The sequence below is a fragment of the Haliotis rubra genome, unplaced genomic scaffold, assembly GCF_003918875.1.
Source record: "Haliotis rubra isolate DU_JTF1 unplaced genomic scaffold, ASM391887v1 Scf4, whole genome shotgun sequence".
Classification (NCBI taxonomy): domain Eukaryota; kingdom Metazoa; phylum Mollusca; class Gastropoda; order Lepetellida; family Haliotidae; genus Haliotis; species Haliotis rubra.
In genome coordinates this window covers 2,502,990-2,647,168 of record NW_025767079.1, presented here as the reverse complement: position 1 = coordinate 2,647,168, position 144,179 = coordinate 2,502,990, and the positions used below count along the sequence as shown (strand labels likewise).

At 40.4% G+C, this 144,179-nt stretch overlaps 4 protein-coding genes and 3 long non-coding RNA genes across 11 annotated transcripts; 6 read left to right on the top strand and 1 right to left on the bottom strand.

Annotated features, from left to right (window-relative positions):
• Positions 1-10,912: 10,912 nt before the first annotated feature.
• LOC124287308 lies at positions 10,913-11,101 on the top strand. The gene is made up of 2 exons (XR_006901249.1): positions 10,913-10,975; positions 11,011-11,101. It is a non-coding gene; the product is annotated as an uncharacterized LOC124287308 (long non-coding RNA).
• A 3,044-nt stretch (positions 11,102-14,145) lies between these two features.
• On the top strand, positions 14,146-14,852 carry LOC124287307. Its single transcript, XR_006901248.1, has 3 exons — positions 14,146-14,218; positions 14,663-14,738; positions 14,777-14,852. It is a non-coding gene; the product is annotated as an uncharacterized LOC124287307 (long non-coding RNA).
• Positions 14,571-31,436, bottom strand: LOC124287306 (solute carrier family 35 member F6-like). Of its 2 annotated transcripts, XM_046723804.1 has the most exons (9): positions 31,119-31,436; positions 28,047-28,119; positions 26,600-26,909; positions 25,955-26,125; positions 25,158-25,268; positions 24,644-24,799; positions 21,633-21,959; positions 17,558-17,657; positions 14,981-15,067 (listed from the first exon to the last, which is right to left on the bottom strand). In XM_046723804.1, the coding sequence occupies exons 1-8, from the start codon at positions 31,193-31,195 to the stop codon at positions 17,602-17,604; spliced, it is 1,281 nt and encodes a 426-aa protein (XP_046579760.1). In that variant the 5' UTR covers positions 31,196-31,436; the 3' UTR covers positions 14,981-15,067; positions 17,558-17,601. The 2 variants fall into 2 exon arrangements, with proteins under 2 accessions (XP_046579758.1, XP_046579760.1); XM_046723802.1 differs by lacking the exon at positions 17,558-17,657 and having other exon boundaries at positions 14,571-15,067; positions 31,119-31,435.
• A 7,449-nt stretch (positions 31,437-38,885) lies between these two features.
• On the top strand, positions 38,886-55,159 carry LOC124287310 (myeloid leukemia factor 2-like). 4 transcript variants are annotated; one of them, XM_046723805.1, is made up of 6 exons: positions 38,886-39,039; positions 50,578-50,827; positions 50,965-51,099; positions 51,390-51,549; positions 52,143-52,330; positions 53,335-55,159. In XM_046723805.1, exons 1-5 carry the CDS (start codon positions 38,999-39,001, stop codon positions 52,307-52,309), a joined length of 753 nt encoding a protein of 250 aa, XP_046579761.1. In that variant the 5' UTR covers positions 38,886-38,998; the 3' UTR covers positions 52,310-52,330; positions 53,335-55,159. The 4 variants fall into 4 exon arrangements, with proteins under 4 accessions (XP_046579761.1, XP_046579763.1, XP_046579764.1 ...); XM_046723807.1 differs by lacking the exon at positions 38,886-39,039 and adding an exon at positions 44,948-45,084; XM_046723808.1 differs by lacking the exon at positions 38,886-39,039 and adding an exon at positions 45,397-45,582.
• A 13,626-nt stretch (positions 55,160-68,785) lies between these two features.
• LOC124287179 lies at positions 68,786-118,785 on the top strand. Its single transcript, XM_046723665.1, has 3 exons — positions 68,786-71,500; positions 113,055-113,244; positions 118,386-118,785. The coding sequence occupies exons 1-3, from the start codon at positions 70,736-70,738 to the stop codon at positions 118,742-118,744; spliced, it is 1,314 nt and encodes a 437-aa protein (XP_046579621.1). The 5' UTR covers positions 68,786-70,735; the 3' UTR covers positions 118,745-118,785.
• Positions 118,786-118,869: 84 nt separating this feature from the next.
• LOC124287178 lies at positions 118,870-121,533 on the top strand. Its single transcript, XM_046723664.1, has 2 exons — positions 118,870-120,567; positions 120,601-121,533. The coding sequence occupies exon 1, from the start codon at positions 118,870-118,872 to the stop codon at positions 120,397-120,399; it is 1,530 nt and encodes a 509-aa protein (XP_046579620.1). The 3' UTR covers positions 120,400-120,567; positions 120,601-121,533.
• A 2,758-nt stretch (positions 121,534-124,291) lies between these two features.
• On the top strand, positions 124,292-124,934 carry LOC124287180. Its single transcript, XR_006901202.1, has 3 exons — positions 124,292-124,335; positions 124,398-124,459; positions 124,491-124,934. It is a non-coding gene; the product is annotated as an uncharacterized LOC124287180 (long non-coding RNA).
• Positions 124,935-144,179: the final 19,245 nt, after the last annotated feature.

Genomic DNA, 144,179 nt, shown 5'->3' with positions numbered 1-144,179 from the left:
GTCATTGTCTGAATAGGTTAATGAGACTCATGTTTCGGTTTGTGGCACAGGCTGCTCAGTACCGAACTCAGAACCCCCACGGGTTACATGATAATAATTTGGTTCAAATGAAAAGAACATATTCAATATTGTGTTCAATATCAACATGTAAGTGAGAATTGTCTGAGTTCATATACATGCCTTTAAACACGTTTCGGTCCAGGGATGAGTGAGTGAGAGTAGTTCCACGCCGCTTTTAGCAATAGTCCAGCAATATCACGGTGGGGTACACCAGAAATGGCCTTCACACATTGCACCCATGTGGACAGCGAACCCGGGTCTTCCGCGTGACGAGCGAACGCTTTAACCACGAGGCTACCCCACCGCCCTGGTCTCATGATGAAGATTACCCCAGCTATACAAAGATATTGAACAGTCTTGTATGGGTACAATTCAAGGACATTGTGAGTGGCAGCCGCTTTCAAATGCTTGTTAGTAGTGTTGGGAATCAACTATCGATTATCGGAGGACTTGTGGTGAACGATTATCGACTATAATCGAAATATATACATTTTTAATGTAATCACCAATTTTAAGGGTTTTTCCCCAGTTTTTTTCTAATTAATGTTGGGTTTTTTATAACTAGTACTGTCATGCAATGAAATGCACGCATGCAAGTAAGACACTGGAATTGTAATTAAACAATAAAAGTGGTTAAAATGTTATAATGCGCATAGCTTTACGCTGTTGAGCGCATGTTTGTTCGTGAATACTCTATTCATCAAATTAATGGTTAGTATACTTAATTCAAGGGTGTTATACAAAAACCCAAAAATTCCGATTAATTAAAAATATTTTTTTTACAATCGATAATCATTCCTTCTTTCGATCGATCTTCGATTATTTTTTTCGATCATCGGAACACCACTACTTGTTAGGAGATAGAAGAAATTCGCGAAGACTTCTGGGCAGGTGCCCGTCTTGAGAGAAGTCCTTTCAGTGTCACCCTAAAGCTCAGGCTCATGCAGCAATAAAACCAGAATCCAACAGTGCTCGCTAGAACGTCACACATAAACCACAACTGCATCAAAGTCTTATACAAAGTACTTTCCTTATCGGTAGGGCCGAATTCGGGTAGACTATCTGATACCTGCGCTGTTATAATTGCTGGGAGTGACAATAGCATAAAAGTACAAGTAAAAATCAAACTGACCTTCGTAATTTGTTTCTCGTTGTTTGAAAGCCTGGACACACCACCAAGCATGTCTCGCCTTATTTTCCTATAGTGTTTCAATTGCACACCTATTGCGATAAGTATGCCCAAAATAAGTATGAAAGGAACGTAGGTCAACAGCACTTTGTTTACAAATGCAAGCGTTTCAAAGAGTTCCCAATTCTGTTTGAAGATCGGCCAAGGAACATAGCCGACCATGGTTGCATTCGTATATTGATCAGGAAATTCCAAAACTTGGAACCTAAAAACAACCGGAAAAGAAAGCAGACAAACGAAAAGAAAAAGTAGTAAAAGAATAAGCAAGTGAAGTCTGTGGGATTTCCTCACGACAAGCGGTTTCCGTATTACTAAAAAGCGTTCAAATGAGATAATAACATGAATGCAGGTTATGAACTGTCGAAATACTGTACTGAATCCTAAAGTATAGTAACCAACGGTAACAATTTTAACTGTCATGCTGTTCGTGACACTAACGTTGAGCAGCTCACGAGAGACAAATGCTGCAGTACAAGCAACAATGTTCCATAAATCAAACATAAAGAGCGCGATAATGAACACTGATGTGGAGTTCTTCCTTGGTAGATTTATAATGGTGGCCATACCTAGGATGTTGCAGGGTGCACCAACTACTGACAGGATAAAGACGGAGTAGGTCACACAGCGGGCAATGAGATCTCCAACCTCAGAGGTCAACAGAACTGACTCATCACCTGATTCTGAAGTTGTTGCCTCTGTGGAACTGTCACCTGAACACCTTCCGGGACGTCTGGGAGACAGTGCTACTTCACTGTCGTTGTTTATAGGTGAGATGGTCGAATTGGCCTCTGCAGTTGGCATCTTCGATGAAACGTCCTCGTTGTCATCTGAGCAGGCTCCAGGAGTTATGGACGGATGTGTCCCATTATCGCCACTGCTGTTGGTATGTGAGATTGTTACATTGACGTTGGAAGCAAATACGCCTGGTTGAATTTCCTCGTTTCCGTTTCCCTCTGAACAAGTTCCAAGAAGTCCACACGCCCCTTCACTCTGACTAATGTTAGTGTCCGATACAGTCAGATTGGTTTCTGAAATCAGCATCTTTGCTGCAGGTACCGAACTTCCATTAAAACATGCCCCTGTATGTCTGCATGGACGTGTCCCTTCACTCTGACTAATGTTAGTGTCCGATACAGTCAGATTTGTTTCTGAAGTCAGCATCCTTGATACAAGTTCCGAACTTCCATTAAAACATGTCCCTGTATGTCTGCATGGATGTGTTACTTCATCCCTCCTCTGGGATGTGACTCTCTCATTGTTTTCTGGACTGGATGTAATGTCCTCCGTAACACTCCCGATGGTCTGGTTAGTTCTATGTACGTGATCTATCGCTGGGACACTTTCAGTTGGGACCACATCAGGCCAGTCATTTTCAGTGTGGCGTGGTAAATCTGTCTTATTAGCGATACATCCACAGGCTGGTAATTCTAAATGGTCACCGGTCACATGGTCACACACAGACATTCCAGGACCAGGACATTCACGCGAGTCTGCTTCTCGAGTTTTGTTGGTCATTTTTGATCTGCTGCTACGTTCCTGGACAATCTGTTTAATCAAGGACAAAATACGTCGGTGGTGGAATGTCACAATTGGTAAATCGCCTTTAAAAGACGTTCCTCCTGATATATTTGTTTCCACTGACGCTGTGTTTAGTCTCTGTGTGTTTCGTTTAACGAATCCAGATCTATCATCTTGTCTTGTAAGGTGCAAAGCATCATGCGATATTAAAAGACCGATTGTTGCAAATTCAGAGAGTACATCATCTCTCTCGCTGGTGGAAGGTGGGGTGTGAACTGGGTTCACTTTGGCATCTTCTCCTGGTAGAAGCAGTACACACATCAAGAGCAGAAAAGAAAACATGACTACAGTAAGTCCACTTGTCGAAAAAAGTTTTTCAGAAATAGTGTTCTCACAACGAGACAGGCTTCTTTTAAACAATCTATTACCTCCGCACTTCCGATTCTTCTACGTCTTTCGGTACTAATCCAATCACAAAGGCCGTTTGGCCGATCTTTAGATTACACTCATCTGTTCTAAAACACATTCTTCCTAATGATGTTTGTCATATAGCTTGGGCCTAATGAACATTCAGAATAAAGAGTGATGTATCTTTGATCATTATATTATGAGAAAAACAGCACGTGCTGAAATATACATGCACGAACTACTCTTGTTTTTCACTGATGTAGAATCAATATACATTATATGAATGTGCCTGTTTTTCCAATATATAGTCATAGAATTAGCAGATCACTAGTCAATATGACGCTTTCTTTTGAAGGGAAGGGATATTCAAGGGGAAGATTGCTTTTCCCTCTTCGTGGAAAGAGAATCTATTATATTTCTATTCTGTTTTATTTTGGGGTGTCTGTATGTCTGTGAAAGAAACACTGTAATCAAATTGTCGTTATGGAAATCACAGGTAATTCGTGAATTTTCATGTTTAATATGTACTTTGTTCTCAAAAACAGTGACCTTAACATGTATTTTTAAACAAATGTTTTACATATTTCATACAGCTGTACAAATCTTGAATGTCAAACTTGACGCATTTAGATAATTCAATCAGCTTTTATTCCCATACATTTATACAACTTCATGCTGTACTTGAAATAGTTATGCTATGACTCAGAAGCTAAAGATAATATCTCAGAATTGCCGGTGCTGAACCAACATTGTTAAAAGAAAAAATATATTTCAATTTTTCCGTAAAAAATGGTAATATTTGCTGTCTGGAGATTGTTCAGACCAGGAACAGCTAATCAAACAACAATGGGGATACAAAGTTTTAGGTTCTAAGAAGTAACGCCCAAGGGACAGCGAATTGAATTCAAAGTTTTAGGTACAACTGTTGTCACAGAAGGAAACTTAGTTGCTCTAAACATAATGTCAAATGAAAAATCTTATACAATTATCAGCATTTATGGTCCTAATAAGGATGAGCCGCGTATATTTGAACTTATCATAGATATAATCAAACAATTCGATAGTGATGAGATTTGTTTATGTGACGATTGGTACTTAGTTCCCGCTCAAAGACAAGACACATATAATTATAAAAACATAAACCATCCTAAATCTAAAGGAAAACTCGGAAATTATTGAAATGTTTCATCTCAAAGACCCATGGCGGGAGATGAATTATGAAACAAGAAGTTATACATGGCGCTAGCCGACTCCTTTAAAACAAGCACGACTAGATTGTTTTTTTCCCCCCATAATTTGATGCCCTCAGTTGGTTTACCCTCAGCTAGCTCAAAAATGGTTCACTGGATCCCAAAATCAGTCGTGTGTAACGATGTGGTAAAATAATGAGAACAAAAGTCATCAAATCAACTTGAACACGGTTAACATAACAGTTAAAAAACATTTCAAAACTTAAAATACACTTGAACAAAATTCAGAGAGAAAGAGAGAGAGAGAGAGAGAGAGAGAGAGAGAGAGAGAGAGAGAGAGAGAGAGAGAGAGAGAGAGAGAGAGAGAGAGAGAGAGAGAGAGAGAGAGAGAGAGAGTTGTGAAATTCACCCAAGCATCAACTCTCACCACTCACTTTTTGAATTAATGCCCAAACTTTCGACCATCGCGCATGGAAAGGTTTTTTGGAAATGTAATAACTGTCTCTTAAGTGATAGAAATTGTATAGAACTTACAAAACACCATCAGATCCACCCTTGATCAATACAGGAGAGATTGTCAGGATGGTATCAGTACATATCTGATTGATGACCTGTCACTATGGGAAACATAATTATTAATCACAAGAGGATAAACTATTTATTACTGGTCCACTAAAAAGAAACTAAACAAAGAGAAGGTGTTGCATGCAAAATTGAAGAAGGTGAAATATCTTTACTATATAGAAATTTCCAAAATAATTCTTTGTAGAGTTAGAAAGAAATTATGGAACAATTGTTGATAAAGCTGAGAAAATCCTAAGTGAGCCAAAAGCATTTTACGAAAAGCCTTACACACGACAAGACCTTACATCCATCAATCTTGATGTATACTTTAACGATAATAAATCCAACAATCGCATTTTGTTAATTCAGAGACAAACTACCATGAAATGAGGATATAAAACAAGCTCAAACTACAATGATCATGTTAAATTGATCAACCAGATTGATATATCTTTATGGTCGTTTGCCTAATCAAATTATACGGTCAGGCATAAACTGCCTTCGAGAAAGGCCAGAGTCATTAAGACAAACGCACCATGTGATGATTGAAGATGACATATGTTGTTTCTTTCATATTTCAAACATTTATCATAAATAATTGGACTGAAAATCAGAATCCGGAAGAGTGTTATTTATCGTTTGCCATATGTATCCGTGCATGTGGATAATAATCACGTCAGGAACGTCATCATCGACGGACATGACAACGGACACCATCACAGAAGATAGATGATGCATATTAATGAGTTGTTGTTGGGTCCTTTTAAATGTCTGAAATGATATAGATATTTAGTAAAATATTTCGCTGCAACATCTTACACGATGTGTGTTTCTGTCTCGAATCAAGTTTATTCTTACAAGTTACATATTATTGAAACGCGAGTGTTTGGGGAATTAGGTTGCTTGAAAAGACTGACTGACTGACTGAGTTTGGTTTTACGCCGCTTTTAGCAATATTCCAGCAACATCACGGCGGGGGACACCAGAAATGGGCTTCACACATTGTGCCCATGTGGGGATTCGAACCCTGGTCTTCGGCGTGACGAGCCAACGCTTTAACCATTAGGCTACCCCACCGCCCCTGCTTGAAAAGAGGTACCACTATGCCAACCCCCACACAACACAAGACCTGAGTAAATAAACAGTTTATTACACAGCCATAGCATGACTTGTGACTGCCACCCGCATCTTACACCTATTCCACCCGTGAAAATCCGGGTTAGAATTGATCTTCAGTAACCCATGCTTGTCGTAAGAGGCGACTCGTTGACTTGGTTGACACATGTCATCGTAATTGCTAATTGTGTAGATCGATGCTCACGGTGTTGATCAGTGGATTGTCTGGTCCAGACTCGATTATTTACAGACTGCCGCCATATAGCTGGAATACTGCTGAGTTCGGCGTAAAACGTAACTCACTCACTCATATACCTATTCCAGCAATCACAGATAATTGCATTTACTTCAACTAACGATGAAGTGGTTATTTTTAACTTAGGATTGTATAATTTAGTTTGAACGAAGCCTCGAAGATAAATGTGGACATCTGGGTGAAAAACATCTGCCAAAAATGATAGTTAAAAGAAAAAGATTATATTTTTGTATATCCAGTGGCGGCCATCTTGGATTTTTGATTGGCCAACGTTATTTTCTGAACAGGGAGCCCATGGTGAGCGATCATGCCAATTTTGGTGCTTGTATCACAAAGTGAACGATTCGGCCTATTTTGGTCTGTTATCCGCCCTAGTACACTGGGTGACCAGTTGCGAGTATGCCACGAAAGTATATGTGGCACGGGCGTGATTTGACCAACGCATATAAACGCATTGCGCGTTTGATCTGAAAGCTTAACTGGTCCCGGATTATTTCTTTTTGTAATTAATATTTTATTTTTGAGTCCCTGTTACATGCAGAGCCAGACACCCAGGGTAGTGCTTGGCCCGTATTATATAGGAAAAAAGATAGGCTGTAAAGAAACAAGAAAGATTACACCAGAGTTGAAAAGGCATTTGTTATATAAATAAGTTCTGTTACCGGGGTTCATATTAAGGTATGACATTCTTCACTAAACCATAGGAAGGTTCAGTTATTTTGATCTAATGAGTACAATCATTCCTGACGACTGAAATTTATGTTTTGAGGTGCCTATGTTAATCCCTCTAGTCCCGCATTATGCCCGAGGCTCCTTATCAATGTGACCCTTGGCGGGTTAAAGTTAGTGGAACGTTGTCATTAGTCTGTGATAATTTCATTTTCCAATGACACATAATGTCTTTAAATGTTTGTAAATCTTTGTCCATTTACTCCATGTTAATATCCTGCTGCTACAGAACACCCATGTCCCGTGACAACCCCAGTTCCCAGAGAGGTGACACATCACATATATCTTGTTTCGTGACACGACCAGACCAGAACAGAACAGAACAGAAAAGAGTGAGTGAGTATGTTTTACGCAGCTTTTTGCATTAGTCCAGCAATAACACGGCGGGGGACACCAGAAATGGGTTTCACGCTTTGTACCCATGTGGAGAATCGAACCTGGTTCTTCCGCGTGACGAGCGAACGCTTTACCCACTCGGCTACCCCCAAAGATCAGATGTTATTGTACAATTCCAACTGGATCATAAACACGTGAATATGAATCACAATACAATAGCAATGAGAGCAGGTGTTCGTGAAAGGATGCATATTGTGAGTAATCTTTTCTTCGGGCACGCTTGGCGTCATCAATGATGTTCAGTGATTCATGCATATATTTTTCACGGCTATTTTGCTGCTTACGCTCATTCTGATTCGGAGTCTGGTTATTTTCTGTCATTGTCGGGGTTTTTTAATTTGAAGAAATACAGGTTGCTTTATCTCCATCTGTTGTGTCATAAAGCAAACTGTATTGTTTTGCCCTAAACCTTATAGTTAAAGCACGAGGGCCATAGTACTGTAAATAGAAAATCCTCGACAGGGATAACTGACAGGCTGTTAAACCAGGGACGAGATTATCCCTGATACAACTGGTAGAGAAAGCAAGAGAGTGACCTACCCCAACTGTTGATTATCCCTGGTTAAACCTAACTGCCAACACTCCAATGTTAAGGCTGCCAATGCACGTTTTAAAAATAATGTGAACACCACTAAACGGTATTTCATCGTTACCAGGGCAGTTTTCTGTCATTTGTATGTAATTATCCACAACTCGCGACGATGAGAATTAAATTTATGTTTCGAAAGTCATGTGCGAAATATATACACATTATGCCTAAAGCGCACGTAAAATCTCCAAATCATCATCATGCTTCCATACGTTTTGCTTCGGCTGAATCACGAGTGAGTGAGTTTAGTTTTACCCCGCTTTTAGCAATAGTCCAGTAATATGGCGGCGGTTTGTAAATAATCGAGTCTGGACCAGACAATCCAGTGATCAACAGCATGAGCATCGATCTACGACAAGCATGGGTTTAGTCGCCACTTACAAGCATGGGTTACTGAAGATCAATTCTAACCCGGATCCCCACGGCAACCCAGGCTGAATTAACAAAAATGAAGACAAATTTCCAAGCGTTCAAAGAAAAACAAACAAGTCAAGTCTTGCAGATTTCTGCAGATTTATTTATCGATCGGCTTGTACTTTAAGCTTTTACACAGCCTATTTAGGCCACATAAACAACCACTAATGCACCATGTGATGTCACGACAATGTAGTGACCTCACAATAGCACCAAGGCAGGTAATTCAACTTGACATGGCATGTAAAATACAATTTAATACAAAAAATTATTTTGTTTTTAACTTTTTTCCATTTTCAAGATACACACACACACACACACACACACACACACACACACACACACACACACACAAAGCATTTGATCTTACTTCCAACAAAACATTTATTTAAAATGTTCAGAATATGTGAATGTATGATCTTACTTCCAACAAAACATTTATTTAAAATGTTTGAAATTCTGCAGTAAATGCATTCTAACATTGAGACATGGTTTATTCATACACTCTTTCACATAAATGCAAAGTACTGAACAGTAACTGTTATGATTCAGAATGATGAACACAGATTTGAAAAAGAAAGCAACATCTCACAATCATTGTGATTCTATTAAATTACCATGCCAAGTAATGATTAAAAACACTTTGCATTTCTCACAGTTCTTGCATACACACTTGACCTGCAGTCTGATTAATTGATAATTCAGTTTCCTGGCTAAATATTTCACTTTTAATTTGGTCATAGTTTGTACTGTCCATCACTGACAGCTTATAATAACTGCATTGATGAAATAAATGAAATTTGTTTCCCTTCACCTTAATTTGATTCTTTCATAATGACAATCAACTAGTACTTGGTACAATTAAAGCTTGAATATGTTTGTGTGTTAGTAGTGTGTGTGCAAGAGAGAGAGAGAGAGAGAGAGAGAGAGAGAGAGAGAGAGAGAGAGAGAGAGAGAGAGAGAGAGAGAGAGAGAGAGAGAGAGAGAGAGAGAGAGAGAGAGAGAGAGAGAGAGAGAGAGAGAGAGAGAGAGAGACCATGTGTTATTTTGTCATAAAATGTATTTTGAGTTAGGAAAAGAGTTACCTCCCTTTGACCACATTTTTCACCTTGTACCGGTACATAACATCTACAGTAGAATAGAGTTAGCTTCCTTGAAACGGCGCTGCTATCACCTACGCTAAGGTGACAAGACATGCACGCTTGCACTGCTTTGCACTTGACAAATATGCATTTTAATTCCAATGCATATGCTTTTGTAATTATTGTTAGATTACTTAAAACACTGAATTGGATCAGACAAGTCCTTGTATTATACCCTCAGCACAGCCATCGATCTTCCGCTCTTCGGCTCTCCGAGATCTATCCATTTGACTAAGGTGTTGGAACGATTCTTACAAAACAGCTGTAAAAACACAATAGAGATACCTTGTTTGAGTGGCATTTTAGAAGTTGAGACGTACAATATATAACAAGTTTTATGGATAACAACTTCTTTATTTTTGTGTCCATTCCATTCCCTACATTGGTAAACCATCACACCAAATCAGCCGACTCCTGAAACAACAGGCAGGAATAGACACTACCTTCTCAGCGTCCTCCAGCCTCAACAACCTCCTCCATGCCAACGGAAGAAAACAACCCACCGTCAACAACAACAACCCGAAATGTGTTATTTACAAAATAGACTGTGATTGTGGACAATGCTACATAGGTGAAACATCCCGACCCATCAACACCCGAGTCAAAGAACATCGCACCTCTGTTGCTAATTCCGACACCAAATCAGCTATCTCTGACCACATCAAAGCCAACCCCAATCATCAAATAGAGTGGTCCGACATCACCATTCTCGCCAACAACCAAACGGACTTCACTAAACGCAAGCTCACAGAAGCCATTCACATCAAACGCCACAAGCCTACCATCAACCGTGACCAAGGATACTTCATTCCATCTGCTTATGATCCACTCCTCCACCAAGCCCAGTCTATTGTATAAACATCGCATCCATTGTATAAACACCTCATTGTAACTACATCTCTGGCTTCCATTCACTATCCTTTATGTACTTACTGGCTTCATCAGCTTACTGCTTAGCCAATCATGGCAATTATGTTGTTTCCTTTGTCTATTATGTTGTTTCATTGTTATATACAGTATATATATGCAGCTCCTACACTTCATGTATCACTCTTGCTTGACAACGGTACAAGAATCTGTATCGAAACGTCGCGACTCACGTTAAAATAAAGAAGTTGTTATCCATAAAACTTGTTATATACAATAGAGATACATTACACATTACATGCATCGCTGTGGCAGTGTCATATTCATATCTGTCATAAAGAGAAACATGGAATCTTGAAATACAGTGATAGTCACATGATCATGACACCAGGTGTTAACAAAACCAGCGAGGATATCCTCCAATTAACACCTCAATAATTATCCTTCAATTAACACCTTGATAATTATAGTCCAATAACACCTCAATAATTATCCTATGGACTGGCGTGGCCGTAAGACTGGGTTGACCTTAGATGGGTGTGGTCTTAAGACATGGGGTGGCCTTTAGGCAGGGTTGGCCTTAAGACAGAAGTGGCCTTAAGAAGGGGGTGAACTGGCCTAAAACATTACCTTCTTGGGTGAAACTTAAGGCCTTGAGAAGAACTGAACAGAGGATCAGCCATAACATTAATTCATCCCAACCACAGACCTGATCCAAAGTCACACCATCATACACAACGGTGCCAGAAAGCAGACAAGGTGAAGATGTCGTCTGTGTGATGACTACAGGCACTGTTACAGTTTAGCCAGGAACACCTTTACCATTAGAACAAGGGCTGTGTATTGGCACACATATTTCACTGCAATATCGTGATGCAGCTACCTGTAGTGTGATACATATTACGATATATATTGGAAGCTAAATGTTTGACAGTGTTTGACACTAATTGTACCAGTACTTGTAGATCCTATTTTCTACATATTAATGCCCTAAAACATATCTAAATATGTTTTGATTCTGATAACAGCAATCTCAATTTAGGTGAGATAGTTAGGATTTTATATGCTAAGATAAAATATGCTGTATTTTGGTCAATTAATTACAGAGAGAAACATCAGTTGTGAATAAAGGTAGATTTTAAAAAACACCATAGATATAATCACATATATATAAACTTCATACATATTTTTACCCCACATATGAGTTCTCAGAAAAATATAGCAAAATATACCGTTGGAAAAGCGCATTGTGTATATACAAGCCAAAATGAACAAGCCATTCAAGCCAAACACAAACTGTAACTGGTTCAGAATGTAGGAAAAAAAGTAACGGAAAAAAAGTAACAGGAAAAAAGTAACAGTTTATATATAAATACTTATATAAACACCTAATTAGGATTAGGATGAGCTTTAATCATCTTATTTAAGTTGTTTTTACTTGTTTTTACTGAGTCAAAACATTAGACTCAATAAGAACATTTAGTTAGAACCGAGAACTGAGAACATTGCTTATGGATGCAAAATATGTGCTTGTAATTGTTTTGTTATACTTTGTTAATAAATTAAAAACAACAACTGAAAAAGTGTTTCTTTTTTTCCTGTTAGTTTTTTTTCTGATCACCGGATAGCTAATATTATATTTTCTTTTTTATACAATTCATAGTATGTAGGTTTGCAGTTTGGTCAATTAATTATTAAGGAGAAACATCATTTGTGAATGAAAGTCTCCGTAGATTTGACCTAAAAAATATTGAGATAATCACAAAACTTCATACAATAAACCAGTCCTCAGAACAATATTGCAAAACATTTGAAAGGCATATCGCGTATATACAAGCCAAAATGAACAAGTCATTTAAACCAAACAAATTTGCTGACAGAAATGCATTGTCAGTGGTGGTGTGTGGAGCATGGAGGCTTCCTTAAAAACAGCAAAGTATATTGAGAAATACATATCTTGATTCAAGTACATGTATCTGCATATGTATCGATACATGAGGCAAACACGTCGTGACAGACAAGCAAGTTAATACACCAAGCAGCTGATATTGTATTATGAATCAATGAGATTATGTTCCCAACTGCGGCAGAAGGAGCTTACTGATGCCAGCTTCGGAGCCTGCCAGTGAGATTCAGCATCACAAAATGATCATTTACATTCCAACAAGGATTATCACCCTCATTCCGATATGAAATCATTATTTACAAAACATCATCATCAGATAAAAATCAGTCTCAACAATCAAGTATAATATATAATAGATATTATAGGACATCAAAGGTAAAATACATAGTTATACAAATTATTAAGGGATCATTGTAAATCAATGACACCAGGTGTCTGTGAAACTCACACGGGTGTCCGTAAATTCATGACATAATGCTGAGATATACTCATGCCAATAATGGTTGTCATCCCCCTCCCCACCCCAACCACCCCACCCCCTCTCCAATTAAAAAATTGAAGGGGGTGACAACCATTATAAGCATGAATATACATATCAAGGAAGCGAGAATGTTCCTCCGGTCATGTCTCTGATTCTGTTGACCAATGTCAATTAGATTAACTTTCACTGTCTCATACAATATTGTTTAGATGAGTGAGTTTGGTTTTACGCTGCTTTTAGCAATATTCCAGCAATATCACCGCACTTGACACCAGAAATGGGCGTCACACATTGTACCCATGTGGGGAATAGAACCCGGGGTCCTTGACATGACAAGCTAATGCTTTAACTACTAGGCTACCCCACCACCCCTTTTCACAATAAGGCTATCCATATTACATGTGTATTCTCTGCACTTGTCTCTCAACCTTTCCTTGATTATATTAGTTTCTTTCCACCTGCTCACTGTCCAGTAGACAAACGTTTAGTCTCCAAAATATATAATTTTGTCAAAACCAAAATCTGCATTTTGATTAAAAAGGAGCCCCATTGGGGTACACAAGAATCTGAGGAACATCCAGACTTCCTTTTTAAGAGCTTCTGCTTTACAAAAAGGGATGGCTGGTTGGGAAACTAATATGGACAGACAAATTCAGGACCTGTGTGAAAACTTGACTCTCTTTATTTAAGGCGTTTGCATTTCGGAAATGGCAGGGCAGAAGGGAAACTATTATGGTTCAGGGACTGTGAGACAGACTATCTGTCAAGCTGAACTTGGAATTGAGAAACACATAATACTGATGGCAAAGGCCCAGTTATGTCTGTGTACAACATCTTCAGTTTTAATGGTTGCACCTCAACATAAAAGTGAACATGGAAGTCTGGAAAGGAAGCTAATACTTGAGGTATATTCCAAACAAAAAGTACTTATTCACAGGGCACTATTTGCAGTCTTCTCTCAGAATGAAGAAAGAGACAGAAACAAAAAAATATATTTTACAGACGATAGTTTCTAACTACTTTCTGGGGATCATGGGTTAACAACTATATGTGAGTTTACTATGTACAACTTCAAGATGAAAGGTAGATGGCAACAACATTTGAACCCTTTGCAGTGATATGACGGCTAATGACAATTTGACAGCTTTCTAAGCAGTAGACAAGTGTCTTACAATATGACAGCGGTCCAACAATTAAACAGCTTTCTTAAAAGTTTACATGGATCTTGTAGTGTATGGACACTTAAGACTTTACTTTCAATGGTATAAGGGAGACAACTCCGGAAGCCTTGTTGCCACTGTGACAGAAGTTACCGACCAGGTGCGAAATAGTCGAAATGTCATCGACTATGGTCGATTATGGTGAGGACACGACAGATCTAATAATTTGACAGGTATCCAACAATCTGGCAATTATGTGCTAATAGGTCACAAGTAAGCACATTTGACAGGTTCCAAAATATTAGACAGCTTCTAACAATTTGACAGTTAGACAGGTGTCTAAGAATTGTACAGGTGTCTAACAACTGTACTGGTGTCGAAGAATTGTACAGGTGTCTAACAACTGTACTGGTGTCTAACAACTGTACAGATGTCTAACAATTGCACATGTGTCTAACAATTGTACATGTGTCTAACAACTGTACAGATGTCTAACAATTGCACAGGTGTCTAACAATTGTACATGTGTCTAACAATTGTACATGTGTCTAACAACTGTACATGTGTCTAACAACTGCACAGGTGTCTAACAACTGTACAGGTGTCTAACAATTGTACAGGTGTCTAACAATTGTACAGGTGTCTAACAACTGTACAGGTGTCTAACAACTGCACAGGTGTCTAACAACTGTACAGATGTCTAACAAGTGCACAGGTGTCTAACAATTGTACAGATGTCTAACAACTGTACAGGTCTCTAACAATTGCACAGGTGTCTAACAACTGTAAAGATGTCTAACAACTGTACAGGTGTCTAACAATTGCACAGGTGTCTAACAACTGTACAGGTGTCTAATAATTGTACAGGTGTCTAACAATTGTACAGGCATCTAACAACTGTACGGGTGTCTAACAATTGTACAGGTGTCTAACAATTTGACAAGTATCCAACAATTTGACAAGAATTCAACAATATGAAAGGTATCCAACAATTTGACAACTTGTGGTAGAAGATCACTAGCAGGGCACATTCTGATTGTCTCGTGGAGGTCCTCCAGGCCCTTCCCGTCCCTCCTGAATACCTGCAATAATAACAGAAGACACATGTAAAACAAAACAACACATCTGTATAAATAACACAAAACACTTGCAATATCAACACCACACACCTGCAAAATTAACAGTATACTCCTGCATTCTGCAATGCCATGTACCTGTAATAACAATGCTACGTACCTGCAATAATAACACTACACACATGAAATAACAATGCTACGTACCTGCAATAATAACACAACACCTGAAATAACAATGCTACGTAGCTGCAATAATAACTCTACACACCTGAAATAACAATGCTACGTACCTGCAATAATAACTCTACACACCTGAAATAACAATGCTACGTACCTGCAATAATAACACTACACACATGAAATAACAATGCTACGTACCTGCAATAATAACACAACACACCTGAAATAACAATGCTATGCACCTGCAATAATAACACTACACACCTTAAATAACAATGCTATGTACCTGCAGTAATAACTCTACACACCTGAAATAACAATGCTATGCACCTGCAGTAATAACTCTACACACCTGACATAACAATGCCATGTACATGCAATAATAACACAACACACCTGAAATAACAATGCTATGTACCTGCAGTAATAACTCTACACACATGAAATAACAATGCTACGTACCTGCAATAATAACACTACAATCTGAAATAACAATGCTATGCACCTGCAATAATAACTCTACACACATGAAATAACAATGCTATGCACCTGCAGTAATAACTCTACACACCTGACATAACAATGCCATGTACCTGCAATAATAACTCTACACACCTGAAATAACAATGCTATGCACCTGCAATAATAACTCTACACACCTGACATAACAATGCCATGTACCTGCAATAATAACTCTACACACCTGACATAACAATGCCATGTACCTGCAATAATAACTCTACACACATGAAATAACAATGCTATGTACCTGCAGTAATAACTCTACACACATGAAATAACAATGCTATGTACCTGCAATAATAACTCTACACACATGAAATAACAATGCTATGTACCTGCAATAATAACTCTACACACATGAAATAACAATGCTATGTACCTGCAATAATAACACTACAACCTGAAATAACAATACTATGCACCTGCAGTAATAACTCTACACACCTGACATAACAATGCCATGCACCTACAATAATAACTCTACACACCTTAAATAACAATGCTATGTACCTGCAGTAATAACTCTACACACCTTAAATAACAATGCTATGTACCTGCAATAATTACACTACACACCTGCAATATCAATGCTATGTACCTGCAATAATAACTACACACCTGTGATAACAATGTCAAGCACCTGCAATAACAACACTACACGCCTACAATAATAATACCACACACCTGCAATAACAACACTACACACCTGCAAAACTAACACTACACACCTGTTATAATAACACTACACACCTGCTATAATAATACCACACCTGCAATATCTACACTACACACCTGTTATAATAACACTACACACCTGCTATAATAATACCACACCTGCAATATCTACACTACACACCTGCAATAATAACACTACACACCTGCAATATCTACACTACACCCCTGCAATAATAACACTACACACCTGCAATAATAACACTACACACCTGCAATATCTACACTACACACCTGCAATAATAACACTACACACCTGCAATAATAACACTACACACCTGCAATAATAACACTACACCCCTGCAACTAAACTAACTCTGAATCACTATCTAGCTTTATAAGAACGATCATGATGAAAAGCAAACCTTGCAAACCAGGTATGTTTTGATGTATATTATGGATAACTCCCCCTTCTCCCCTGAAATTTTTTTCCCAGGGGAGCATTTCTCTGTAACCTTTGAACTTCGTGATATATGTGCACCCCCACCCCACCCACTTCTCCAAAATCCTGGAATCGCCCCTGTATACATTCTGAACTTCTGATGGTTCTGACGTTACATTTTGTAATGAATGTTTAGTAGTTAATGAACCTTTTGATGAAACAACAAAGCTTTTGCTGGGTTGACAGTGGGTAAAGTCACCTGTGTTTGATCATGGAAACTTACATCAGATGTCTTGTTTGTTTGGACCTTCCGATCAATGTTCGATAGTTTTCATTAATTGATACATCACTAACATATGTACTAGTGACACACAAACTTTCTCAGTAAAGTTCAGATTCTAGAACTTTTGAGAAGTTGAGTCCCATCCGGGAATAGAACCCACACTCTCAGAGTCAGGCACCTTGCCAGTATACAAAGTCAGCCATCTAGCCCACTAAGCCACTGGGCTTCTGCGTACACAAAGTATGTGTTCTTGACTACCAGTTGTCTGACTTCCACTTTTGTGGAAGATGCTGTGGTTTAGTGGGTTAGATGGCAAAATGTTAAACTTTGAATATTAAATGAATGCACAAACATATTTTGAAACATGGTCTCAGGACAAAAAGTGATATGTAGTTACTGTAAGCGATGATGAAGATGATGATGACCAGGAGGATGGGTAGATTACAACTGTGCATGGTAAACACGTGGACCTCCTGGTGCTATGCCTCCAGTCAAACCTGCAAGAAGCAGTTTATGGCCCTTTATCATGTGGAATACTGGATTTAAACCCAGGCAGAAGGGAAGCACAGTGCATGCAAGGCCACTTTCAGGGTAGGAAACTCTGATTCAAATGAAAGGGAGGTAACCCTTACTAAAGTGAAGATGTAGTTCAAGAGTTTATCATCAGGAAAGCTGGATTTAAAGCCAGACAGTCACAGTATGCAAGGGCACTTTTAGGGGATGTAACTCTGATAAAAGTTCATATGAAAGGGAGGTAACCCTTACTAAAGTGAAGATGCAGTTCAAGAGGTTATCATCAGGAATGCTGGATTTAAAGCCAGACAGTGTATGCAAGGGCACTTTTAGGGGATGTAACTCTGATAAAAGTTCATATGAAAGGGAGGTAACTCTTATTAAAGAGAGGTGGCAGTTCAAGAGCTTATCATCAGGAATGCTGAATTTTAAGGGCACAGTGTATGCAAGGGCACTTTTAGGGGAGGTTACTCTGATAAATGTTCAGATGGAAGGGAGGTAACTCTTCCTAAAGCAAAGTGACTTGAATGATATTGTCCAAAAGACAAATAGTGATTGAGAGTGTGAGTGAGTCACCTTCAACAGTATTCCAGTTACATCACAGGACGTTCATTGGTTTGGGCAGAATGCATGAAATGATGCTGAATCAGGTGATATCACTTTGGTAAACCCTTTAGCTCAGAACCACCAATCTTGAAACATATTTAGGGTGAACCATTATTCGAACAATTGATCATAGGTTTCTGGTAGCCCTGGGATGCAACTGCACATCTATTCGCGGCACCTAAGATGACCAGGACACACAAACCCCAGATGTCCGATTGGTTTGTATTGTGTGCAAATACAAGTACGTCACTGAGTTACCGGTATATATATCAAGTGCATCCTCGGTATCTCTTCTTATGCCTATTAAGTTCACCACATTAGATTTCATAACTGTACTCCAGGCAAAGACTTGAAAAGGAAAAATGGCAGCTATTTGTGATTGTCAAATATGTAAAGTGTGAGTTTGAGACACTTGAAACATGAGAATTTGAGATTGTCAGATGTGCAAAATGACATGGCAAAGACATGGAACAGAACAGAAATATGGTAGCTCTTGACAATGGTGTTTGTGATTTGAGTGAGAGTTTGAGATAGTCAGATATGGAAAACGATGCTTGTAATCTTCAAACATGAAAAATTAAACTTTGTTGTTGTCAGATATGAAAAATTATTGTGAATGCAAGAAAAATTACAACTGTCATTGTCAGACAATGAAAATAGGTTTGTTCTTATCGCAATTAAAACAAATTGGTTGGCTACACTTTAAGGTAATAAATGTTACAAGATTTCTGGCACAGAGTCAACAAACATGGAAAACAGACACTGAAAAAATACTGCTGTCAGCACAGACATTCAAATACTTTCTGTGTAAACAGCGCAGAGCAAGAAATGCATTTAGAAGTGTGAGCATCATGACAACATTTAAAATACAGTGAAAAAAACCAGCATATCTCTGATTCCAACCACTAACCACCGAAGAACTAAATTTAAAGTCATTTTGAAAGGAAATAGGTCAGTAATTGCAAAAGGAAATGTCAACTTTCAGTATGGCTGGTTGTTTGGTTGTTTAATGCCGCACTCAGCAGTATTCAAGCTATATGGCTTTGGTCTGTAAATAATTGAGTCTGAACCAGACTATAGTGAATGCAGGTGTATGGCCAAAGTGTAAAGGATAAGTCAAGATAAAAATTTCAAATATCACAAAAACTGAACACTGACATAACACCACATGTACTGAATATCTTTCTGTCTCTGATGAAATATTGTCATGTTCTTCAGTGACCCTTCCCTTGGTCCTTACAATCAGGTAAAGCTACAAGTTACATTTACGTAAAGTTACACAATCAATCTACAATCAAGTAGAGCTACACAACTAAGCTACAATCAGGTGGAGCTACACAACCAAGCTACAATCAAGTAGAGCTACACAATCAGGCTACAATCAAGTAAAGCTACACAACCAACCTACATAAAGGTAAAGCTACAGACCCAAGCTACATTCACGAAAAGCTATGCAGCCAAACTACAATCAGGTAGAGCTACACAATCAAGCTAAAATCAAGTAAAGCTACAATCAGGTAGAGATACACAACCAAGCTACAACTAGGCAGAGCTACAACAACCAGTCTACATTCAGGTGGAGCTACAAAACCAAGCTACAACCAAGTAGAGCTACACAACCAAGTAGAGCTACACAACCAAGCTACAATCAGGTAAAGCTACACAACACGGCTACAACTAGGCAGAGCTACAACAACCAGTCTACATTCAGGTTGAGCTACACAATCAAGCTAAAATCAGGTAGAGCTACACAATCAAGCTAAAATCAAGTAAAGCTACACAATTAAACTACAATCAAGTAGAGCTACACAACCAAGCTACAATCAGGTAAAGCTACACAACCAGTCTACATTCAGGTAAAGCTACACAACCAAGCTACAATCAGGTGGAGCTACACAACCAAGCTACAATCAGGCAAAGCTACACAATCAAGCTACAACCAGGTAAAGCTATCCAACCACGCTACAATCAGGTAAAGCTACACAACCAATCTACAACCAGGTAAAGCAACACAACCAAGCTACAATCAGGTAAAGCTACACAACCAATCTACAACCAGGTAAAGCTACCTAACCAAGCTACAATCAGGTAAAGCTACACAACCAAGCTACAATCAGGTAAAGCTACACAACCAATCTACAACCAGGTAAAGCTACCCAACCAAGCCAAAATCAGGTAAAGCTACACAACCAAGCTACAATCAGGTAAAGCTACACAACCAATCTACAATAAGGTAAAGCTACACAACCAAGCTACAACCAGGTAAAGCTACACATCTAAGCTACAATTAGGTAAAGCTACACAATCAAGCTACAACCAGGTAAAGCTACCCAACCAAGCTACAATCAGGTAAAGCTAAACAACCAAGCTACAATCAGGTAATGCTACCCAACCAAGCTACAATCAGGTAAAGCTTCCCAACCAACTACAATCAGGTAAAGCTACACAACCAAGCTACAATCAGGTAAAGCTACACAACCATGCTACAACCAAGTAAAGCTACACAACCATGCTACAATCAGGTAAAGCTACACAATCAAGCTACAATCAGGTAAAGTTACCCAACCAAGCTACAATCAGGTAAAGCTACACAGTCAAGATACAACCAGGTAAAGCTTCCCAACCAAGCTACCATCAGGTAAAGCTACACAACCAATCTACAACCAGGTAAAGCTACACAATCAACCTACCACCAGGTAAAGCTACACAATCAAGCTACAATGAGGTAGAGCTACACAATCAAGCTACAATCAGGTAAAGCTACACAACTAATCTACAATCAGGTAAAGCTACACAACCAAGCTACAATCAGGTAGAGCTACACAACCAAGCTACAACCAGGTAGAGCTACACAATCAAGCTACAATCAGGTCAAGCTACACAACCAAGCTACAATCAGGTAAAGCTACACAATCAAGCTACAGTCAGGTAAAGCTACACAATCAAGCTACAATTAGGTAAAGCTAAACAACCAAGCTACAATCAGGTAAAGCTACACAATCAACCTACAATCAGGTAAAGCTACACAACCAAGCTACAATCAGGTAAAGCTACACAATCAAGCCACAATCAGGTAAAGCTACAACCAGGTAAAGCTACACTCAAGCTACAATCAGGTAAAGCTACACAACCAATCTACAACCAGGTAAAGCTACACAACTAAGCTACAATCAGGTAAAGCTACACAATCAAGCTACAATCAGGTAAAGCTACACAACCAAGCTACAATCAGGTAAAGCTACACAACCTAGCTACAACCAGGTAAAGCCGTACAACCTAGCTACAACCAGGTAAAGCCACACAACCATACTACAACCAGTTAGAGTTACACCTGTGTGACCCTCATCTCTAACCTGGAGAGTCCTCCAGGAGCAGGGGCCGCATGTCTTCAGGTCGAGGGATGGGGATACTGGTGTCGCGGATGTACGTGGGGAAATATCTCCTCCGCAGCATGTTGAATGCCGGCATGAAGACGTAGTCACTGTACAGTAAGATTCCCACCACAACCAGGATGAACCCCAGTATCTGCAGCGGGTGCCACTTCTGCCAGCCTACTCCCAGAAACACTGCCCACGATATCAATGATGCAAAGCCATCCAGCACCATCCTGGCTATAGCACCATGTTTCTTGGCAAAGTCGATTCCAAAGTAGAAGTAGAAGGCAACACTCACTACACATCCTGAAAATCAAAGAATGAAAGACTTAAAAACATAAGATTTCCTTTTATCATACAATGGATAGTGTTCTCGGCAGGATAAAGCCAATGGATATTTTCGGTATCCGTTGGGGTCATTTACGGATATCGATGCAAATTAGAGAGGTCATATGCAAATTTCAGTGACTACTTTCACAGTGTAAACAAACATGGCATCAAGGGTCAGCGGTCGTGTCCGGATTGACGGTCGTGGTTACGGTACTGTCAGTGCTTTGATCCCAGAACATTCATGCCTGGTTATGATAGATGTAGTAGATTACAAAGCGAAGATAGAAATTCATAGGCTTACGAAGATACCAACATCAGTTCCCCGACCGACTGTCAGTGTTAGCGGTGCACAGTGTCACGCTAACATTAAAGCGTATTTGGTTGTTCAAAAGGTTAATTGAAGGTTTCTGAAGTTCCACGTGAGTTTGTTGTTATTTTTCAAACGTAAGCTAAGATTTGTTGACAACAATACGTGCTTTAGCATAAAAGCTTACTTGGAACTAGATGACCGCTGAGTGATCAGGAGAAAGTTATGTCACCGGGCTTGGGACGTAACGTATTACTCCGCACATATTTGTGACGTCATAGACATTCCACGAAGTTTAGTTTCATGATTTGTGGCATTTGAAATCGCATTTTTTTAAATTATAAAGCAAAAATGACATTGTATGATAAATAGGTTATCACACTTGTGTGTTTTGGGATGGTTAATATCCTGCATTAGGAATATACACTATAGGGGTGTCACGATACACCAATCTCACGATACGATACGTATCACGATTTTAAGGTCACGATACGATACGTATCGCGATACATATTTTTCGCGCCTTTTCATAGCATTACCTTACCGGCAACGTAAGCGCTCGCTGATTGGTCCATCAAAATAGTCTAGCAAATCACAAAAGCTGTTAGTTTCCAACCTATTTTTTTAAGTAAAGCGAGCTACATCTATTTATCAGAGCGGTCTCGTATAATTTTACTATGAAATTCCTGTCCAATCCTTACCTGATTTGGGGCATTCAAACATTATTTGACTGTCTTGCCCTAAACTTGGAAGACCTGTACATAAACCTAGATGATCCTTACACAAATCTGAAGGACCTATACACATTTCATGTAACATTTCTTACATTTGTAACAAGCTACACTCAGGTAAGGCTTCACAACCAACTTACATTCAGGTAGAGCTACACAACGAAGCTACATTCAGGAAGATCTAAAAGTTGGTATTAACGCACAATGTTCAAAATTGAATTATTATATTTCGATTTATTATATTTCCATGCAGTAAACACATCAAAAGCATAATAATACATATTAATTAACATCTATTCACAGCACTATTCTTGCATACATGTCTGTCACTTTTTTAATACACTTTCATAGCAATCATTCATAAAACAGTTCAAATATTCAATTCATGTTTCACTGGCTATGTTATGGATAATTGTGATTTTTCCTCATATTTCAGTGTTATCCCCCAGACTACCAATATATGTCAGCTAGTTGTGACTAAGTCAAATGGTACGTTGTTCTTCACATTGATCTCATCAAAACATATATATGTAAACTATTCATATACATGTACTAGTCGTTTGTATCAACAATCGACTGCCTGAGTGCTTCTACAGTTGAATGTACCTCAGTAATGTTGATGCTGCAAATAGAGCGGTACTGTTGACTGATGTCACTAGGTTCTTGAATAAAAGTGTATTGAGTATTGAAAGGTTTTAAAGTTCTGCTCCGGAAAGGAGCACCACCACCCATTTCAGTCAAAGTTAAATTGTTGCCATGGCAACGCAAAAACATATTTTACTCAGAAATCCAAAACTACCAAAAGGCACCAGTTCACCACCAGACCTATCTATGTGCCAAGCTTGGTGAAGAAATATTGAATGTTTTTTATGTTCTGCTCAAGAAAAGACAAATTTGCACGGATGGGTGCACGGAGTCCAAAATAATAATAAAATTGTAATGGCGTATAAATACAATTTTGTGGGTCATTCAACAAGTTGAATAGGTTTAGGTTGGTACAGGTTATCCAACATTGGTGAATAAGTCTGCCATAAAAAGCAGGTACATGGTTCTTTTTAATGTCCTCTTTGGCATACCTGGTTAAAATAATACACAACAAACTTTTATAATAAGAACTTAAATTGGTCCGCCCTGATATAATAACTTACATTATATTTTTAATATTCTAATGAGGCCAGCCATATATATTGCATTATGCTTGGTTTCTAACCCTACTATGTTTGTTTCAGCTTCTATTTCAACAGATAGTTTCTTGTTTTTCACCAATATGTGACAAATATTGAAAAAAATAATAATAAATATAAACATGTATATATAAAGTAAATATGACTAAATATTTTTGAATTTTTTTATCATTGAGGCAATTTGTTCAATTGAACACAAATGAAATATTTCTCTATTTTTGTTTCAACAAGCAACAACATTTGATGAGATGAAATATACTGAGAGAAACGAATAAAGGATCACAGGAAAATGCCAGCGTTCCTTTAATATTTTCTAGTTTTTATCACCAGCTTTGAATAGCGCTCTGGTGATGAAAACTGGAAAATAATATTTAAAAGGAACGCTTGAATTTTCCTGTGATCCTTTATTTGTTTCTCTCAGTAAATCAGTGTACCCACCAATGAAGGCCAGTGCAATTTGCCAGGTGCTCTTGATCTGCATGAATGCATCTTTGGGATCTTCCAGTCTGTTTTCAGGAAGGACGCTGAAGGCTCCAGCCTTGACGAAGTAGAATGGGATCAGTAGGATGACCGTGATAAGGAACCCAAACAATCCTGGAAATAAAAGTATGTCATGCAGTCTGATTTGTTGAAAAAAGGTTTAAGTGGGACCCGGCCACTTGATGTCTCAGCATTCACTTCTTGCATAATATTATTAATATGTACATGTATTACTAACCTTGTATCATGGCTGTATATTAATGAGTAGTGAATGAGTTTAGTTTTATGCCGCTTTTAGCAATATTCCAGCAATATCACGGCGGGGAACACCAGAAATGGGCTGCACACATTGTACCCATGTGGAGAATTGAACCCAGATCTTCGGCGTGACGAGTGAAAGCTTTAACCACTAGGCTACCCCCAATGCCCCATATTAAACAAGAAAGGTGACTGCCTGGGTAAGGAAACTCACCTTCCAGTCCCACAGCCAACAAGGGATGGATGTTGTGCTTGGTGACGAACTTTTGCTCTAAGACGACTTTGGTTGCTGTCATGATCTGGGCCATCACAATCAGTAGGTCACCTGGATCATCATCATCATCATCATCATCCACATCACCAAGTCAAAAATGCACAAAAGTGCATATGTACAAGGGCAATAAAATTTAAGTAAACCTAGAAAAATCCCACGAATGTTTTCAAACCCATTTGATGGACCACTCCAAGTCATGCCATGATCCTACCCACCATCATAAAGTTAACCCCATGAAGCAACATTATCGCCTTGAATCGATTCATTAGAAACAATACGAAAGTTGTTATTTGTTCAAATTTCAATTCCACATTTGGAAGACTGGGACTTATTCTAACTCACTGAGAGGCTGCTTTTAGTCTGCAGCAAATGTCAGGAAAAAATCCCAAATTGGAACTAAATATTTCCAGTTCATCTGTTAAAATCACCAATCAAGTCATAACTGGGTTCCTGTTATTGCAGTGATATCACCAGGAAGACAGAGAAGGAAGTGTTAAGATATGTTCAGGATTTTTGCACTGATTCCACTGCAACAATTTGATGTTAAAACACCCTGAATTTAGGAAAACATTAAATAAATTCCAAATTTTGAACAAAATAATGATTTTTCCAAATATTCCTACTAGTGTAGGACCACCACTAATTCCTACCAAGACATTTTAGTTTGGAATCATTTCCATATCCCAGGAATCCTTAGATCTTATATCTTTACTAATATCTGTATATAACCGTCTCACCTGCAGCTATTCCATATGCATCGTACTTGGAACTGGGTGGAAATATATAGTCCCGAATCCCGATGACTGCCATGCCCACGATGGACACACCTATCCCCACCCACATCTGAGTCTGAAGGTTCCTGGCCAGGAACGCCACGGACAACAGCGAGGTGAAGAACAGCACAGACCCTGCAAGGGATGCAGAACATGTGACAGGGGTGAGCGGAACAGGCTGGGATATCTAGGGGAATTTGTGACCTCAGTATCTGGAGTGTTGCTGAGTTTGGCATTAAACCAAACAATTATAAATCAATTTTTGTGCAAATGGAATGTTGACAACTTTAAATGCTTAACAGTTATAATTCCAATCGGGAACTGGTCCCAAATACCTCACCCAGTTGTTAGAACTGACTATGTCACTACAAGTAATGTACAGGTTATGAACTCTTTCATGTAAAATATATTTAATTACAAGCCAAATGACATATTTTGTATGAAGCGTATGTGACATATCTAATACTCTGTACTGCAATTCTTACAGAGAGAGATTTATAAGACTGAACAACAAATGGAAGTCTTATATTGTTTCAGTGTTACTGGTGGCCTGCACAATCAAGGGAGGCAACTCTGTAATAACCAGGTGATTACCTCCCTTTGACTTACCTCGCAACATGATATAACTGCTGGAGTATGTGAGTTTCAGTCCAACATACAACATCCCAGTCTTGGCCAGGTCGCAAAGTGCACAGGGAACGAAGATAAACTTGTTCCATGTTGATGGTTCCTGTTCTTGCAGCTGGATAAAGTTGGTCGGGGGTCGAGTCGGTGCCGTTGTTGGACGAGCCGCTGGGGCAGGTCTGTTCTGTGCGTTGTCTGGGGGTAAGGTTAGTGGGGTGTTGGAGCTCCCACAACGACCGAAGACGATGCCATAGAGGAGAAGGCAGAACAGTTCACCGAAGAACTTGCCACATTGCTGCATGACAAGAGTAAACATATGAGTGAGTGAGTGAGTGAGTGAATTAGGTTTAATGCCACTGCAGTTAAAGTATGGTGTGTCAGTTTGATGGTGGAGCTAAGCCCCAAGAGATGCAAGTTACAGGTGTTTAAACTTTGGTGAAACCCATGAGCATGGGTTTTGTCAAACCTGGAAACATTTCGAGAGAACTGGCATTTGAACCAATGATGGCAGATTTCTAGCATGCCTATAAAGCACTTAGCTTAAAGAGCCTAAGATGACTGAGCCATTCGTGCCCCATCAGATGGGTAACACTCAGATGAGATATAGCGTCTCTAACAACTTCTTCTGCACCAACAATGATGGGAATATGTTGGGATTTGTCACCATGTCAAAAAATACAGCAAAATCTTCATTGCAGGAGGGTAAAGGTACTTGTGGGGATCAAGGGTCCCCAAGGCACTGATGCAGTCATATATTTGATGCAATTTGTGTTGAAAATACTGAGGTTAAGGTTGCTGTTGTGTCAATTTGACAAACTGACACCAAGAAGCACCAAGTCAACTTATTCCCTAGTAACATAAAGTGAAACATCCTGGCATTTGGACTCCATATTTTTGCATATGACTCCCTTGAAGTCAGAAAGGGAGTCGAGATGACTCCCATACCTGGCCGTCGAGGATAATCCCTGGCACTCTTTCCTTTTAACATATATACTTATGTCATTTATCACTCCACCTGCCCAAAAGCCATGAGTGTAGAACATATGGTAATTTTAATGTTAAACTGTAGAAAATATGGTTGACATTTTAAGTTCTGCAGTTTACATCAACCATAATCCAAGACTGTCTGTTTTTTCTTAGATGATAATAACTCTGATACTTTAACATACTACAGGCTTACAAGACTCTAGTACTAAGATCAGTCTGTGGAAATTGTCCAGAAATAAAGTTGCTTACTTAAAAATCAAAAATATGTTTATTGACAAAACAAATCCCAAGTGGAGCAGATAATAATCCATAATTTCTGGCTGAGGCATTCCAACCTTGAGAAAGTCTCCTATTTAATTTATTCTCTTGGTCTCCGAGGGAGACATTGTTCCACAAGGAAATCCAATGATGGAAATTTCCACACTTTGGACAATTGCCAACTCACCAGGAAGAACGGATGAGCAAATGCATGCTGCTTCTGTTGAGTGAAGGCTGTTGTGTTGGTATGCTCAGCCCATCTGTTGCAAGAACATCAATATATACTACCCATCAAAAGTTTAGACTCACTTAAAACATTCAATATATGTTATGTATGTATATATGGTTACAAAGAAGATGAATTTCTCCACTAACTTGGGGGAAACAACTGCAAACCTTATGCAGATTAATTGCACGAGGATCATGCATCAAGCTGCTGAAAAGTATGTGCAAGTATCGTGCATGTGAACAGCTGCGTTTTGGTGTACAGTTTTGATAAGAATTCGCCATTTTTAACCAAGTTTCATCTTTTATTGAACGTATGACAATAATCTTTTCAACGTTATGAATTTGTTTTACAATACATCAGTTCATGTATAAACAGCACCTTTAAACAGTATGGGATATTTTGCAAAATTTAGTTTAGAACAGTTGACTGAAGTAAGTGGCTACATTTACACTAGGGAGTCTAAACTTTTCATGGGGAGTATACAACATTAACACATGCCTGTACAATGCAGGAAATATTCAGAAATAGAAACACTTGACCTGTCTAGTGGCTACAGAGCATCAACTGATGCAATAACAAGGATGTCCGGTGATTGTGTGGACATATCTAATACAATAGTAATAAATAATAATAATAATGTAGTATTGTATAGCGCTAGATTCTGTAAAAACATTTGCTCAAAGCGAAATGCAAAATAGAATAAACTACTGTATCATTGTTCTGTATCACACTTAACGTAAGTTTAATTTTGGAAGATTATATTGGTAATTCTTGCGCAACACTGATCTCTGATGACACATCAATCCAACATTGTGCCAATACTGGACCAAGTTTTCCATTGTATTGACAGGGGTGGATTTGGGTGCACATCAGTTGTGGGTAGCCAGTTGTACTGGGTATACTGTGTAGGTACACTGATCTATGCTGATCCTAGTTGGTGTTGACTGTATTTTGGGGTGATATTATTCTATATCTCTACTGAGCGAGGTATACCCTCATGTATCTTATATCAGATATCAGCATTTTTCAATAATGTCTACAAAATATCTACTTTTGGACCTATATCAACATTTTAGAGGAAAGTGAGTGAGTGAGTTTAGTTTTATGCCATTTTCAGCAATATTCCACCAATATCACTGGGGCGGTGGGGTAGCCTAGTGGTTAAAGTGTTCGCTCGTCACGCCGAAGACCCGGGTTCGATTCCCCACATTGGTACAATGTGTGAAGCCCATTTCTGGTGTCCCCCCCCCGCCATGATGTTGCTGGAATATTGCTAAAAGCGGCGTAAAACCAAACTCACTCAATCACTCACCAATATCACTGTGAGGGACACCAGAAATGGGCTTCACACATTGTACCCATGATGGGAATTGAACCCAGATGTTCGGTGTAACAAGCGAATGCTGTATCCACGAGGCTACCCCTAGACTGCAGATCAAATAAGCAAGGTTAATATTCTTTATTTAAATTGTAACTTTCTTTATATATACAAGTTCTGAAATTATGTAAATCAGAGTGCAGTTATGTGCAGATCATTTAACACACAAAATTGCTCAGTTTTGTCAGTTACTTACACTGAACTAAGTTTTATTAAATTAATGTACTGGTACTCATTGTTGCTTGACCTGTTTACAAAACCCTGCAGCAACAGCGGCAGCACTCAGCAGCTAGCATCATTGATGCTTGTACTGCAGGAACAATCAGTAAGAAAATTACATTACACCTTGGAATATAAATTACGTTCTCTGGAACAAGAGATCAGAATATGAAGGTGATTTCAGAGGGAGCGTATGGTGAGTGGAGTGGATGTCTGGTGGAGGAGTTTGAGGGTAAAGGCTTTTGGTGTGGTGGAATGGAAGGTGTGGTCCAGGAGGTTTGTATGGTGTCTGTCTTTGAGGGTGTGGTGTGGTGTGGTGTGTGGTGTGGTGTGTTGTGTTGTGCGGTGTGGTGTAGTGTTGTGCAGTGTGGTGTGGTGTGTGGTGCTGTGTAGTGTGCTCTGTTGTGTTGTGTTGTGTGTGTTGTTGTGTTGTGTGGTGTTGTCTGGATATTACCGTAATCTTGCTAATACTCTCTTGAGATAAGTACCAGCAATGATCAGTCCCACTTATATGGCTCGGTTAAGTTCTTGAAATATGGGATGTTTGGGTAGTCCTGTGGCTAAAGTGTTTGCTTGTCAAACTGAAGGCCTGGGTTCAGTTCCATAAGTTTACAATCTGTGGAACCAATGTCTCGTGACACGATTATGCTGGTATATTACTGGAAGTTCCGTTCAACCAGGCTCACTCACTCATTCTTGAAGTAAGAAATAGCAAGCTGAGCCACAAATGAAGGTGATATGTGGTGAACCATCAGAGACATGGTTCTTTTTTTCAAGAACTTACTAGATGTTATCACCTGTTCACATGATGTTATCACCTAAAGCTGCTTGTGTTCTGCACTGTCGAGTGAGTGAGTATGATTTTAAGCCGATTTTAAGCCGCTTTTAGCAATATTCCAGCGACGACATCACGGTGGGGGACACCAGATATGGGCTTCACACATTGTACCCACGTGGGAACTCGAACCCGGGATTTCGGTGTGACGAGCGAACGCTTTAACCACTAGGCTACCTAGGTCCCCCCTCTTTACTGTGGAAATATGACATGACTATCTTGAACACAGTCATCCCACAATTGCTCAATGCCTGTCACAAACTCATGAAAGTCCAAAGGTACAGCATTATTTTCAAACTTGTGGTTTTGCTTCCTGTTAGAATTGTCTGCTTTGTTAAAAATGTTAATTATCAAATGTACTTAATTCACAAGAATGGAATTGAAGTGGCATATTGTCAAGAATTTCGATAGGTTTTTAGCATTCTTGAAACACGCTTTTTAAACCTTTTTCGGCAGATCGTAAATTTCAGACATTCAGACATTGTTCAAACAAACGATTGGGCACAGTGCAGTGTTGCTCTATAACACAGGCTAAAGTACACAAAACTAACTTACCAGCGCAATGCATACATGAACACGACACATATCTAAACCTTACCCTTGTGATAAAGAATTAATGGCTCCGTTGACGACGAAGAAAAAGCCGAAGATGTTGTTTTCTGTGCAAATCGACATGTCTGCTTTTACTCTTGGTCTTCTTCCGCGTTAAAAGGCTGTATACAACTTCCTGGTAACGATTTGTTTCGGGTCTTTCCAGTTTACATTACCCTATAATCTTCTCTCTTCCTTGTCAATGTCAAGACTGTATGGTCAAGTATGGACTGTTGACATGGTGATTAGTTATCAAAATTATTTCGGTTTCACATCGATTTTTGTCAACAAAGTTAAATGAATTCTGGGGTTTTCCTATAACCAAGGGACATAACTCCTGAACGACTCTCTCAATGCCGCGGCCAGTGAACCATCTTTGGCGAGGACGGAAACTCGTGTGCTCACGTCGGGTTGGTACTGTGTGAGACCCTGGTATTCGCAGAATGGCTAGGATGGGGTTCCCGGGCTGTACCCTGCCTAACTTCAACAAATATCTGTTTCACAACATTTTAGAATAATAGTAGGCAGGTTTTGTATTTGTTCATTCGATCGGAAGAGTGAGTAGGTGAGTATAGTTTTACGCCGCACTCAGCAATATTCCAGCTATATGGCGGCGGTCTGTAAATCACTGAGTCTGGACCAGACAATCCAATGATCAACATCATGAGCATCAGTCTACGCAGCTGGGATACGATGACATGTGTTAACCAAGTCAACAAGCCTGACCACCAAATCCCGTTAGTCGCCTCTTACGACAAGCATGGGTTACTGAAGATCAATTCTAACCCGGATCTTCAATTGTCTCGATGGGAAGAAAGACGAAAATACCCTGTGAAGTTTCACATATTTTATAAGCGATATCTTCCTGACGCATATCGACTTTCGACTTGCTATAAAAGATAACATTTAAACGTTTGGGGGGAGTGGGATTACATTTCCTCAGGAAAAGTACATGTTGTTACATTTGTTAGGTTGGGTCTCATCCGGGATTCGAACCCACACTCTCAGGCACCTAATCGCCAGCAGTCTAACCCACTCATCCACCTATGACATTTGCCATATTTGATTACTTTCTGAATGACATTGTGCATTCCTTTATTGATTTGTTTTAATCTCATTTTCCCAGTGAATGTTAGTTCTTAAATTGTATAATACTTGTATTTCAGTATGTTGTCTCCTTCCCGAAACAACCGAAGTGTGCACTGAGAGAGTAAAACAGAAAGATATTTCCCTTTAACATGAGCCAGGATGTACTGATCATTGCGGAACCATAGGCGGATCCAGAGGGGGGGAGGGGTGCAGGGGTGCGCACCCCCCTTTTGTCCTGAAAGTTTATTAAATGACCATTGAAACTCGGCTGAAAATGAAGTGTGCACCCCTCCTTTTCTCAATAGTGTTCACCCCCCTTTCTCAAAAAGCTGTTTCCGCCCCTGGGAACCTATATATGACTTCGTCTCCTCTGGTTCTCCTACGTTTTAGCTAACACCTTGTTTCAGTATGAATTGTTTGAATTGTTGTTCAAAGAGGAAGGGTAACCCTTGCCACTCGCTCACTCTGAGTCTCCGATTTTGTTTTGACTTGCATATATGTATATATAGGTATTAAATCGTTTCGATTCGCTGTGTTCAACTGCGTCATTCAGCTGTTGTGATGCGGGGTTGTTAACATGGAACCATACTTGAGGTTTTTCACCAAAATGATAAACGTATACGACTTGCGTACCTTTGGATTTTTTCTACTCTCTGCACTAAAATATTGTAAAAGATATTATGTGTGTTTTCTATTTCTGTATGCCTGAGGCCTAGTAACCTCCACGTTAGGTGTACCTGAAACCTGCGGTGTGTCTGATTTGTTTATTATTTAACGTCGCAATATTCCAACTATAGTTTGGCAGTCTGTAAATAATCGAGTCTGGACCAGACAATCCAGTGATCAACAACATGGGCATCGATCTACGCAATAGGCTTATGATTACATGTGTCAACCTAGTCAGTAAAGCCTAACCACCCGATCCCGTTAGTCGCCTCTTAGGACAAGCATGCATGGGCTGCTGAAGATCAGTTCTAACCCGGATCTTCACGAAACTGGTGTAGAGGAATCTCAGATGCCCCCTGATTTCGTTTCAAGGTTACTCAGCATCGTTGGGACGGTGAGGTAGCCTAGTGGTTAAGGCGTTCGGTCGTCGCGCCGAAGACCCGGGTTCGATTTCCCACATGGGCACTTCACAATGCGTGAAGCCCATTTCTGGTGTCCTCCGCCGTGATATTGCTGGGATATTGTAAAAGCGGCGTAAAACTAAACTCACTCACTCTCAGGTCCGAGCTCGTGGGTTTTACCAAAGCAGTAAACGCTAAAGACCCGCAACATCTCTGGCTCTCCTACCACATCAAGCAAACAGGCCGTGATATTACTGAACTACTGTTAAGTAACAGCTCTACCATAACCCTGTCTGAACTTTCTGAACTTGATTTCACCTATATATGATGATCTAGGAGATTAGAGAAGTGGTGAACGTGGTTTTGTGATCACTTTGAGTGGTACTACACCAATCGGATATAATCGATACTCTCTATTCAAGGTCAGATGCCAGACATCTACATACAGCCATGTCCGTAAGATATTACTGTAATACGTTTTCCAGTTAACTTTGAGGTTCGTATACACTCTGACCCGTGAAGATCCGGGTTAGAATAGGTCTTCAGCAACCCATGTGCTTGCCATAAAAAGGCGACTATCTTGTCGTAAGAGGCGACTAACGGGATCGGGTGGTCAGGATCGCTGACTTGGTTGACACATGCCATCGGTTCCCAATTGCGCAGATCGATGCTCATGCTGTTGATCACTGGATTGTCTGGTCCAGACTCGATTATTTACAGACCGCCGCCATATAGCTGGAATATTGCTGAGTGCGGCGTAAAACTAAACTCACTCACTCACTCGTATACACTCTACGATTATTTGCCAAAATTCAGTTAAAGATGTTTTTGTTTCAAAATCTCTCTGCGAGTAAATATCCTGTTATTTGTTTGCGTCCACTGCATTCACATCAAGGCGCCAATATTTCATTACGATCATGCTCATGCTGTTGATCACTGGATTGTCTGGTCCAGGCTCGATAATTTCCAGACCGCCGACATATAGCTGGAATATTGCTGAGTGTGGCGTTCATCACCAACCAACCAACTCTTATAAACAAACAAACAAACAAACAAATAGGTTCTTCACCGGGAGAGTATAATATTAGACCTCTTTCTTATTAGGCGTTGCTTCCACAAGCTACCTGCCATCATGCCTGTCAGAAGTGGTGGACGTAAGGTCAGTTGCAGGATATATTTGGAACGTTATATCATCATGTTGCTTCCGTTGCTGTGATTTAAATTCTACCTGTCTTCTAAACAAGTCTGGCCCAGACTCTAAGTGCGGCGTTAAACAACCAACCAACCATTATTAATATCGCGACGGGTCACGCCAGAAATAGGCGCCACACATGGCTTTCCCTAGACTAAGGCTTAGTCTCTGAATATATATAATTTTGATAGTAACAAACAAGCCCATTTATATTGAAAAGGAGCCCTAGGGAGACCAGAGATTCAGAACCTGAGGAAATCTAGACTTGCTTTATTTAGGGCTTTAGCACTGCGGAGAGGGCTTGGCAGTAGGGAAATTAATGTGGTTCAGGGACTGTGAGACAAACTAGCTTTTCCCGTGTGGGGAATCGAACCGAGCGAACACTTTAACCACAAAGCCACCCAACCAGACATCTACTGGAAACGGACACTGTTTAGAGTGATGTTTGTCAGAGCCAATGTTCCAATGTGTGATTTTGTCGTTGTTTTGTGTCATTGTTAACGTTTCGTTTCAGTGTTGTTTTAGGCTGAACCCAGCAATATTTAATCTTTATCTTTATCGACCTGAAAATAACCTCATATGGTCCAGGCAATTCAGTGATTGAGCATTGTTTATTGTGTAACGCCGCGCTCAGCAATATTCCAGCGATATGATGGTGGTCTGTAAATAATCGAGTCTCGACCAGACAATCCAGTGATTGATATCATGAGCATCGGTTTACGCAATCGCGGATTGGATAGCTAACTTTGCTGGCGATATGATGCCTCTCTCAGAGCGTAAATACGACATATGTTCAAAATGTGTTTCTTTAATTCAAAACACGGTATTGCGAACAATTGGCTCTGTATGTTCTCACGCCAGTCTGAATTCAACAACAATAGCGGGACAAAGATAGGCATCCGGGAATCTAGAAAAATACGTCATCCTCGTACGTTCATCCTTTGTTTGCGGAAGAATATGTTACGTCAACCTTGTGTCGCCTCGGGCCCAAACAGGTCGGCATGTTTTCGATCAAGCTGATGAATCATAAAATCAGATTGATGGGTTGTATTCGAAAAACAAAATATAGCAGGTCTTTCTGGGTCTAGACAGCAAAAATATTCACCATTTTATAAAACTGTCATTATTTTGTAAAGATTTGGGTTTTCTTTATTTCGTCAAGAGAAAACATAGAAAGTTTAACAAAACGTCAAGGAAGGATCCCAATATGTGGAGGAGCAATTCCTTCGTTACAATAGGAGTAGACAACACCTTCATTAGGTCTCGGTGTAGGTTCAAGCACCGTTATGAAGCAAGTGATAAACAGAATATGGATTGAGAGGCGTATGCAAGTGTGAGCAAGTGGTTTTACAGTCCACAGTTGGTTGGTTGGTTGTTTTATGCCGCACTCGGCAATATTCCAGCTATATGTGTAATTAATCGAGACTGGACCAGACAATACAGTGATCAACAGTATGAGCATCGGTCTACACAATTGGGTTACAATATAAGGGTAATGCTATTTTTGAGGGCATTATCATTTGCAGAAGCCCGAGGTCTTCCATTAACTGCCCGACGAAGGAGGGAAGTTGAAAAAGCCCGAGGGCTTCTGCAAATGATAATGCCCTCAAAAATAGCATTACCGTTATTATTGCTAAAATACATGGAATTTGTGTTGAAAAGAAAAAGGAATTTGACTGTAAGTTTACCAAAATCAACTTCTGACGGGCTTGACTGCCCGAATGCAATTACGTCATCGTACAATTCAAGTGACGTCACAACAGAAAGTGACGATATTCGACCTTGGCCTTTGACAAGACCATAGCCTGCAACATGTCAAACTATGACAGTGTTCGGTTTTGGTTCATCAACAGTCTTAATAGTGCAATTGTTAAGGTTAGCACCAACAAGAAAGCCAATGTTACCGCTATTTAAAGCGGGAATTTGGGTTGCTTTGACTTGTTTGACCCAGAATATCTGCCAGTCGAAAGCAAATTAATGTCGAACTATGACGTCACTTGACAACAGAACTGATAGTGGCCCGTCGTTAAGGTTGAGCGGTCCAATATCATTTGCAGCGGACCGCAAATTTCTGATAATGGGAGGGCCGTTTCATGATAATTCCATGTATTTTAGCTATAATGACGTGTCAACCAAGTCGGGGCCTGACCACCCGATCCCGTTAGTCGCCTCTTACTACAAGCATGGGTTGCTGAAGACCAATTCTAATCAGATCTTCACGGTTTCCATAGGATAAGGGTTGCAATAACGTGAACTAAACAATGCTTAAGGTCAGAGTATGAACACGCTAACAAGTGTAGCCTGTAGCTTTAACGAAAGGATGATGACTGATGGGTGTCTGTGATGAGATGATGGTAAGCTGGGGCTATGTAACAGCCTTGATCACGGTTGACTGACAGTTGGAGTGTTTTCATGTAGACAGCTTCTTGGAGTTTTCTGATTTTTCTTTGAGGTTTGTTAGTGTTTTTAGTATTCCTGCCTGCAAGGTGGGTTTTGGAATAGGTGCACTCTCTGTCGAGATATGATGATGTATACAATTTCAGTTTACAATTTTGTCTGTTACATTTGACAGTTTGTAAATCGTAGAGATTAGGATTAATGAGGTGCCTTCGTGCGTGTGTATGTGTTTATGTATGTACGAGAAGTATGAATGTGTATGTATGTATGTAAGTATGTATGTGTGTGTATGTATGTATGTATGCATGCATGCATGCATGCATGTATGTGTCTGCGTGCTTGTGTATATATGTGTGTGCCTGTCTGTTAGTACAAGGCAGCACTGATATATTAAAGGTTCAGCCTTACAATAACAGTCTGGACCACGCAATCCCGTGATTAATATTAAGAGCAACGTTCACGGATCTTCCAGTCACTCGACCACCCGATCCATTGTTGCTCCCTGCGATCAACAGTGGTTGCTTCTGTGTCCAGTTCTAACACGGTCTCTGCTGAGTGGGTCGGGTTTTACACCGCTTTTAGCAACATTCCAGTAGTATCATGACAGGGGACACCAGACATGGGCTTCGCACTTTGTACCTATGTGGGGAATCAAACCCGGGTCTTCGGTGTGACGAGCGAACGCTTTAGCCACGAGGTTACCTACCAATTTAATTAGTCCCCTTGACAGCATGCACTGGTGGAGAAGGATTAGGAGGGGCTGGGGACACATTCTACCCCGGGTCCCAAAAGGGAATGGAGACACGTTTGATCCCCCTTCCCCGTGAATAACTGCAAACTGCAGCCGTCAACACATATATCAATGGGAATCATGCCACAAGTACTAAATACACAAAATAAAGCTTATGGAATTATCAGCTAGGTTCGTGCGTATGTGGAATAAAGTTTTCTTTCGACACATCCGTAGTTTGTACATGTGATAAAACCAAATACTGAGGTGCAAAATTCGATGGACAATTAAGTGTTTCATACAAATTATCCACACAAAAATTCTGTCATGAAATAACTTAGTAAGTCCAGATTTATTCGCGATTTTGCGTTTATCATATTTACTGATGCTCATGTTGTTGATCACTGGAGTATCTGGTCCCGCAGACATATAGCTGGAATGTTGCTGAGGGTGGGGTTAAACAGAAACCAATAAACTATTATATTTTACAAAATAAATAAATAAATAAACAGTTTCATAACCGGCAGGCCCATTTGTGGTGTCCCCCGCCGCGATATTGCTGGAATATTGCTAAAAACGGCGTTAAACCATAGTCACTCACTCACTCACAACCGGGAGAGTCTCTTTTAGGCTTTCCTTCCACAAGCTACCTTCTATCATGCTTGTCAGAAGTGGTGGAAGGGCAATTGCAGTTAAATATTTGGAACAACGTTATATCATCATGTTGCTTCGGGGTTGGGGGGTCATTGATACTGTACATGAGATGCAATGTGGAATCACTTACTTTGTACATAAATTTTAGGGAGGGGTGCCATTCGCATTGTACATTGTCCATAAAAAGCATCAAACAACACCCCCCATCCCCTACCCTAGCCATAAATTATGAACGGTCCCTAAACAAGTACATATCTACAATTTAAGGAGTTGAGGAACTTGGTGCATATTATTTTGGGGAATTCATGACAAAAAGTACACTACTGACTTTATTTCCTAACCCACAAATTTGGATTTTCCTCGCTGTCCTTTTGAAACAACAATGTGTAAAACCATTGACTTGATACTAGCCTTTTTATCTCGTGGGCTTTGACAAACTTTTTAATCGATCCAATCTGAAAAGTCTTAATCTGAATTCAAGTGGCGGAAAAAACCGATGATAATGTTGTGTCGGAAACTTCCATATATGTACATTTCCGTACGATGTGATTTGCCCAATAACTGAAAGCGTTATAACATCTACAGTTCATTGATATAACGATGCATTTCATTGGTTTAGGATTGTGACGTATTGCGCATGTTTTGATGACACTTGTCAAAATTGTTCACGAAAAGGTCACTAAGAGAAGTCTATTGCAACACTTATTGTGGAAATAGCCGTATTAGTTGTCCTAGTACACGGTTCTAGAGGCGACGAAATGCTTGGGGGATCATTCTTTGAAGACGACCCATTCTTTGCGTAAGTATTATGAACAATAATCCCTCTCAAGCGAAGCAGTATGCCCGGAATTGCGACCACCTGCACAGGATCTCGACGAAATTTCCGATTGTTTTCCTTGGTAGATCAGCCTCCTGTAACACATTACCCATTGTTTAGCTAATACAACCCATTACGACACCACTATAGGTTTGACAGTGAAGTCAAACGTATGTTTATTTCAAATGTAACGACTGTCCTGAGAGAAGTGGTGGTACCCTCCCAAGACAATCATTTGGCTGACTATTACCACTGGCCAAGTCACAGGCAAGTGTGAACTGTTCACTGAACATTTGACGCCCTATAATGCTATCCTAACACGTTCTGGACAGTTAATTCATTTAATTTATTGTTCAAATAGGCTGATACCTGAAACAGATATGTAAAATTTGAGCAGGAAAACAGTGTTAGTTGTTTATGATCTAGATTTTCTTGTCTTGCTGCTGATCATGTTGATACTGAAGCATGTTATTATTACATGTTATTGTGTATTTTCCCACCCATTGCTGACATGGAAATACATGCTTATTTGTCACATAACTTCAAACAACACACTCACAAGGCCAGTACATTGCTCATAAAAACAAAAGTGTTTATCTAATGCAGCCAAGTTCATCTCCATTATCACATATTCTGCTACTGAGTGATACAGTTATATCTGTATCCACGTATTGTGTTGAAATTAATGCAGACTTATTTTCAAAATATCATGACATTGTTACATAATTATTAATTATTATTATTTAGTGGAGAGTGTTGCATTGATAAAGGAAGTACTGCATTTTGTTGCATTTCAATGTTTACCTTGAAGAGGACTAACTATTATTATTATTTATTATCTTCAGATCAGTTATCTCTCTCTCTTCTTTATTCTGGTGTATGTAGGCCATCAGCCCGTAGTACAATTATTTCATACAGCCAACAAACAGCTTGTACGCAGCTCATTCGCGTATAACAGATACATAGCTAGATTTCATAGCACAGTGAAGTTGTTTGCAGACATCAAAGTATTAATTTTGCACAATGATGGATAGGTATAAGAGTTCACAGGAATATATAATGTACTTTGATAATAATGGGCAGAACATATGAACTAATTAAGAGAAAATGATGTTCATTTTCAATGTGAGCACCTGAACACATATGACAATAAGACATAATCTGAGATTCCTTGGCTTATTGATATATCTACCCATCTCAATAATTATTATTATCTTGAACACAATTGAATCTGGGCAAGTCAAGTGAGCTGATGAGAGAATGTAAGTTGTAACCACTAGTTCAAAGCCAACCAGTATCACAAGACCACAGATGCTGGATGTTATAATATCACTGACAGTTAGTGCTAATATTGACCCTTTCATCTGCACAGACCTTTTGCCTTGAATACATTTTACCCATCGGATGAAATTTGTTGAATAAGTTGCATGTTCAGCTCATTATGCAACTAGTGTTTTCTTTGTGATAAATGTTATATTGTCTGCAGCAGCACTACTAACTGTACCATGAACTTTTACCCCAACAGGTTTTTTTTTTGGTTTGTTGGTTTGTGTGCATCTTGTTTTCCATTTCATGATATTGTCGAATCAGCTTTTCATTCAAACATCCAACCGTAAACATGGTAAAGGATTAGCCAAACATATGGCCTCTTCCAAATAACTTGTAACAAAATATACGTATATTATCCATCAAATACCTATAAAATTCAGACTAAACAGGTACGCCTTTCATTCAGTGTATTTCATATTGTAATAGCATCCAATGCAAGCGTTTTATTCATTTTTGAAACAAAAGTGTGAAAGTTGTGCCGGAATGCTGAAATAGCTTTAATAAGTCACCTGGAATAAATACTGTTTTTAAAAAACCAATATCAATATCCCTACATGTGAAATTGAATCCTACAGATCATGATATAGTGAGAGTCTTCTAAATGTGTTAAAGCCACATGTCCAGGGATTTACCTCGAGTTCTGTATTTGAGGGTCCCTGGGACTCATATAATGATATTCTTAATTTTCAGGGGTCCTGGTCTACAAAATAGGGATACCAGACACTTAAATATTATTATTAATAAATACTATGTTGTAATATTGTTGTAATTCAGTTACTGTTATTGTACTGTGTATGATGATCATCACATTGTTACAGTAATGAAACTGCAAATGATACCATAACGTGGCTAGTAGCAGACTCAGTGATAACTTATTGTTACTTGATTGGAACTTTTACAAAAAGTATTTGGACTTCTTTGTGTCCCAATGGATGTGCTAATAAATTTTGTTGCGCCCATTGTCCAATTTTATGAGTATAGGACACAGGAATCCGCGTCCTGTAAGTCCCTGCATGTCCTATTAGCATGACTTAACATGCTTAAGACCGATCTTCTGTTAGTGGGGGGTTGAGAGACTGGAGCTAGGATGTTATGTGAAAAATGCTTGATAAAACTATGTTTGTGACGTTTTGGTATTTCTTTTTACTTCATTTTAAATTTAAAAATCTCTTTTGCTGAAATGTTATTTTATCTTGAGCATGGTGAGTCAAGCAACTGAAAATAGCTGAAATTATCGGTCGCTAAACAGAAGTAAACCCCTTAACAGTTGAACCAACTTAAATCGCTGGAGAGTTTATGGTGCTATTAATGATACAAAGAGAATATGCTATGGCCTTGTACTTGACTCGCTTCATATACTTCTGTTGTTAAGCTGCAGTTTCCCTGAGGCTTTAACATTCCTCTGATAGTCTGTATCTTCCCAAGTGCTCATCACCATCGTCGGGCCTGATCACCTGTTCATTTTTATTCCTCCCTTATCAAGCTTATCTCAATCAACTCAAGTCTTGGTAGTTCACAGGAAGAGAATCTAACCCTTGCTTACATCACCATGATCACAGTACAAGATTAACATCAATCGTAACACTGCTGAACTTCTGTCTGTCTGTTCAGCTAATCTTCCATCTCACTTGCTTGTCTGACTGCTGTTCTTGTGTCTGATTGCTGTTCTTATTTGATTCTTCGTCCCATTTCTAGCTGTCTTGTCCCATGTCAGCTTACCTTGCCCACATTCCCTGCATTAATTTTCTGTCCATCTTTTGGTATGGGTTGTCATTTAATACATCGCTGTAGCAAGCAATACTTCCCAGTTTATTAAGATACTTAGGTAGGTAGGTAGGTGGGGAGTCCTTTTTCATCCAGAACATAAAATGATTCATGCATTGATGATGGGCTAGCCAAGTGGTTAAAGCATTTGCCCATCATGCCAAAAGCCAGGGTTTCATTCTCATCATGATCATGATTCCAAATGTGAATCCCATTTCTGGTGAACCATGCAGTGATGTTGACTTTGGTATTGGGGTGTGGTGTGCGAGCTGGCTAAGGTGCCAGGCTAGTGATCCAGCGAGCTTGAGGTGTCGGGATCGAGCCCACCTGTGACCAGGTGTAAAAAACCTCGGAGTCAACTTTGTGTGCAGACTCTTTCAGTGTTGTCACAACCCCTAGTGTACAGTACACATCCCTGTGCACTTAAAAGAACCCACGAATCCTTTGGTATAAGACCAGATGGTGGCCACATGAATACGTGCAAACACCAAGTTGCGGGTACAGCAACGTGCAGTGAACTTGGACAAAGTACTGTGACTATGTGTCCCAGTCCACCCAGCTGTGAATGGGTACCTCGTTAGGATGAGAAGGCCACAATAACTCGGTGCGCCTAGTGGCTGCAAGAGTTGTATGATCCCCAGGGAGTTGAGATTGATAATACGATGTGCCTTTGAGACTGACATCCAATGATTGAGGGAAAAAAATACCAGCGCCTTGAGCAAGCACTAGTTGCCTGGATATGTGCGCTATATAAATATCATATCATAATAATATTGCCAAATGGAGCATAAGACTGTGTTCATTCACAACAGGGGCGGTGAGGTAGCCCAGTGGTTTGCTCATCAGGCCGAAGGCCCGGGTTCGATTCCCCACATGTGTACAATGTGTGAAGCCCATTTCTTGTGTTGCCTGCCATATTGCTGGAATATTGTTAAAACGACCTAAAACCCAACTCACTCAATCACAACAACCCTATTATTACAGGCAGAAATGCTGATTTTGGTTTTAATTGAGTGTACATGAAGAAAAAAACAATTTGCATGTTTTTCGAAACATGGCTCTGCTTGGGTTACTATAGTTCATCAGTTAGAATGAACCTTCAGTAACCCATGCTTGTCGTAAGCGGCGACTCAGGTAATCGGGTTGTCAGGCTTGCTGGCTTGGTTGACTCATGTCATCATATCCCAATTACGTAGATCGCTGCTTATGCTGTTGATCACTGGATTGTCTGGTCCAGACTGGATTATTTACAGTCCGCTGCCATATAGCTGGAATATTGCTGAGTGCGGTGTAAAACTACACTCACTCACTCACTCACTCTTTGTGTCCATCTTGATTCAAGAATGTTAAGGTCACAGTCTGAACCAAACACTGCCTGCTTGACTAACGCTTAGTCTCTGTATATATGTAAGTTTGATAGAAACAAATAATTATTGTTAAATTGAAATGGAGCCCCCAGTGAGATGGAACACCTGAGGAAATCTAGATTTGTTTCATTTGGGGCTTTAGCGTTGCGGTGAAGGCTGGGCAGAGTGAAAATAATGCGTTTCAGGGACTGTGATACAGACTACATTGAGAGCTACAGTATGACAGCAAGAGCTGGGCTGAAGGGAAAATAATATAGGTCAGTAGCGAGACTAACGTAATTGGGCATAATTTCTAAAAAGCATGATAGAGTAAAGTCAACTGACCTAGTTGACCTAAAGTCAACTTTGGCTGATGTGATTTGAAAAGATATTTGCTTGGTTTGATTCCAAAATATTAAAAAAAGAACCAAATTCAAAGTAACATTTACTTTCCGCATACACTACTGTTCATCTGTCGTACATCTGTTAGTAACTTTTTACATTCAGCATTGATCAGTGACAGATGGGCTGTTGTACAGGCCATTATCATTCGAAATGTAATGATGTTCTGAACTATTGATGCATTGAAATTGTTTGCCCCACAATAATACTTTGTCAGATGGAAGTGTTGTCAACATGGTATGCATCACTGTTGACATTTCAATAGTTGAAATAAGCTGTTGATGGAACATAAATTATTTGAGTTTTAAATCTACCTGTGTTTTGTTTACAAAGACAACATCTCCAGAATAAAGTTTCTTAAGTTGGTTTGTGTGGTAACAAGGAACATTCTAACTGTCAGAAATACATCAATTATTTCTAATTTATTGATTAATGTAATTATTTTGCCTATTGCCATGAGTGCGATAGGGTGGGCCTCTATTTCGTAGTGAAAATATTCATCATAGTCATTAGTGTCAATTCACACATGGAAGTACCGATATCTTCGTGTTTCCATGGATTGGAGTTAAACAGCAAATTGTACCATGAACTGGTAAGAACTTTCGTTATCATCACTTATTTCATGTTTTGCAGGCTTTTAATGTATATGATAGAGTATGTCCTTCATAAAGCAAATGTTCTTGGACTAATAGCTGGAATAATGATGAGTCAGCAGTTAAACAACACCTAAATTGGCTTGGGCTTACAAGCCAGAGCTAATTTATTTCCATTATGATTGATTAATATTTTCTGCAGGTCATGTCTCACAGGTACTGGAAAGAAGATTGCATAATAGTTTACTTTTGTGTGTTTGACTCAGCCTGTGTTTCAAACCTGTAGGGAGGATGGAAATAGCACTTTTACTTTCACTTTGCCAACATGTATTTCTATTCTTGTGCATGATCATGATCTCATGATGATGTAAATGATGGCAAAAACTTGAATGTTGATAGTAGTCATGGTAACAGCTGTCATGGTTATTTTAGATGCATCATGGAATGGTATCATGTGATGTATTGTAAAATGAGTTGGACAGTAACATCATTTTCACATTCCATGAACAACTCGTAGGAAAAACAACAGAGCCAGATAAAAGAAGTCATTGTCAACAGGATTTAGTCTAAAGTTGGAATTTGTACTATTACATGTAAGTATAGGATCGAGATGAATACCAGACTGTTTGGTTATAGACTGTACGTTTTCATTAACCTCATTCTCACCAACAAAAGAGGCTATTTTTGGCACTGTCTGCTGACAATGTGTGAATAGAAAAGTGTGACTTATTGTGCCAAGGCTTATATTATGAACTACTTTTAAGGCACACATGATCACACATCCCATTTGACCTCAGCATAATATATCTCCACGGTGTCTGAGTGGGGGCTCTGTAGCAGACATGCATCAGTGAGCATATTCATCCCGGGGGCGAGGAGTACTAACAGCTCAATGGTTTGAAAGACGCGTAGGTGAATCTGAATGAAATCATTGGAAAATATGTAGCATAGCATGGGAAGTATGTTCCCCTATGTCACAGACCATCCTAGTTTTTTGTGGCGACAGTTTGACACAGAATAGTCTGTTTTGGATTGAGGAAACATCGCTTTTTTCAACGAGGAGCCACGTGTCACATTTTATCGATTGAAATGTGAGTGTTGTGCTTACATTGTGCTTATTATGTGTGTGTACAGTAATGAATAGGCAGTGTGACACAGTTGTGTTCGAGTAAGAAAGGTTGGTGAGTGAGACTGCATTGATCTGTTGAGTAATGTATGCATCTTCTTGCACTTACACTGCATGACCGGGTTTGTATAAAACAAGGAGTGTCCTGTGATGGGAGATGGATAGGTACAAATATTGACACAAGCTTGTAGTGTCTTGTTTGATGAACTTGCTTAGGTAAGGGTTTCTCTCTCGTACTATTATTTGCTCTTTTCTGATGTTTTGATAGGATTACGTTTCAGGGGTTGGTTGATGTGAAATTGAATTTCATGTTCAATAATCTTTATAGGTGTGGCTGGTGTTGTTAAATTCTCTTTAGCATTGTGTTATTTCTTCATAATTGTTCATTTCCCAGAAGAATACTTGGGGCAATGTGTGAAATATAGCCAGTTGCAATGATCATGATGATTGCGACTAACGGGATCGGGTGGTCATGCTCGTTGACTTGTTTGACACATGTTATTGTTATTGTCTTATTATTTACAGACTGTGGCCATATAGCTGGAATATTGCTGAGTGGTAGCGTTAACAACAAACTAAATAAACAAAGTGAAACTACGGCCCCTTATTTTGAGCGCTGCCCTTGTGTATTGCAAATTGGAATGGATACTGAAGACCGTTTGCTGTTGATCCAGCCATCATGTCCATTAGAGTTTAGACATAAATTTCTAAGTGGGTTGAGTTGTCGTGATCCGTGAATTGATAGTGTTTGTATGTCACTGTAAGGCTTTGTTGCTCATTGTATCAAACAATGTTTTCCTGGTTCCTACTTGCATTGAACAACATATGAGATCTCGTACAGCGAGGTGTCAATTTGCCCTTGTTGTTTTCATGGTATACACATTAGTGGTGGTCCGATTAATTGAAATAATCGAAGATTGGTCGTAGTGACTAAACGACCAAGCAATCGATCACAATTTCTCATAATCGAACACAAACAATTCTGGAACACTTGTTTTCATTAACAATATTTTTCACATGGTTGGTTTTGTCTGTTACATTTCGTAAGCACTACAAGCTCGTTTCAAGCCACGATTGAATTTATCTTAAAGATTCCAAGAAATTTATGTTCCTAACATAATAGTCATCCTTTAATGATGTGAAATTTTGCCAAAAAAGCCAAAAATAACTACTTGTTTTTTACCTTATTTTTATGTGCATTAACAAATTTCATAAATGATGCTTACCAATTATTTTCGATGATTGATCGGTAGTAATGAACCAATCATCAATTATGAGATTTTAACCAATTCCCAACACTAATACACATGATACAGTATCTTGGTAGCTTCTTATAATCTGTGATATGAGATTCATGTATTCCATCATCATGATCATTCTGTGGTAGAACTGTTTCCTACCAAATTGTGCTTGTCGTAAGACGTGACTTCATGGATGGTCATGTGCTGTGATTTGACTGATGTGTCATACACTTTTGATCTTAACTCACAAAAATGAGCATTAGATTGACTGGACCAGACACGTTGTCACATGGCTGGAATATTTTGTGTGGCATTAAAAATATATTCATGATATTCATGACAACAATGTTGTTTCCAAACATTCAGGCATAAGCAGTGGCCATCATGATCTGGTTGTTTCAACATTGTTTTGCTGCACAGTATCTAACTTTGATGAAATGGATTATGTGGTTTGAGATATTTAGAATTGTCTTTGAACAATGTTGAAGTTTCCTTCAGTGGTATTTGAGTAATGGGATTGGGCATAACTTTAAACTTCAGCCTGATTGTGGCTACAACCCAAAAATTGTAACAAAGATGCCTTGATTTCACTTGAACAAGAGGCATCTCGTATAATGTGTATGCTGACCACCATTGACTATTGAGTTGCCTGGTCCAGATTCGATTGCTCACAAGCCACCCTGAAGTGGCTGGAATATTGCCAGAAAGGTAACTGTGTCAAAGCTAGTTCTGGTAGATTCTCTAAGCAGTGATTTGCCTGGTCCAGACTCGATTGTTTACATTCCACCCGACTCAGCTGGAATATTGCCAGATAGCTGACTGCATTTCAGCTCATTCTGGTATATTCTTGATCATGTAGTTAGTGCCCTATTACTTTATCATTATACATGTTGTATGTGTTACTGAATGTCAACATGGTGGAGGGAGTTAATGAGCTGTAGCTAGGAGGCAAGGAATGTGACTGTGTACAATCCCTGAAGTAACTGTTGATGTTATGTCATTCTGACCATCATGACCATGCTGCCTGATATCCAAACGTGATATAAATTCCTTGTGTAGCAATTTCAGTGGGCGAAATTTACGCTGGTCCTGTGGCCCCTGGCTAGTAAATATTCATCAGGACCACTAAATGATAAGTTTGCAGTGGTCCTGGTGGCCAGTGAATTTTATATTGATAGTTAAGTAAATCTACGAATGTTATTTTGGATTAGTGAAGTACAGACCGGACTACTAATTATTGTCCACTCACTGGCAGTCGCGTAGCAAGCCAGTTTTTTCGTGTAAGCCCGACAGGTTGCAAAGCTTAATATTTCGACAGCATTGAGGGCTGGCCTAACCTTTTTAACAACAATCATGTGTAAGCCCCTGACTGGTCCAATGGTCAAGTGGGAAATTTTGAAAGGTTCCTTTCCCTGAATTTTGCGATTACATATCAGGTGTGTCAGCCAACAAAACTAATCATATATTCCTGCATTTGATGTTTTACAATATCGGCTTACAATATCTGTAACATGCAAAGAATATGATAAGCTGTCTGTCTGTACTCTGTACTGTAGTCAACACAAGAGGCATCAAACAAATGATGAAAGGTTTTGAAAAACATTTTGATGCCTTTGTGATCTCGAATATCTGCATGATGCATACATGATATAAATTCACTGTGTGACAATTTTTGTGATTGTGTGTCAGCCAACAAAACTAATCGTGTATTCCTGTATTTGATATTTTACAAGGAATTTTGTAACATGTTCAGATTATCATGATTATGATTAGCTGTCTGTCTGTCTGTTTGTATCTGTCTGTACTCTGTACTGTACTGTTGTCCACAGGAGAGGCATCAAACAAATAAGATATGTGTGTAGTTGTGAGGTTTTGAAATATGACTATGAAATGTGACTAACAAATTGCCTGCCTTTAAATTTGATGCTTTGACTTTCTCTTCTTTTAAATGACAATGAAATCAATATATGTCTTTGAAATAAAACTCATTCCGAGTATGTACTTACAACGTTTATAAATGCAAACTTGTTCTCGTCACTGTATGGCTGGAATAATTCCGATGTGACGTAAAGCCCAACTCAATTCAACTCAACTACCTGTCAGGTATATCATGTTTAATGACTTGATCAATGTATTCATACAGGATTACTGCTTGGGACTGTCACTTTTCTCCACATGCACCTCCTGCATGTTGATGTGACATGTCATTGTGTCTGTATTGTCCTAAATTGTCTACTGTGGGTAATGATATGAATACCTGATATCGGAGGTACTGCTAATGGTTTGCACCACATGACACTGACATTTGTCTGCAATATTCGCCATCATGCATACAGTGCTATGTTATCTCTCATAATCAATGGTGATGCCATAGAAACGCTGATGAAGTGTATTGTATACCGCCGGGTGGTTGCATAATCAAATATGAATGTGAAGAGACAGTGGGATATTTCGGGGGCAGGTTTGTGGATAAAGCGTTACCAAGGTAAGGTTTGACAACCTATACAGTGTCATGACTGAAACTCATTTCTGATGTCCCCTGTTGTGATGTGGCTTGAAATGGTGGAAAATGTGCCGTAAAAGTAAACTCGCGCTTGCTGATTATTGATCGGCAGTCATCTAGACATAAGGTTTTTTTACATTTAATTTAAACCGACATAGGTTTTTCAATGCCTGTGATATTGTGTGAACTATATTTGTATGAAAGTCAAGGTGTCCTAACCCGAGTTTAGCATGAGGATTTAATGGTCCCCAGGTTCAAATAGTTCAGCAGTAATGAGGAACCAGGACCTACATATGGTCGAGAGACAACAGGATAGTAGGTTTTATCAGTTAGAATGTGGCTGCCACACAGGTTTGATGTATGTCTTCACGTATGTACAGTTTGTATTTCCATACATAATATACAGCGTTATTTTTTTACACAGGTACAACCTATTTTCACACAGACGCTATGTTTCCTTTTTAAATGTATGCCTTCACATATGTACATTGTGTATTTCAATACATATACAATGTGACTTTTCACACAGGTACAATGTACGTTTTCACAAAGGTCACTGAAGTATTGATGGCGGTGATGAAGGAAACCCAACCAGAATGATAATAAGTTATTAATGATAATGGTGATAATTATGATAATCTAACCCATACCTGCCTGATGTATGTCCTCATGCTGCTGGAAGACTGACTTCATGAGTTATGGCTGCCAGGATGGTTATTGTTTTACTAATATTGCTCACAGGGACATGTGACATTCTCTCACTCCCATTCTGTAAGAAGGCATACCACCCTGTAGGGATTCCTGGTTAGAATAGATCATCAGCAGCCAATGCTGGTCATTGGCACTGACTAAATGAAATGGATCAAGGTGTTCCAGATCTGTTGGGGCGGTGGGATAGCCTAGTGGTTAATGTGTTCTCTCATCATGCTGAAAACCCAGGTTCGATTCCCCACATGGGTACAATGTGTGAAGCCAATTTCTGGTGTCCCCCGCCGTGATGTTGCTGGAATATTTGTAAAAGCGGCTTAAAGCTAAACTCGCTCACTCCAGATCTGTGACTTGGTTTATCATGTTTATAGTGTGTCATACTGTGAATCCTGTGATGACATCTACAGTTGGTCATGGAATATTGCTAACATGTTAAATATTTTAAACAAAGAAAATAGAATGCAATGCAAAGAAACTCGAACCTAATGGATGATGTTTTTGTTGACAGTGGCCATCGTCAGCAGATGCAGCAGATGCAGCAGTTGATGACCACCTTCCCCACAATGCATCCTCACAACATGCTAGAGCCAGCCCAGGTCCACCCTCACGCCCGCAGACACCAACATCAACACCAACACCAACAACGCAGAAGTAACAGAGATATGGTTCCCTTTGGCATGTTTGGAGCTGCCGACTTCGGATTTGGGGATATGTTCCGGAACATGCGTAAAATGATGGATGATATGCACAGATCATTTGTAAGTGTTTCAAGTTTTGTCACGTCTGTTCATTTCAGCGTGTTTACCGTTGTTATACATTGGTTGCAGAGACCATTAACAAATTTGTCCATCATATAGCATTCAGTATTTGTATTCATGACTATTTTCTGTTCCAGGGTCAGACAGCAGTAGTCGCTCCCAACAGCCACATGTTCACCCAGTCATCGTATGTACAGGTCAGCAACAACGGTCAAGGGCAGGCTCCACAGGTTTACCAGGCCACTTCATCCACACGACAGGCACCAGGCGGGGTGGGTACTCTGACAAATACTTCTTCATTGACACTATCTGAGTTTATATGTCACTAGCAGGATGTACAACCGTGAAAATGCTTTCTCAAATTGATCTTTAGCAACCCAGGCTTCACGTATGACAAATGGAAAACATAGAAACCAAATATCTTTCTTACTGGGGAATTTTTATCTGTCTTGTAAATATTTTTCCTTTCAACATCTAGTAGAATTGAGCATATAGATGGAAGCTCTTGACTCCATGAAGTTAAAAGGTGAGGTGAACACCTGTGATTGTGATGGTGTTGCAGGTGAAGGAAACACGACGCACAGTGCGGGACACAGAGTCAGGAGTTGAGAAGATAGCCATCGGTCATCACATCAATGACCGCGCCCACATCATCGAGAGGTCACAGAACAGGCGTACTGGCGATCAGAATGAAAACCAAGAATACATCAACCTGGAGGAGGGTAGGTTATTAACGACAATAGTTACCTTCTAACTCGAGGTGGAGCTGGGTTAGAATCTGTAAAGCTGCTTGCTGGAAGCAGCTGAGTGGATCAGACTCAGTGATTGCTTGGTGGTTGATTACATGCATTCTAAGCCTGACAGCATTGTTCCTTATATTATCTATAGGGAAGGTGGGGTAGCCTAGTGGTTGAACCTTTGCTTGTCATGACAAAGACAGGGGTTCGATTCCCGACAGGAGTACAATGTGTGAAGCCCATATCTGGTATATCCCACAGTCATATTGTTGGTTGTCTTTGTTGTTTGTTTTTTAAAAAAACATTCTCAACCGTTGATTCTTTGCCCATGATGGTGACTGTTCCTTGGTACCAACTCTAATCAGAGTGATGGACCCATCATGTCATGTTTACAGGATGGTGGGGAAGCTTTGGGGTAGCCAAGTGGTTAAAGTGTTCGCTCGTCATGCCAAAGGCCCGTTGATTCCCCACATGGGTACAATGTGTGAAGCCCATTTCTGGTGTCCCCTGACGTAATATTGCTGTTATATTGCTAAAAGCAGCATAAAACAAACCCACACTCATTTCATGTTTTACAGAGGAAGCTCCCACCTTTGATCGCGAGTGGCAAGAGAAGACACGTCACATGGCACGAGGCATGGATCACCGCCGTGCTCGCCACAATCCCATCGGCAATGTGAGGAATGGCCGTCAGATGGCAGCACTACCTGAACCTCGACCAAGGGTTCGCAGAGATCGGGAATAATGTCTTTATATTATATAGCAGGTACTTGCAATTTTTGTCTGTTTGTGTTGAAGGTGTATTCTGTTATGTCATTAATATAGGTTTTCTGGGACAGAATCATCTCTAAGTAACTCCTTGTACTCACGGGATGGACCCGTGAAGATCCAGGTTAGAATTAGTGTTGGGAATTGGTTTAAATCTCACAATTGATGATTGCTTCATTACCAATGAGAAATCATCGAAAAAAATTGGTTAGCGTCATTTCTCAGATTTTCCTATTCAGGTTGTTATTGCAGAGAAGTATAACATGATGTAACTTGCTACTTTAAAGTGATGACTAATATGTCATGAATATATACTTCCCAGAGTCTTCAACAAATATTCAGTCATGACTTTTCAGTTTGTGAAGTGAGTTTTCTAAGAATTAAACACATTTTCAGGCCCTGACAACCTCGAAGATATGTTCCATCAACAAGTGTTTCAAAGACTAAACCAGTAGTTCCAAAATCGTTTGTGTTCGATTATGAGGAAATTTGATCGATTGCTTGGTCGTTTGGTCACTGCGACCAATATTCGATTATTTCAATTAATCGCAACACCACTAGTTAGAATTGATCTTCAGTAACCCATGCTTGTCATAAGAGGCAACTAATGGTATCGGGTGGTCAGTCTTGCTGACTTGGTTGACACATCGTATCGCAGTTGTGTAGATCGATGCTCATGCTGTTGATCACTGGATTGTCTGGTCCAGTTCGATTATTAGCCGACACATAGCTCACTCATGGGATGGGGGTGATATGGCCAGAATTATTATACTTGGGGAGTTTTCGTCATACATCTAAGTGCTTCTTTCTATGGCACAAAACAACATTCACTCATTTTGATTCCACTTCTTGGTATGAAACATTTTATACGGCTTCTTGTAGACTTAGAGCTGTCTGTCACGAAATGGTCAAGAAGTCACTAAAGTTTCAGATATCGTTGTGCTTGTTTTTCTTCCCCATATTTCTTTATATGTCTTATTTTGTTTATGTATTTTGTTTCAGATTGTGAGTGGATGCCTGAGCCTGAGTGAATTTCTCTGAGGCTTGGTTGATCCTGTTTATATATCTGTGTGCACACAGTACTATCAGCATTGTGGAGATAATCTCTCACCTGTGTTTCTAGAATCATTGGCAATCAACTGACCTCATGTCACTTTGGAGTGCTGATCTTTGCTTAAGAACTGACAACTGTTTTCTTCTGGTGAATCCACCTTTCAGTGTATGATAATAAATGAAATTGTTCTGATTGCAATACATTCCTGATCACATTAATGGATTTCCAAGTGTGATTCACATTTTTAGGATTTTTAATGTGATTCACATTGCAGAGTTCTGTAACTTATGTGTGTGATTCACCTTTCAATGTTTTGAGAGTTTCACATTATTGTCTGTTGTGTGGATCACACATATTTGTTCATTGTGAGTTTTGCAGAATTCTGTGAGTGATTCACATTATTAATTGTTTTCTGTGTAAAAGTTAAAGCTTTGTGGATGATTCACATTGCAGCAATTTGTTCGATTGTGAGAATGTTGGAAAGTACAGTAAGATCTATGTTGACAAGAAAAGTGAAAAATTATCATTTGTTGATATTTTCTGAAGTTTTTGTTTGAGAATATTATCATTTATTTATTGAAAAGTTTTTAACACTTGGAAAGATGGTGCCTTGGCAGCATTCCGCTTGTTTGAAGGAAATGCTGATTTTTTGTTGTGAATATTCTGTAAACAAATTAAAGGTGGTTTCATCAATGAAATGTTTTGTCAGAGGCACCGAGTCAGATTATCTCTCACTACAGAGCTGGTTCATCCTACAGACAACATTCGACTTTCGATGAGGACAACAGCAATGTAATCAGAGAAGCACTTTTTCCCATTTATGAATGTTTTTGAAGATTCCGGATTTGTGGAATCGTGGGAGTGGTATTCATTGTCGTATTGTTGCGTGGTAGGTTTATAATGGTATATGCCTTTTCTATTTACCTTGGTTTTGAAGCAGTTGAATGAATTTGTCCTTAATCAGGTAAATTGTGGAAGGTTTTTTAGAGTACAAGTGGGATGAATTTTTTATTATTTTGCAAAGATCAGATCTTAATCACTTAAAAGCTAATGTATATGTGAGCATTATTTGTCATTGCTGAGATTCAGAGATGTGTGTATCAATACATTTTAATGGTTGATACTGTATCAATACACATTGATGAATATGGATGCCTAATTAATACTACATTGCCCCGGAAAAGATTAAATTTGTAGTTTTTTGGCTTACTTAATATTTTGCGTAAGTTTATTTATTGCAGGCTCGGATAAGAATTCTTTTCAGTTTTAGTTGATTGATCTGTCATGATAATTTTTGGTTGATAAAAATATTAATCTTTCCAATCAGTGACATCCCTACTGAGACGTTGCATCCGATGCAGCAGCGAAATATATCCATGCTTGGTGTAAATGATGTACTTGAACATGTTGAATGATGAAATATTCGAAGAATTGCAGAATGATTTCTCTCCGAAACGATGTGCCACATTATATAATGTCTAGTACTTCATTTGTTACAAAATGATGCATTTATGTATTTCTTCTGTACATGTTATTTACTGATTTAAGTCTTTAGACTTTAGGGAAGTCGGAGAGCTTGTGAGTTGTCAGCATGCCATCAAAATCAGTGTTCATGCAGTCAAGATAATCATAATCATCACCATCATGTACATTGTCATTTATTCTGACATCACAATAAACCAAATATTTAACTAAAGTCACAAGATTTTTTTTCTGCCATAGTTATGACATGTCATTCCACAGAATCCATGTTACCGATCATTGTATTCCAGTCATAAACACTATTTTGATAATCCTTCAAATTAAACAAGAAATAATTGGATAATTCTGTTAATCATAGCACCAATATTAATCCATTTTAATTTTGTGACACAGTTTATAAGGCGTGGAGACCAATATTCTTGGTTGTCAGACAAACCAGTTTCTGCATTCTGAATGAAAAAGTAAATGATTCATTTTCAAAGGCCTGAGTCCTGCACGGATTGGTTTTGAATCCTGTCTGACAACCAGTTGTTTGAATTCTCTTTCAGCCTGAATTTTCTATTGAATGTCAATGTATGTAGTAGTTACAGAATTTATATGGTGATGTTTCCTGAATATATTTTGGAACATCAGGTCTTTTTTATGATATTTTGTACATACTTAGAGACATTATAACTAAATGTTGTGTACATTTTGAATAATACTTGTATGTGAATTGAGTGTGTCCAGTATGCCCTAGTCTTCAATAGTGCTCAGTTAATGTTCAGGGTCATGAATAAAAGAACTATGGACATGTATTTTTGTTTAAAATGCTGAAACTGAGCCAATTTTATGTCAACTCTATATGACAGAATTCAACTCATGGAACGGCAAGTTTAGATGACAGTCTCTTGGTGTTGATTCAGTTTAATAAAAATATCAGTAAAGTATTTATTTGTTCATATGTATTTGGTATACATGTATTAGTGTTGGAATAAAAGTCCCACATGCACTGGTTGTCTTTACAGGTACTTGTGACACAGTGCTTATTAAATATCATTAGTCCTGAATAGCATAGCTTGGATTTTACGTATAATCAAGGGCTCCATTTCACAAAGCGCGCTGTTGTGATCATGTTTACAATACTTTGGCTGAGAACGCTGGAAAAGAGCCCAGTCCAATATTTTGTAATTTGAAATTGAAAATTCAGTGATTCATAGAATACTTGTTTGAATTTTTTTGTATTTTTGTTCTTTTGAATAAATGAATTAATCAACTCTGCTATTTTTGAAAAGTCTATAACACAAATATTTTATCTGGACTAAGTAAATATTTTCTGGCCATTCTTCTCAGATGGTCTCCACCTAAACATTACAGAAATCATGTATATCAACAAAAGAACCATTGACATTAATGTCTTGGGTTTTGTTCTTTTGTTTGTGTCCCAAAATTATGAATTTAAGTAAAGGGAACATGATGCTTTTTTTATCATACAGTGTTTCAGAAATGAAATATACTTTTAGGTCATCAGGTCAGTGCCCCAAGTAACAGGAGAATAATGCCTTGGTTGAAAAAGTGTACTCAGTTGCATGTATATAAATATTTACAGAAATGGTTGCTACATTTGGGGCACTGTTAAGCATGTTTTCAAGGTCTTTTTTGCCTCTACGTGTTCAGTGTTGTTTCACTTTCATAAAACAGAGAGAGAGTGTAAATTGAACCTCTACTTTTCCTGAAACCTGTTGGTGTTTTTTTAGTTTCTTGCACAAACCATTCCCCTTTGAACCATGCAGTGTACTATTTTACTGAGATAGTATATGGAAACCCATGAAATCACGTTGAAGATCATGTGGAACAGACACGTAATGCTCTGATCATGCAGGATATAAGGTCGACATTTGTACTGTGTAAAATACACATAGGTGCTGTCAGCAGAAGGTCACTCAGCCAACCATCCCATCAAGGCAGGAAGTACAATATGAGTAGGATAATCACTGATATTCAGATGACTTCCGCAGTGAGAAACACATCCAATTTTCACTTGCATGCTCTGCGTGCCTAATGTGCACTTTCATTGCATGTTTGACTTTCATTATTTTATTAAACACTCCATTTTAAGAAATACCAGTGGCACAGAGATTATCAGCAGACATCCTTGAATTCTATTTGTTACCAATTGACTCCAATGTTATTTTTCGCTTTTATTGTGGGAAGGATTAGGAATGTATAGGCATGCGGCTTTTCAATGAAAACTGACTATGACTCTTCAACATGAAATATTTTGCAATATCAGCCTAATGATCACAGTACATCTCTTTGAAGCTGCTTCTTTCATTCTCAGAACTGTTTTGCTCTAGCTTCAGAATTGGTGTCACTAACAGTTGGCCCAAGTGTCGCTTCTGAGAAGAGTCTCATCAGGTTCCCCTGTGTGCTGTTGTGTGTACAGTGTAGTTAACTTAATGTGCTGTGTGTCTGAATATATGGTCTACCATAAATCCTTGAATTAGATAAACACTGGTGTAAGCTCTGGAAAGCCCTACAACACATATTCGATTTTTCCATCTGCATTTTTTAGGGGTTTTTTAATGAGAGAATTACATAATTGTAATATTTTTCCATGTGACATTTAAAAAAAATTATATTTGGAAATTCTTTTCAAGGATTTATGGTATATTTTTATGACTACTATTGGATACAAGGTCACAACATGCAGTCAAGGCAGCTCCTTGTCAAGTCCTTCAAGGTCACTTAGTTCATGTTTAGGACAAGATTAAAGGTGTATCAATTTTGTGATTTTCCTTTCCTGTTGGTACTTGAAATATAAAAGATGAGGGATGGTGCGCTTGTAATATGGCAGAAGGGGATGCAAAGTAATAATTGGCCTTACCTTATTTATCTCTTTCAATACAAAATAGGGATATATAGACTTTGGGTGACCTGTCTTCGAATGCATGTGTGATGTTGACTCCTTCACAAGCCACAATTTTATTGCATTGTACCACTGAAGCAGAAAGGATGGAGGGTTTTGAGTATGTACCTGTAGAGATTTTCAACATTATTATATAAGGTGGCTAAAGCTTCAACATAAAATTGATAGTGCCAGGTGTGGTGCTTGTTCTAGCAATACTGATATCTGATTTGTGAAAGAGAAGCTGGCACCATACGAAAACACCAACTTCAGAACATGAAATAACAAACTTGTCTGGAATCCTTGTCCAGAGAAGTTACCCTGATGTTTGGTATGCAAATATATGTCTTGTTAGGGCTCTGTCGCAGAGGACGGAGAATGTGATGTATGAATTATGTATTGTGGTTTGTGAAACCGATGAAAATAATTAAAGTCTTTTTCATCTCAATCAAGTATTTTCTTCACACAGCACCACAACCCACCCTTTACAACCAGAGCCATCACCAATACTTTTAGCAATATGGCCATGGGACACCAGAAATGGGCTTCACACATAATACCCATGTTGGGAATCGAACTCAGGTCCTGAGCTTGATAAACGAATGCTTTAACCACGAGACTTCACTACAAACCCCAAACAAGCACAGGGTACACATCTCTTGTCAGTTTTATCAAACATTTCCTTGTGGGCTGTTTTTCCTTGTCATTTGACTGAATCAGCATATCAAATTTGTTGTCATTGGGGCCTTTCCTACCAGCTGTGCCTATTCAAAGGGAAGTTATCGGTATTTTAACACGTGAGATGTTCAAATGATTGAACCAGGGAAGCGGGGCTTGTGTGCATTATATTGTGTTTGACCAAAGACGTACATTGAATGTATTCGTCTTTTGATGGGCCCACAGATTTGACAACTGCATGACGAAACTCTTCAGCTTCTCATTTAGACCAAAACACCAACACCAAAAATCCCACATGGAAAAAATCCAGACACTGCACCACATTGTTACAGGGAATAAGGAACCATACACGTTTGAAAGTACGGGCCTCGACATGAAATCTACCTGCCACGGTCCTAAGGGCAGGCGTTTATTGCAAACAATGCACATCGAAAACAAATTAGTAAATGATAGTGATAATCAAAAGGCAATATCAAGGTGTTTCGGGTTTTCCAGGTGTGATCCATGACATTCCTATAGTACATGTAACTGCACATTCCAATGGTAAATGTACGACGCAGAGGAGGGTAAGCAATACAAAAAAGATATACAGTGTGTTGAATCAGGTGAATCTAGGTCAGTGCACAGTGATATTCGTGATAATGATTCAATGATATCGTGTAAAAAACAAACAGGTAATGCCACCGAGCGTTTTTCAAATAGAGAAGAGAAACGACAAATAGAAAGGCTTCCTGTACATGAGACTTGTCAGTAAATAACGGTTACAGTGACATAAAAAGGACAATGATTTCATTATACGCCGTTAGGTAATTATGCAAATATGTTCGTCGGGTGACTGGTAATTGCCATGAACTATTTCCTGCGTCTGTTTAAAAAAGTTAAATATGTTTGTCAATTTTGACAACAAGGTTTCTGAAACTCGTTGGCGTCATCAATCAGATTGACAGTCAAGGCGATTCCCTGGTACAATGAAAAGTTCACAGGGTATAAAATCACATATATCGTTGGGCATAAAATGTTTATAACACAGTAAAGCTGAAAACAGTGGGACTCTTCTGACAGAGTCTTTGAATTTGTCCCGCTTTGATGTTTCTTTGCGATCAGCTTCTCTCCATCCATCCAGAACATGGTCACCTCTTGGGGATTCCGAACTGGAGTAGGTTCCCTGTAATCTCTTCTGCTCGTAAGACGGGACTTATCGATCGGGTAGTCGGGCTTGGTGACTTGCCATCGGTTCATTGCGTGTCACCGTACACGAAAGTCGTGGGATAATGATCATATCAGTCGCGGGTATATCTGGTCCAGAGGTAATTCGAGCAGGGCGGTGCAGGATGTTCCCCAGGACTGTTTGTTTTTATCTGTTTGGGATGGCTTTAAATATTGGGACACCGATGGGGCTTTGGGGTTTGAACTGGTTCAGAGTGACCAAAGCTTGTCGTCTGCCCTCTGGATCATGAATCGGGCACAGCCTGATTTAACCAAGTCCCAATTAATCCATATACACTGGACATGTTAGATTATAATCATTTTGTTGTTTGTTATCTCGACTATCAGCGATATTCCAGCTACATGACGTCAGTTAGTTAACAGTGAGTGAGTTTAGTTTTACGCCGCTTTTAGCAAATTTCCAGCTATATAAGGCCGGGGGACCCCAGACATGGGCTTCACACATTGTACTCATGTGGTGAATCGAACCCGGGTCTTTGGCGTGACCAGCGAACGCTTTAACCACTAGGCTACCCCACCGCCCCAGTGTGTAAACAATCGAGTCTGAACCAGTCTAGTGATTGACATCATGAGCATCGATCTGCGCAATTGGGAACCGATGACATGTGTCAACCAAGTCAGCGAGCCTGACCACCCGATCCCGTTAGTTGCCTCTTACGACAAGCATGGGTTACTGAAGATCAATTCTAACCCGGATCTTCATGGATCGCTAAATAATACACCGGGCGACATTCGCCCTCCGCACGGTTTATCTTCCTGTTTTTCCCTTGATACGGAATATATACAGCGTTTACACGACACGTGATGGAGATCCCGCTGTTGCTGTTGACGTATCGACGTTTGTTATCCGTGTGACAAGGCCCTGACAAATCACAGCAAACATCCTCGTGCGATACAGGCACACGCAGCTCTAGCTGTTTATTGATTCACGTGACCTGTCTACAGGGCTTTCATCTTGTAATGTATGCAATCTGTCGTGCCACTAGTATAGTCGTGTCAGCAGGCATTAATTGGTGAATACATTCTGCCTCAACCATTCCTCGATGCTGAGCGGAATTAGCTTATATCTTCATCCTAAGTTTAAGGACTAGATTTTGCTTGAGCTCACCATGTGCACTGACTGACTGACTGAGTTTGGTTTTACGCCGCTTTTAGCAATATTCCAGCAACATCATGGCGGCGGACACCAGAAATGGGCTTCACACATTGTACCCATGTGGGGATTCGAACCCGGGTCTTCGGCGTGACGAGCCAACGCTTTAACCATTAGGCTACCCCACCGCCCCTCACTATGTTCACTATCTGTTGAACGGACTGAATTGTAATTTTGTACCGTGAGTGAGTATAGTTTTACGCCTCATTTAGCAATATTCCAGCAATATCACAGCCGGGGACACCAGAAATGGGCTTCACACATTGTACCCATGTGGGGGAATGGAACCCGGGTCTGCCCAGGAACGCCGGAATCACTAGGCGAACCCATCGCACCTTTTTTACACGTTGTCTAAGATATCATGGGGATGAAATCTGAAGTTTCATTTTGTTGGTACTTACGTAATGAATCATTTCCTTATTTAAAAATACATAATGACATGAATTATCTAAAATCGAAGATTGTCCGGTTTTCGATACGCAGGTTTCCCTACTGACGCCGACAGTCGTGTGAGTCATACCGTCAGCAGATACATTTGGTTGTTAACCCACATCTTCTTGAAAAATGGTCCTATTGTCGATATAATTAAGATGACCAACCTATGAATTTTAGATGACCCCAAAGGGGTCCTGTTCCCAGGGTGATGACACTATCTGTTTGAATAATCATGGGGTGCGTTTTCATCACCTCGCCTCAATCAAAGGATTCCTACACGACCAGAAAACTACGTTTGTGAGGAAAACGTTTAAAACGAAATGACGGACATAACAAACTGTTGTGGGGGTTTTTCGTCCTGACCACTTGCTGTTTATTTTAGTGATGATGCATATAACGAACTACGGTTAAAACGAACTGAAATTAGTGGTCACTTTGAAATCGTTACTGTACACGAAGTATCTTCGACATTGAGTGAGTTTAATTTTACGCCGCACTCAGCAATATTCCAGCTATATGGCGGCGGTCTGTAAATAATCGAGTCTGGACCAGACAATCCCTCCCGGATCAACATTATGGGTATCGATCTACGTAATTGGGATACGATGACACGTGTCAACCAGGTCAGCGAGCCTGACCACCTGATCCCGTTAGTCGCCTCTTACAAGCATGGGTTGCTGAAGACCAATTCTAACCTGGATCCGACAATCTGAATTAGACAGAAAATTATCGAATATATACAATCCATTGTTTAAAATCAGAGACCATATACCGGTATATGGTCTCTGTTTAAAATGAATTATTTTCAGACTGTGTAAACATGATTACACTGTAAGTTAATTCAACCAGGAAGTGGTGTGTACTGTATAAATGACACTCAATTCAAACGCTTACATTCGAGTTAACAGCAGAGACAATGCAGATTAACGATTGTATATCGTATATGATTTTGACAGAAACAAACAACTTCATTGACAAGAAAAAGAGCCCTGATGAGATGAGAGATTCAGAACCTGTTGACAGTCTAGACTCGCTTCATTGAGAGATGGAGCATCACAATTAGACTAACGCTTAGTCTCTGAATATATAAGTTTGATTGTAACAAATAAACCCATTTAAATTGAAAAGGAGACCCAGGGAGACCAGTGATTCAGAACCTGAACGTGGGAAAATCTAGACTTGCTGCATTTATCGATTTAGCATAGCAGGAGGGCTAGGCTGTAGGGAAAAACATGTGGGTCAGGGACTATGAGACAAACTGAATGACAATGATGGCTGGGCTGAAGGGAAAATAATGTAGGTCAGTGGTGGAGACAACCTGGAATGTATTGAGGTCTCTTGTGACAGATGTTGAGATAATTCTACGGCGCTTCTCTCAGTTCCTGCCCCTGAAACAGCTATGATATTACTGGCGCATCATGAATTATTGCACTGTCACAGATTTACAAATGATATAGTGAGTGAGTATTGTTTTACACCGCTTTTAGAAATATTCCAGCAATATTACGGCGGGGGACACCAGAATGGGCTTCACACTTTGTACCCATGAGGGGAGTCAAACCCGGGTCTTCGGCTTTAACCACAAGGCTACCCCACCGTCCCGGTTCACAGATGATCATCCGCGTATAACGGTGAAAGAGATTTGGGGCTTTTGTTAAAACCCGAAGGAATATTTCTTACTTAAACATTTCGTTTTCGGAGAATAATTTATATACCGGTGAAAAGTCCCTCGTGCAAAGAACGTTTACACATCAAGTTAGTGATGATTGGGTGTCTTTCGCAAGTGACAATTATTTCGGGGTTTTTATGAGCAAATATTTTTTTTCCCAGTCTATGTCTATCTTTCCGGATCACAACTTTGCAATATTTATGAATTGAAAGTCTTAACTGGTGCATTTAACAATTTAGTTTTTTATATATATTTATTCATAGTTAACGTATCTGAGGTAACCCGATGGGCATTTATCTAAAAGGATTGGGTTCGTTTCCGGAATATTACTCCATAGCCATTTTGTATTTTTGCACTGCGTTTGCATAGGCTATGCTTGACACTCGGGGACGGATTATTTGTGGGATCGCAGGCAGAATACTGTGTAGGATAGGGTATCCGTATAGTCTCTCGTACAGACCCTGAAGCAAATATATCCAAGAAAGCCCACACAAGTCTAGAAAATGTGGCAAGTCTAGATTTCCTCAGCTTCAGGGTCTGTACCAATCTGCTGAATTCACAAGCCAGAATATGGCTTGTAATTATCAGCTGATCTCTAGCTGTCACTAGTGTTTAATATTAACTCATGGGGAGCCTCCCCAACCTCTCCCCAAGACCCCACGCTGAGCCAAGACCTCCTGCTTCTGCCTGTCCTCTCACTCCAGACAAACAACGTGTGTGATTACACTAGAGACCTGATGACTTATAAAATCTGAGTATTTTCTTTAATTGTTTCATTTTACACTGGCGAGGAGAGGGGATCATTTCGAAAAGTTTTCCATCTCAGGGTAAAAATGAATTGGAACTTTGATGAGGATGAAAGCAAATATACACAGCATTCGTCCAAATCAGAATACAATGATTGAAAAGTACTTAAGTGGTGAAAATGTGTTGTTTTGTTCTCCATCCAGGACATTCGAAATTCTCCCTGTTCAGACAAGTCAGTAGAAAATACAAGCCATGCTATGTTATTGTTGTGTCATCCTTGATTTACATGATGAAGAGACAAACAGAGAAATATAAATCATTAGGCTCAAAGCAGTGTACCTCAACGATGTAGGCATTTGTGACTTTATCCATAAACTTTAAAAAGACATTGTCATGGGGATCTGATGGCATATTGTTATCCTCCGCAATAACGAATTTGCGGGAATATAGAAACGAGTTCCATCCGTCCGTGCGTCCGTCACGCATATCTCCTAAACTATTCATGATAGCTTAACCAAACTTGGTACAAATGTCAACCATGATCCCTACATGTGCCTTTTGGGTTAGACCCAGATATAAATGTTATTTTTTGTTGTTTCCATGGAAACATGACTTAGGCTGTGACTATGAGAATGTCATCTTGTCCGAAGCAAATCTCCTAAATAATACATGCTAGCTTAATCAAACTTGGTTCACATATCAAGCATGATCCATAAATGTGCCATGTGACGGTTAGACCCAGATATGAATTTTATTTTTTGTGGTTTCCATGGAAACGTGACTTGGTAGACATGGTAAACTTGGTACACAAATCAAGCATGATCCATAAATGTGCAATTTGATGGTTAGACCCAGATATGAATTTTATTTTTGTGCTGTTTCCATGGAAAATGAAGAAAGTCTCAGGGCTCCTTTTTATTATATATATATTTTTTACTATGAACTTTTTTCAGTATAATATGTTCATTTCAGAGACTAGTTGTTAGTCTAGGTATCCGTACTGCACACGGTGTTACCATGTCATTAGAGCTGATATAGTAACAGATTCTGACAAGTACAAGCGCACAGACAGACAGGCACGCACGAAATAATCTTGAATACAATGCCACATTTTTAGCCCTTGTCACTTTCGCTTTACATGTACGTTTGGTGTCTGTTTCGTTACTAATTCAATGCCATCTATTCGTTGTACTAAACTGCTGGAGAAATAACACAAAAAAAGACAACAAACAAATTACTCAGAGGCTTTGCTCTGTGTCAGCAAACATGCGACTGAATGAATGAATGATGTGTTAATGAGATGCAGCCATGTTGCTGATGCAGTCTTTACTCAAGGTTTAGAGCTGAATTCCTTTTCAAGCGCTCGTAAAATATTCGAGAAATCGCTTCTGTTTTGAAGCATTACATACTTCGAAAACGAACAAGTAAACACTTTGCATGAACAAATCTGACTGAAACAATTTCATCTACAGTAGAATGTGATCATGACGAAGTTGATGAGAGGTTCACAAGTACTAAGCTTGGAGAAAATACAACAAGCAGACATGGGACGAAGTAATGCTGGTGTACACATGGCCAAACGTAAAGCACTGTTCGTATATTTTCATATATACCGAGCTAAAGTTTAAAATATCGATATTTAAACCACTGACCCTGTGTTGATAATGTATCATTGAGACATTGACATAAGCTGGTGTTAAAACAATGTCACACAGATGGTGGCGATCATATAGAATCAATGGGGATTCTTGGTTAGAATCTATAATAAGAGTGAGTGAGTGAGTTGGGTTTTACGCCACAATATTCCAGCAATATCACGGCGGGGGACACCAGAAATGGGCTTCACACATTGTACCCATGAGGGGGAATCGAACCCGAGCCTTCGACGTGACGAGGGGACGCTTTAACCACAAGGCTACCCCCACTGTAGAGGCGATTTAATGGACAGGGTGATCAGGCTCGGGGTCAGCGTGCGATCATCACCAGAGTCGTCAAGGGTTTAGATATCGAACGCGAGTACACGAGTATGTCTCACAGTCCCTGGACGATATTATTTTACCTTCCACCAAGTCCTCCCTGTAATACAGAAACCTAAAATGGAGTGAGTGAGTTTAGTTTTACGCCGCACTCAGCAATATTCCAGCTATATGGCGGCGGTCTGTTAATAATCGAGTCTGGACCAGACAATCCAGGGATCAGCAGCATGAACATCGATCTACGCAATTGGGACCTAAAGTGGAACAAAATCTTCCTCAGGTTCTGAATCTACTTCACTTGGGCCCCTTTTCAAATTAATTGGGGGTGTTCAATGAATTATATATAAGAAGAGTTACTCTTATGTTGTATCGTTGGGTCTGGTCGATGAGAGATGTCCAGAAGCCATCACCTTAACGGAAACGCAACCTGCAGACATGGTACTGTGACGTCATGTTCAAATGAGAAGATACAGCTACTCTGTTTTCCTGACTGACAAAAGGGTCAACGAATTCATACGCGGTCAATCGGTCACTTTAATTGGCTTGTTGTTATTTGCTTTATTTAACGTCGCACGCACAAGTAAGGTATTTCGGCGACAGGGCTTTAATTGATGGTCCTGAAACTGCCATTTAGGTAGGGTTTTGATGAGCTCTCAGCCAATCCGAATCGAGTATTACGCAATGTCGTGCTTGAATTCTCGATTCAGTCATTAATAAGAGCATTTAATGATTATAATTCACTAGGCATGGTACAATGTGCATTGTGTATGTATTCTGTCACATTCTCTACTTTCAGTTGTTTATATCAATACTTCATAACCATTGATAAAATTTTGGTAACGCGTTGATCTACGCGTAATATTAAAAATTGTTGTGTTGTATCAATCAACTGCCAAAGATACCATTATTTTACCATCTCATAAATGTGGTATATCATGTGGTACAGGTGACAATAAGAGTTTACAGAAACTATTTCATGGAACATTACATTGAACATCTTTTGTGGCTTCCCTCGGAGAGGGGAAGGTCGATGGTTCAATTCCCGGCCCATCATACCAGAAAATATCAAAATATGGTCTTAATATAAAACAAGGACGGGACTATTTTTTTCAGAATAATATATCTGAGTGGGGTATGCTTGTATAACTGCTGCATGGTATCTCAGTGGGCTGGCACTATAAAGCCGGCTATCCGGACATTTAATGATAATTTAATGGGGTTTGATAAAATGAAAGTTTTAGCCGAGTGTATTTCCTTATCATAAATGTCATGGTAAAATAAATAAATAAATAAATAAATAAATAAATAAATAAATAAATAAATAAATAAATAAATAAATAAATAAATAAATAAATAAATAAATAAATAAATAAATAAATAAATAAATAAATAAATAAATAAATAAATAAATAAATAAATAAATAAATAAATAAATAAATAAATAAATAAATGTGTGTACATGTATTCTCAATTACAAAGTCTCAATTCTCTAATTCTCACAGCAGTCTTAGAGCTACGACTATCGTTAATAAAATAAAAGAAAGAAAAATTATCCCTATAAACAACATGATATGGTCAATAGACACATCTCGACCAGCACAAATATTTGGTATTTACCATAACGATTTATCCCATATATTCAGCTTCACCCATCAAACACAAAAACATCAGTCCACGTCTCGTTCAATCTCATTAAGGAAACACAACACTTCGGCTCAAGGTGGCATGGCTTCTTCCAAAAACTACTACAACCAAACGAAGCATTTAATAACATCATAATTAATTTATCACCCGTTTGTATTTCTTTGTATACACGTCACGGATGACTGACGATCTGATACGGGCAGACATCTGTAAGTAATACGAAAATTAAGAGAGCAATAAATGTATGGCGACAGACCGGGCCTGACCGAGATACATGAAATACAAACGGTTTTGCCGATAGAAGCCTGTCGAAGTTTGTTGAATGAATCGATTTACTGCTAAAGACTATGATAAGAGCAGATCAGTATGAAGGGGAAAGGCGCGTAAGGTTTTTAGCGCTGTGTTGCAGAGATCCCCACCTCAACACGTGAATAACATTCAGACGTTGGGGCTGTGTTCAGCGCGGCAGATGACGGGCATTTCATTGGACATGCGCGACGCTATTGTTCGCTCACCTTTTCCAGGTGCGTTTGTGCGACTTGATCTCAACACCACGTTTCAACAGGTGAACGTGAACATGCGTTTGTTCAACAGGAAACGGGTTTTCAATGTTACGTTTGAAAAAATAAACTGAACTTTCGAATAAATACCCCCTGGATATTGCATAAAGGTAACACAATAACGAAACTGTGAATAAAATACATGAAATGAAATATCCAGTGTAAATGCCAATCAAACAAAAATAACCATAGTATGGTAAAACATGGTACGTTATAGGAAGGAGTTAGTTAGGTTTAAGCCGCTTTTAGCAATATTCCAGCAATATCACGGCGGGAGACACCAAAAATGGGCTTCACACATTGTATCCATGTGGGGAATCGAACCCGGCTCTTTTCGGCGTGACGAGCCAACGCTTTAACCACTAGGCTGCCCTCAAAGGAAGTATAATATATGTCGATGGACAACTTATTCATTACAAATAGAAGTATGCACGTGTCTTAATAAGGGTTAACGCCTTTAACTGTAAAACAGAATTATTACCAACTGTAATAAGGAAGTTGTTCATCCTTATATTGTATCCTTCCTCTGTAACTCCAACTTCTAAATGTCTCCCTGAGAAGTTACGTTATCTTTTTGCTTGACTCGAATAACCTATTGAAATATTTCTCATTTATTTTAAGAATAAACACGCGTCACACTGAAAGGCATTGTCTGTCTCACAATCTCGCCACATTATTTTCCCAGAGACGATATGGTCTCTGATTTTTCCTACAGCCTAGCCCTCCCTGCAATGCTAGAGCCCTAAATGAAGCAAGACTAGATTTCCCCAGATTCAGAATCTCCCAACTCACTGGGGCTCCTCTTCAGTTTAAATGGGTTTATTTGTTACTATCAAAATTATATATATTCAGGGACTAAGCGTTAGTCTATGAAGTGCATTGTATCAAAGCTCAAGGGCGAGGTAATATATATGTACAAGTCGCCAAAACGGAGCCAGATCGATCGCTGGTTATAATGGGTTTCAGGTTGTTCAGTGGCTGTAAGGGGAAAGAGGCTTCGCTAATTGTTTTGTTTCGTCCGTAAACACGGTGTTCGCGTGCCCCCGTCTGCTTGTTGACCTTGCAGTCACTGTGGACCGCCTGCCGCGTGTGGTCAGTTGAGTGTCGAACACTCCAGGGGTTGATGTGACGATTTTACTGGACTCTGTGTTCACCTCGCGCTGGTGAGTGGGATATACTGTGTAATAGTGGCACAGATGTGGGAGTAATTCAGATTCATTCACCGGGAGGAAATATACAACTCCGTCAGCTTTCCATATAGGACTAGAAATGGACACGCCCATCCTGGTCTTTGGAAATGGTACGTAAGAAATGACTTGTTCCTGTTTTTGACCAAAGTTCTGTGGATTTCAGGATTTGATGAAATCCACGCTTCTATTTTACCATGTCATTCGTAAACTGAATGGAAATCGTGACTGCTGTACATTCCTGTTGTTATTTGTACAGCAACTTCCGCAGCAACACATTGTTTCAGCTGGGCAGTCCGCAACATCTTCAGCAGCAGGTGCGAGCTGCTGTAACACCTTGCTTTTGTGCAACACGTGACCTCCGGTGCCGAGATCAAAGACGGCGGCCAGGTGAGACCAGATAGACTTAGCTGGACCATGCTACTTGGGAGGAATGTCCGGTGACGTGGTCAGTCCGGACACACGTTGACCGCAGGGAATCGACGGAGGTGGATAACGTTGCACGTGTTTGTCTGTGTTGGGCTTAAATGTAGCAGACGACAGTTCAATCCATTAACAGCTGACGACAGTTCAAAGTAAGGAGAGCAGACGACAGTTGATTTTTCAGTTCGGGATAGAGTATAGCAGTGATATTACAGTTGCTCTAACTAGCAGACGACAGCCTGGACTTGGATACCTGTCGTTTGCAGACATATCCCAGTTTACTTGCAATGGAAAGAAGACTTCCATCGACCCCTGTGTTACATGTTGATCTGTCGTGACTTTAATGCTTATGTAATGGCACGGCTGTAAGACAACGTCACTAATATCAGATGACAGCCATCAGATGACTTTCCGACCAATATGATAAAACAATTCATCTCTATCTAAACCGATTACTATCGCGTGGCGTCTGATGCCATTGTGAAAGCCGGATGAGCATCAAGATAACGACATTCAGATTAAGGATCAGAGCTGATGAAGAGGGATACAGAAGACACACCACTATTGTGTCCTTGAATCAGATAAAGGGATGACAAAATTGGAAATACTGAATCCTGGGATTCAATTTCAAGTATATGGAGTATCGTATTCTGGCTTTGGATTCAGGTAATTGTAAGACAAGCGGTTACAACTGATACCAAATCCTCTATTTTGTGTAATAATTTCGGGATCTTCTTGATCTGTCCGGAGATCTAGACATCCGGGTGTCATATATTGGAGTGTGGTGGTTCTGTCGGGGGAGCGTGTGTTGTTACTGCCGGTGGAGAGTGTTAGTACTCACTGTTGGGTAAACGCCCACCAGCTTACTGTGTTGTAGACTTCGTGATGATATTAGTATTAATCATTACAGTCAACACGTGATGGCAACAGCTGCTTTCACACTGGATGCGTTCTGTAGAACCAGATGATGTGGTTGGCCTGACCCCTTGTGCTGAGTAGAGGTAATGATCATAGAAACATTCCATCGTGGTTTACAGATATACCTGAGTATATCAATGAAAATATACCTCGATCAATGATTGTTTAAGTATCGATGCTAATGTGTCCAAGATGATCAGGATCTAAATATATTTGTTTGTTTCTGCTGATTGTGTAAGCGCATTCTATGATCCGGAGATTCGACACTCGCGTGATAGATAATGTTCCATGGTTTGACAACAACGGTGTAGTCCACATCTCCATCTATGCAGACCCAGAGACTGTTGTCGATGTCCGCGGACAATGGTTGAGTACGGCGTGGCGGTCGCATGGATGGTGTTGTCGCCGGTCGCCCTGCTCACGTGTGTCGTGGCCGTGGTCGTCATCGCTCACTACAGACCCTTTTTCCACGGCACCGACCTGTGTCTCATGTCCCTCCTCGCCTGCCTGATGGCAAACGTTCTCCTTCTCATCCCCATTCCAGGGGTCATGACCCTGAGGGGAATCCCCTGGTCTCAGCCTCTTTGCTACTGCTACATCTGGGTCAGCGTGACGGTCAGGGTGGCGGAGATCCTCAGCGTCCTGTGTATGTGTGTCCACTGGATGACCATGCTGCGGCTGCCGTCGGGGAAGCAGGTCTACGGGTCAACCAAGGCCGTGAAGGTCTACGTGGTCATCATGTGGTTACTCGCGGCTGTCATTGGCATCATGCCACTTATTGGAGCAACTGACGACGGATACTCCTCCAAAAGAGGAACCTGCGTCTTTCTGCCGCATGACCTTGGTGTTAGTTTCGCTCTGTTCTTCATCATCCTCAACCTCTGTTCCGTCGTGTTGTGTCTGATCTGCACGTCGGATACGTTGGTGTTGTTGCGGTACATGCGGCGTGTTGCCGTGGTCAAGTATCAAGCTGGACGTTTCTACCTTCCGTCGACGTCAGCTGTAGCCAAGACTGGTTCCCAGACGGTGCACGCAAGATACAACGAGTTGACGTTCTCTTCCGATTTGAGTCGACTGGTTCTAGCTGTTGTCATCGCAACCGCAGCCATCAACCACCTTCCGTTCACGGTAAGTACCGTTCCTAGTTCCTTCTGTATGGAAGGGTGTATGGGTTTAGTTTTCCTTCGTTAACCAGGAACCATTAACTGCTCATGTAGTTAAGAGATCATGCAGTTCATATGTCAAAAATGGTTCTACATACGCACAACGCACATACACAAAAGAAGAAAACCCCGTACAAACGTTCAGTAGGCCCTATCATAAACAAAACATTGCCTTGCAAACTAGAAACATCATTAAGCAATATCACTGTCGGGGTCATACAGATGTTCCCCACGAACAACAATGAAACACCCCATTAACTTCACACGGATCACAAAGATGTTCGTAAACAGACACATATGTGTCTCCTATTTTCCTTCTGACGTAACCAGTCACTTGTATTTCCGCATTGTCCTTTGTCTCACGAACTATCCTCAGTTTCTGGGAACCTGTATTTTATGCAACAAAACTACACCAGCTTGTCCAGGGAAGCGACAAAAGGCTAAATTCAATAGTTCTGACACCGAGGAAAAGATACGTCTGTTGTTTTTTTCAGTTCATCATTACCAACATTTGATCACGCTCACTGAAACCCTGTCAACAAACAGTTTTCCTTGTTTTCAAATGTCAACCGTCTCATATTTTCCTGGATGTAACGCGGCACCACGTTGACCTTGCCCTTCTACACCCGGAACTGCACTGCGTGTTCTGAACCTTTGGCGTTAAACCGTGTTCCATCACTGTGTCACCATGGTAACATGACACAGATGCAGGAAGTCCCCGCATAACCAGAATATTGAAACACGACGAAACAGCTCATGCCCTCGGTATGAAGGCAACATATGCGTTGTTTCGCCTCTCTATTGGCACGTGGTGAACTGTGTAAACTCTCAACCCTATTGTTTAGCATTAACCTCGGACCTTGAAGCACTTTTGCGCGCTTTTCTATTAAAAAGTCGGCATTCCATTGAAAATTGAAACTGCCCCCAGACCTGTGTTTCTTCTCCAAATAAGGCATTGTGTAGTTTACTAGGTTTGGAGAAGGCACGTGGGTGGATGGGCGATCTGTGTCGCCTGGGCTCCAAAATGCTTGATGAACCTTGAAATCCTGTTTACAGAACTTTTCAATAGGATAACAATACGTGAAAGTGGTTGTTTGTGTGTAGTTCTCTGGAACTGATTAACTGACTGTAGAGGTAGTCTTACATAGCTGTTGTTCTGTCTCCGATAATAAACAGTAAGCTGAAATAATATTGTATCGCCTGAAGGCTCCAAACAATAATCTATCTGAGCCAACTCGCCATATTGTGGACTCCCTAGTCGGTTTCCGGACGAAAGAGAGTAATTTCAAACTGAGCCTATCTCAAGTCCTAGATTACCACAGGTACAGCCAAGTCCCAAACTATAATCTAAGCCAACTTACTCGCTATTCAGTCTCCCGGACCAAAGAGAAAAGAAATATTAATTTCTCATGTTTAGATTGCCACAGCCAATGTAATATTATTTTCTAGATATATACTCAACAACAAAAGAAAATGTTAATATTAGGACCAAGGTCCCGATCCCCGAATATTCAATTATTAATGGGTGCAACAAGGACTGGTCGGCTCAGAGTCAGTATAATGTGTCTGAGTGGGGTATTCATGCTTCACTGCGGCATGGTATCTCAGTGGGCTAGCACTATAAAACCAGCTTAAGTCTGGGCTAGTACAAGCAGCCGCACATTCACATACACACGCATGCATACACACGCATGCACGTCGTCATGTGAGCGAAATATTCTCAAGCACGACGTAAAACCCAATTTCACCTCACCTCACCTCAATATTAAGTGAGTGAGTGAGTTAATATTTATCGTCGCATCGGCAATATTTCAGCCACATCGTGAAGAGAACAATTAATAATTATATTATAGATCAATAAAATTAGAAATTTAAAAGCCTGCTGACGAAGAACAGTAAAACTACTAGTGTATCACAGATATCCATTTGAAACTAGGAATTAAATCTAAAACATTTTAACTAGAAATCACAAGACAATGCAAAAAACAGGCTATAGATTGCCAACAATTGAAAATTCGGGTGGTCCTTAACTTTTGTTGTTGAGTATACATTTAATTGACGTAACGTTGTTTCTGAGACTACATGCCAGCCAAGGGCCTCCCAACTTCAGACCGCCAGTATGCATATTACAGTGTTTCAGTCGTTACTTTAGGGATTGAGATCGACATTTGATGCACCGTCTGTTCATCATTGGACATGAATTCAATCATACATGACACGCAGAATGGGCATCCATGTTTTTTCGCGCGAATCGAATATCGGTATAGTTCAGTTCAATTCAGTTCAGTTCATAGTTCTCAAGGCCATATGAATCATGTCACACACATCACATTGCATACGAATATCGAAGTGAAAAATGACACTTTATTTAATCGTCAGTGAATAATTTCAAGCCTTTGTCACGGAACCTCGTATCAAAGCTATATCTTTGGGTTGACATGACGGCTGGTTTCTAATTGTTCAGATGCCTCTTCTTAAATATCACCTGCCCGCATTCAACAACAGTTTATGAATAATGTATGTCAGTATTAATTCGCATCCGTTCTACGGTGCATATTGCATGAAGATCTGAAATATTTATTTCTTTCAATTTGTCGTCAACAGCTATGAAACAATGACAGATTGCAGAACCAGCGATTTGTTAACATAGTTCTGCACTGTAAACCGTGTCATACCCATTACGCAAAATTGCCAGGTCCACGTGTCCTCCGCCAGGTGTGGCTCGGAATATCCGGGTCATCGTTAATTAGATTGTTTTCTTCCCTTGACAGGTGGAGTTATTATTTATCATGTCATGTCAGTTGAGAGATAGCAGGCTATAAATACTGCCCCACAAAGCGATTGTGATAACCACAGTTATCAAATCATATCAACGCTGATCTAAACTTGTTTAAAACAAACCAATCCCGCTGGCGTATAAAAACAACAACAATTCATTAAATCATTTGGTGACCTTTAACTAAATAAATCTTGTCATCTAAATATGGACGGTTTCCCCTTTTCCTTCTTTTTGACTTCCATTTTTAAGCACCAATTTTTCTCTTCCCCTAAACGAGGCGGTCTGGTAGTCTAATGGTTAAAGCTGAAAACCCGGGTTCGATTCTCCACATGGGTACTATGTGTGAAGCCCATTTCTGGTGTCCCCCGCCATGATCTATTGGGATTTGCTAAAACCGGTGTAACATCCAATTCTGTCACTGTAAGTTAAGTCTGTCACACAGTCCCTAAACCGCATTATTTTCCATTTTGCCCAGTCCCTTCTGCAGTGCTAAAGCCCTTAATGAAGCTGGTCTAGATTTCCTCAGGTATTGAATCTCCCTTCTCACCGGTGCTCCTTCCCAATTTAAAATATTTGTTTGTTTCCATTAAAATTATTTATATTTAGAGACAAGCGTTAGTCTACCCTAAAGCTGTACAGCCGTTTCTAGACTAACGTGTACAGTGTATTATTGCTATGGATAAATGGCACATCCGCTTTCAGGCTTTGATAAAAGTCCCAGATAAAGTACCAAACATTGATTGTACAACGTCAAATATTAGACTTCCGCCGAGGAGGCAACCTTTATTAAGACACGATGCTTGTAAATATAGTCGCCCGCCACCCACGTGCAGTGTTCTGACGCTCGCTTCACCGGGAATCAAAGACGACACCATGGCACGACAATATATTCTCCAAACTTTTAGATTAATTAATTAAAAATATAATCGATATTTCCCTGAGGTGACATAACATATTATTTAACTGGAGTCAAGAAAATTTTGGCCTGAACTACTATCAGTTTGCATCATTGATAATGTGTTGATGAGGCTGAAGCATGGGGACAATACATCATACAGAGAATATTTGGCGTATCCTGTGTCAAATACCGTGTTTATCTCATCTCGTGATGTGAAGAAGTTGAATTTTTCATATGTTGTTCAGGTCGATGTTATTTGACGAGGAAAGGAAATGTGGTCTTTGTTCAAGGTGGTGGTGGTGGTGGAATTGGGTTTAACGTCGTGCTTGAGAATATTTCGCTCATATGACGACGTGCATGCGTGTGTATGTGTATGTGCGGCTGCTTGTACTAGCCCAGACTGAAGCTGGTTTTATAGTGCTAGCCCACTGAGATACCATGCCGCAGTGAAGCAGACACATTATACTGACTCCAAGCCGCCCAGTCCTTGTTGTACCCATTAATGCCGAGCGCCAGGCAGGGACCTACAAGTACCATATTTTAACGTCTTTTGGTATGACGCGGTCGGGGATCGAACCCGCGACCTTCCGCACTCCGGGCGGACGCTCTAACCACTACACCACGGAGACGGTTTGTTCAAGGTCCATTTTTATGAAAGCCACAGTGACTGAGAGGTTTAGATGGCTAACTTAGTGTGCTGGCGATAAGATACCTTATTTGAGAGTGTGGTTCGAATCCCTGATGGGACTCAACCCAAAAAAGTACAACAATCTGCACTGTACTGAGAAAGGTTAATCCCAAATATAACATATGATTTGACCTTTTTCTACAAGGCATTGTGTATTTGTGAATATTGTTTATTTATTGTCATTTGTGTTATCTGCTAGATGATATACGTGTGTATGAAAGACAAGATACGATAATAATTACTTTCATTTGACAAATCTAAATGTCTGGTCCAAAATTGTTTCGGGCAGCCCAGATATTATTTTCAGAAAGCTTGTGCTGGCAATCAAACACAGCTAGTTGTGTTTCCTTCCCTACGTCCAATTAATACTGTGCCATGGCAGAACCGTTCATAACCTTAACGTCTTTTGGATACAACTTTTATATTATTCTGTGTTACAGTTAGTGTTTCAGAGCAACTTCTGTATTTTTCGTTCAAACAAGAAGATTTGATTGAAATCAGCTAGTATAATTGATTTTGAAGTCCCATGGTCACTTCTTCACCCTTTTTCAAAACTAGACCAAAACGTGATAGACGAAAACAACACAATTTTATTTGTAGCAATTATCAGGACTACTTCCCGATCCTTAGTCAAAACAAGACAAAACTTGAAGAAAGAAAAAACCCACGCTATTATATTTGTAACAAGGTTTCAAGGCTACTTCTTGATCCTTCACCAGAACAAGGCCAAGTCGTGATAGACAAAAAAAACACAATTCTATTTATAACAAGTAGGATGGCTACTCCCTGATCCTTGGTCAAAACAAGACCAAACTTGATAGAAAAAGACACTCTCTTATATTTGTAACATGGACTCAGGGCAACTTCCCAATGCTTGTCAGGACAAGACCACACCTTCATAGACAAAAACAACACTATTGTATTTGTAACTAGGTTTCAAGGCTACTTCTCTACCATTCTTCAAACCTAAAACATTTATGGATTAAACAGACTTCATTTCTGGGTGTGTTGATTTTGTGTCTGTGAAGGATATCAACAACAGTTTGTCCCAGGACGTCAAACACAGAGTCAAGTGTTGATGGAGTTCAATGAAAATGTAAATGTTGTTGATGCTGCAGCATGCACGTGGCTATTGTTAATCAATGAGCTGTTGTTGAGGATGCTGCTGAGTACAAACAGCCAGCGTCCCTGTATCGATAGTTGTGTAAAATACTGGACTCCATCAATCAGACGTCACCTTTGACACCTGGTTAGATGAAATGGGGTTTCACAGGGGTGGGGTGCGGGGTGAGGGGGTTCGTGATCATTGCACTCATATAGTGAGAGTGAATTTAGTTTTACGCCGCTTGCAGCAACATTCTAGCAATATCACACAGGGCACTCCAGAAATGGGCTTCACACATTGTATCCATGTGGGGACTCGAACCCGGGTCTTCAGCGTGACGAGTGGACGCTTTAACCACTAGGCTACCCCTCTTATATAATGAAGTGATGCTACGTTAGACTGACATTTAGTACCCAACATATAGTTATTCTAGACTTGAGTAGGGCTTCTATATAATTTATTCTCTATAGTCTGGGATACAGACTATGCACGCGTGTGTGCGTGTGTTCTTGGTCCAAACAAATGACGGCTAGTGGTGCTAGCGCCCACTCAGATACCGTGTCACAGGGATAAATGGATAGGTTGATGGGGACCTATATATTTCGGATCACTAACGTGAGTAGGGGTATAATATCGTGTTATCCGGGTTATTGCACTTATACAGTGATGAACATTTTCCCGCGTTTTAGTTGTGTTGTACCAATCTAGACGTGTTAGTTTTATCACATTAGCCCACTGAGATACCAGGCCGCAGTTTAACCTCAGATGGACGCCTCAGAGTATTGGGCCGGCCTGTGCTTGTTTCAATCTCCTAATGGCCTGCGACAGCCTGGATAACATATTTGACATATTTTGGAATGACTCAGCCAGACCTTCTCTCAAAGCAGACACTTTATCCACAAAACCACGGAGCCAATAAGGGTATTGGGAATCCAAGCTGTCCAGTGCTTGTTTCCATCTCCTAAAGGCGTGCGTGATAACATTTTTGACATGTTTTGCACTGACTCAGCCGGAGGCTCGAACCACCGACCTTCTGCTCTCTAAGCAGACACTTTATCCACATGACCACGCAACCAATAAGACGAGATCTGCAACTGTCGTAGATGTAGTCGTTGTGCTGAAGAGGAAATAACAACGTCGTGGGCATTGTTGCGACACCAGATACCAGATACTCTCATAATGTCATATCCTTGCTAATTTCACTGTATGATTCAGACCGGTGATTCACAGGAAACATCTCCGTGTACAAGTGTTAATTAGCTATTTGTTGAATGGCATTGCTTGATGTGTTCTTGACTATTATTAGAGCCAGTAACCATGGTAACAGCCATATTGCTATGATACCTACAAGAGCACATATATGTAAGTACGTGGACTAAAGTGTTCTGTGATACCGTTACTGTCAGTCGATATTATAAGATTACTGAAGATGCCATTATTCTTACATCGCGTTGTTTCGCTCGCCAGAGAGACGTTTAGAAAGTATATTAAAGAGACATGGTACACAATGTTTCTGTTTTAGTTGTTTCTCACATCCCATGGAGTCGAATTTTTTCGTATGCATAATTTGTATGTTCATGATGGGAGTGGCGCATATAATACCACGCATTCGTGTTAGTCATGTTATTCCGGGACAAGCCGAGGTCTTCTGTGAGGTTACGGAAAGGGGCGAGTGGTGACGAATGAAGACATCAGTCGGATGTGACGTGAATATGACAAATAACAACCATGCCATTATGAGAAAGAGAACAAAGAAATCTAGTCAGGATAACTCGTACTTGATGTATCTTCTATACAGACTGAAACCAACAATGTGGCAAGACTGTGGCAATGTAACACAATTATAGAAACAAGCCAATGACCCTTTGAAATATCATTTCCTTACTAACATTTCCACATTCGTCTCAAAATACTTACATTCATGTCAAAATACTCCATGTTTCTGTTTCATATTTTGTTTTTTCAACATAAATTCATTGATTCACAATGGTTTATTCCCTGATATGTTTCCTCATCCAAGATTACCAAATGATAATACCCAATGGTTATGGCATCCATTGTCAAGAGATTGATTTGATTCAGGTTTCATGTTACATGGGGGACACGAGAAGACAATAACAGCCCTTTAGTGGGTTCTGTATCCTCATCCAATAATTATCCCCTGTCTTACTGACAGATACCTCCACGTTATCCCCCATCTTTATGGACGATATAGCCCCTTATCATCCGCCGTCTATTGCTGGAATACGACACTACTCCAGCTGCCCACCTGGGTCCGTGTCGATATCAGTGTCGCCACAGATAACATCTGTATTATCTGATAAGCACCGAAAACACCATCAAAACTGTTATTTGTTGTCATGGAAACTACAAGATTTGCTTTGAAAGTAGATTTTTATGTGGAGCCTGTGACAGCAGATTTTGTGATTCTGGGAATCGGTGACAGTATTTCTACCCAGACTAATATTCCTCTCTACCCAGACTAATTCCCCTTTCTACCCAGACTAATGCCCCTCTCTACCCAAACTAATGTCCCTCTACCCAGGCTAATGTCCATCTACCCTGACCAATGCCACCCCTCATCCAAACAAATGCCACCTCCATCCAGACAAATGCCACCTTCATAGAGACTAATGCCCCTCTCTGTCCAGTCTAATGTCAATCTCCATCCAGACTATTGCGAACCTTCACCCAGACTATTGCAAACCTTCACCCAGACTAATGTCACTCTTCACCCAGACTATTACCAACCTTCACCAACACTATTGCGAACCTTCACCCAGACTATTGCGAACCTTCACCCAGACTAATGTCACTCTTCACCCAGACTATTACCAACCTTCACCAACACTATTGCGAACCTTCACCCAGACTATTGCGAACCTTCACCCAGACTAATGTCACTCTTCACCCAGACTATTACCAACCTTCACCCAGACTATTGCGAACCCTTCACCCAGACTATTACCAACCTTCACCCAGACTATTGCGACCCTTCACCCAGACTAATGTCACCCTTCACCCAGACTATTACCAACCTTCACCCAGACTATTGCGAATATTGTGTTGGCATTTTCAAATATTTACCGACATCTCATGATAGAGCTGAAGGAGCTGATGAGTTAGCCGTGTGATAAGATGATCGGTGGGACTGTCATCTCACACTGGGGTGGAGTATTGATACATCCCACGAGGTGAATAACAACGCCGTCATTCATTGATAACAAGAGCAGCAATTAGACTTATTATAGAATATCCTCTCGAATCTCAATTCTTTATGTCGTTTTGGGGTTGTGGGGTAGCCTAGCGGTTAAAGCGTTTGCTCGTCACTCCGAAGACCCGGGTTCGATTCCCCATATTGGTTCAACGTGAAGCCCATTTCTAGTGTACCCCGCCTGGATATTATTGAAATGTTGCTAAAAGCCACCAATGCCACCGATCATCCGGGAAAAATGCCACCTCGATCCAGACACATTCCACCTTCATCAAGACTAATACCCTCTCTGTCCAGTCTAATGTCAATCACCATCCAGACTAATGTCACCTCCACCCAAACTAATGCCACTCTCCACCCAGACTAGTGCCACCTTCATCCAGACTATTGCGAACCTCCACCAAGACTGATGCCACTCTCCACCCAGACTAGTGCCACCTTCACCCAGACTATTACCAACCTTCACCCAGACTATTGCGAACCTCCACCCAGACTAGTGCCACCTTCACCCAGACTATTACCAACCTTCACCCAGACTATTGCGAACCTCCACCCAGACTACTGTAATGCCACTCTCCACCCAGACTATTACCAACCTCCACCCAGACTACCGTAATGCCACTCTCCACCCAGACTAGTGCCACCTTCACCCAGACTATTACCAACCTTCACCCAGACTATTGCGAACCTCCACCCAGACTACTGTAATGCCACTCTCCACTCAGACTATTACCAACCTCCACCCAGACTACCGTAATGCCACTCTCCACCCAGACTAGTGCCACCTTCACCCAGACTATTACCAACCTTCACCCAGACTATTACCAACCTTCACCCAGACTATTGCGAACCCTTCACCCAGACTATTACCAACCTTCACCCAGACTATTGCGAACCTTCACCCAGACTAATGTCACTCTTCACCCAGACTATTACCAACCTTCACCCAGACTATTGCGAACCCTTCACCCAGACTATTACCAACCTTCACCCAGACTATTGCGACCCTTCACCCAGACTAATGTCACCCTTCACCCAGACTATTACCAACCTTCACCCAGACTATTGCGAATATTGTGTTGGCATTTTCAAATATTTACCGACATCTCATGATAGAGCTGAAGGAGCTGATGAGTTAGCCGTGTGATAAGATGATCGGTGGGACTGTCATCTCACACTGGGGTGGAGTATTGATACATCCCACGAGGTGAATAACAACGCCGTCATTCATTGATAACAAGAGCAGCAATTAGACTTATTATAGAATATCCTCTCGAATCTCAATTCTTTATGTCGTTTTGGGGTTGTGGGGTAGCCTAGCGGTTAAAGCGTTTGCTCGTCACTCCGAAGACCCGGGTTCGATTCCCCATATTGGTTCAACGTGAAGCCCATTTCTAGTGTACCCCGCCTGGATATTATTGAAATGTTGCTAAAAGCCACCAATGCCACCGATCATCCGGGAAAATGCCACCTCCATCCAGACACATTCCACCTTCATCAAGACTAATACCCCTCTCTGTCCAGTCTAATGTCAATCACCATCCAGACTAATGTCACCTCCACCCAAACTAATGCCACTCTCCACCCAGACTAGTGCCACCTTCATCCAGACTATTGCGAACCTCCACCAAGACTGATGCCACTCTCCACCCAGACTAGTGCCACCTTCACCCAGACTATTACCAACCTTCACCCAGACTATTGCGAACCTCCACCCAGACTAGTGCCACCTTCACCCAGACTATTACCAACCTTCACCCAGACTATTGCGAACCTCCACCCAGACTACTGTAATGCCACTCTCCACCCAGACTATTACCAACCTCCACCCAGACTACCGTAATGCCACTCTCCACCCAGACTAGTGCCACCTTCACCCAGACTATTACCAACCTTCACCCAGACTATTGCGAACCTCCACCCAGACTACTGTAATGCCACTCTCCACTCAGACTATTACCAACCTCCACCCAGACTACCGTAATGCCACTCTCCACCCAGACTAGTGCCACCTTCACCCAGACTATTACCAACCTTCACCCAGACTATTGCGAACCTCCACCCAGACTACTGTAATGCCACTCTCCACTCAGACTATTACCAACCTCCACCCAGACTACCATAATGCCCCTCTCCACCCAGACTAGTGCCACCTTCACCCAGACTATTACCAACCTTCACCCAGACTATTGCGAACCTCCACCCAGACTAATACAACCCTCTATCCTGACTTATGCCACGTTCCACCACGGCTAATGTCACCGTCGATACAGTCAAATACCGACCTTGCAGAAGTATACAACTGTATTTGTCCATCCGCTGTCAACACACCACTCAACTTTGACATTAGTTCTAAGTGGCTCTGTAGAATCTGCCACTGATTACATAAAACAATACTGAACACGCCAGTTTGTATTATTCTACACCAACGCAGTGTATACAAGGGATAAACACCCACGGTTTCAATCAATGCATGACAGAGTCTCATCTCGCAGCCCGTACATATTTACCGTGTTATTAGCTGACAATAATTCCATGTTCATGCTGATCGATAAGTAGAAAAGGCTGATAAGTAAGACAAATATTGTGTTGGCATTTTCAAATATTTACCGACATCTCATGATAGAGCTGAAGGAGCTGATGAGTTAGCCGTGTGATAAGATGATCGGTGGGACTGTCATCTCACACTGGGGTGGAGTATTGATACATCCCACGAGATGAATAGCAACGCCATCATTCATTGACAACAAGAACGGTAATTAGGCTTAGTATAGAATATCCTCTCGAATCTCAATTCTTTATGCCGCTTTGGGGTTGTGGGGTAGCCTAGCGGTTAAAGCGTTCGCTCGTCACTCCGAAGACCCGGGTTCGATTCCCCACGTTGGTTCAATGTGAAGCCGAGTGCTCGTGTCCCCCACCTGGATATTACTGAATGTTGCTAAAAGCGGCGTAAAACTAAAACTCATCCGCTTACTTTATGTTGTTGTGTTAAGAGCTCGACACGACTACTTGTTAAAACACGACTATGGGAAGTGGCAGCATCAAACTGTCTGGAAATGAACATTTAGCAAGAACCTCTTCTTTACGAGTCGCAAAACATATTCATTGCTAAAAGCGGCGTAAAACTAAACTCAATCGCTAACTTTATGGGAATGTTTAACTATGGGGAGTCTGAGAGTCAAACCGTCAGGAAACGAACGTTTCGCAGTAACTCATTTTTTACGAGTCGCAAAACATATTCATTTTCACTCCACAATGAATGAATTGCCAGTGTTTCCGTGGAATTTGATCTTTTAACCGCACATATTGATATTGCTGTCATTCCATAAACCTGAAACATAAGGCCTGGCACTAATGGACTCCTGTTTCCTGAGTAGCTGATAACAGAATAGGCGGTCCTGTGTTGTGTTACTGCTCTGAACGATATCGCCGATAACGTATTGTTGCCTACAATGTGAGGTAAAGATTAAATGAGCAGTTTGTGAAGTTATTATTGTTGACGAGCATGATTGAGTGAGTGAATGCTGCTTAAGGCTGCATAAGGAATTTGGGGGCGGTGGGGTAGCCTAGTGGTTAAAGCGTTCGCTCGTCACGCCGAAGACCCGGGTTCGATTCCCCACATGGGTACAATGTGTGAAGCCTATTTCTGGTGTCCCCCGCCGTGATATTGCTGGAATATTGCTAAGAGCGGCGTAAAATAGTCCTCACGCATTCACTCATTAGGAATTTTGCAGCTATTCGAGGCTATGTTGTTGATGAAAACACAATGCCATTTAGAAAGTGGTCAAATGTAATATGTCATTCTTGGGATTACACTTTCTTATATTATTGTTGTGGGGCGGTGGGTAGCCTAGCGGTTAAACCGTTGGCTCGTCGCCGCTTTTTGCAGTATTCCAGCAATATCACGGCGGGGGACACCAGAAATGGGCTCCACACATTGTACCCATGTGGGGAATCGAACCCGGGTCTTCAGCGTGACGAATGGACACTTTAATCGCTTGGCTACCCCACTGCCCCTCCTGTTGTTATGAATGTTGATACACATATAGTGTAGTTGCAGTACACATATAGTACAGCTGTCATGTCGTGCAACTGAGACGTTGTAATGCCTGCCATATGTTCATAATCAATATGCGTGTTTCAGTGCTCAGTGAACTAGTTGTAACGAACTCAAAGGGACCACTAATTTTAGTTAGTTATACACTTTCAACTAAACTATGCAGCAAATGACCGGGACAAAAAAAACAAACCAAAAACAATAAAAAACCCAAAAAACAATTCGTAATATCCGTCAGTTCGTAATAACCGTACTTTGCTGTATGTCCAAAGGATCGTATGTTACTTATGTATCTGGAACGGTGGGGTAGCCAAGTGGTTAAAGCGTCACGCCGAAGACCCGGGTTCGATTCCTCAAATGGGTACAACGTGTGAAGCCCATTTCTGGTGTTCCCCCACCGTGATATTGCTGGAATATTGCTAAAGGCAGCGTAAAACCACACTGACTCACCTATGTATCTCAAAGTGATTAAGTCCACATTTCGATTTCATTTCACACACGTACGTCTCTCCAGCTCAATCTCTGTGCAACCTTTGAGTTTAAATCCGAAATGATAAAGCTTTTTTTATGCGAGGTATCAAACACGCGATATGATACTGGGTCACTCACCAGGACATGCCCAATTCCCAGTAAAGTGTTCCTTTAAGATAACAAAGCATTGTTTTGAATACAGTTGGAGGTAGGTAACTCAAGCTTGAATAAATGGGATCGGTTCAGATTGTGTTAAATTGATTTTCTGTGGTGCCTTCCGTCTGCTATAATCTTCAGTGATGTCCTTTTACGAAACAGCAAACTTCGGGTGGCCCCTCGGAATATGGTGCCGAAATTCCTAGAGTTACTTCCCTTGGTTTGTTTCACTTAAAGCTTCCAGCCTTTGATATTCATAAAATACTTTTAATAACAGCGTTGACCTTCAACAAGCACACTCCATGTAAGCAAAGTGTCCGTTATTACATTCAGGTCTATTAAACAGTCATCAACAACTCTTCAGACAACAACCAAAAGCTCATAAAAATCACTCTCCATTGTGAGACGTAAGCAAGTGATTAAATAACGAGCAGTTGCTGCAGCAGAACATCTCCATTGTCCCAGGGGTATCATCGTACGATCAACTTTCTCACACAATGTTCACGGTCATGCCCGAGAGCTCTGCGAAGAGACAGACATAGAACATCATAGAACAAAGGCTCCCAACAGCGATGTGAGGTTCGCTGGGTAGATCGAAAAGTTAGTCGAGCGGAACAGGCATGCGTGTGCAGTAGACACTTGAAATCTATGCTTCAACTGAGCAAGGCATTGATTTCGGTTCTGGCGAAGTTAGCAACTTGTGTTTTAGAAACCTGGTGGGAAATCTATGGATGTAAGTCTTTGTTACGAGAGTGGTAGGCGTGGTTGACAGACGGGGGTAGGCGTTGGGCAGGGGAAAGGTGGGGAATGTATAAAAGTAGGATCTGATCATGAAATGAGAATTGATTTATTTAATGAGCCATGAACATATTTTAAAAACAAACTCCATATTATTGTAATGCATCCTTTGTATTGCACCACATGCCAAGATACAGTAAAAAAATCGCAATTTCTTCATATTTTTCTATTCTTTCCGTGGTGGGAATCGAGTCATCTTTGACTTTGACTTGGGTGTGGTGGGTTGAAATGGCTTGGATGTTTGTGAGATACTCTTTCGGACAGTGCGTTAAAACGTGCAATTTCATTTCTGTGAAAGCAAAAGAACTGAAAACTATCTGTAGGAACATACTTGCCACTTACTACTTTCCAGTTTTGTCTGGAACAACATATTTCTGGGGATTTCTGTCCGTCACAAAGAATACCACATGTGCGTTCCCTGGTTGGAGTGAGTTTAGTTTTACGCATCTCTTAGCAATATTTCAGCAATATCTAGGTTGGGGATACCAGAAATGGGCTTCACACAATGTACCCATGTAGCGAATCAAACCCGGGTCTTTGGCGTGACAAGCGAACGCTTTAGAGAAATGTCATTCACATGCTCCTGTATCTGGTAAGCCTTGCAATACAAATGTGGTTTATTTATTGCTAGCAAATAAATAAATAGTAATCATTTTACCACTGTGTACCATTCTGTAACCATTTCCAGTAATCACTCTTACAGGCCCGGGTTAGAATTGAACTTCAGTAACCCATGCTTGTCGTAAGAGGCGACTAACGGGATCGGGTGGTCAGGCTCGCTGACTTGGTAGACACGTGTCATTGTATCTCAAATGCGTGGATCGATGCTTATGCTGTTGATCACTTAACTGTCTGGTCCAGACTCGTTTATTTACAGACCGCCGCCATATAGCTGGAATATTGGTAAAACTAAACTCACTCTTTCAGGCAACGTTGTGTTGAGCGGGACGTTCTTAGATAAACACACGGACAAACAGCCTGTATCAATATGTCAAGTGTGGGTCGAGAATTTAGTTTTACATTGATCTTAATGAGTCCAGTTGGTCAGTACGTGACACTGTTTTAAGAGAGTTGTGAGATAACAAGGGAACAGGTTTATCTCCATCTTTCCGCGAAGTACAAAGCATACCCACAATAAAAACATACCCGCCTGGCGCCTGATTGCCCAATAACATTTACCATTGGCCCAGTAAACTGTACAAGACAATAAACAGAGGATCATGAGTATTCAGGAAGATACACAAAATATCCAAATAATGATTCATGATCCCTTTCTTTTTTTAGATCAGTATATATGCCGACCTTTCCAAAACAAAATGTCGGCCTGACTTGATGAAGATATTGAATTCCTCCTCGTGTGCACCAAAGCTTATTCACCATAACGCAACTGATAAAAATGAAAAGTTTTGGTACAAATTTGGATACAAGTCCCATATCTTACACAGATTAATTTAGATTTAATTATCTGGGTTATTGTCACTGTAGTGGATGCGGTTGTTTCGCCTCACTGATCGCCTACATATTAATATCTCCCAACTGGGACAGTCGCCAGTTGGCGGTCGTCAGCTGCTGCAGGCTTATGCCGAAGGTTGGAATACGCATTGCGGTTGTGTTTAAGTCAAGTTATGACGCGTTTTATTAGCGCTGGAGAGGAGAACAACAAATAGCCCAATGCATGCATAGCTGCACATGGGTTTAATGAATACAGAACCTCCCCGTGTTTATTAGATGTCTTATTATTGTACCTATGGATATATCGGTATACTGATGCACAGTGCAAATGGGTTAAGGGCTGATTATTTGCAATAAATATGAAGCGAACAATTTCTTTTTGTACAACCTAGTGCAAAATTTGTTTTTAAGTTCTCTCTGAAACAATGTATTTTCAACAGAATACCCATTCTCTTCCCAAAGAGGTTACTCCTGTCATATCTTCCTACGTAGGAAGATATGACAGGTAACCTCTGTGGGAAGTGAATGCAGAATACCAGGCGATCCCAGAATATCATATGATCGGTCAAAACTTGGGACAGGAAATATTTCAGTTAGGTATATATCGATTCAAAACTTTCAATCTCAGGAAATTAAAACCATAATACAAAAGGTAATTGCTCATTTTGTTGAATATGCCATCGCTCTCAGAAACGACAGCATGTATGAAATAGCAATACAGTAGGGCGGTTTTTTATTTTCACATTCGGAACTACCCGATGGTATTCGAGATCCCCTCTGAATGATTCTCTTGTCGTTGAGCTCGGAAGCATCGGCGCTGTTTGGCCGATAAAGATGTCCTCAAATGTTCACGGTGAGGTTGCGTTGACAGAGTGAGTGACTTTAGTTTTATGCCGCTATAACCAATATTCCAGCAGTATCACGGCGGGGGACACCAGAAATGGGCTTCATACATTGTACCTATGTGGGGAAACGAACTGTCTTTGGCGTGACGAGCGGACGCTTTAACCACTGGGCTACCCCACCGCCTCCGGCAGTGTTGAGGATAAATAGATCCAATTTTGAATGAAATTGAGTCAAACGTTGATGCTAACTATTGTTATACCTACAGTGCATGTAACCTATATAAACCTATGTATATGAGGTCGCTCGATGGCACAAACAGTCTTACCTAGTACCACATATCAGATTTCAGTGTCCTACATCGCTTCGATTTATCAACTGTTCAAAGGGAATACACAAATATCCCTCCTACAGACCAACCCATCCGTGCAACACAGGTGCCGGTTCACCATGCAGCGACATTAATAACGCAGAACCTCTTTGGTATGCATGTATGAATTAGAGTTATCTGCCCTTGCACGCGAGACTTCAGCGGGACGTCGTTGATGGTTCATTGATGAGCATCAATACGTAATTCATCCGACGAAATTCAAAACGAAATTAAGAATAGTCTACTTAATTAGGACTGGGGGTTAATTCAACTTATCGACTCCTTTCTAGGTGGCTTTGTTGTGTTACTGAGGAAGAAAGAAGATTTAACTAGACGACAACGTATGTTCGTCAATAGGAAACTTAATTATTAACATAAAGTGCATGATATTGTTGTGGATTCTATGAACGCTGAACATTAAGAGGGAACGGTTGCCATGTTTGAATGCCTTGTATTATGCTAACAATGGGAAGTTTGCCTGAAGACAGATTGTATGTGTACCTGTTTGGGCTCTCCACGTCGATGGCTGCTTGGGGCGTTCTTGACGCATACTGCTCAAAAGTAGTTAAGGAATATCGAATTCTTACAAATTACTACACTTAATCTGTCATGCCAGATCAACTATAATGGTATTAAAGAATTGGATGTTAACTATGAGTATGATTTGTAGTTTTACAGTATGTATTGATGGTGACGAATAACGGAACATTTTGGGATTTCTCAGAATAATGGTTATGGTAATGTTCACGAAATATACATTAGTGTCCAGTGTGCTCACTAAACTTGACAAATTACTGTTGTCTTGTGGTATTCGTTTCATTTATAACCACGTGTTCCCCAACTAGAACTGGGTTGTAGGGTATCACGGGTTCTTGCGGTGTGGAATCTCCCTCTGTTACTTATCATCGGTTCATATCAATACCCGTGAAGGTCAGGGTTAGAATTGGTCTTCAGTAAACCATGCTTGTCGTAACAGGCGACTAACGGGATCGGGTGGTCGGGCTCGCTGACTTGGTTGACATTTGTCATGGTATCACCGGATTGTCTAGTCCAGACTCGATTATTTACAGACCGCCGCTAAATAGCTAGAACATATCTGCGTGAAAACAAACAAACAAGCAAGCAAACAAACAAACACACCGTCTCTTCAATATTTTTCTCCCACATCAAACTGCCACACTGTGATGTAACTGAAATACTCTTCGGAGAGGCGTTAGTACCCAACACTCGTGTGTCGTCCTGGTTCGGGGAGATTTCTGTCACTTCAAGTGCAACCGCCACCGTGGTGTAGTGGTTAGAGCGTCCGCCCGGAGAGCGGAAGGTCGCGGGTTCGATCCCGGCCACGTCATACCAAAAGACGTTAAAATATGGTACTTGTTGGTCCCTGCCTGGCGCTCGGCATTAATGGGTACAACAAGGACTGGTCGGCTTGGAGTCAGTATAATACGGGGTATTCATGCTTCACTGCGACATGGTATCTCAGTGGGCTAGCACTATAAAACCAGCTTCAGTCTAGGCTAGTACAAGCAGCCACTCATACACACGCATGCACGTCGTCATATTAGCGAAATATTCTTAAGTGCCACGTTAAACCCCATTTCAGCTCACCTCACTTTAAGTGCAGTGTGTTGTGTTCGTAAATTACGTCCATTAGGTATGCTCTGTCCGTCCGGTCGTGATAACATTGTTCATCGCAAGTTATGAAGACTGACGTGACTGTCACAAGTCACATACTTCAAAGATGCGTAGCATTCGTAATTCATTCCCTACATTCCGGTAAATCCCGGAAAGCAGATTACGGAACGGGACAAAATTATCTGCATGAAACTTTATATTCAGTATTTAAAATTTCATGCCGATTTGATTTATTTTGATTCGAAATAATACAATAGTATTAATAAGTGATAATTTACAAATGTCTTTTTTGTCCTCTTTGACCAAAATATTCTTTTTTACTTTGAATCGTCACAAGGTCCAGCCTTTCTGGCACACACCATCAAACCTTTAATCGCGGGTAATGTCAATTCTAAAACGATTCGCAGTTTTAAAAAATACAACCAAAGCCTTGTATCAAAACACAACTGAAAAATGCACGATATACGTTCTCCAACCATGTGCAATGTACTGGTCAGGTCGTTGAAATTGTAATGTACAATCCAGTTACTGAATAACAAAATATAACATTGCATAAAAATAAAATGGTTCTGTCTACAATCGGTGAAAAGGATCATTTCATAAAATTGTTTTAAGTTGGTTTAGAGATAATGCCTAATGTTTACTCCAGTTTCACTTCCAATGTGTGAAATAGTTTCCAATGTTTGCTAGCCACTTGTGCTAGCTTTGCTTGAAAGTTACAAGCCCACAAAATAATTCACTAGTCCGAAATTTTAATGTAGACGCGGGTTGCATCATTAAGCTGCTAATTTAATGAACATTTTTATCAGGCCATAATCTTGCATGATTTAAAAGTGTGTTATAACTTATAAAGTCGGAGAGAGTGATATATTTACAAAATGACCTCATGAAAATTAGCCAGTCGATTTACTGGCCCGACTGAATTTTTACTAGCCACGGGCCAGCGGGCCAGTGGCTGTTTCGCACACTGTTCACTTCTGATGACTGAGATCAATGATAGAATAAAATGCAAGACATCGTCTTCTGCATTCATACCCTTGTCTAGGGTCCAACAGTCTCATCTGTGATACACGGTAAAGTACATTGGAAAACGAGCTTTGGTCACCTCTGTTTTATGTTTTCGTGATAAAAAAAATCAATGACTGAAAGAAAAAACAACGTAAATCACAGTTTGGCGTTAAATGATTGCGACGATTTTGTATTTCTTTTAGAATTTAGGTATAAGAGTGTCCCTCCTTTGGTTTGGCATAGCTCCTCTGTGAAGATCCACCACACAGGCGGGTCAATATTGTCACAATGTCAAGCTCTTTGACGGACCAACATCGCAATTGCCGCTGGCATTAGAGGAATGTACCAGTCAATATGCTCGGATAGAATCAAACATTTTTATTTGAAATTTAAATATTACTTTAGTCGACACTGACCTTTGGGGGTTGGCCACAGCGTTCTTTATAGCCGTTTTTCCGGACATTGGGGGAACGGGCAGGGATTACACAGAACCTTGATGGGATCAGCTGAAGCATTCCCCCCCGAGGTGGCCAAATTGTCCAGATGGTTTTGCATCCATTGTATTTCTTTCATGTAAATTTGCAAACAACATCAAACACTCATTCCGCATTACAAGCCATGTTTTTGTGTACGGTGTTGTCATTGACATCACCTACACCTACGTGTTGGGCAATCCGTGAAACGTCGTCGTTTTAGGCTAGTGCAGCCATACTGATTCATGGAGTCGAACGACCCCGGGTTAGAATTGATCTTCAGTAACCCATGCTTGTCGTAAGAGGTGACCAACGGGATCGGGTGGTCAGGCTCGATGACTTGGTTGACACATGTCATCGGTTCCCAATTGCGCAGATCGATGCTCATGCGGTTTATCACTGGATTGTCTGGTCCAGATTCGATTATTTACAGACCGCCGCCATATAGCTGGAATACTGCTGAGTGCAGCGTAAAACTAAACTCACTCACTCACTCCTGGAGTCGATACCAGTTGAGGCCATAATAAGCGAACACCTGTCAACCAGTCATTTTTCATTTTGAACACATGTAATGTAGTTAATAAAAGTTGATGGGCTATATTATAATGTATTATAATGTATTTCGATGAAAATCCTTATACAGATATCAACAAAAATGTCAATGATCTAAACCGAAAAGTGACCATTACAATAAAATGAAAGATTAAATATCCTGTTTTTCATAAACTGTTATCAACTCATACTTCAGTCAACTTTCAAGAAACGCACAGAGAATAATGTGAAAATTTTAATTTTGGCCTGTGTTAAATAGTTGGCCAATATTCCAGCAATATCACAGCGGGGGGCAACAGAAATGTGAGTGAGTGAGTTTAGTTTTACGCCGCTTTTAGCAATATTCCAGCAATATCACGGCGGGGGACACCAGAAATGGGCTTCACACAATGTGCCCATGTGGGGAATCGAACCCGGGTCTTTGGCGTGACGAGCGAACGCCTTAACCACTAGGCTACCCCACCGCCCCTCAACAGAAATGGGAACATTTATAATACAATAATGGACATTTATAAAGCCCCTGTATCCACGCATCTGCGCATGCTCAGGGCGCTAAGGTATTATTAACACCGGTTAAGGCAAGCTGCCTGTGAGGTGCTAGAAGGTTAACAGTCATATGGCTTATCCCACCGGGTACCCATTCACTGCTGAGTAAATACTAGCAATTTTGAACAAACGCACTAGCCAAAGATGAGACCACATATATCACGCGTGGTTCGTTGTGGGGAAGGACTGAAGTACTAGGAACTCTCAGGACTCAAAATGTAGTAGACCTGGCTATTCTTTCATGATTTAAATATAAGTTTAACATTTGACTTTGGTCTCACATTCAAACAAAACTATACGTTATTTGAATAATGTAGCTTTCGTTGTTCAATGCCTCCAATTTAATATTCCAGTACGATAAATACCATATCACCTTTAGATGTTGCGTATACACAGAGATATATTTACTGTTACACTCTGAACGTGACCTTTATCCCCTTATCGTACACATACATATATAATTTTATTAATATTGAATTGTATTGAGATTGTAATCTCTACAACCTTTATGACACAACGAGAGTTTAGACGAGAGTTTGAACGAGAGACTGGACGAGAGCTCGGCGTTCATGGCCTTTAAGGCCTTTAATACAACTAGACTCTCCATGCAGATTGCTCAGCTTTGCATTTCCTTGGAATCTAATTCCTCACCAGTTAATCTCGAGGCTGTCGTGAGGAGAAAAGTTCAAATTAGCACATGTATGAATAATTCAGTCAATTAGGGCGGTTCCGTAGGTAACAGGGAGTTAATTAACCTTCCCGTCTTCACGATCAATGGCAAAGCACAGGTGTAGAGTTGCAGGCGCTGACAGCGCAACAGAGGTTGAGGGTTTGGGCACGACTTAAAGTTTATCATGCGTTACTATTTTACATTTATAATATTAATATTGATTTTCTGATATTATAGTTTTGGAACAACAGTTTTGATAATAAGGTAAAGGTTGAGATGATATTAGTATCGACGATGATGTTCATCAATAGGTGATACTTATGATGCTTGTGATCAATGATAATGAAAATGATATGTAATGACTGTGAAGACAAAATTTTGCACTTTCATCTATGTTCTATCTTTCTGCATGAAGTAATGTACTTGTCCTTTCAGCAAGTGTCTAATCCTTGAACTGAAGTTATGTAACGAGAAATCTGGGACTGAAAACCCCCAAGACTCTTAATTTCCTTAAAGGGCGGTATGGTAGCCCAATGGTTAAAGCGTCCGCTCGTCACGCCGAAGACCCGGGTTCGATTCCGCACATAGGTACAATGTGTGAAGCTCATTTCTGGTGTCCCCCGCCGTGATATTGCTGGAATGTTGCTAAAAGCGGCGTAAAACCATACTCACTTGAGCTGGGAAGGTGGTGATGGTGTTAGGGCGTAATGTTTAATACAATATTTGCTCCTTTGAATGTGAGACAGAATGGTTTTTCAGCTCCCATACCAGCAATATTACGGCGGTTCAGAAATGAGCTGAACACATTGTACCAATGGGTGAACCCAACAGGCGAACACTTCAACCACTTGGCTACCACTCCGCCCTTTGTATTCACGAAAACTACTTCGAATAACACTTCTACACTCTTTAACTACTAACTAATCCGACATGTGCACAAGGATATGGTTTTAAAACGCATATACTGCTGGAAACGGCGAGTGAGTGAGTGAGAAAGGTTTGACGCTGCCTCAGCAGTATTTCTGTTGTATCATGGCGGCGGCAGCAGCTGGTACACAAAAATCCTCTTCACATTGTACTAATATGGTTCATGGTTCGGCATTAAGATGATAAAACAAGGGTCAGTCTGAATAGGCTATACATGTTAAACTGCAGCTTGGTATCTGAGCGAGGCAGCATCACAAAACTGGAGTTAATCTTCAATGGAACACGTAGCGCCCACAGAACGCACACACGCATGCACTCTTACATACTGGTACATGCACAACGTGAGAGGCATTTAGAAGTTGGAGCAGAGGGGAAGGATAACGCTCGCTCACTCACTCACTCACTCACCCTCCCACCCACTCACTCACTCACTCACTCACTCACTTGATAAATAACGGTGTTAGAACCTTCACCAAAACGTCGCTCTCACAGTTTACAGAAGTTGTTCATCCATATACAGTTAAAATTTCTTGTTGGGACCGGAAAGTCGTGCCGGAATACGGATTAGACAGGTGCCGGTGTTGGCAGGTTTCACTGTATTGCAATCCTTCGTAACTATTAGTGCAATGATCTTGAACGTATGACGTAAAACCTAATTTCTCCTCACCGTAAATGACCACACATCAATGGAAAAATTCCACGAAATGAACAACTCTTCTGAAAAGTACAAGCACTTTAATGTGTCTATATCGGTCAGATACACATGATTACGTTTCGACGAATGTTATCAAGTCTCGGCCATTGTTCGACAGTTTGCTAACTGCTTCACGCCGATTAAGCTTACAATGGCCGAAGGTCGATTTTGGAGACCTCTAAATGCAATAGCCATGTCACATTCCTGCCTTCTTCAACGTGGGATACTTAATGATTGCAGTGATTGACTGATTGACATTGCCATATTGTACCAGCCTTTTCTGTGAAGTCGTTATTGGATTTTATTCACAATTTCGGCAACGAAACAGTAGGAGATTGTCGGAATATACAGTCGGAAGTTACGGTTGGTAGCTCCGAACCAGAGATACGTGTCCTGGGAATGACGGCCGCCATACAACGACTGTGTTAATAATTAGTGATAGAACAAGGGGAATCATCCTCGATAATCTCCAGGGTATACGTTACGATCAGTCTCCACATAACCAGGATGCATCCACGGCTTGCCCGATGATTTTATTACCTCCCTTTGCTGGCTTTTCATCCAATCAGGTGTCTACGCTTGGAAGTTGAGCGAACCAATTACAACTCACTTTCGCTTCTTAAATTATCTAACCGTTAAAGTTAGCAACACAATTGATGCAGAGATACCCTGAAAGCGGTAGAAGGAGTTCTTTCATATATTTTTAAAGTTTCAGATCTGTCAATTTCTCAGTATGATTCCCCCCAAAATCTGAGTGGCACTGCGAACAAACCTTCGCGACTGCGATCACTATCTTTGTTGACACTGGCAAGCTCGGATGTAACGGCGGCTTAGCTGATTGGCTACTGTGAGAATGCGGAGCCAGCAAAGGGAGGTAATAAAATTATCGGGCCAAGCCGTGGATGCATCCAGGGTATAGTGGAGAGTGATCGTAACGTATACCCTGGAGATTATCGAGGATGAAGGGGAATATGGTTAATATATAATAAAATATGTATAGCACCTAGCTAGTATCCACCTCAAAGATGTTCATTGGCACTAAGCGCAAGTTATGCGCAAATGATGCTGTCTATCAGGCGCTTGAAGGATAACAGTATTATCCCATTCACTGCTGAGTGAATGGGCAGGGTAAGATGCTATCAGCGGGATCGAAACCAAACGATTATCGATTATCGATGCAAAACATTTATCCATGATCATATGACAATACATCGATTATTCCGTCTACTTTCAATAGTTCTGATGGTCCCTACCTACTCACGATTCAGTGGACGCAATGAAAGGACAAAATACCTTTAATCATTATTTTGTCTGTTCCTTTCGCTTGAAAAGACATTTGGGTAGTCTTACCGAAATCGTTCATACGTATTGTCAGATAATAATCAGGAGGATAAACTTTCTCATTACGTGAAGTAATGCAGAGAAATCAAATTAACATAATACTTTTGTAGTAATAATATGTCATCGATAGTCGTCCTTATTTAGATCCCACATGGATGAATAAAAGTTCGATTTTTTTTCGAGTATTCACATTCTGTGGATTCATATTCTGCAATAAAATTAATGCCTGTCGTGATATTGATTGGATATTGATGAAAGTGGCGTAAACTCATTTTCATTGTTAGTTTATAGGTTTATTCAGCACTGTTACAAAACAGTCCCATATTGATTATAACAGCTGTATTTGCCTCGAAGTAACTATGAGTGTATGTATGTTATGAAACATCATTTTTCATAATAACCATATAAAGCGCAAAAACCTTTTTCCACTGACAAACGAAATCTAAGAAAATGAGAGTTCGATACTATCATAAGCATATGTATGTGAATAACAATGATATAGCGATATAATCGTGAGTCATATACATGTACCAGGTGTTGGCAAAAACCTGCCCCACCAGTGTCATGTCACAAAGCCATGCAAAGGCAAGTCAATTATTCACGAGAAAAAACAACAACATGGAAACCACGGTACAAGTCAGAATGGTCATCCGCATTTGATGCGTCAAATTTGGTAAAGTCTTCCACATGTCTTTACCAAAGCTTCCCATATTCTGACCCTGATCTAACAACTTTTTAGCAATCCAGTGATTGACATCATGAACATCGATCCACGCATTTGGATGACCTTCTTTGAAATATGTGTGGAGAGATCAATCTTTGGATCAGTTCTAAAGTGCTTTGAAAACTAAAATATACACACCATATTTGGTAGTTAAAAATGAACAAACAGGAAATGCGTTTCTGAAAGTGATGCATCTGAAACGAGTGTCAGAGTTGTGTTTTTTCTTTACTTTTCAGCTTAGTTAGGCTTTTTGTCCAATCAAATTCAAAGTGGTACTTTCTTTTGCCCGGTAGTTTAGCTTCGCCAGCAGAATGGTCTGTGACAAGTCATTTCCGATGAGCCCGAGTCATCCATCTCCGACTTTCACTGGAGCACACAACAATACCCGCGAGTCATTTCCCAACTCATCACCTGGCAATTAATTGCTGTGAATCATACTCTCACTACTGAGGTATCACGTGTCTTTGTCCCTGTCGGTTGCGACCAGCTGTTCCATAATATATAGCGAGCATGAATATGTCTACATACTGTTCCCAGCATTGTGTTCGCTGCCATATCGATTGTAGGTAACGTTTTCTTTGCGTTAATTATTCATATTACGATCCGTCAATTTGGGAATGTAGAAACAAGTCCTTGGTTATCTGATGGTCTATTACTTGACCAATGGTCATCTGGGCCGTCACCTTGGCAACCTCACTTGGCATTGTTCTGATTTATTGAAGAGGTTGTGTCAATGGTAAATAATGAAGGTAGGGTATGGTGTTATAGCAATACCATTACTTCTACAGATGCCAATCTCTGGACGCAATGAGTCGTATATATTTCCCAGTGGAACGAACATATGTGCGTGCGTGATCTGAGATTGGTGGAGTAGGAGGCCAATAACAGCTACAGGGTGATAGCTTGGGGAAATCAACATGTAAACAAGCGTGTTGTAGTACTGATGTTTCTTAAATACTTTCGTTTAGGTGATGTTCAGAATTGGTCTTCAGCAACCCATGTTTGTCGTTAGAGGCGTCTAACGGGTAGTACCGTCACGGTCGCTGACTTCGTTGATGTATGTCATCGAATCCCAAATGCGTGGATCGATGCTCATGATGTCAGTCACTGGATTGTCTGGCCCACTTGTCACTCAATGCATTTGTCAGTCACGCAATGAAGCACGTGTTCACCTCTCACAGTTTTGTGTTCTGGCAATACTCCTGGCTCTTGTTTCTCTCCTCCTGGCAGCCATTTTGTTTTAATCTACGGTTGCCTTTTCTGCACTTTGTCCGTCATTTACATGGGTTTTCTCAGGTACAATCTAATCCACCATGGTTGCTAGAAAAGTGGCTTTTGGCTGAGGTCACTTGAGTTTTAATAATCGAGTGAAAGATTATAATCGGACGTGGATTATCGACCAATGACAAGAGAGTGAACAGAGATATACGCTTCTTTGGCATTATTCCAGCAATATGGCGGTGAAGGTCATCAAAATGGTCTTTGCACGTTGTACTCATGAGGAGAAGGTAAGCTGGTTTGCTGAGAAAAGAAGTAGAAGAAGAATGTTTCTTGTCAAGACTTGTGTAAATGGTTAGACATGAACGTTCATTTAAAAGGGAAGCATACACAAGCTACATTTTCATTTTTTCATTTTTTTATTAGAGGAATTCCATAGCTGCACGAAATGTGAACTACAAATCTTTTAAATTAGTGGTATGTACAATAGCTTTCAGGAAAGAACAAAGGTTGGATATGTTTCAAAATTTACACGTTCTTCTAACGTTACAGATAAGGTGAGTGGGTTTGGTTTTACGTCGCTTTTAGCAATATTCCAGCAATATCACGGCGGGGGACACCAGAAATGGCCGTCACATTACCCTATGACGACAGGTGACAGTTTTTGTACGAAGTGATTTAACCTTCTGCATCTAATGGTACTTTATTTTATCGCCAATTCAGCAATATTTTAGCAATGCAAATAAAAATAATAGTTTATAATCAATTCTGGAGAAGACAGACTTCATAAGCATCGATCACCAAAGTCGCCAACCTGATCTGTTTAGCGCAGCTTGGGTTATCCGGGGTAATAATGATCAGATTGAGCGCTTTGAGCAGGAACTCTAGTCTGGAAAAGACACGTATCTATTATAAATATTCTCATTCTCATTATGAGCACCGATTTACATATTTAGGATACGATGACATGCATCAACCAGCTCAGCGAGCATGACCACGGGATCCCGTTAGTCGTACGACACGCATGGTTGCTGAAGACTATTTCTCACCCGAGTATCGCAGTAACCGTTAGACATAGTGTAATATGAATCTCTGGATCATATCCTCTTGATCCTCTTGCAATGAAACTGTCATCCACATCCACGTGAGCAATACCGGGTGGGCAGGTCCAGTCAGTTGGACTGTTTATCCCAGGTAATTATCGATCTCCCTTTGTTTGGGATAACTGACTGATCGACTGATTGCTGTTGTCTGACCATAATATTTATCTCGCCGACATTGCCAATTGTCTCATATTGATATCTCTTCCTGTGGGGGGCTGTGTCCTGCTGGTTGGCCATTCTGATTATTCTACCCGCTTGACTGACTGACATGGCCAATTGGCCGACATTAACTGTATACCCGCCACCAGGGGGGCTTCATAAGTGTGGATTAAGTGTATCTTCAGAACATATTTAATCAATTTCGTATACAATACGCTCCTCCCTCACACGCGGAACGGTGTGTATGTTATTCAGAGTGTGAAATCAGTCGCTTCGTGAAATGTCTAAAATATTGCTGACTTCAACCATGGTTACATGTCCTAAGTGGGTGAGTGAATGAGTGGGTGGGTGGGTGGGTGGGTGGGTGAGTGAGTGAGGAGAGTGAGTGAGTGGCTGGCTGGGTGGTTGTGTGAGTAAGTGTAATTTTACATAGCTTTCAGCATTTTTCCAGCAATATCACAGCGGGTGACACAAGAAATGGGCTTCACATATATTGTGTGGAATCGAACCCGAGTTTAACCACATGCCCTTAAATTGCTGACCTCAAGTCATGGTTGCATTGCTCTTAATTTGATGGGGGCGGTGGGGTAGCATAATGGTTAAAGCGTTGGCTCGTCACGCCGAAGACCTGGGCTCGAATCCCCACATGGGCACAGTGTGTGAAGCCCATTTCTGGTGTCCCCCGCCGTGATGTCAGTCAGTCTTAATTTGATGATTTTGGCATAAAGTAAGCATCCCCATGAGCACCACCTTTTCTCCATCTTTGATCTCATTCTGTGTGGTATATACTGCTGGAAACGACGAGTGAGTGAGTGAGTGAGTGTTATCCTTCCCCACTGCCCCAACGTCTAAATGCCTCTCAAGGTATGCATGTACGAGTGTGTAAGAGAGCATGCGTGTGTGCGCGCTGTGGGCGCTACGTGTTCCATTGAAGATTAACTCCAGTTTTGTGACCCTGCCCCTCTCAGTTTCCAAGCTGCAGTTTAACATGGATAATTCATTCAGACTGACCCCGTGCCGACAGGCCTTGTTTTATCTCCTTAATGCCGAACCATGAACCATTTTTGTAACGTCTTTAGGCCGGGATCAAACCGAGTGAGTGAGTGAGTGAGTAGGATGGTTTGACGTTGTGTTAGCACTATTTCTGCTGTATCATGACGGCAGCAGGGACAGCCCCTTTACATTGGACTAACGTCATAATGTCCTTCAGATCGAAAAAAACCCAAACAAACGGGAAGTTGCTCAATATGTTTAACGTAAGGTTCAGATATGTCGATGATCTGATACAGCTCAATAATACAGATACCCAATATACCTCCACTGGTTTACCAACCTGAACAACAGATAACAGAGTCCAATGAGAGCACTTCAAATGTTTCACATTTTGATCTGATTATGCATAGATATTCACAGTGACGAACACCTATTCACATGCCAAGAGGAATGACATAGCCTTCCCCTTTACGAACAGCAATATTCTAACAGGTCAAACCTTTGATGTTTACCTTTTCACAACCATTACGGTTCAGTCAAGCATGCTCCTTCTAGTTGGATTTCAAAGACCTTGCGGTTGCTCAAAAGGTTTTGATCAGGTAACATGTAGCCCGATGCAGTTCCCAATATTGACTTTTTCCATATGTTCCTATGTGAACACTTGCCTTTTCATGTGTTTATGACGGGAGGAGCACTGTAGCTCACCTATCTACTTGGTGTTATAGCTATTTGATAGAGTCATTAACACAGGCTGTCGATATAGGTAGCCTCTGGTTCACTGGATATTTCTTATGATTATGGAATTGTTTTGTTCTGTTTTCGTTTTACTTTTTTTTCACTGGATTCAGATTCAAATTATATATCCACGGTTGCCATATTATCACCTGATGTGTAACAAATGACATTGATTTTTGAGTGTGTATCAAAAGAGATGGCCCTGGTGAATACATCGCTCCGTTGCACCTTGTATATAGTAAATGATTTAGTACACGACGGAAACATGATCCATGCATGACAAAGACTGCAGACTAACGTGGGGGATGTTTGTCATTGCCCAGATATCTACAGATCTTATTTCACAGCATTGAATAGTCATGGGGACAGGTGAAACAGCACTCTGACGGTGTTGACATATTAAAGGGGAAGGGCGCGGATTTATTAAAAGGGAAGGGCAGAGATTTAGAGGGGAACTTGGCTCGGACAAATTGGCAGACCAATCAAGTCGTTCACATAGGTTCATGGTATTGTTCAGGGCTTCAGTTAACCAAGCAATCATAATTGTGAACATGTCTCAATTTCTTTCTTATAACATTTAGACCTTGTCTGGAACTTTGCATCAAGTCATGGAACTCATGATCTCTTTTTAAGGCGGACTCGGACCGGGGAAATCGCCTGTGTTCGGAAGCTGGATTCAAGTCAAACCAGTTTCCAGCACCAGTTTTGTCTATCCGATAACCTCTTGTTAATGAAGCATGAAACTGACAAAAATATTCTGTGACAAAGAGCGAATGTCTCGGGTTCACACAAAACACTAATCATATCGTCTTGTGTGGATTGAAAACACTTAACCAGGCATTTACCGGAAGAAAAATATCGCGTCCTATTTGCATACAGGTTAGACTGTTTCCTGTATGTTCTGGTGTGTCAGTGGGTGACTTTAATCAATTAGTTTTACATCTGTAACACATTTCTGGGCATGTGCAATGAGAAACCGCGCTGGAAACCAACTGACGCGAGCCACAGATCGCAAGCATGAAACCCTGTATTCATGTGTGAGGCCCCAAAGTTATTACTTAGAATTCCCTTGCAACATACTGCACCCATGTGCGGAATCGACTGACTGACTGAGTTTGGTTTTACGCCGCTTTTAGCAATATTCCAGCAACATCACGGCGGGGGACACCAGAAATGGGCTTCACACATTGTACCCATGTGGGGAATCGAACATGGGTCTTCTACGTGACGAGCGAACACTTTAACACAAGGCCACCCCTCCTCCCCGACAGATGACAGACTGATGGCAAATATGTAATGTCCTTATTATTATGCTATTGATGATGATGATGATGATGATGAGTGAGTTTAGTGATGGTGTTATAGTGAGTGAGAGATTTACGCCGCACTCAGCAATATTATTTGTTATTATTATTGTTGTAGTGATGGTCGTTATCGTCATCGTAGTAGAAAGTCTATTTCATAAATATTGATTACCGCGTTACGCTCTGTGAGAATCGCTATTTGAACCGGTTTGCATTGATTTCCTGGTGTGCAGTAAAACATAAAATTGCGACGTTGGTAGTTGCAAGTGATATCAGTTTGTCATAGATCGATCTGTAGTACAACATAAACACTCAGGGCAAGACTGTTGCAATGAGCCCGGATATCGATCCCCCCATGCCAATCAGGCGTGTCAGCGGGTATTGGGTAACACGCTGTGACAGTATCACCTGGGGTACCTGAAATATGCATTGCTGCATTGCCAGGAAAAACTCGTCCCTTTGGACACGCCGATCCTACTGTAGTTACGTCCGCTACACATACGCACGCACGCACGTACATACAACGGACACGGATGGATAAACACACAAGCAAACACACATACCCCTGACGAATAGACAAACAGATACCATTACAATATAAGATAAATAAATAGGCAGCCACACACCTTCCCCGTCCCTACCCACCCCGTCCCCACACGAACCACCCCCCAACACACGCGCACGCACACACACACAGAAGAGCCACCCAAAGGGCCACCTACAACAGACAGACACGCCCGCACCTACCCGCATACAGACCCTCTCGCACACGCACACGCACACGCACACAATCGCATGCACATATGTATACATTGAGACACGCACACACACGCTCACAGTCACACACAGATAGACATGCAGACCCACATTCCTGACGCTAAACCAACTGAACTGGATGACAGCAGACAATGAAGTCAATCTGCTGAGCCATGCATACTGATTTCTTTCTTGTCTGGAATGTTATTATACTTTTAACCACAAATGGTTTGTGGCATAGTCATCAATATCAATCGAGTATCACAATCCATGCTTTATTGTGGCGTTGCAATAAACACGGAAACGTTGATGCATATGTTATTAATTAACTGCAGCTTTGTCCTTAATTGCAGGAATCGAACTCCTTATTGCTAATCACAGATCCACACATTTCTTCGAAGAACTAATTAATTTCCTTCCCATTCCAAAGATTCCTACTTGCCAAAATATCTATATTTCCGAACAACTACTCAATGCCAAGGAATCGTTCAATACAAGTATTTTTTCGTTTTTACTCATCAATATTTCATCATTGTGGTGATTATGTTGCCGTATCTCTAACCTTCTCCAGACGCTCTGTTGAATCAAACACATCCGAGGAATGTTGCACTTATTTTCGGGTTATTGTTGCATGTAAATTCCTGAAAATATGGCATGCCGCAAGACACACCTGACAACTACGGGCTTTTGTATCATCAGGTCCACATTACTGTTTCTTCAGAAGTCTATGAGACGTTTTACGCCGCTTTTAGCAATATTCCAACAGTAACTGACTGACTGACTGAGTTTGGTTTTACGCCGCTTTTAGCAATATTCCAGCAATATCACAGCGGGGGACACCAGCAATGGGCTTCGCTCATTGTACCCATGTGGGGATTCGAACCCGGGTCTTCGGCGTGACGAGCCAACACTTTAACCACTGGACTACCCCACCGCCCCTCCAACAGTAACTGGGGTGGTGGGGTAGCCTAGTGGTTAAAGCGTTTGCTCGACATTTCTGGTGTCCTCAGCCGTGATAGTGCTGGAATATTGGTAAAAGCGGCGTAAAACTAAACTGACTCCGACAATAACCGTGTGTGTGCGCATGTGTGTGCGTGCGTCCGGGTATTCGGCTTGACGATCGAACGCTTTGACCACTTGCCTACCCCATCGCCCCGAAGCAGCTATGTAGTCGAGTTATGACTTCGAGTTAAGTCTACACTGCGACTTTTCAACTAAAACATACAACTATACCGATAATTCTAACTACCTACACGTGTTTGACAAAGACGCCTAAATTATATGGCCCCAAATCATGGTGTCTTTTGTCTTGAATAAGCATCTTCACAAACCCTTCCAATTCATCAACTACTGTTTGTGACCAGAATCCTTTGGGAACAGTGGTTAAAGTGTTCGTTCGTCTCACTGAAGACCCTGGATCGGATTCCTCTTTGGGCCCGATGTGCGAAACCATTCCTTCTGTTCTCCACTGGGATGTTTCTGGAATCGAAATGGGACTCATCAACCACATTCTACTATCCTATTCCCACGCTTATTACCCACAGGTTCGACTCCACGCGTGGGTAAAATGTCAATTTTTGATCTCTTCTTACGAGTGAGTGGATGGGTGAGTGAGCGAGTGAGTATGGTTTTACGCTGCTTTTAGCAATATTCCAGAAATACAACGTCGGGGGACACCAGAAATGGGCTTCACACATTGTAGCCATGTGGGGAATCGAACCCGGCTTTTGGCGTGACCATCGCCCCAGCTTCTCACAATATTGCTGGAGTATGATGAATGCGACTCTATAATATTAACTCTATTAAATATCCACCAAACATTACACTCGCACATTAACTCAGTCGTTCATTCGGGGCGGTGGGGTAGCCTAGTGGTACAAGCGTCCGCTCCTATGGTTCGATTCCATACATGGGTACAATGTGTGAAGCCCATTTCTGGTGTCCCCCGCCGTGATATTGCTGGAATATTGCTACAAGCGGCGTAAAACCAAACGCATTCACTCACTCACTCGTTCATTCACATGTACACACGTCAATCTTCTCGACTACTCACTCGTTCACTCACAATAAGAGACCGCCTCCGTGGTGTAGTGGTTAGAGCGTCCGCCCGGAGAGCAGAAGGTCGCGGGTTTGATCTCCCGACCGCGTCATACCAAAAGACGTTAAAATATGGTACTTGTTAGTCCCTGCCTGGCGCTCGGCATTAATGGGTACAAAAAGGACTGATCGGCTCTGAGTCAGTATAATGTGTCTGAGTGGGGTATTCATGCTTCACTGCGGCATGGTATCTCAGTGGGCTAGCACTATAAACCCAGCTTAAGTCTGGGCTAGTACAAGCCGCACACACGCATGCACGTCGTCATATGAGCGAAATATTCTCAAGCACGACGATAAACCCAATTTCCTCACCTCACCTCACCTCACTCACAATAAGAGGTGGAATATCGGTGGTCAGACTCGCTTGATGTCATCGTACTTTATTTGTGCATGTTATCATACCCCAACTTCTTAGCTCGATGCTCATTATATCAATCCCTGGGTTATCTGGTCCAGACTCAAATATATACAGACGGACGTCATATATCTTAGGTATGATGACGACCGCACTCGCGGCTCATTTCTATATGCCCACATATGTCCTGCCTGGCCCTCGGCAGTTATGGGTACAAGGACTGGTCGGCTCGGAGTCAGTATAATGTGTCTGAGTGGGGTATTCATGCTTCACTGCGGCGTGGTATCTCAGTGGGCTAGCACTATAAAACCAGCTTCAGTCTGGGCTAGTACAAGCAGCCGCACATACACATACACACACATGCACGTCGTCATATGAGCGAAATATTCTCGAGCACGACGATAAACCCAACACCTCACCTCACACATACAAGCAAATACGCACTCACGGACGCACGCACACGCGCACACACACACATATTGTTCTCTCATAAACAAGTCGCTCAGAGACTATCGATCGTAAATACATTCATTTCCCTGTCTGTAATAAAGTTTTTAAAAATCGACGCGTGATAGCAATTTGCAACACTAGAACATGAAATCACTTTTTGTCGTTAACTCCGCTGATTATCGCGGCTCCTGTCTACGGAAGATGGCGCCACCCGCGGTGTCGTGCTATGATGTTGTTGAGTAATGTTGTTGTTTCTGCTGACGTTAACAGGTTTAAAGTGAGAACATTTTAACGTATCGCTCTCATTTACGGCACATTAACGACGTTCATCGATCTGAGTTGAAAAATGTTCACCTGATTGCCTGTGTCATTATGGTTGAGCGCGACACCACCTACACAGATTCAGGAAAACGCTTGACAGTCACCTTTTCAGTGAAACTGCTCCTAATTCATTCTGGAAATAAACTTTATATCCGTGAAGCTGGACTGGAGATAATAATGTTCTCAAAGGAAATACCAAGGCATTAAAAGATCTTTGGCAGCAGACTGACTCTACATACGATCAGGCGTTGAATTTAATTTACACATTAAAATGAGCTTCCATCGACCAACATCTTCAGTATATTGTAAAATTTTATAGAAGTGTATTGTTTAGATTTAATTCTGTCACACGCAGTACGTTACAGTGAGTAGAAAACAGAACAATTGGTGCGTGCGTGTGCAGCGTGTGTGTGCGTGAGAGAGAGAGAGTGTCTGTGCGTGTGTGCGTGAGAGAGAGAGAGAAAAAAGAGAGAGAGAGAGAGTGTGTGTGTGTGTGTGTTCGCGGGGGACGGGTAGGTTTGGAGTTGGGATAGAAACCTAAAGACAAATTGCCATTTTTACTCTTTGTCTCTGCACGAACTTAGTGTCGCCTGAATTGTTCCACAAACATGATAATGTACTCTCAATGTGTTTTCCTACACTGTTCAATATGTTTATCTTTCTAACGTCTGAGCAAGAGCTTGTGAAAGAAACGTGGATATTCTGAGACATGCCCTCGTCGTGAATCAATGGTCAATTTACTTCACACGGAATCTCTGGACTTCTCAAGCCACTGGTGAAGTGGTGTACAGGTAGACATAGTTAGGTTGATTATCTCGCCAACTGGGAATTGACTAATACGGTCGATCCGTTTGACGGGGTAATTGACATTTGGCGTGTGTAAATAAAATACTATTTCCCTATTTCTTCATGAAGGTGACCTGCATTGGCAAGGTTGTTGGTAAAGGTGAAGGCTACCCGATGATGTGAATTAACACTGGCTTGTAGTCATAGTAACATCAGTCTTAGGTTGAGAGGTTTTCGCGGAGTGATTTGTCGGTGTGATTCATTCGCATCGTGGCGACATCAGTGAGCGGAAATGTTGACAGAATTCGGACATTTAATAGATGTTTGGATTTTGTCAGAGATCGGACATTAGATGTTTGAATTTTGTCAGAGATCGGACATTAGATGTTTGAATTTTGTCAGAAATGGGACATTAGATGTTTGGATTTTGTCAGAGATCGGACATTAGATGTTTGAATTTTGTCAGAAATCGGACATTAGATGTTTGAATTTTGTCAGAAATCGGACATTAGAATTTTGTCGGAAATCGGACATTAGATGTTTGAATTTTGTCGGAAATCGGACATTAGATGTTTGAATTCTGTCAGAAATTGGATAGTAGATGTTTGGAATCTTGACTTGAGCTGGACATTAGAGGTTGGATAAGTTGACTGACATTAGATATAAGATGTCGGGGATCTTGAAGAAAATTAAGTATAAACAGTCGGGTATCCTGCCGGATATTGGACATGAATTGTCTTGGGGAAAATTGGACATTGTAGGTTAGGAGGTGGACAGAATCTTGGACATTAGAGGTTGGATATCTTGACAGAAAAGGGGTGTTAGGGGTTGGGTATCTTGATAGATACTGGACATTAGATATGTATCTTGACAGACATTGTACATCTGATATTTGGTATCTTGACAGAAATTGGCCATGAGTTGGTGGGTATCATGACATACAATGACCATTAGATATTTTGTCTCTTGACAGAAATTGGACATTACGGCTCTGTTGGGAGTCATTATGAAAACTTGACATGAATTATAAATGATCTTGATGGTAATTGAACATTATATGATTTGTATCTTGATAGGAATTAAGTATTGTAAGCCGGGGATCCTGACGAATATTGGACCCGACTTGTAGGGTATCTTGACGGATAATGGTTACTAAAGACTGAGTATGGTGACAGAAATTGGACGTTGGAAGTTGGGCATTATGACGGAAAGAGGTTCGATGTCTTGACAGAAATTGTGAATCAGAGATTTGGTACCTAGACGGAAAATGGACCAAATATGATGGATATCTTGACAGAAATTGTGTACCAGAGATTTGGTACCTAGAGGGAAAATAGACCAAGTATGATTGGTATCTTGACAGAAATTGTGTATCAGAGATTTGGTACCTAGACGGAAAATGGACCAAATATGATTGGTATCTTGACAGAAATTGTGTATCAGAGATTTGGTACCTAGCCGAAAAATGGACCAAATATGATGGATATCTTGACAGAAATTGTGCATCAGAGATTTGGTACCTAGACGGAAAATGGACCAAATATGATTGGTATCTTGACGGAAATTGTGTATCGGATGTTGGATACACGTTCTGTCCACTACATCGTGGATGGAGAGAAATATCCTCGTGGCTGCTGGATATAGAGTGAGTGAGTGAGTTGGGTTTTACGCCTTTTTAGCAATATTCCATCAATATCATGGCGGGGGACACCAGAAATAGACTTCACACATTGTTCCCACGTAGGGAATAGAACCCGGGCCTTCGGCGTGGCGAGCGAACGATTTATCCATTAGGCTACCCCACCGCCCCTGCTGGATATAGAGGGGAACGATAAGAAATCTTGTGAATCAAAGTAAAGGAATCAAGTTAAAAGGGTCTTGTCTTGCGTGCATTAATTTGTGTGGTAATTTTCTAAACAAAGTCGATGCTGCAGTGTCACAACATGCATTCATCTAACATTCCACTCCATGTGTAGAAAGAAAATTGCGTGGCGTTCGTGTTTATTCCTCTTTTCAGAGAGAAATCACGCAGAACATGTGCCTGACACAAAAACAAAACAAAACATAATCTCGTAATTTGAAGTGAATTTCAATTGACATGCAACGATTTGTATTAAATAAACGCCATTCAAAGTACACGTTTGACGTTAATTATCATAACACTCAAAGAAAAATATGGATATTCATGGAGCATTCAATCGATGCTCCCCCAGCACGATAACCAGCATGCATAGAGTCCTAAGAGATTAACAACTTCGCGAGGCAGGTGCCCCGCGTCAAGCACACAAAAGACCTATAGAATAATTACAGTAATGCAAGGTATCGGGACAGGTGCAATTCAGCAGTTCATCTGCCGTGACTGGTATACTTGACGCGGATAAGTGATTTGAATGGTGTGTCCTCAAACACAAATAGATAAATAAGATAATTTAGAAACAAAAGCGAACTGGATGATGGTTTCATTATCTGTTTTCCATGGATAATGTTTGTACAACTTTGTTGTCGGTACAAATCATTCCATATGTCCTTAACTGGACCGTATTCTCAAGAGAGACTAGTTCTAGCCTCGACTTCCATTTGCAGTGATTAGCAAAGAGTAACGTTAAATTATCACGAGGTTATAAACGCTTTTAGCCCCAAGGGAGGGGTGACTGATAACTTCCAGTGACTTCCAATAAGGTCCAATGAGGTAGAGTATAAAACGCATCCCAGACGGTGCCGCCATTTGGAAACAAAGCTGTAAGAGAAATGGAAGGTGAATGTGCATGGACATATTTGCTCTGATCCATCCATCCATCCGTCCATCCATCTTCATAAGTGAAAACTGTCGAATATTTAAAAGCACATTTTCGTATGGCAGATAATCAGGCACCAATTCTAGTATTTATATAAATATTTAATGGTGACTCGATCGTCTGAACTAATCACTGGACAGACATATTGGTGATCTTGGACTGATGACTTGAGGCACTGGAGGAAGACATTGGTGACCTTGGTCTTGAAGTAATGACTTCAGGCACTGGAGGAAGACATTGGTGACCTTGGTCTTGATTTAATTACGAGAGACTGGAGGAAGACATTGGTGACCTTGGTCTTGATTTAATTACGAGGCACTGGAGGAAGACATTTGTGACCTTAGTCTTGAACTAATGACTTGAGGCACTGGAGGAAGACATTTGTGAAATGGGTCTTGAATTAATGCCACTAGACAGACATGAGTGGTATTGTACTGTTCTATACAGACACTGAACACGATGGATACAACGTCTTTAGTTTTTTTCGCCACGTGCCTATATTCTGGTTTCAGTTTGCGCCCCATGATTTAACGTGCTGTGTGTTATCGAACATGCCTTTATGCACTGTCAAGCCTCAGGGCTGAGCACAAGCACTTTTGTCAAACCGATCGTTCCCATCCTCATTAACAAACTACGTATCTGTGAAATCCTCCCCGCAACAGTTTCACATGCTGTATCAAAACAGCGCTGCAATGTTATGTCAATCCTTGCCGCCAGCCAGTTTAATGTAAGCCGTGATTTGTATGTGTTCACGCGTTCCTTGTGTTGTCTTTGTGTCACAATTATCCATATAAACTCGCTATCAATGTTCGGTAATCCATGGGAAGACAGTTCATCTGCGAAAAAACCTCAGCATCAGTCCGCCGTCATCACGAGGCATGTCATATAAATGTCAGAAGAAACAGCGGTGAAGCAGATCCAAGACGCATTTTGTTGAAACTCACAGATGTGGTGAAACTGCGTATTTAGGTTGATAATTGACTGACAAATGTACATTATACAATTTAGTAAACAAACACCTTGATTCCAGCTGCTTTGACGTTGTAAGTGAGCTCATTTGTCATCGGTTTTGTCCGTCCTTCAACAAAATTAAAATGTCTGTTTCACAAAACCTAATCAAGATATCAATCTTATCTTCACTTGTATCGTCCGTATGTACAATGAATCGCAAAAGAAATAATGGCTTTCATGCCTACCTCTTCTCTTCAGAAATCATTGAACATCTTGCTTTTTGCACATTTAGTGGATGTTCGTAAGATCCCTCTTTCTGAAGGATTTCATGTTCGGGGCTGCAAGGACAGTTCCAGATCCACAAAGCTATGATATGGTCTCTGGTGAAATCTAGTGACGATGACGGTTACGGAACTAGCCGAGTGGACCCGATGGAACTGTTCCATACTTCGGGGATACACGGACACTCCCGGGTACACATACACACAACATCTAGTTTGGATGGGTTTAAATTAAAATTTACTCCAACGACAGCACAGGTCTGTTATCAGTTAATGATAGGACGCTGAAGGTATATAACTTTGAGGACTAAATTAAACAGGACTACCAGTGACATAGGTGATTCCTCACGGAAATGTAGACATACTTCATTTGGGGCTACGCTCGCTCGTCACGCCGAAGACCCGGGTTCGATTCCCCACATGGGTGCAATGTGTGAAGCCCATTTCTGGTGTCCCCCCGCCGTGATATTGCTGAATATTGCTAAAAGCGGCGTACAACTGGTCTCATTCACTCATTCATTTGGGGCTTTTGTATTGCTGAAAGGGCTTGGCGGAAGGGGAAATAATACGGTCATTGGACTGTGTATGCCGTTTTGCTCTCTATCACCATGCCACAAGCTTCAGTGTACCCTCAAACACAGCGGAGAGAAATTACTCAAGGAAACAGTTTCTTATTTTCATTGCAAGATGGACAAACGCCATGTTGACTTCACAGTTGACACAATGTCCGATGTATTGACCAAGACTGTTGACAACTCAAGTCGGTCAACTGAGACAAGGGTGTCTATTGAGACGACCCCGATTCCGTCTCCGTGTCCTTTCTCCATTCACTGGCCAGCAGCATGGCCTTAAACCATCGGTATTTATTTACTTGGTTTTGTCTCACCCTTGGAAATATTTCAACCCCGAGCAGCCAAATTTCGCGTCAAATTGTTATTAACGTAAATGGTGGTAGAAATGGTTTGTCTGACACTGTGTTGGAAACATTTGAATTAATAGGTAAACAACAGAAGGGTGCAGCTTTTCGGTATTTGCTTCAACAAAATGAATAATTCTCACAAAGAATGTCAATAATGAAACGTTTTGTTTATATTCCTTGTTGTCATTAATATGCATGCAAATACAAACCCAACTTGAAAAAAAACCTTCGAAAATAGTATATGTATTATTAATCAGTGCATTACCTTAATTGTTATTGATCCAAATGACATTTTAAGAACCGTGAGTGAGCGAGTGAGTTTAGTTTTATGCCGCACTCAGCAATATTCCGGCTATATGGCGGTGGTCTGTAAATAATCGAGCCTGGACCAGACAATGCAGTGATCAACAGCATGAGCATCGATCTGCGCAATTGGGAACCGATGACAAGTGTCAACCAAGTCAGCGAGCCTGACCACCCGATCCCGTTAGTCGCCTCTTACGACAAGCATGGGTTACTGAAAGCACATTCTAACCCGGACCTGCATAAGGAGATATTAGATGAAATGTCAAATATGCAAGAGTGAGTGAACCGCTTAATCGATATTCCTGCAAATATCACGACGTGGAACACCAGAAATGGGCTTCACACATTGTCACTATGTGGGCAATCGAACGTAGAAGAACTACATGCGGCGTGATCTTCGGCGTGACGATCCAACGCTTTAACCACTAGGCTACCCCACCGCTCCAAATGTTCTTGGATGTTCCATGTATGTAGATGTTTGTTCATGGATTTTGAACATATCTTTTCATACTTTTTTAATGTCGTTATGAAGTCATGGATGATTTGCTGTTGTTGTTGTTTTCTGAAGGGTATATGTTTCTGTCCACAGCTGATCGAGTTCGGCCAACTGGTTGAAAAACCAAACACAGCTCTTGTCCAGACGGTGGTACAGTGGCTGTTGCTGGTGCAGTCGCTCACGTTGCCGCACGCATTCTGGCTCATCAGCAAACGCTACAGACACGCGCTCATCTACACATGGAAGGTCTACTTTCTCCGAGATTCTGCGGCAGAAGAAGAAGGTAATCCAGTAGTGATTCGGTCAATACTCACGCTTGAAAATTACGACTCGACTTTTACTGACCTGGCTGGGGATGAGACAATGATGTGGTAGAGGTCATCTACGGGTCACAGTCAATCCATAATGCAGCGTCTTTGCTCAAAGAAAATAGAAAAATTATCAGTGTCGTACACATCCGGTATAAATATTTAAAAAAATGGATAAATACGTTAATCCTTCCGAAACTGTCACGAAAACTGCATCCATCCCTGTGAAGGTGTCCAGTCACTATTATACACATGAAAGCTATGAAAAACCATATTTTGTTTTATGTTAACAATATGAAATATATCGTTTCATGTTAACAATACGAGGTATTGACAACGGCCTGTTCAATACCAGCCATTTGAGGACTGGCTTTTTCAATGGGATTTTGCGTTGTTAGCATATTAGAGACATTTGTAGAGAAAATAATAGAAATCGTTACCAATGACCAAGCGGGCGTTTATTGCTAACAGACAGTAGCGTGTGTCTATAATTACTACGGGATTTCACCCGGCTTATATTGATTCAGCAAAGTCAACGAACTAACCGACCTGGGGGTCAGTCAGTCAAATAACATCGACATGAGCGGACTTCAAAGCTTTCTCAAACCATTCAGTAAGATCAAGCACACGCGTAAGTGTGACAATCTTGTCGTTACTAGTTAGTCGTTACAAACTGTTATACTATAAAGAAGAGCTCACGCTTCATATACTGACTTGAATCTTTGAGAACGCGTCAAAGGCAAACCACTTACTGAAATCTTTTGAAGAAAAACCTTATAATAATGCTGAGAGATATTCAGGGAGCGTATCAAAAGAATTTACTTAATTCTTTCAACATGGTCACCGACCAGTGAGATCTTCAGCAATAGAAAATACATCCGGGAACTATCATTATTTATGAAAAATGAAGGTGAATCCTAAACCATTTTAGAATAATTTTAAATTATTAAATCATAACTCTATTTATGTGGAACATTTTGAAAAAGTAATTTAACGAATACGTGTTAATTATTCATTTCCCCCTTGATGATATTAGTCAGCAGGGAAATAACATCTTCTCACTTCATACAAATCTATCCTTTTCTGTGTAGCTGGGTGGCAGATTGGGAGGTTTAGTAGATGTAGATACTAGACCATCATTCATACGTCGTATTCTGCGTAGCTAAAAGGATTCATAGCTATGTGTAGGAATATCATTTATGCAAATTAGTAAATATACCGGACGTTGCTTCTGTATGTGAACTTTGACCTGCCTGTGATAACCCCTGCAGCGCAAATGGTCAACTTCCGGCACACCCTGTGGCCGGAACCGACCAATCAGAGACGAGGAATATGGAGACCAAGTGAGTCGCCCGGTAAATTCAAATATTCAGCCACAAATTTAGTTCTAGTTTTTCACACTCTTTTTCTTTTAAAAAACAAAACGTTTTCATCACAAGATTCTATTCGTACCCTTATTGCGTCAGCCAATAAGGACACAAGCTAAATGATACATGACTCACGTCACAGTTACGTCACTATTACGTCACGACTACGTCTCACTCTTCGACCTGGTCACTATTACGTGTCAAATCACCTATATCACCTAAGGTTGTCCTGTCCTTTCTACACCTGCTGATGTCACGTGAATGTCATGTAACGTCAAAATGTCTTACGTCACTTGTTATCATGTGCCCCAGTGGGGAATATGTGTTGCAATATGAACCTCCGAACAGAGGCAATTGAGTGAGTTGAGGTTTACGCCGCACTCAGCAATATTCCAGCTATATGGCGGCGGTCTGGAAATAATCGAGTCTGTACCAGGCAATCTAGTGATCAACAGCATGAGTATCTATCTGCGCAATAAGGAACCGATGACATGTGTCAACCAAGTCAGCGAGCCTGACCACCCGATCCCGATAGTCGCCTCTTACGGCAAGCATGGTTTACTGAAGGCCAATATTCCAACCCGGACCTTCACGGGTCGCAATTTATGGAAGGGATAGTTGGGCTCGCTCGTTGACTAGGCACTACGACTGGATCGTTGCTCATAATAACAACCCCTTGATTTTCCGATCCCAAATCGAGGTTTTACAGATAAGATGGAATAGTGCTGAGCGTGGCGTTAAACAACAAACAGGGGGACAACTCTTGTCTCTATTTTCCCTTTAGATGTTGACCTCCGTGGGCAAGTGGATAGAGCTTCTACATACTGAAAAACGTTACAGGTGGTACTTGTTGTTTCTCTGCCTGGTCAGGGGGATAAAACAAGGCTTGTACGGCTCTGAGTCCATGTTAAACTGCCGCATGATGTCTCAGTAGGTGGGCTTCCAAAACAGCCAATTGGACGGGCTACCACAAGCTGCCAGACACACGCACGCACGCACAGACAGACACGGACACACACAAGTACGCGCATACGCGTCGCTTAACCCCATTTTACTTCATTTCTAACATGAAACAAACAGATAATAGGTAATGAAAATATTAAAATGACAAAATGTGAGATAATGAGAAAAGTAATTGTGAAATGTTTAAATAGATCGCTTACTTCATCAGATTCGTATCAAAGCTCTCAAAAATAGATGTAATATACACCGCACATCACAAAATGTAACCCAACGAATGTAAGTATCTGTTATTGAGCGCCAAACAAACGATTCCAACACTTCAACTGTCCCGATTCCTTTGAGTTTGTAAATGTTTCTTTCTTTGTAAATGTACTTCTCAGGAGACGTAAAAGAACATTCATTTTCTTCTCGTTACAAACTTAAATTTGCCATGAGATATCAACAATGGTGATAGGAAAGATATCGGTTGATCCTTATATCCTGTGTGGTCCTGTGCGTAGAGCTCAGTTCACAAATCAGTTGAAGCTATGCAACGTCGAGCTCGAACAGTCCTTGGATGGGTGATCGTGTTTGGCAGCTTGACTCCTGAGAGTGCCTAAGACTTCAGTACTGCCCCACAACGAAGCACGTGATACATGTGGTGTCACCTTAGGCAAGTGAGTTTGTTCAAAATTGCCTCTGTTCACCCAGCAGAAAATGGGTACCCGATGGGATAAAGTCAAGTGACTATAACCTTCTAGCGCCTAACAGGCAGCTTGGGTTATCCGGGGTAATAATAATCAGATTCTGATTACAGCGTCCAGTGAGCAACTAGTCAGATGGATACTAGGCACTATATAAATGAATTATTATTATCATTATTATAATATGTACGCTTTTTGAAATCTTGAGAATATATATATAGCGTAGTTTGATGTACGGGTTATATGTCGATATAAATGCATGACGTTGATGTGGAGACATAAGAGTCGCAGCTCCATACAGATGGAAGGATGGGCTGTCAGTTGTTATGGATCCAGTGTTCCACCTGAAACACGATCCGTTGGTATTCAGTACAAAGCCCGTATCATGTATTTTACCCAAATGATCCGAGATGAAATTGGGTTTAACGTCACGTTTCCGCAATCAAAGAGTGACGCGCTTGTGTATGATTGATTTGATTTGGTTGGTTGTTTAACGCAGCTATTCCGGCTATATGGAGGCGGTATGTAAATAACCGAGTCTGGGCCAGACAATCCAGTGATCAACAACATGAGCAGCGATCTACGCAACTTGGATGCGATGACATGTGTCAACCAAATCAGTGATTCTGACCAACCGATCCCGTTAATCACTTCTTACGACCGGCATGGGCTTGCTGAAGACCAATTTTATACTGTTAATGTTCTCTGAGATACCATGCCGCAGTTTAACATGGATAGACCACACATTATAAGTTGTTCACTGGTCACGAGGGGGGCATGGGTTGATGTACCCTCGATGTTTGTTAATATTCGGGCTCAGGGAACATAAACAAACATCGAGGGTACATCAACCCATGGGCCCCGAGGGACCAGTGAACAACGTATTTATCTTACCGAACACCTTAATGTTAGTTTTGAATTGTTTGAAGCACGGGTACAAATCTTTTTGTAGCCATCGCTAGATTTTGCTGACAAGAAAAACAGATTTAGAGTTATCTCCCTTTCATCGATCTGCATTCACAAAACATCGGTAATTTCCGTACATCATACGTGATTCAATGTTATTCAAGATAAAGAATTACTACCACGAAGTACCAAATGAGTTGCCATTGACAGCGGGGTACATTGACATGTTATTCGCTTGTAAGCGGGGTACATTGAAAATAGTAGAAGAGCGCTCAGCCAATCAGAAAGCGACATTTATGTGTGAGGTAAGATAAATGACTATTGTCGACACACTAATATTCCGATATCTGCTCATGTTCATGATTATTCAAAACTAATTTGTGATGAACAAAGTATAAAGTTGAATGTGCAGTCTCTGAGCCACGCATTCAGGCCATCTGGTAAGTAATTCACGTGCACATATGCACGTGTCGAGTGCACGTGCTCTCGGCAGTGCCTGTTGGTGTGTTTGGATGTCATTTTGTTAATTAAGTGTTCGAATTTCTCAACAAATTAACGGAAGGAAGGTCATATTAATTATTTAAAACATGCTTATGGTATGGAATCGGAAGTTTTGTATTCATGTTCTTGAACCCACATTATCCGATTCGGGTGTAGTTGTCGAGTATCGTCAAGGCGGCCATCTTGTTTATGTTATGTTGCAAAATTTATCTGTGCTGTCTATCGCTAACCTTTCATCAAAGAAGTAAAGTTAGAACAGTAGTATAAGTTGATTTGATATTTAATTGTATAATTACATATAATTTATTATTTATTTGTTTTGGGTCTTTCAAGGATATTTCTGAAACAGTTAAGTTCAAACGCACTCTGGCACAGAACTTCATATTTCAAATCATGTTTCTAAGTTACGTAATATAATGTGATCTATTTCATACTACTCATGGCTCGCTTATTTGTCTATTTCTGCAATAAAGTACAAATGAAACAAGACGTAGTGGAAATAAACATAAAAACTGCTATGTTTGATTTGAGTCGCCTATAATTTTCTTCAGTTCTCTGATGTTCATTCATCATGTGCTCATATACAAGAACATTATAGAATATTATTAATATTTTAGGTTTGACATGTAGTAGTTGACATGCACTATAGTGAAATACTGTACCGAGCTAAAATAAGTGCCATTCTTGTACTTCCAGATCCATCTGCCTGCACCCTACAGTCTTACACAAGAAAGGTACGGGACGTGGACGGTCAAACAGTTCGCGTGGCGTCCAGAGTCCCGGGCAGACAGACAGCAGTCGTCACCGACAGAGGCAACTCCAACCACGTCGCCAACGGGCAAGCTGTCCGGGCTAACGGCAACGTTATACAAGGAGCGGTGAACCATGTGCATGGTGATAACAGCAATGGCGGCATGTTGGAAACTCAGACAACTGACTTAGATGACGGGATGGTTATTATGACAAACAGCGCTAAGTACGTCGGCAGCCACGACGTGACGTCACGGCAGAGTGATAGTGGGAGGAACAGTATGCGGGAATCTAGCCCCCGCTAGTCCGTCCAAGTCCCTCCTGTCCACTCCTGTGAGGGGGGACGACTTGAGACGGACAGCGTCCAGTTCCTCCCGTGTGGAGTGGAAGGAACAGATGAGACGCAAACATCTTCCCGCCATTTTTGTAAATGAAGCTTTTGATGGCGACGAGGATCCGACTGAAAATAAACTGGCTTCGCCAAAACGCACTGAGCCGCGTGAGAAGCGAAAAAACCGGAAGTGATGTAAGTCTTTATTACATGTCAAGTGACTATCATCATGACAGCCTGACAGACAATATGCCCCGTATTCGTCACCAGGAGAGTGAGAGTGAAGGCGCCAGTAACACGTACGGGGACGATGACATCGACAACATCCTTGACACCCAACACACCGCCGTCGCCGACACTAGCATGTCAATGGACATGAACGAAGCATTTGATGAAATGTTGATCGGAGTTACTTCAGACTGTAAAGGTTTGGACGAGCTGAACAAAGAGAGCACTACAGACCCGGATCATGTCCCCGGTGATGTCGGTGTTGAAAATGTGACTGTTGGTGTGGTGGAGCATTACGAGGAGCCAGGGACTCCCGGAAGTGATCGTTCGATAACTCTGGAGCCATACCGCGAGGGGAGACGCCCGCCCTGGATGGACGAGGATGATCTCTCACCCAGGTCTGCTCATGGTGATAGCTCACTACAAACAACTCACCTTGACCATCCTGGCAACTCAAGTAATGTTCAATTTGGAACAGAAATTGATAAAGGTTTTGAAGAAGCTCTAGCTTTAAACTACGCAGCAGGGTATGGACCAGGAGGTTTAGGGTTGTGTTTTGAATCCATCAGAGAAGAACCTGAAGACACTGTCAGCGAAGATGCCGCAGAGGCTGAAATAATTGAAGCCTCTGTGTTCAAGACTCAAGCTGTTGTGTCATCGAGGTCATCCTCCAGAGCAAGCTCTATCTCAGATCGTCCTGGTCTTGACGACAGCCGGTCTGACACCGTCCCGATCAACGGCGTTGCTGAACCAATCGCTGAGGAAGGTTCCGACGAGGAGCTAGGGCAGTACGAGAAGAATTATAAAGGTCCCTTAACAAGCTTCGGTCGCTTCTATAACAACTCTACAACAGAGAACGTCAACGGTCTGACGCCTTTCAGGACGTTTGGTTATTCCGAGGATGGCCCTCCGGCCTCGCCTCACTGTAACGCGAACAGTGTAGACCAACATGTGTTTAAATATAATAATGATGATAATAATGAGAACCATGGCAACCAGGAACATTTAAAACCAGTAGAACATATCGACCACAATGATTCCTTCTACTCGGAGCACGAACCGTCCGCTGCTAGACAGAGGTTCACCTTCTCTGAAGCCAATGGGCAAACTGGATCAGACGATCACACTTACTATTTCGACGGTAAAGATGGCGCCTGGTCCAACCCTGACATGCCGTCTCCCAAACCAGCTATCCAGAGTCTAGGGCCCTGGCCCGAGAACGAGGATGATTTGCAGGATTTTGATATGTCTTTCGATTCGGATTTTTCCGAGGTGTCCACTTCAAACAGTCAGTCGGATGTTAGCAAACCACAAGTCAAAGGGTTCGTGACATCCACGGTGTCTAGTCACGCAGTAAACGGGGAACCCCCGGGGACAGATAAGAATGCTGCGTTTTTCTGATGTACATATGTAAAACTAAACGTTAGACACGGTAACTGAGGCGCGGAAGTCTTCCTGCATACATAACTTCCAACCTAACAGTTATTCGTACAGTATATCACGACAAGATATGAAGCTGGTGAGCCAAAATATTAACTTGCACCAGGTGCAAGATTGCATTAATATGAGGTTGCACTGGGTGCAAGATTGCATTAACATGAGTTTGCACTAGGTGCAAGATTGCATTAATACGAGGTTGCATTAGGCGCAAGATTGCATTAATACGAGGTTGCACTAGGCGCAAGATTGCATGAACATGAGGTTGCATTAGGTGCAAGATAGCATTAATATGAGGTTGCACCAGTGCAGGTTCCATGTGCGAAAATCGAGCCATGTTAAGGTTGGTCATGAATGCTGCTGAACACACGTTTCTTAATCAAAACCTCGGTGTCGAGTGTAGGATCAGTATTTGGTGCATTAGTTTAACGATATATTCAGATTCAGGGGGAAGTGGTGTTTAGACGTATAAGTGTCTGAGATATTGAGTATGTGTGTTAGCGTCGGTAAGCTCTGTGGTAGTCATCTATGACGTGGATCATGAAACAGAACCTGGATTCATGAAGTCACAGATGCTTCAGCCAAGGATTCGGATTAGCGGATTCTATCACTGGAATACAATTGTGTGCGTCTTTGTTGTAGTGCTGTGACCGGAGTGAAAAATACGTCGTTGATCCGGGTAGGTGTAACACGTGGCAATAGGTAACGAATCATGTTTTAGCAGCGCCACCTAGATACAACATGGCGACTGTGAGATAGCGCGGGACGTTGTGTAACTTCCGACGAGTAACTTTGTGGAGCCATGTTTAGATAGACGTCAGTGTTGAAGGAGACGGTTCAGTGTGTGTGTGGAGTCAAGGTTTGACAATAACATTGAGTAGAGGTAGGGTTGTATGTTAGAACGCAGGAAGAAGTACCGTATTCCCTCCATTAAGAGACGCGGGATAACGACTGGGGATGAGAGATTGGTCTCTTCATACGCAGATCCACAAGGGTCATCCCACCCACTTCTTTCTTTTTTTGATACAGGGATGTGTATTCAGGGATAGAGCCCCTCCCCGACCCTCCCCTTTCTGGGAGTGACATTCTATAGACAAATACGACAAATAATTGACTATTTGGCAAACTATCCTGTATTGGTGATCGAATTATTGGTATTGGTACCCATGACAAAGTGTACCAAATTTATGCATCTTGTCGTCCCTTCTCGTCGAAAGATCTTGGCAACTGGATACTGACGAGAGACGGTCTAAATGCTGACCAGGACTAAATGTTAACTGAAATGACAGAACTGGTATCAGAGGAAGTACGGTATACAGGATGTTAGACACTGTGGCGCAAAGAGGTGTGGGTAACTGATATGTCTGTGCAGGAAACAAACTATAGTCGGAATGTCCTTGAATCTCGAATCCAAAGATTGAATCATTAAACTATCGTTTCTATTGAAGTTATATGTGAGAAATATTGAGATAGTATCAGACTTTTCCGATCATAAGATAAATTTGTTGCGGCCTATCAACAATTATTCGTTGAAAGTGGAATGTAATTTCTGTAAGCAACACTATTAAGGGTGTTATTTTGCTACCAATGCAGCTTTGAATATTCCTTTGAATATAGCACTCATTTACAGAACACCTACTGGTCCATTTGGTTATATACCAATAACGTATCCATGGCATGATGAAGTATTACTATAGTATTATGACTTATCACTGTGGTATTATGACGTATTGTCATAGTTTTATGACGAATCGCCATTGTATTACGACGCATCGTCATGGTATTATGACGTATCCCAATGCTATTGTTATGTGTCGCCATGGTATAATGACTAATCACCATGGTATTATGACGTACGACTATGGTATTGTGACGTTTCACCTTGGCATAATGACGTATCCCGTGGTATAATGCCGCAGCACGATGGTTTAACGAAACGTCACCATAATATTATGACGTCGCTATTGAATTGTGACATCACTGTGGTATTATTACGGTATGCTGTTGTATCATGACGTATTAAAATGGTATTAAGGCATCGTTTAATCAACTTTCTGATATCGAATATATTAACGACAACCATATTTCGTCACCCGCACTCTCTGACATATTGTTGGTTGTACGCTTCTACCGCCACGGCTTACGTCATCTTGTTCCACTACGTCTGTACGACCTTGACTTTCGTAGTATCACATGGAAACGTCATAAATCATGTTGTATTTGATTAAGTATCTGCTGGTAATTTGGTTATATGATAACGTTCAGTTTCCAGATTTGTAAAGATTACTCGGAGCCGGGCCATTATCGACACGAAAATAGAACTTCATGAGACATATGTTACACACTGAAACGTGATACGGGCGAAACACACACACGTACTAACCTTCACACAAAACAGGCTCGTATGACACACAAACAATCGATGTTTTATTAAAACGAGGTCAACCTACACTTTGAAAATACTCGAATATTATTATCACGACTGTGTTCGGAGTGATACTGCACCTCGTTGCTAACTTGTAATTGTATACTAAGAATTAGGGAAAGGTCATAGGTGTTAAAATGGACGGTATCGGTCCGTTCAATTTTCAATTATAATTTTATTTGATCACCTGCGCGTACAGTATGAAACAGGAACAGTTCAGTCTGGTGCATTGTTGCCACCATGACAACACCATGTTATATCAGTTCTAAAGCAGTTTGCTACAGTGTTACTCAGTTGTAAAGCAGTTTGCTACAGTGTTAGTTGTAAAGCAGTTTGCTTCAACGTTATTGTGTTAGGTAACAGTTTGCTACAACGTTATTCTGTTAGGTAACAGTTTGCTACAGTGTTACTCAGTTGTAAAGCAGTTTGCTACAGTGTTACTCAGTTGTAAAGCAGTTTGCTACAGTGTTACTCAGTTGTAAAGCAGTTTGCTACAGTGTTACTCAGCTGTACGGCAGTTTGCTTCAATGTTACTCAGTTGTAAAGCAGTTTGCTACAGTGCTACTCATTTGTTACTCAGTTTGCTACAATGTACTCAGCCAGCTAACAGGTTGGTTCTGTTTTATTCATGTGGTAACAGTTTGCTACAACGTTACTCCGTAAGAGTTTGCTACAGTTGCGTAAGGTAACAATTTCCTACAACATTAGTAAGACTTTACTTCAGATTCAGTCCATTGGGCAACAGATTGCAGCAGGGTAATTCCGTAAGAAAACAACTGTGATATTCTGTTAGGTAACAGTTTGCTACAACGTTATCCTGTGAGGTAACAGTTTGCTACAACGTTATTCTGTGAGGTAACAGTTTACTACAACGTTATCCCGTGAGGTAACAGTCTGCTACAACGTTATTTTGTTAGGTAACAGTTTGCTACATCATTATTCTGTTAGGTCACAGTTTGCTACAACGTCATTCTGTGAGGTAACAGTTTGCTACAACGTTATTCTGTGAGGTAACAGTTTGCTACAACGTTATTCTGTGAGGTAACAGTCTGCTACAACGTTATTCTGTGAGGTAACAGTTTCCTACAACGTTATTCTGTGAGGTAACAGTTTGCTACAACGTTATTCTGTGAGGTAACAGTCTGCTACAACGTTATTCTGTGAGGTAACAGTTTACTGCAACGTTATTCTGTGAGGTAACAGTCTGCTACAACGTCATTCTGTTAGGTAACAGTTTGCTACAACGTTATTCTATTAGGTAACAGTTTGCTACAACGTTATTCTGTGAGGTAACAGTCTGCTACAACGTTATTCTGTGAGGTAACAGTTTACTACAACGTCATTCAGTGAGGTAACAGTTTCCTACAACGTTATTCTGTTAGGTAACATTTCGCTACTGTGATAATCTGTTAGGTAACAGTTTGCTGCAATGTTATTCTATTAGGTAACAGTTTGCTACAACGTTATTCTGTTAGGTAACAGTTTGCTACAACGTTATTCTGTGAGGTAACAGTTTGCTGCAATGTGATTATGTGAGGTAACAGTTTGCTACAACGTTATTCTGTTAGGTAACATTTCGCTACTGTGATATTCTGTTAGGTAACAGTTTGCTGCAATGTTATTCTGTGAGGTAACACTGTGCCAGAAGGCTGAAACACTTACCCTGTATGCATGTATTTAACAGCTGATTTGGGCAATACAGCTTCAGCTGTACGTTAGCCGGTATTGGCCAACCAGCTGCTGGACAATCAGACTACCATGTGGAGAGTTCCATGAACATAGTTACGTATACATGTCTATTAAACTTTGAAAAGAACGTCGTCATTCTCCAAGTTATGTTCTGATTCAAATAATAACTTGTTTCTCCTTTATCCGTTTCTTATGTTATGTACTGGACAAAAAGGTTACGGATCGTAAAAATTTTGGGGGATATTTTTTAAATTGGGTGCTCAGTATCCACTACAGAATATCCCTAAAATAATATTTTTTGTTCAGTACATCACAATTAGGTTTCTAAAATGTATCTTTATCATACTGACACCGCATCAGTGTGAAAAACCTCCACAGCTGTCAGGAGTGCATTGTGCGTTTGTTTTGTTTAACGGTATACACGTGACGGTATTAATGATATGAAAGTTTTTTTGGGTTGGAACTCGTCCGGCATCCGTCCGAAGTTTTTTGTTTTCCTTTTCTACTGCAGAGTGGATATTTACGGGGATGAAGCTTTTGTATACTCATCCTTTATTTTCTGAAACGATATTCTTCGCAGCTTTATTCAGATCTGTTGGGATGTAAATTAGCCTGTGGCACTAGTTTACTGGTTACATAATACCTTTATTGTGTACATATCTGTTAACAGTTGCAGAAACAGTAAACGGGTAATTTTCGGTTATGTATGATTTGAGCATGTCTACATTTGATCGCACTCATATTTTCCGCTTGTTTGATTGCTTTAATATGTTATAAAACAGCTTATGAATATGCACCCGTTAGGTGTCTATTTGTTACCGAGTCTATGCGTTAGGCGCTGCTGCTACAGAGTTTCTCCGCCAGGTGCCAGCATTAGCGAGTCTGTCCGCTGGGTGTATGGAGAATGAAAATGTTGTACCGAGGATCATGTCGACAAATTGTAAATACTGTGTTGTGTAGCAAGGTTGTCCCTCGCACCACTGCTGGGGCCCATTGTCTTGTATAATAACCAATTAAATTATTTATCTTTAGAAAATATACCCTGGAGTTTGTTTTTACTCAGAGAATATGTTGACATACTGCCAATGACTCTCCATTCTTCACACACACGGAGGAAATTTAAGGTAAAGCCCCTTTTTCTTTTAATATACCACACACGACAAAGTTAGTGAGTGAGTATGGTTTCACGCCTCTTTAAGCAATATTTCAACAATATCTCGGCGGGGGACACCAGAAATGGGCTTCACACATTGTGCCCATGTGGGAATCGAACCCGGGTCTTCGGCTACCCCATACACGACAAAGATGTTATTCTACTGAACTCTTCCAGAATGACCCAGATACCACCGATACCTGCTGAAATATTGGGACAATTACACCATGTTCCTCCAGACGGTCACGTGTCCATTGCCAAAGATGACGCAGGCATTTAACGTAGTCAAATAATCATTGTCAGAGAACAGTGACAGAGCATGTCAAGGTCTGTTTCCCTATTTCATTACCACGTGGACAAAACGAATGAGTCTAGCTGTTTAGAAACTTAATACCGGACCCAAAACGAGCCAACGATGGCGAGTTGGTTCAGGGTATTAATGATAATGGAACGGAGAAGTAACACTGGACCATCGATGATGAGATTTAACACCGTTTCACGCAACATTTACAATGGGTCCTGTCCACTTTATTAAGGTTCTCTGGACAGGACATATTACAGACCGCCGTGTTACGACGTAAATTGTAATAAAAACGCAAATTGTAATACTTGCAGTAACTTGACGTAACAAAAACGTAAAATGTAATAAAAATTGACGTTAATTGTAATACGCAAATTGTAATAAAAATTGACGTAAATTGTAATAATTTTCGTTGCGGTAAAATGTAATAGATATTTACGTAAATTGTAATAACAGTTTTAATCACTCGTAAATACGCGGGTGTTTGTTTTTCGTTGCATTTCATACATCAAATAAGCTTGTTAGGGCGATAACTCAAGAAAGAAATGATGGATTTTGTTCAAATTTGGTACCAAGGTATATTGGCGAGGTTTTGCCAATATAAAGATTGTTAGCGCGATAACCCAAGAAAGAACTGACAAATCTTAGCCAAATGACGAAAATGATATTCGTCCTGATATATAATCGATATAAAATCTCTTACTGTCCTTGTATCATGTCTTTTCGCAAATATCTTTTGAGGTTTTGATATGTATAAATATAAAGTGGGGTGGGGTGGGGGTGGGTTTCTAACGGGTATATCAAACCAAATCAAATCAAATTAGACATTTGTATAGCGCTACATATCCAGAGTCCTGCTCATGTGCGCTTAGTCGAATGCTCGTTTGAAGAGGATGGTTTTGCGACAACATCGGAGACTGTTGATATTTTCCGTTTTCTGACATTTTCAGGTAATCAATTCCAGAGTACAGCACCCGGTCTGCTAAATGATCTGTCTCCGTATGTTGTTGTTCGGACAAATGGAATAGCCTTGCTGACTAGCAATGAAATGCATCACAAATTAAACTTCAGGAAACAAAATATGCAAGAAACATTTTTGTATGTTTGAGATTGGTAGAGGTCGGCTAGAATCAAACTTAGATATTAAACTGCACAAAAAGGCAATTTGAAACTACAATCGCTTGTTCAAATGACTCCCCCTTCGGTTTACTGAAAGAACTCGAGAAAGAAATGATGGATTTTGTTCAAATTTGGTACCAAGGTTTATTGACGAGATTTACCGACACCACTTGTATTTAGTGACCTTGAGGTTATTTTAAAGGTCACAGCGAAAGTGTAACAGTTTTGCACATGCCAAGCTTGGAAGCCGCGAACTTAGGAAAGTATTAATAGATTTTGATCCAATTTTATATCAAGGTGTATTGGCGGGAATCCCCCTACACCAATTAAAACACAATATGCAAAAAACATGTTGTATGTTGGTAAAAGTCAAACATAGATAATTAAACTGCACAAAAAAGCAATTTTAAACTATTATCGCTTGTTCAAGTGACTCCCCCTTCATGTTTACTGAAAGGGCTTGTATTGGAGACAGTACCCACCCCCTTTCAGTTGACGTCATCATAAGGATATAACACATCCTAAAGTTTTCACTTATTCATACATGGTGTCAAGGGTTCAAACTAAATACTGAATGGTCACACAAGTGTCAGCTCTCAATATGTTGTATATTTGGACACAATGTTTTTGAAAATTTAAAATGAGGGTGTCCTAAAAAAAACAGTCCCCGTCTAAATGTAAATCAAGCAATCCAAATCTTTGAATGTTGATGATGACGGGAAGTCATCCAATACTATGCTGAACATATTTTATATGATACTATCTGAGGGTATACCATTATCCAAGAGATAGCGCAATAGTGCAGTTGTAAGGCGTCTGCCTATCACGCTGAAGGCCCCGTTTCGAGGAGGCACCGAGGTTCGGTTCCCGAGATGGGCACATTTGCGTAGTATCCTTGGACATGATACTTAGATCTACATTGCTATCAGTTCACCCAGCTGTAAAATGGGTACCCGTGAGTATGTGCTGGCAATGTGAGTGTTTAGTTCATTGCGCCTAACATGCAGCATGGCTGTACAGTCCCCAGGGAGTTGAAAAAGTATCGGAAACTACGATAGTGTCCTATGATCGGGGATAGTAATGTACGTAGCGCCGTGAGCAGGCAATGTGCCTGGATGTGAGCGCCATATAAGCAGACTATTAAATTACTAGATACCAAATGGGAGATCGTTTTCCATTTTCTGCAAATTTGCAAGAAACATAATACCCCAATGTTGTGATGACTAATATCTCGTTAACCACATTACCCACATGAAATTTTGGATATGACCTTGCTAATGATTCCTTCAAAATAGAATGGAAGCTTCTTTTCAAACATTGGACATCGAGAATATAGTTAGTTTGACTACTTTTTCAACGCCCCTCGTAACATACTTAAAAGAAATGAGAACGTCTAAGGAAAAAAGCATTTCGATCTCTGAATACTTCTGAGCTATTTCAATACAAAAAGCAAAGGAATAAAGTAAATAATCTGAAAAGAATAGCCAAGGGAAACTTTTAATCTATTTTTGATAACTATTTATCACCTCAGTCTACTCAATCAGGTGGTTAGTACTTCATCGGGACCCATTCCCCTTCTTGTCACTGATGATTCTGGGATACCTTCAGTTTTTACAGATTTGGATAAAGCTCAAACATTAAATGAATATTTTGTATCTGTTTCAAATGTTACTGATGGCGGCAAGACTTTGCCACGCTGTGTTAACAGTATAACAAATGTCATTCACACGTCACAGTTTAATTCTGGACTCACAAAAGTCCAGAAACTCTCCGCACTGTGGGTACTTTCTTACAAGTGATTTGACCAAATTAAACATGCAGTTGTTATGAATATATGCCAAGGATGAAAAAATGAAAAATAACTTTTGCGAAAACTTAAGATTTAAACTCGCTCGCCAATGGGCCGCCCCATGGGCGAACAGTGGCCCGTGGGCGAGAATGTTTAAGTTTGCTTAGAATTCATGTTTTGGAGGTTGTAAATGAATAAGTGTATGTTTATAAGCATCATGACACAAAATTCAACTCATTTTGACTTAATTCGACTAAGTTAGAACGATATTAAAAACTCTCGCCCATCAAATTATATATTCTGTGAGACATGAAATGAAAAATAGTGAAAAAAAAAGATTTTTCGTAATGTTGCATTGCTGTACCTTTACCCGTCGGAAAAGTCCTTCTCAAAAGATATATATTCCGTTGTTTGGAGCAGGCCTATATGACTATTACGCCCCAGTGCTGCTACACAACTCGTAGACCTTTAGTCTGACATAGACGCAGACCTTGCATGTTCAAGTTCACATCTGATAGGGGCCGAAATAATTGAATCCGACATGAATGCAATATCTCATTATTGTTATTGTTTTCCTAAGTAAGTGGAGTGTCTTCTACAACATTGGAGACAAGTGTATCGCTGTCCTTCTGATATTCCCCCGAACGGAAGCTCTACCCATTTTAGGTACAATGTGCATGTTACAGAATAGTAGGGAATAGTCGTTAAGATGTTTCAACTTGACTAGGATTCTCCGAACTTTTAACAGTCGTTTGAGAGATCAAAAGAGAAAGGGGTATTGCGCGATGTATCTGACGGACGTATGTGGAGAACGTTTGAAGAATGTTACTGTATAAATACAATAATTGAAATACCAGTTATGTTTAAAAAGTACCCTCAATCTGATAGCCAGAGAGATTATTGTGAAAGATCGCAGTATTTATCTTCATAAACGGGCCAAGATAAAAGTACATGCCATTCATCCCCATATTATATCCCTTCTATATACAAGGGACATCGTTGTTACAGGTAGGGCAAACACTTTCTTCTATAGGTATCTGCCGGTTTCACGCTACGTACATGTATTCAGATTATTGAGAAAACTAGCGAGGCAATCACACATATAATTGTATACATACCCAGTGATTAGTGATAGCGTTGAAGCAACTTATTAAAATTTACGACAGACACTATCAGTTGCAGTAGTACTGCCATACCTAGCATCGCATTTATTACTCTCTTACATAAGGTGAAATATCGCAGGGTTGTCATGATAACGATAATTTGGCATACTATTTATTGTCTTACTCTTTAATCAGCGATTAGAATTTAAATCAGTTTTGAGGTCAGCATGTTAAGAGAAAAAAAGTTGTAAAACGAAAAGTATTGTGATCGAATCTATTGGCCTTTGTAAAAGCAAGTTTCAAGCCACCTACATACAAACCTGTTTTCATGATAAATATCTGCCTATCCGTGGCATGATTCCGACCATATCATGAGCATGTGTTTGTGAATCATAATCAAATAGTGATGTTACAAGGCGTCCATGCCGCGTCAACAACACATGCAAACGCACGAGAATTGCAATACATGCCCCTACACCAATGGTTCTCCGTGACCTGGAGACACTTGTGATTGAGCGTATGTATATTTTCCAGTTTCAACCAAATGTACATTCGAGGATATCCAAATCTAGGTTAAGCTATTTGAATCATATTTACAATTAAAAGACCCAAACAATGGTCTGTTGTCCAAATTGTTGGTTTTCCATACCTTGTCCCTGTCTGTATCACAGTCACAGACCGATATTATTTGCCCGTCTGTCCAGCCCTTACTGTAATATGTATACTGCAATACTGTATATGTTGCACATATACTACACAACGTATTATGCATGTAGTCAATGCTATGCTAAGCAACGTCCACTCGTATTCAAGATTACACCTGGTTAGAGATGCAAACAAATGTGTATTCGTATGTGCATTTTAATGAAATGAGGAACCAAGCAAGCAAAATCATAGTATGCATAAAAATCAAGTTGGTACACTGGGACTCGTTATCATCGGAGGAAGCTCACAGTTTACTTGTATGGACGATCTATTATAAGTACGTGTTGTCTGTCTGTAGAACCGTTACATAGCATGTAGAGCACGGATACACTGCTCGTGCATCCCACACACTCACGTGCACATGCTTCACAACATTCGCAGCGCGTTCACCGTTAACATCTGGCAGTGCGTGTCACTGACTGAAGACGTGAAGGGAGGCATTGACAACTTCATGAGCACATATTATCATACTTATCTAAATCATATAAATTGTTCATTTACATCACATGTGAATCTCTGCAAAAGCGCAATGTTACTGTAAACAACACAGTTTTATGCACAGTTATACTGATGTTAACATATGTAAAGCATGGAGTCATGATGACTATCGACAGTAACTGTTCATGAGATCGTGCAAGGGCATTATGGGTATTTCAAACAAGTTATCTCATGACTGTAATAGTATTCATTTGTCTTGACTCAGACTTATCACCACCTTGAGTTTAGTAGACTTGCACACTTCATCGAAGTGCTGTTGGCCACCTTTCTCGCCGGCCCGTCCCCCATCTTAATGAGGATGCATGACCCCGCTGGTCACCCATGACGCCTCAACTTTCTTATACAAGACCACTGCTCGGGTCCGGTAAGATCTTCATTGATGATAAATCGTGTCAACTGACAAGTTATGCGTTCTCCTAAGGTCCTCATATAGCTTCCCGTCTCGATTAAGATTTGTGAATCTTAAATCTGAATGCTATATGTGTTATTCAGAATGGTTGCATTGTATTCTCTCTTCAGAAACAGTTTTAAAAAGGAAGTAATAAAACTATGCTTTTCAATGGCAATGCGAGAAAATAAAATTTTATATATACACATACTTCACTTTACGAATGAAAGCATATATAAAATTATCTGCTGTGTCCATATATGAAAACAACCATAGGAATGTGCTTGATGTTTAACAAATTATGTTCTGGTCACGTGTCCTCGTTGATCATGGAGGGTCGGTTTGCTTGGCTAGTGGTTAAAGCGTTCGCTCGTGGATCCGGGTTCAATTTCCCATATTTGCATAATGTGTGAGGCCACCCCCGAGATATTGCTGGAATATTACAAAAAGCGGCGCAAACCACACTCACTCGCTCACTCGTTGATTACAGAGTAACAGCATGCTACGAGATTCCTTCTTATCGTTTATTTGCATATCTGTATCTCAGTGGGCTAGCACTATAAAACCAGCTTCAGTCTGGGCTAGTACAAGCAGCCGCACATACACATACACACGCATGCACGTCGTCATATGAGCGAAATATTCTCAAGTACGACGTTAAACCCAATTTCACCTCACCTCACCTATTTGCATATCTCCTTAAAGGCATTGTAACTCTTTAATCTTGCATGAAAACGCATTTAGATGATATCAGCTTTTACTGACATTATTGTAACATCCAATTTGTATGTGTCTCTGTATGGTTCATACACGGACATGGGCGACGGCAAAATAGTCGGGGCTGCATGAAATACATGGACAGTGTCGGTTATAATGAAGTGAGTGGGTGAGTTTAGTTTTACCCGCTTTTAGCAATATTCCGGCAATATCACGGCGGGGGACACCTAAAATGGGCTTCACACATAGTAACCATTTGGGGAATCGAACCCGGGTCTTCGGTGTGACGAGTGAACGCTTTAACCACTAGACTACCCCACAGCCCAAATAGGTTGTATCCCATTACCCCTACATCCCAGTACCCCTACAATTAGTTAAAACAACACACTGCATTTACCTGTCTGGCATAATGAACTTACCCATGGGAGCGATTAAAGTGTTGTGTATACAAATTAGAAAGGATTAAGGTGTTCTTGGTTAGAGAACGTTTGTTAAGATGAAATGAAGTAAATGTTGAAATTGACACTGAGATGAGACTAGTAATTTGAGATGACTTAGTATAGTAAAGTGTTGTGTATACAAATTAGAAAGGATTAAGGTGTTCTTGGTTAGAGAAAGTTTGTTAAGATGAAATGAAGTAAATGTTGAAATTGACACTGAGATGAGACTAGTAATTTGAGATGACTTAGTATAGTATATAAATGTTGGAAACAAACTAACATGACATCAACATGGCTGGTCTTCGCAATGTTGAGTTTGTTATGTCACGGAGAGGTAGCACCCAAGTCCTATTTGAGGGTTATCTACACACTAAGAATGTGGAACCATCACTCAACAACAGGTCCAAGGACAAACAACAACCTAGAGGGATTCCACAACCGCCTGAACCGGGCACTCCCACATCGACACCCCAACATCTACCGATTGTGGAGGCGATCAGGAAAGTTGAACACGCTGAGAGAGCGAACATTTCCCAGATAGTCTTTGGAGCAGCACAGAGAAGCAGAAAGAGAGTGTCCAGAGAGATGGAGCATCGTTTGTGTCGCCTCAAGGAGCAGCTCAATCTTGGGCTGAAAACACCAATGCAGTTCCTTGACGCTGTGGGCCATCTCCTCAAATTGGGATAGAGACTTGTTTAAAAGACAAACATTAACATTAAAAAGTTAACATGACCTGCTGCTCATATTCATGTCACGACCAGGAAGATATCTGTGTATTATATTCATGGGCTAGTCCACTGTCCAGGTAACAGGAAGGGGATTAGCAGTGCATTGGACCGTGAACTTTGTTGTTATAAGCTGTAGGGGTAATGGGATGTAGGGGTAATGGGAGGATACCCCCAAATAATGGCTGAACGTTTGTCAAGTTATATTTATCAATAATACCATTTGCAAGGCATTACATGTACTTGACTTCATACTCATAGGCATATATGTAGAGATTATTCATATTGGTCAACCCATTTCGATCGTTATTAAAAAGTAATTACTGCAAAATTTACACTAGTCTTTCATGTTAAATACCTGTCTTTGAAACACAGCTTCTATTCCGAGCTGATTTGCTTTTCAGTCACTTCACGTCCCACGCCCAGCGATGACATTGGCATTATGTGATTTACACCAGCCATTAATGTTAAATAGCTGTCTTTGAACCCAGAAAGTATTCCGAGCTGATTTGCTTTTCAGTCACTTCCCGTCCCACGCCCAGCGATGACATTGGCATTATGTGATCTGACAACGGAAAACAAATGGAAGTTCTTGTGCTTATTTACTCTTTGAAGTGTAGCGTTTCTACAACTTAACACATGCTAAATGATACATAATAGTGGATAAAAAGAAACCTTGCTTTTATAATTTAGTTTGTAAACTATTAACTGTTTTTTGCTATTGAACACACAATAATGTTGGCCGATGACACATCAATCGGTGTTGCGGGAAAATATGTAAAATCCATAGAAGCAACTCTCAACTATGATTTAGCCCAATTGAATAAATGGGCAGCAAAGTGGTGTGGTGTGTTCTAACGGTTATTTTAGCATATTTTAAGACATAGAGGGGGTGGTGGTGGTTCTAACGGTTATATCTCAAATACATGTAGTGGCGTGAGGCCTAACGGGTATGAACAACAATAAAAACTTTCATGCATTTATGACCCACATTTTCGAACCTTTTATCAGTCTCTAAAAGGGAGCTGGCAATAGATTTTAATGAGCTTCGTCCTTCAAGCCTGAAAACCTTTTAATATGGTTGATTAATCCTTTGTCATTTATCAAAACAAGTAGTGAGGTTGTGCTTTATTGTTATAGATTTCTAAAATATATGGACACTATTGGGACGTTGGTAACTGTCTTGGTATTTTCGGAACCAGAGAAGGGATATGCCGATATTTAGGTCGTTAACCTAGCATATTATGGTCACGAATATAATTTTCTATTTATTACCGAAGTCTTTAATTGCGGAAATTACGCGATAATCTACTTTCCAACAAAGGCAGGCTCCCCGTCATCGTTGTATTTAGAAGGCGGCTTCTTAGAAGCAACGTGACGTCATAACATTGTTCATGATGTCATGTCACCATGACAAAGTGATATTTCACCCGGTGCATATCGCATGAAAACAAATTATCCCCGATATGTTTGCCCTCGTATGTTATAAGCATTGTTCTGATCATTTTTTTAGGTTAATGCCACCCGTTGAATTCTTTGTTGAATTTTGAGCGGTGAAACTAAATAAATGATTTCTTTGGTCTACCCATAACAATTAAGGTGTCAACTTCCACTGTATACCTTACAGAAAGAAGTTTTGACTTTACTTTGATAACGAGCACATCTGATCGATTCCTTGAAGCAAATGATGCAATTCAATATCATTTCTACATTTTATTTTATATGCATCAATCAAATACAACAAATGAGTAGACAGATTGACTGCTATGTGACAAGGAATAACCAGGCGCCAGCGATTTATGATATCCTTAGCAAATGTAACTTAAAATTCCCTCTCATAAAAATACAATAATATGTAGTAATATGATGAAGAAAAAAATACGAACCAGGTTAAACTATGACAACGCAATATATGAATGTATGATCGAAACATAAATCATAATAAATCACATATGATTAAAACATTAAATTAACTTCAAATATGTCATTGCGTCAACATTGAAAATAATTCGAAAATGAAGAAAAAGAAACGTATATTTCAAAGCGTAAACAAACAATATCCTGTTATTTTGGGATATGCTATGAAGAACTTCAAAATGTAATAGAAATAACATTAAATTATTGAAAGCTATTGCTCGTAAAAAATGTCCTTGCGTCAACATCGAAAATAACTCCATAATGAAAAACAATTAACTTTAAACATACACAAATAATCTCTGGCTTTTTTAAGACGTGTCACGAATAATCTCACAGCTGGAAGAATTAACATGAAATTATATAGAAACCATATGCTAACAAAAATTTGAATATTAGTAATGACAAAGCGTTTGTCACAAACATAGCTATTACCCCCGCCACATGTCGATATCTGAATGTCGCAATTATCCTCTGTCTGACCCTGAAAATTATGTAAACGTTACCGAAACTGTCATCTGATGCCTTGATACAAAATGCAAACAAATTCCATCCATTAAGTTTGGAGATATCGCAAGAATACTCGCTGTGACCTTGAAAATAATCCGAAGGTCACTGAATTGGACTGGCGTTAGACGATACTCCCAACGCATCTTGGTACTACCTTTAAGCAAAACATATTAATTCTGTCTTGTATTTTCGCACTAAAAAGTTAGACATGTGCAAAACACTTTTCACTGTGAACTTAAAATGAGCACAAGTTTCCCAATCAATTGGTGTTGGGGGAATCCAAATATACAACATATTGAGAGCTGACACTTGTGTGACCATTCAGTATTTAGTTTGAACCCTTGACACCATGTATGAATAAGTGAAAACTTTAGGATGAGTTATATCCTTATGATGACGTCAACTGAAAGGGGGTGGGTACTGTCTCCAAAACAAGCCCTTTCAGTAAACATGAAGGGGGAGTCACTTGAACAAGCGATTATAGTTTAAAATGTCTTTTTTGTGCAGTTTAATATCTATGTTTGACTTTTACCGACATACAACATGTTTTTTGCATATTGTGTTTCAATTGGTGTAGGTAGGGGGATTCCCGCCAATACACCTTCATATAAAATTGGATCAAAAACTATTAATACTTTCCTGAGTTCGCGGCTACCAAGCTTGGCATGTGCAAAACTGTTACACCTTCGCTATGACCTTTAAAATGACCTCAAGGTCACTAAATTCAAGTGGTGTCGGTAAATCTCCAATCTCCAGTCAATAAACCTTGGTACCAAATTTGAACAAAATCCTTCATTTCTTTCTCGAGTTCTTTCAGTAAACAGAATGATGAGTCATTTGAACAAGCGATTGTAGTTTTGAAATTGCGTTTTTGTGAAGTTTAATATCTAAGTTTGATTCTAGCCGACTTCTACCAATCTCAAACATAGCATATTTTGTTTCCTGAAGTTTGTGATGCATTTTATTGCAGATTTTACGTTTTGGGGGAGTACCAAGCCAAGATACAAAGTCTCACAAAATGGGGATCGTGAGGCTGCAACATAGCAAAACCAATTTGCTTGAGGCTGACAAATAATATGTAGAAAAATAAACCATAAAAACAGCTGCATTTGTATCATATTCTAGGTGAGGCTGACTACTATTTGAACGTCCCTCGTAGTTATACCCGAACACCCACCCACCTCTCCGACTCTACATGCATGCAAGTGTGTTAGATATACCCGTTAGAAACCCACCACTACCCCACCCACACTTTATATTTATACATATCAAAACCTCAAAAGATATTTGCGAAAAGACATGATACAGAGGACAGTTTATATCGATTATATATCAGGACGAATATCATTTTTGTCATTTAGCTAAGATTTGTCAATTCATTCTTGGGTTATCGCGCTAACAATCTTTATATTGGCAAAACCCTCAGATTTTTGCTGTGACCTTGAAAATTATCTCAAGGTCACTCCATTTCACTTGTGTCGGTGAATCTCGCCAATATACCTTGGTACCAAATTTGAACAAAATCCATCATTTCTTTCTTGAGTTATCGCCCTTACAAGCTTATTTGATGTATGAAATGCAACGAAAAACAAACACCCGCGTATTTACGAGTGATTAAAACTGTTATTACAATTTACGTAAACATTTATTACATTTTACCGCAACGAAAATTATTACAATTTGCGTCAATTTTTATTACAATTTGCGTATTAATTTACGTCAATTTTTATTACAATTTACGTTTTTATTACAATTTACGTCAAGTTTATTACAATTTGCTGCAAGTATTACAATTTGCGTTTTTATTACAATTTACGTCGTAACACGCCGTCATGTAGATGGAATTTTGCCGAGCGAAACAACAAACAAAAATACCAATTAGTTTCTGGGTCAACTCGGTTGTATCACGCAATTAAGCTGGACTCTGTAATGGGGAGTTGGTGAGGAAAGTTCGGTGACTATGTGCGTCATCGCACCCCAATTCTATGATCGTATCAATGACTTGGATTGACTGGTCCAAACTGACTATTTGCAAACGGCTATCATAATGCTGGACTGGCTGAGTATGGTTTTACGCCGCTTTTAGCAATATTCCAGCAACATCATGGCGGGGGACACCAGAAATGGGCTTCACACATTGTACCCATGTGGGGATTCGAACCCGGGTCTTCGGCGTGACGAGCCACGCTTTAACCACTTGGCTACCCCACCGCCCCATAATACTGGAATATATACAACAAAACAACCAAATCATTCACAACTAGAGCGGAGAGTCAAAATGAAGTATTTACATAAGTTCTATGAAATTGGTTGGTTGGTTTGTTGTTTAACGCTACATGGCCGCGGCCTGTAAATAATCGTGTCTGGACCAAGCTTTCCAGTGATCAACAACATGAGCATCGATCAACCAAGTCAACGAACCTGACCACCCGATCCCGTTTGTCGCCTCTTACGACAAGCATGAGTTGCTGAAGACCACCCGGACAATTCTAATCGGGTCTTCACAGGTCATTTTTGTGAAAACATATATTAGGCCCACGCGTGAAGTCTCAATCAATGTTTACCAAAAGAATCCTGTCAAATGCTATTCCCCTATATACAATCGCTTGAAGTCATCTGACTGCCAACCCTTTCCCGGCTTCTTACTACGTCATCATAACACAGTGAATGGGTATATCTTGAAAAATGCACTTAGCAATTTCGCCCTTACAACAATATTCCTTATCACCTGAGTCAGAGTGGCTTTTTTTCATTTTAAAAGTATCAACACACACGCAGCTATCTCTGTTAACTGTTTCATGATTCTGTTTTCAAATGGCGCGGACCATAAGCTGGTTTGGTTGTGATGGTCCATTAGGCCTCAGTAAAGACACAATGCCGCAGTTTAATGTGGATACCACATTCACACACACACTGACTTAGTCCACGCTTTGTCCCTAAGTGCCAAGCGACATGTAAAATGACGTTGTCGGGGATCGACCCACCGACCTTTTTGCTCCCCGGGACGGTAGAAAACGATGCCTCGTCACGCTCCCAGCTAACACAAGGTTTTCGCAACGTTGTGGGGATGTTGTAGATTGGTAACGTCATGACTCAACGATGTCACAACGTTAGTATAACGTCATGTTATAACGCTTGCAATTTTACGTTTAGGAAACGTTATGCTTGGGGCTCCTCAACGTTATAACAACGTTTCTTATAACTTGGCGTCACGAAAGTTTTCTGCAAAACCTTTCACTTTGACACTCTTTCTTAAGTATTCAGCTACAACTTCAGAAAACACGATCACAACAACATGCAAATTGACGAATAAACATTGAAGTTAATTTTGTGCTTTGTTTCTTATGTACTGCTACAGGGAAAACTATTCAATTATTAACGTTAAATAGAACGTTACACAACGTACAGTACGTTAGCATCAAATCACTTTAAGACAAAACAAAATGTGTCAGAATAAATAACTTTACCTTGTGGCGACGTAAAAAATGACGCAACACAGGAGTTCACAGAAATAACGTTGTAACAACGAAAGCATAAGGTTGTGACAACGTGAAATTGTTAGCTGGGCTGATTCACCGCAAAGGCAAAGCGGATCGTTTATTCAGTGGTGCAACGTGTCCGTTGTTTGACTCTGCAATATTCAACCTATCTGACCTGTCTTCACAAAATAATAATAATTTACGCAATACTGATACTTATAAAACGCTTACTATGCGTTTTTACACATCGATTACGAGGTCATAATATTATATTGCCACCAAATCTGGTCACCACGTTATACATTTTCACGCTGCACCGTTTTCTAGACACTACAACCGTTGACAATTACTTCAGAGAAATATTCTGGAGAGTAAAATCGGTCATTTTTTAAGTTTTGCCCAAAATTAAGTAAAACCCAATTCCAATCTTCTTTAAGAGCGCACGCAGGCATGGTCTCCTGGTACGAAATACTCATAAATGGTGACGAATCATATATTCAGCGTTTATCTGTTTGATTGATTGAGTTTAGTTTTTCGGGGCTTTTAGAGGTATTCCAGAAATATCACGACGGGGGTTACTGGGAGGCCTATATCAGGGGCCAGAAACGGTGGGTGCCGTTGTTTAAACGTCGCGTGGACGACGACTATACACTGACATGTTGCACATCGACGTGAAGCTGGTATGGGAGGCTTCACACATTGTACCCATGAATCGAACCCGGGTCTTCAGCGTGACGAGCGGACGCTTTAACCACTCGGCTACCCCACCGCCCCCTGATCTGTTTGAAACTAAGTCAGATATAAACAACACAACACATAAATCACTTGTATGAATTTATTACAAATTTAGATGTCATGAATGAGCATTGTTCATCGAAAACACAAGTGCCAAAATAAATATCTGAAACATAATTTTATTTTTTCACTCTCACAGAAATAATCACACATCTCCATATTTCCAGAGTTTCTTCACTGGTCATCTTACACTCAATGGGCAGGCGATACAATTGATAACACGATTGGATACATACAGGTTACAAACACAAGACCGATTCGGTCAACACTGCCCTTAACGAGATCATTTGACATTTTACTGGCGCTTCACTGGACAATCATCTCCTCAGACACAGAGCTTAAATCCCAAATTAATTTCTGGAAATAATTAGAACGGAAAAGCAATTCAAAACAATTAAACATACACATCAGTTTTTCAATAAATCAATTAAACATGTTTGGTCTGCTTTCAATTACACCATCTGTGTGTTTTAAGTGTGAGTGAGTTTAGTTTTACGCTGCATTTAACAATATACCAGCAATGTCACATAGGGAGGCCAGAAATGGGCCCCACACATTGTACCCATGTCCCGAATCGAAACCAGGTCTTTGACGTGACAAGTGAAGGCTTTTACTACTAGGCTATCCCATGCCCCCTGTGTATTTTAAGTGTAGAATATGTACCAATTACATGTACCACAGTATCACCACCCTCTGATCATACTTATTTTCACATACATAATACAACATATTTTTCAGTCCAGTCTCTCATTTCCACATCATCAACACAGGTTCATCCAAAAACTCATTTCCGTAATCACCTGATAAAAGTACACCCAGCGTTTGCATTCATTCATGGACACAACTCCCATGTTGACTGCAGGAAAGTAAATGTTCTCTCTCAGGAGTTATAAAAATGTAAAACTAAAATAACACTAAATTGTGCCTGAATAAACACTTCGCCAGAAACTTAAACAACAATTCCATTAGAAGCATTAATGTTCTTAAACTTTCCAGCACAAATCCAATGGGGTATAACGTTTAAGTTTTAAGTTCAACTTAAATATAGCACTTAGATACTACCCGAGTTTGAGTAACACTTACTTCTCTGCTTCTACTAACTACAACAATGTGGCAATACCCACTGCTAGTGCAGAAACACTACAATAAACACTATACTAGACCCAGAAGGACAAACCACTACAGGCAACAGCTGTTTTCACCAATCAATACATGAATCATTTTAGAAAAATGTTGATAGGAAGAAATCTATAGGCTGTGCTGTAAATTAGCACTACATACTGAAACTGCAACAATGGAAGAGATGTGGACAGTTTCAAACACATCAGCCTGTCCGAATTTTGATTGTTACTCTGAGGAAAATTTAGGGTAGAAGAACCTACATGGTCATGCCAACATTCAAAAAGGAGGAGTCGATGTAAATTAAAGTGACACTTGAATAATCTAGACGATATTGTTCCTGAGCAATTTGTCCAGTTGGGCATGATTTCTGGATTAAACAATTAAGAGTATACTTTAATATTGCTGTGGATTTATGTGGACATTCCAAAAATTATCTCCAGAAAGAGGGAATCGAGGGCCCTGTTCCTCAAAGCGATCGTAGCGCTAAGATGATCGTAACTCACATACCTGAATGTAGACTTACGACTGTTGTAGCGCTACAATCGCTTTGAGGAATGGGGCCCAGAACATGATTTAATATTTCAAGAACACCAAGAAAAAAGTCAAACTTGTAGCTGTTTGAATGTTCATCGTTAACTGAAGAGGAAACAAGATTTTCAACATTGTTGATATTAATTTCACCAAATGAACTCAAGTAGGTATTGAAGGGCAAGGTGACAGCCAACATGAACTTACAATCTGACACCAAGGTGAAGGTCATATGAGAAGTGTATTCACTTAATGGAGAATACCCACTTTAATGGTGTCTGGCCCCACAAACAGATACCAAAGTGAAGGTGTATTTTACAATTACATAAAAACATGTAGACAGAAAGTTACATATACATATACCCTCACATTCCCAGAATGTACAGAAAAGTACTGTCTCAAATATGCTAAACCTTTACAAACGTACTCTTTCAGAAATAAATACAGATTTTTTATTGAGAGCCATTAAAAAACAGGCTTATTCCAATTTCTAAGTGGGATATGAACGTTTATGGTGTAACTAGCATCTATATTCACTACCATCTGTGATGCTACAGTTTCATATACACAGGCACATACTATACAAATAAATGCTTTAATTTGAACAATATGAGATAACATGGTACAAAATGCTACTGAATATATTACAAGCTTTATGAAGATTAAAGGCCACAATGAAATAAATATTTGTTTTCATACAATTCTTTTTTAAAGGAGGGATGCTCTTTTCAACCCCGTTCAGACATCTGTGAAGAGAAACTTCATGGTTGTTATACACATGAAGCAAAAATGTTTGGTAGGACTGTGCATACCCTTAAATTTATTAAAGTTGGTAATCTTCCTTGTGGCTATTTGGAAACAGTGTTTTGAGGAAAGGTGCTCAGTAGCGAAGTTGGTGAGGATGAAAAGGATACAGCTGATTTTCGAAAATGAAAATGTATGATCAATTCAGTTAATTTGTGAACATGATAACCGGGTTGAGCTAAAGCAGACCACGCAACCAAAATGTGCCAGTCTTATGTACATCACACACCTTTCAACATTTTGGTAAGGGATGTCCTGAGCTTCTTCCTTCGTACCAGTTTCTAAACATTGACATCAGACTTTATTGACTTTAAGACTGAATTGTTTCCATATTCAGTTTCACAACCTAATCATTTCACACAGTACAAATGCACGCAGAATCATTTTGTCTGCTATTTCTAACCTTATTAGTTAATCACCTTATTTTTCAAATAGCCACACTGTGCTCTTAATGAACATAAACAAATGCAGTACTTGAATGCAGGCAGACTGATGTCCTCAGACATCTGAAGCATTGTCAAGATACTGAATCTGAACACAGGATTTAATAATGAACACATGGTTTATACTTTTACAAATGCTACGCAGATGACACAACTTCAAGTCATGTTTGGTATATCCAGCTCACATGATCAGTTATCTGACAGGTGAGAAAGAAGACAACAATTTTGCTGCATTAGCAGCCTCAAACAAGAATATACACAGAGCTGTCAACACCTGAAGGAGGTTTGATGCTGTTAGGACTAAAATACATCTGATGCCATGAAGGACAAAAAAACAAAACAGATCTATGCCCTCTCACAAACATAACACATACCATAGAAAATGAAAGCTGCTTTGATCATGTGAATCAAACAAGATATCTCAACTATATGCCCATGTTGTACATTCATTAATTGATTACCAAAAGTAAAGTATGAAAATAAATGCAAAGCCTTTCAAAACCTTGAGGTAGACTAACAAAAAAAACAAGTAAATCTCAATTTTCTTGATTGAATGCCTCATTAATGAAATGGAATGGTGAGTCTGATCAGGTTATGCATTGATTATCAAGGATGGAACTATCCCTCATGCTGGAGCCAGTTGGCCCAGTGTTATAGGTATCCTAAGAACTAAAAATATTGCAAGTTTTTAGTAGGGGTAGGTATGTAATCAAACCCAAAACCTATTGTAGTGAAAAGGCGATATTATACAGAGAACTATGACTGTTGTTACACTAAGATTGTGTTAGGAATGGAGCACAGGTAAGTAAATATTTCAGGTAAAGTTGTATCCTTGTATTCCCAACAAGCAGCCAGCAGCTAAACCCAGGAGAGATGTCTGGGTACACAGTTGAAGGATGAAAATACTGTAGCAGTTGTCTGATCACTTTAGCTGTTTGCCTCCGCAGCCACTATTACCATGGCTATGCATGCTTCTTGATGACATTTGATGTGCCTGAGGACATTGATGAAGTTCTTCTTCTCTAAATGCAGTTTTAAGGAACAGTCTCTTGTTCAATGCTCTCAGTTATTGTTTTTTATTGTAAATATTTGTATAT

What these genes read in the sequence shown, in the direction of transcription:
- LOC124287179 (XM_046723665.1), top strand. Translation starts at nt 70,736, where the DNA reads ATGGTTGAGTACGGCGTGGCGGTCGCATGGATGGTGTTGTCGCCGGTC. An exon ending in TCAACCACCTTCCGTTCACG is followed by an intron (nt 71,501 to 113,054) that starts GTAAGTACCGTT and finishes TTCTGTCCACAG; the next exon opens with CTGATCGAGTTCGGCCAACT. An exon ending in TTCTGCGGCAGAAGAAGAAG is followed by an intron (nt 113,245 to 118,385) that starts GTAATCCAGTAG and finishes TTGTACTTCCAG; the next exon opens with ATCCATCTGCCTGCACCCTA.
- LOC124287178 (XM_046723664.1), top strand. Translation starts at nt 118,870, where the DNA reads ATGAAGCTTTTGATGGCGACGAGGATCCGACTGAAAATAAACTGGCTT.
- LOC124287306 (XM_046723802.1), bottom strand. Translation starts at nt 31,195, where the DNA reads ATGTCGATTTGCACAGAAAACAACATCTTCGGCTTTTTCTTCGTCGTC. An exon ending in TTGCTCATCCGTTCTTCCTG is followed by an intron (nt 26,910 to 28,046) that starts GTGAGTTGGCAA and finishes CTTGTCATGCAG; the next exon opens with CAATGTGGCAAGTTCTTCGG. An exon ending in GCTCCTGGAGGACTCTCCAG is followed by an intron (nt 15,068 to 21,632) that starts GTTAGAGATGAG and finishes TTATTATTGCAG; the next exon opens with GTATTCAGGAGGGACGGGAA.
- LOC124287310 (XM_046723805.1), top strand. Translation starts at nt 38,999, where the DNA reads ATGCTTGGGGGATCATTCTTTGAAGACGACCCATTCTTTGC. An exon ending in GAAGACGACCCATTCTTTGC is followed by an intron (nt 39,040 to 50,577) that starts GTAAGTATTATG and finishes TTTTGTTGACAG; the next exon opens with TGGCCATCGTCAGCAGATGC. An exon ending in CACGACAGGCACCAGGCGGG is followed by an intron (nt 51,100 to 51,389) that starts GTGGGTACTCTG and finishes ATGGTGTTGCAG; the next exon opens with GTGAAGGAAACACGACGCAC.